Below are 102,858 nucleotides of genomic sequence, written 5' to 3' on the forward strand. Positions count from 1 at the left end.
CACACACACACACACACACACACTAAAACCCCTCCAGTTCCCAGGAGAGGTCTTGGGAAACACACATGCTCAAACACACAAAGCAATAATTTACATTTATCGAAATCTCCCATGCAAACCGATTGTATTTGCGGTGGGACAGGACTTCTCTAGCAGCGCTCACATCACACGTGTCTTTCTGTCACACGTGTCACTCGCTCAGACACACTGCAGTTACATGTATCAAGGCTTATGTTTGGCCCGGTCACCACTACCATCAGTAACCCAATACCGTTGCTGGTCTGCAAATGGAAAACACACATGCCAGTCTTCTGAATGTTTGCCTTTCATCTTTTGTGTGCGTGTTTGACGGGATGTTATTCGTTCAGTTTGTGTACAAAGGTTTTTATTTCACATTAGACTTGCATGCTTAAAATATCACTTAATTGTAAATAAATCTGCACACTTATGGTTTTCACACAAATTTTACACATGCTGTTTCTGTATGTATGTTTAAAGCCTGTTAGAGACTCATGCCATCTTCACAAAGTAATGGAAGACCTACTTGAGAATAACGTGTGAAATTGAATCACTAAGAGAAAAGAAAACCTAATACCCACTGAGGTATGGCTTCAAACCACTGGATCACATTCACGCACACACACCAAAAGGGTTTAATCCTGATTCGCCGCAGTCACACTCACAAGAGTGATGTCATTCACGTGTGGTGTGTGTGTTTGCTGGAACAAAGCCTCTTTTGTGCTGCTGCAAACACTCGCTTACACAGCTCACGCGAGAAGCGACCTAAAACAAGATGTTTTCAAATCAGAATTGAATTTATGGTTGCATAATGAGTTACTTGTGTAGGTAAACAGCTAAGTATGCGTGTGTACTGTGCGTGCATGTTTTAAATTAACTTTAAATGAACAAAAAGTTTGTGTTCCCTATAGTTTCTCTGCATGAATTGTATCATGATGACCTCTAAAGCCTTTTCATGACTGGATCCCTGATACCCTACATTTTCCATTATGCTATATGGCTTGCTTTAATAAAAATAATAATAATACCTACAACAACAGCTCAAGTGTAGTCAGTAACATCCAAATTATAAATATGCATAATTAGCATGTAGAAACAGTAGACATTTTAATTATACATTATAATAAAATAAAGCATTTTTATAATGTATAATAATAATAAATAAAATATTTAAAAAGAGCATACATAAATTATTATTATTATTTCTAATATTATTATTAATAATATTAGCAGTAGTAGTAGTAGTAGTAGTAGTATTTATGGTTACACAACATGTTATAGTAATAATAATAATAATAATAATAAATTATAATATATTGATTAATTAAATGTATTATAATTTTATATATAATTAATTAATTAATGTATTATAATATATAATTTAAAAGGCCCATTTTTATATTTAAAAAGGCATGGCATTACTGTAACAATACTAAAAGCTTTAATTGCTCCAATATTAGCAAAATCCCTTCTTGCAGAATTTATAGTTCAGGAATCATTAAATTATTGAATGCATTAAAATCACACAAAATAGCTTTTCTATAACGTCTTCTCAGTGCTGTTTCCTTGTTAACCACCGCCCTGCAAACTCAACTTCTCATAGTGCGACCTTTGACCCACAATCACAATAAAAAGGTAATGTGATATAGTTTATTGTTATCACCATAACGCAGAGCAACACTTGATTATTATGGTGTACTCAGTGTTACGTGCCATCAAGCACAGTGACAAAAACTCGATGTTCCCTTGTATTTATGTTAACATTGGTGCATTACATGTTGTGTTTGGTTGTGAAAGTCACTTCAGATAAGTGCCGACAGAACACTGCAGAACAGCCAGTCAAAACACATTTATCAGGACCCGTGTACGCAAACCCTGAAAGACAAAGACCCACCAGACGACTGCGAGCGACTCTTGATGCTCACTAGAGATTAATTCAATTACGATCAAAGACTCGTGAAAATAGAAATTTGATTTAAAAGCGTTTCGCGCTTTAGTAAACAGATGAGAACATGAGGTTGGACTCCAAGAGAGATTGTGCATTACCTTGTGAGGCCTCTAGAAGGAATAAGTCATGTCAGAAATGTTGTGGCGTCGGCAGACCAAGACAAAGGTGGCGTCACAGTATGAGAATGTCTGTGAGTTTGTGTTAGCGTGTCAAAGTGTGTAAATGAAGAAGACATAATCCAGGCTCCATTACATGCTCATTTAACTTAACCTGAAAGCAGTCTGGCCGTCACTTCAGCTGTTCGATAAAAAGAATCAAGATATTTTACTTGAAGCAGAGCATCAGTTAATTTCATGGTCAGATGATAATTCTTATGTCTACAGAATTGTCTGTTTTAAATTATGTTGTTGTATAATCATTTATAACTTAGTTTAAAACCAGTACACTTTAACGGGATAGTAAAACCCTCACCCTCATGTCGTTCCAAATCCGTAAGACCTTCATTCATCTTCGAAACACAAATTAAGGTAATTTTAATGAAATCCAAGAGCTTTCTAACCCTCCATAGACAGCGAGGGTCCTACCATGATCAAGGACCAGTAAGTAAGGACATATAGGGGAAGTCGTGGCCTAATGGTTAGAGAGTCGGACTCGTAACCCAAAGGTTGCGGGTAATAGACAAAATAGTCCATGTGACATCATGGTTCAACTGTCATTTTATTAATTTGTGTGCCGAAGATGAACGAAGGTCTTACGGATTTGGAACGACATGAGGGCGACATTATTTCCTTTAATTGAGAAACTGCTTGCTGGGTGACACTGAATTAGTTAACCTGAGTTTCTCCTCAAACAGAAAGTTTCAAGCAGTTTTGAATTGATTTTTTATTAGTTATTAATTATTTAGATGATTATTAGTTTATAAGTTATTAGCTGCATATCAGTCAATATAGTCAGGAAGGAATACAATTTGTGTGATTTGATTTGTCACAATGCAAGACACAAAAAAGGCAACTTCAAAAAGCGTCAATCTATAGAAGAACAATTGACGTCAATTGTACTCGTTGGGTCAAAGTACAGCAGAATAGCCATTATCTCTTTCCTGAGATGATGTCGACATTGCAGTACCAAAACAATCGCCAGCATTTTACACCGAGATCATATTTATTTACTGAATGACTGTTCATTAACTCAAGGAGCAAGACACATTCACACCTCCAAGCCCACAGTAGCCCTAAGACATCTACTGATCCTCAGCCACACAGATCGAGGAACCTAAACCCATAAATGTCATACAGACAAAACACTTTTTTTTTTACGAGTGTCACAGTATTTACAAACAAATAAAATTTTTATAGTTATGTTATTTCATAAAGCTGATGTATTTTAAAGCTTTGGGTTGAGCGAAGCTACCTGAGGCTCAGAAAGTGCATATCAGGTGAAAGGTTCGAAGGTTAATTGTCCTGAAAGGGGAGGATGAGACAGAAATTCTTCACTTAATAAATTGGTTAATCTGCTAAATAATTTATGGTTTTAAACCAAGAAAATTCTTAAAACACATGTTAGATATTTTTGACCTAAATAAATCTGCAGTGGCATAAAAAAAATCATTTTCCATGTAGAAAATTTGCATGTAAATAAATAAATGAAAGCACAATTAATAAATACAAATAAATGCATAAATAAAAGCATAAATAAATGTCAAAATTAAAGCATAAATAAATTCATAAAAGCCTAAATAAATGCCAAAATAGAAGCACAAATAAATGCATAAATAAAAACAAAATAAAGAAAAGCATAAATGCATACATAAATGCAAAAATGCATAAAATAAATAGTAGCATAAAAAATAAAGCAGCTTACGCACAAAGAGCCATTGTAAAGTTTTGGTTGAGCTCTCTGTATTTTCAGCATGAGTTTTTGTCACATGATTGGAAAAGATAGATATAGAAATATAGTGTTTTTGTTACATGGGATAGTAATCGCACTGTACAACCAGCTGTGAGAGCCTTAAGAGCTATAAATGCAGTAGCTGCAGTGATAATGCCACATGACGGCGGACTATTTGTTTTTGGCCTAATAGAGCGGTGCTGTTAACTATACATGGACACGTCCTGTGACATCTCAGAGGAGAGCGGTTTGGCTTGGGAGTGAGAATACATAGTTACTTAATACCACACTAATCTAGAACTTACTTTGCCAAATAGAGGACGACAAGAACAAATGGGTGACATCTGAACAAATGTATCGCCATCGTATTATGGGAGATGCATGCTAAATGCATGAACTGTGCGTGTAATAGACTCTGCATGCTTATTTAAGTGTGGTATCGTGTTGCTGTCACTTGCCCTTTTAAGGGTTGCGCGTCGCTCTCCATAAGCTCTCTCATTGTTTTGTCCAGTCACGTCAACCCAAAAGGAACACCCTCCTTCCCTCTCTCAAGTGTCTGGAGTCTAAACAGGGATGAGAGAGACAGAGAGAAGATTTTTGACGTTGAACTCATGAAATCTAAGCTCCCCTAAGCACCAAACACATGAGCCACTGGTCTGAAGTTAAGCGGGCGTCCTGGCTGATTTTAAACACAGCCAGAGTGCTTCTGCGGCCCTCATCAAGCACAAAGCCACCCATGAAGGATGGTTTGTTTTCATGGTGCTTTTAAACATGGCCATTTTTGTTTTTACCCGCTTCTGGTCACGAAACAGAGGCCAGACCGAATCATAACTTGGGTTGCTCTCTTTCTCCTGCACTGGAGACCAGATAATTCAGAAAATTCACCCCTCAATATGAATTATACATTAGCAGATATTGGCTGATTATTTGCAGTTTCTTTGTAGTGCGAAACACTACAAAGTTCTTGTTCTTGTACATTTCACACATTGCATCTGGTTAGGACACAGTTTATTGTTTTGTCATTTTTCAGAGCGCAGCACCACATTTATTTACAAATCTGGGTCACATAAAAAGTCCTTTGCCAGATGAAATTATAAACTTGCTGAATCCAATTTAGAGGAAAACTCAACCTCAGCACTATTTCTCTATCCTGTTTTCTTTTACGGTCTCCTCTATCTGTAAGAGTGAGTCTCCTCATAGGCTTGAAGAAGCTGTTAGCTGGGGGTAACCTGTGGGCAGGGTTTGCTCACCACAAGGTTCATTAATGAAAAGCACGAGCTGATGAAGTCTTTGATGGGCGTTCACGAGGAAAGGCTCGTCCCTCTGCAACCCATCTGTCATGGCCACTATTAACACTTCATCTCTGTCCATTGCCCTCGTTCTTTCACTCCCTCATTCGATCTTTCCCTCAACTGAGCCATTTCCTCAGGAAAGGAGGGGCGAGGAGGGTTCCCCAACCCCATTTTTTTTTCCTGGCACATGTTAATGAGGCTATATGAGGCCCAGGACTGTTCTTGGATTTCACCGTTCCAGACAGAACCAATACTGGCCAGACCAGTTTCTTTCAATACACTAGAGACTGAGAAACACGTCTAAAACACTATTATGTCTTTCTCACTCATTCTTCCATAATTAAATACTACGACTACTCAAAAGTTTGGAACTATGATTCACTACATCACTATGATTTTTTGGTAACACTTTAATATAGGGACCAATTCTCACTATTAACTAGTTGCTTATTAGCATGCCTATTAATAACATATTGGCTGTTTATTAGTACTTATAAAGCACACATTTTTCATGACCATATTCTACATCCCTAATCCTACCCAATACCTAAACTTAACAACTTACTAACTATTAATAAGCAGCAAATTAGTAGTACGAGGCAAAAGTTGTGGTTAATGGTTTGTTCACAGCTAGAATTGGATATTTTTATAATAGTGTGATATTTTTTTTTCCAGCGAGGATGCCTTCATTTGATTAAAAGTGATACGATAAAGGCATTTCTTCTAATCTTACAAAAGATTTCCATTTCAAATAAATTTGTTCTTTTGAACTTCTATTTACCAAAGAATCCAGAAAAAAATGGTTTCCACAAAAACATTAAGCAGCACAACTGTTTTCAACATTGACAATAATCAGAACAATGTTTCTTGAGCAGCAAATCAGCATTTTCGATTGATTTCAGAAGGATCATGTGACACTGAAGACTGGAGTAATGACTGCTGAAAATTCAACTTCGCATCACAGGAATAAAATGCATTTTAAAATACAATGAAAACATTTTACTTTTTTTTTTTTTTTTTTAAATATATAAAACACAATATTATTGTTTTTATTTCTGTCAAATAAATGCAAAATTCAAAAACATTAAATAAATCTTACTGACCACAAGTTTTTGAATGGCATTGTAAATCTAAAAGATTATGTCTAAATTTGACCGCTTTTTGACCGTTTGCCATTGGTTGGATCAGCTGCCCCAAAAAAATCACACCAGTGTTCAAATACTGGCCCTTTGACTAATAAATACAAATTGTTTTATGCACTATACTCAAGGTTGCAACCTTCCACCCATTACTTCATTTGTGGAGTCAAGGTTGTGAACTTTTGTACACGGTGTTTCAATGATCTCTGATTTATCTCTGACACCATTCAGGGTAATATGAGCGTTAAACGGCACAATTACAAAACACAGAAGAACGAGGTTCCTTGGGCATAACAGGGCCAACCACCAGACCTGTAAAACTGGAACTTAGTCTGATCATAACGTCATCCTCCGCTTCGCTAGGCTCAAGTGTAATTACCTGTCATCAAATGCTAAACTCTGCTCGGTCTCACTTAATCTCTCTCTATTACTCATAAGCGCTGCTCTAGTTTTTGATGGAAAGGCTGAAATGATGCATTTCGAGCTTTTTTGACAGTGCAATTTTAGAAAGGAAGAGGTTTGTGGCTTGAAAAGTGTGTGTGCTAATGCAATGCTTGCGATATAGAGTAACATGGCAAGGCAGCAAGTGTCTCCATCAGTCCACTTTTCTTATCAGATCAATACGTGTTCGATTACACCCTGGTCTTGCATCATAAAGAGTTTATCTCTTGCTTATTATCATTCTGTCTTAGCATTTAGCTGTCAAACTTGGCTGCATTCCATTTGACTTATAACTCCGAGCAAGTACAAATCATGCGTCAGGCACACTAATGAGAAAGACTTTGTGCCTAGGGACAAAAAGTGTCATCCCACGGTCACTGCTGGCCACAGAGCAAAGCCATCAGTTTAACTACACTTAAGTAGCAATGTAGAGGAGCTAGTTTTTTACTTTTTGCTACTTTAAATTATCCCTGAGAAAACTTCAGAAATTAAGTATAATTACTGTATTTTCTGAACTAATGATACCCGATTAGCAGATGAATCACTGAGTCGGTTCTTTTCAGTGAATTGGCCAAATAATGGTCAAAAAATAGTTCACTATTCAGAATCATTCAGACAACTCACTCATACACTGAATTGTTTGGAGTGATTTCTCACCCAGTAAAACAAGATGAAAAATAAATAAGTTGAAGTAAAATGAAGCCGCTGAAATCGTCCTGTAGCTTGCAATGAAACTATCTACTTTCACTAAGAGATAAAAAAAAGAATTAAATAAAACTGTAAATAATCAAATTATGAAATAAACATGATCTGATGTCCCATAAAACAGTGGTCCTAACCAGATGTGAACAACTACACGTAAAATTTTGCCTAACCTAATGGGACACTGTATTTTAAAACAAATAAATAAAAATATGAAGCAAATTTCAGCTGAAATTGAAAGTGATGGCATTCAGTTTAGCTTTTATTTTCCAAGTAGTTGGTAGCTTTGCTAGCTAAATTTGAGTAGCTTACAAATAAAGGCTTATGAAAGTTAGCATTGCAACACTGTATTGATATTTGTAACTTTTTTTTTTTGGTCTTAATCTCTTTTTTCTACAATTATCCAGGCTAAACTGCTGAACATACAGACTTCAAAACTATTTGTTTGCTTCCTTGCAAGCGCTGGTACTTCAGAAAATGCAAAACTAGTTCAAGTTTTCAATATTTCTTCATTCTGCATATTCACACACCAGTAAAAAGTCCACTCAGTTACTGTTGGCATTATTCCTGCCTCCTGCAGCAAGAAACGACAATATCTGGCGCCCATCAATCCTGCTCTCGTTTGTTGGACATCATGCTAACAGTAGGTGAAACGTATCTCTAAGCGCTCCCGGCTGACTACTGTTTACTAGGCAGGAAACGGGAGATATGGGGCGAAATGAATGGAAAAATGGTCCAACGGCCTCCTGCTGACATGGCCAATGCTAATGACCATTTTGATCACGCCGGCGTGGAATTCACACTCCAGGCTTTATTGCTCTTGGGCCGGACAAACACTGAACTAGCGTGCACGTGAGCAAGCATGTCAAGTTCAGTTCTGTGGGTACCGGGCTGCTTGGTTGGATTGGCGGTTTGCCCGAGTGCTGGTCCCTGTTTGCTGCTGATGGTTGCAGTTTTTCCAGCGCTCTTTGTTTTCTTTAGCACTGTGTCACTCGCTGTGCAAACAACACTAAAATGGCCCACTTTAATTACTCTTCATTTCCTTTGCTGCCTCGCAGAACAGATGATTATGCCAATTTATGAGCACACACACTGAAATTTGCACACATGTGTGGACCCCCAAATAGACTTTCCATATAGGAAAGAAAAATCACAATGTGATTGAAGCTTTCAATTGTTTTATCTAGACTGCATTGGGAAGTCAAATTGGGACTTTTGCTTCTTAGATTTTGCTTTTGATTAAAAGCATTTCTGCTAGCATAACATTTCTCATCAAATACTTCCAAAACCAAATTACCTGGACTATCTACTTTTATTTTAATAAGTCAGTCAGGTTTAATTTATCCTGAGGAATTTTAGGAGAACTATCTTAGACAAAGCCAGTCCATAACTAGTTTGTCTCCTGAGCTATGAAAGAGAAATTTCTGAGCAATAAATTGTTCCTGTGGGCTTGGTTTCTTCTTAAATTAAACAAGTTATAACAACAACACCACCCAAACCATAAACCAGAGGTCACCAATTAGCAAACCGAGGTCTAGATCTAGACCCAAGATTGGTTTCACTCATAAATTAATGTAATTATACATACAGCATTTTTAGCCACACAGACGTTAGGCTGTTTCTGCACTGCAAAGTCAACACAAAAGCTGCATCTGTAGTGATATATAAAGAAGCATTTTCAAATTTTATGCAGCAAAAAGACAGCAAAAGCATTCAGCATGAATAACACATAATTTTTCATATTATATCGATACATCAATTAACATTATTTTAAAATTATTATTATTATTATTATTATTATTATTATTATCTAATAATAATAATATATGGTCTTAATTTAAAAGTTAATTGAATTATTATTTTATTCAATTCAATTAAAACCAAATACTATATTTATTAATAATAAAATTTATTATTGTTATAATAATAATAATAATAATAATAATAAATAAATAACAATAATAATAATTATTATTATTATTCATTAAATTAAGACTTAATATTAGAGAAAAAACAATAACAGCCAGTCATCATCAAATGAACATTAAAATTAAGATCAAACATAATAATAATAATTTATTATACATTAAAATTAAGACTGAATATTAAATTAAAAACAATAATAATCAGTCATCATCATTAAATGAACAATAAAATTAAGACCAAATATAACAATGATGATGATGATGGTAATAATAATAGTAATAATAATAATAAATATGGTTATTATTAATAAACCTAATATTAAATAGGAAATTAGTTAAAACAGCATTCATTATTAAAACAACATTCATCATTAAATTAACATTCCAATTAAGACCTAATTTTGCATTTTAATTTATTCTAATTCAATTCTGATTCTGACTAAATGAATGAAGTGTATATTCTGCACAGTGAACGCACAAGCCCACACTGAATGAGACTGTGGCAGCACTGGGCGAATCTGGCTGAAGTCTGTAATGCCTCTAACAGACGTTTTTAAATAGTCAGCGAGGCCAGCCACAGATGGTTTGGGCTTATGGGCAGACATTAAAGAGCAATTTTTTTCTTAGGGAATGCTCGGTTTTCCGTCTGTTGGCTCGCTGCTTACATGCACAGATGTGTAATAGGGCTCCTTGCGCTGGCACATCATGCATGCTGACCGGCTCGCTCCTATTACAGTGGCCCTCACGCTCACTTTTTTTCCAAGAAGCGGTTAACCCCAGTCACTTGGCTCTGAAATCTCTCTTCCTTTGAGCAACTTGGATGTAAACCCTCGAGGCCTCACGTGCACTTTTCTGCTCGGCTAGTTAGTAAAAGTGCTTTAGTGACGTGACATGTGACGTGACATGTGGCCAAGTATGGTGACCCATACTCGGAATTAGTGCTCTGCATTTACCCATCCAAAGTGCACACACACAGCAGTGAACACACACAAACCGTGAACACACACCCGGAGCAGTGGGCAGCCATTTATGCTGCGGCGCCCGGGGAGCAGTTGGGGGTTCGGTGCCTTGCTCAAGGGCACCTCAGTCGTGGTATTGAAGGTGGGAGAGAGCGCTGTACATTCACTCCCCCCACCTACAATCCCCTTTATTGTTCTAACATTTCTAAAACGTCCACGCAAATGCTCATGTCATAAAGCAGCATGTGTTTTGTGTCACAATCAAGGTTGTTTCATACAGATGAGAGACAAAAACACCTCTACAGCAATAAATTTAGTTGTAAAATGGATTGTAGGTCAGAGATAGTCTAATGAAAGAACAACACTGACCTCAAATCCACCCGTTTTGTCCGGGACTAAATCATACAGTACACCCTGTACTAGTGTTTAACCACTAGACTTATTAACATTTACCGGTTTTCCTTCCTAAAGTCATTCCCACTTGCAAAACTTGTGCCATATACACAGAAGGGCCAAGGAATAAAGTCAGACTGACCCTGAGAAAACTTTACAGCAGGCCTATAGTCTGTGCTGATTTTTGTTTATAGGACCAAAGACCGTCTGGCAGTCAGAATTGAAAACTGATGTCACAGTGAAAGGCTTCTTTGTCTGAAAGTTGCCGACGTAGGATCCCGGACACGGAGTTTGGTCTGAGAGCATGTGTGTGTGACGCAACAGCTGAAATTGAATGTCTAGCCACAGCAGATGTCAGGAGTAAAGCAAAGGCAGGCCGGCTATAAATCAAACAAATTAGAGTCTACTTGTACACTACATCAAGTCAACGGTCCGGCCTCTGCCTCCTCACCACGCCAGAAGCAATGCAGATGTTTTTGTAATTGTTAATTGGTCTCATTACCCATTTAGCCTTTAATGTAAGGAGAAAATGTACAACTACAAGTTATAATGCCAACTACTTTATGAACACATAAGTATTGTTTCTTTGCCAGTAGTGTTACATAACACAATTAAATATAAACAGCCAGTGAAATATTAACTATCACGCTCTAGGTTAATTAATCACGATCAGTATGATCGTGTCTAGATTTGGTTGGAGCAACAGGCTTCATTTCACGAGTACGATCTTATTGGCTACTGAATGTGTATCAATAGTTCAACAGTCAGTCATGTGATTAGGTCACGCACTCCTCAAGTGACTTTAAAGTCAAAATCCAGGTCTTATAGTATTGTAGAAAAACTAGTGTCAATAAATGCAGGCCAATGCATGCTGGTAACAAACATCTGCAACGGAATCAAGACACGGATGGGAGAGAAGATAAAAGAATCTTGGAGTACCCTCAAAAATATTTAAATGTTCAGCCTTAAAGGGTTAGTTCACCCAAAAATGAAAATTAGCCCGTAAATTACTCACCCTCAAGTCATCCTAGGTGTACATGACTTTCTTTTTAAGTTATATTAAAAATTGTCTTTGATCTTTCAAGCTGTTTCATGGCACACAGCAGGTTTTGCAGTGCTTCAGTCCAAAAGCAGTTAAATAAAATGCACCCATCCATTAAAAAAAAAAAAAAAAAAAAAAAAAGTTAGAATCGATGCGTTTTTGTAAGAAAAATATCCATATTCAAAACGTAATAATCACTTTAATCTAGCTTGCGCTCACTGTTGTGCACTGGAAGCAGTTCCGGGCGGATGACGTATGAGGTCAGTGCTGTGCATATACACCTAGGATGACTTGAGGGTGAGTAATTTATGGGCTTATTTTCATTTTTGGGTGAACTAACCCTTTAATGAGAAGAAAATCTTTACCAAAAAAAAAACAAAAAAAACTTTACTACCAACTTCCCAATTATAAACGTCTAAACGACAGCAGTTAACCTGCCAGACGGCTCCCATTTTTGACGTGTTCATCCTACAATAATGAAAAATAATTGACTGTTGGAAAATATATATATTGGAAGAAATACTTGAAACATAATGATGAAATTTGATGGAACTTTGCACATTTTCCCCAGTGCATATTTTCCCCAGTTACCTTTTGTCCCAAAGACACAAAAGAAAGTGGTGACAGTTGGAATAAATCATAAAACCAGAATAGGCCTACATTAGAGCACATGTACTTGAAAAGACATCTTGCAGAAACTTCAAGACAATGAAACAAAGCACAAACCCCTGTGAAGTATAAACAGATTTTGAGGTGATTTATCCTCTCTCGACAGATAATATCTTAAATTATAAGTATATAAAAAGGTAAGTAAGTAAATAAATAGATTCTCTATAAACGCAACATGTCTTCTTATTTACCAATTGCATGCTGGGAGCTTTCAAACCCTCAACAAATCAGCCACCTTCTCCAATGTGAAATTGTTTGTTCAGACTCTGTTAGGTCAAAAATGTAGGGCATATTGTACTGTTTTAATACCACATGACTCAAAAAAAGCCCTTTTGTTGATCCTATGTTGGATAAAATTTAATTATATTTTTACAGAGTGGCTGGCTGTCATCTACAGTACAGCCTGCATGGCTTGTACCAATCTAATTACTCGCTATGAATTGAATTATTTCAACCAAAACAACATCTGCTCAGCTCATGTAAAGTATCAGGTGAAACATCACTCCAACAGTAGACTATACTAAATCTGCAACTGACTGACACCAAGTATGTTAATCATACAAAGAGCCTGGACATGTTTGATTAAGGGCCCATTATCTAGGTCGGACCTGAACTTTAGGCGGTTTGAAGAAGTGGAAACGGGGTTACATAATAAGACAACCAGAAGAGATTAAGTCAATGGGAAAGCAACGTGGCAGTCTCATCAGTGGTGAAATCTGAGATCAGAGCGTCAAGAAGGATCACTATCTTAAAGAACAGAGAGAACAATGATGAATGGGAAGTAAGATTCATTGGCTTCGCTTATACAGCCTCACATACATAACGCAGTACTTCACCGATGCTGACAGACTGTAAAGGCATTAGGAGCCATGGTAAAAGATTGTTTCCTGGAGATTAGACCTAGTCTAGACTGCCACTGTTTTTTGAGTGTCCCGGCACGAGCTATGTGTTTTTAAGACCCCACATCAAGATAAGTTTAATTGTCAAAAGCACATTGAGACTCCTGTGTTCTGCCCATTTCCATGGAAAAGTTTTGATGGAAAACACAGTTCTTTCTAGAGAATCAGTTCACAATCTAAATGAACTCATTAAAAAAAAGAATGAGTGATAAATGAATATGATGAGTGCAATGAGTCCCATTTTGTGTCTTTTTAAATGCAAAATATTTATTTAAATCCTTCTTATGGTTACTACATTTTAAATTAGGACATATTCTAGACTTTTAGTTGTCACCCCCAATTAACGTTCACTCAAAATCACTTGTTTTTATGTTAGACCATGTATTAAACTATACATTGTATCATCAGATGCATTTCTCTTTAAAGTACACTGTCCAAAGAGTTTGGGGTCAGTAAGATTTAATAAATGCTGTTCTTTTGAACTTGCTGTTCTTTGGAGGAAAAAAAAGCATCACGGTTTCCACAAAAAATATTAAGAAGCACAACTGTTTTCAACATCGCTAATAATAAGAAATGTTTCTTGAGAGCAAAATCAGCATATTAGAATGATTTCTGAAGGATCATGTGACATTGAAGCCTGGAGTAATGATGCTGAAAATTCAGCTTTGCCATCACAAGAATAAATTATATGTTCAAATAAAACTGTAATAATATTTCACAATATTACTTTTACTGTACTTCTAATCAAATTAATGCAGCCTTGGTAAGCTTTTTTCTTTTATGTATTTGTAAAAATAAAAACCAACCCCAAACATTTGAATGGTAGTGTAGCTTTAATACACTTATCTACATTTAGAACTTTTTCAAACAGTGATCTGATCAAATATGAACCAGTTAAGAGGAAAGAGCATTCATCTTGGGCCTTCAGGTTAAGTTATCAAAACATAATGGTCAGAGGTCAATGCAGAAAGTGCCATGTTGGACCTTAATATCTGCTGCTGAAATGGCCGCACACCTGACCGCTTCATTCACAGCTCAGCCTCTGACCTCTGCTTACCATTTCTGAAAGTATAAAGAGTCACACCTGCCCCTGTTTCAAGGCCATTCGCCCACCCGCATGAGCTCACACACACACACAGATTATCTCTGTCATCAGTATCATTGTCTGACGAGTGTATGACGAGTGTATAAAGAATTAAGGTGAAACCGGAAATAGACTCTCTGACTGCTCGGATGGACACATACATTGAATAGCAATCTGTCAGGAATACTTTAACAGCCTCTGTAAAATATTCACTTGAAGCGTCCCACCTAAAACTGAGATTAAGCCGGGAACCCTCAGGCTAACATTTAAGACAGCAGGCTGGTCTTAAAACTGTATATTTAAGTCCACACAAACACACTCCTTTAACAGGATATTTACTTACAGTAGTCTGGTTTGCTGACATGCTCAGTTGACGCAGACAAAGTGCCTCCTGTGGAAAAAGGATAATCCTCTTTTATAATTTCACACTTTGGATCCCGAGAATATGATTCCTCTCACTAATATGACATTTATTTTCACAGAGGCAGCATATGTACATTTTCTTCCCAACCACATCGCAAGAGCCCAGACATTACGCAAGTATGGGCCTTGAAACCAAAAGGAGCCATGTTGTAAATCAGCCAACATGTCAGTCAGGCCGCTAGTCTGAAATATATTCAGTGAGATAGCAAGCCACACTGTGACGTCTTTTTAGCTTATTAATTAAATTTTAGTTTATTAAGTGTGAGGAACCGAAAAAAAAAAAAGATTTCTGACTACTGTGTGCTTACATTTGTTGAAAACCAACTAATATTTACATAAGTACTGCTCTGGGTAATTGGCTAACAAGCACCCTTACGAAAATTAACTATGGTTTTACCACAAATAAAACCAAAACCATAGTTAACCATGGTTAATTTTCATAAGGGTATCACCACCAAAAGAGTTAACCTCGACCAGCATGGTCTTTCTGGAGATAATGGTTGGTTTATCTCACAGTTTAATGACAGTTAATCCACCAGATGAGAAAACATGCACATTAGCATCTCATGCTAAATGCTAATGACCAGTATTGCTGCAGTACTGTATTTACGGCTAATGAGTCAATGCATTTTAAGTAAAGTCTTGCCTACATATTTGCACTTTTAATCTTGAACAATAATAAAAAATTGTGCGCTTAATCTTCCATTTACAATCTCCATCATAAACGGCTTAGTTTTTATAAGGATCTTGAGAGACTGTTTACGTGAACCCTTTGAAGATTATATTCCAGAGGGGAATATATGTTCAAAGCGAGAAGAAAAGCCACGGTTTGACCGTACCATATGTCTGCCTTTACGAGAAAGTTTTGAATTGATCACAGGGTGCATGAATGCTAATGCTAAAGGGCTAACACATGGGGAAAGCAGGTTTACTAGGGTCATGTCCCCACGGTATGTTCTGGGTGACCTCTGGGGCATTGTGTGACTTCAGAAATTAAAAGAATGTGTGGTGGTGTCCTATAGCGTGACGGGATGGCTAGTGATGGGCCCAGCAGCTGTGTCAAGCAACCATCCCTTCTTTTAAGGTTGCTTGACAAGCTGCATTTATCAATGCACATCAAGGATTTAAATCCAAACAATAACATCATTTTTCAGCGGTGCAAAAGTGCAGATAGGAGGCCAGGATTTCAGTCAAACTGATATGGGATTTGTGAAATTGGCAAGGATGGAGGAAGCATGAGGTGTAGGGTCAGTTTTGAGACCGAACAGATCCATGGAGCCTTAAAGTAGCACTGAAAATTGTGCTAAAAGCCATGTCAAAACCCACAATGCAAACAAAAATAGAGACAAATGATTCCATTAATGCGCATGCAGCACTTAATATAAAAGCACACGGATCAAACACGTGCCTCATGATTCTAACAAACCTGGACAGCACCGGCACGCTCTCATAAAGCAGCCAAAGGACACAAATGCTTTATTTGCCTGCCCACAATGATTCGCCCTACTAGTTAATGGTTTGATTTAGCTGACCTAAAGTGAGCCACAGAAAGGTGGTGAGCTGTGAGAAGAATGCATGCAATGAAATCTGGAATTACCATCTCTGAATACATCAAATGGCTTATGCACAAAACACTCAAATACATGCAAAAATAAACTCTGCTACACTATAATGCAGGCCTATTAGCTCATATAAAAAGCTTGCTGAGGTCCAGACTGAGTGACATGGCCTTTCTCGGGTGGACTTATTTCTTGCCAGCTTGGCATCAAGCAGCATTTCATAGAGGTCTCTTATCTCAGTGCTAATCCAGCTTTTAAACAACCCTGTGCCACGCACAAGGCACGACTTTGATTCATGCCGATTTGGTTTATCCTAAATCAACTTGGTGTGCATGTTTAAGGCAGGCATGCATACAGTTCAAATATAACACAAACATTGTGAGATAGCTTTCTCTATCTGTCTGTCTGTCTTTTTAAATCATGAACAGTTTCAGTGAGAACGCCATAGGGTCTATTTATTTTCACATTATTTAAGAATAAAATATATCCATAACAACATAAAACTTTATAGGTTGGCGTCTGAGAGTCTGGTAATGTTTACCTTGAGCTGAAGTGGTACCATTTTCACGCCAAACTTCATCAGATGGAGAATGCTGAAGTATCAACAAACAGCTTGCAGCAAGTCTACAAAGTGTCATTTCCCATTAGACAATACAACACCTGATTCAAATAAGCATGACCCTGCTAATCAGAAGGCCTACAGACCATGTAAAACTGAATACTAGCATAGGCGACAGCTCATATTGCAGACATAGTAGTTCAAACAGCAACATGCTATTATTTGTCACATAACCTCATTATGTGACTTTATTATTTTGCACCATTTAAAAGTTTGGAGTCAGGGATATTTTCTAAAGTTTTTTAAATGAATCTGTCATGCTTACCAAATGCTGCATTTATTTGAACAAAAATACAGCAAAAACACTTATATTGTGAAATATTATTACAATTTAAAATAACTCTTTTAAAATAAATTTTATAATGTAATTCATTTCTGTGATGCAAAGCTGAATTTTCAGCATCATCAGTGTCACATGACCATTCAGAAATCATTCTAATATGCTGATTTAGACAGTTGTGTGTGTGGAAACCTTAATTTTAGGGTTCATGATGTATAAAAAATTCATAAGAACAGCATTTATTTGATTCTTTTGTATTGATGTAAAAGTCTTTACTGTCGCGTTTCAGTAAATGATTCAATGCATCCTTGCTGAAGAAACGACATAACAGTCTGAACTCTCACCACTCAAATGAATAGTAGGAAAAAATTAAATTTGTTCATTCTTCTCACCTGAAATAAAAGGTAATGTTAAGTGCATTGCACTGTGAAGACACAACCCTTTGTAACATGCTCTGTTATGCATTGCACATTTAAGCAACATTTATTTTAAGGTATTTAATATTCAAAGTACACTTCAGCAGAAACAGTATTGTTGTATGTCATTATGATCCCCTGCCTATAGTGTCACCTTTCAATTAGAAGTAGATTTACAAGACGTCACATTCTGATCACATGATCTGGGACATCAACAAACCAATAAAAGTATTTGTGTCACCTATTTTGTAACAGGTAACAAAAAGTGTTGTATAGCACTTTGGCTCATTATAAGTCTCCAGACCTCCCAAACAGCTCTGCTTCATCTTATTGACAAAAAGAGACAGGGGTGAACTTGAAAAGCCAGATATGTAGGACAGATGGCTTGGGGCGAGAGCGGTAGAACGCAATCTCAAACCTCAAAACTACTCAACCTGCTGACACACCTTGTCATTACCAACAAGGCCAAACAGCTAACTGTCGGTTTGAAGGAGTGAGAAGAAGCTACCTGGAGCACATACTGTTCTTGTTTTGTTTTTCGGCATGTGATTCACAATAAAATGTTCACAGTAGCTGAGCCTGTGGCGAATATGACCTCGAACCTGATTATACAACCAAATAGTTTTGCTCTACGATGGCACCAGTGCGCTAATATAGTCCGCTATCATTCCTCAGCTATCTCGCAAAAATTTGCCTTCAAGCACCCAAACTCAAGCAGTTCAAATGACTGCATATGGTTAGAAAGCTTGAATCCTGGTTTACATTTTAATGTGTGCTAATTCACCTTGCGTGCATAGAGAACAAAATGTAAACCATGTAAGTGGTGAGGCATGCCTTTGTAGATGGGACTAGCGTTGCCTTTTCATGCCTCAAGAAAGGAAATCCCCCAAAATATGCTGACTACAAGGCAAGCTTGTAATTGAGGGTTGATCCAAAAATGATAGACTGAGATTTGAGCCACAGAGTAAACAAGAGCACAGACAAAAGCCATCAAGACATAAACAAGTGGGGTGTAACGCACAAAGAATGAATAGTACACTATGGCAAATAATAAATACATTTAATTTAGGTCAAATAAGAATGTGCAGTCAGGTGAGTGGTGCCCTCAAATTATTTTAACCAGTTTAATTCATTTTCAGGGGAAGATCAAAACAGAAATCATGCGCATGTGTCTATGTGAGGCCTTTGTTCTCAGTGTGATATGCGCTGTGACCCGTGAAGACATGAGGAAGCGCTAAATCAGATTTATGTTTTGGAGCCACGGGGTTTTTCTTCAAGACATCATAACCACATCATAACCAACAATACGTGTGATGTCAAAACAACAGAAAAAAAGATTATATGTATTATATAGGGTTGTTAATCGGTAAAAAATGATTTAAAGAAATGATACTGGGATTCGTTTTTGGGTGTAGAAGGGAATATATTGTTCATTTTAGGATGTGAATCACTAGGAATTCATAAAACCAGTCACGCAACTGCCATAGAAATGAAATTAAATAAAATCATAAAAATTTGCAAGTAGATATAGATATATTGTTCATTTAAAAATGTGAATCTCAGACATACAATCCATCAAACAAGCCACACAACTGCCATTAAAAATAAAGGGAATGCTTATGAAAGATAAAATAAAATAAAAATTAGTAAATGGATGTAGAAGTCAATATATTGTTCATTTCAAAATGTGAATCACTGACATACAATCTATAAAACCAACCATGCCAACTGCCATTAAAAAGGGAATGCTTATGAATAAAGTAAAATAAAATAAAATAAAAATTAGTAAGTGGATGTAGAAGTCAATATATTGTCCCTTTAAAAAAGTGAATCACTGACAATCCATAAAACCAGCCAAAATAAAATAAAATATAAAATCTAGATTAAAATGTTAATCACTGACATACAATCCATAAAAGCCATAGAACTGCCACTGAAATAAAATGTAAATAAGTAAATAAATAAATGTAAAATGATTTCTAAAAATATTTCAAATACTTAAAGATAGATATATATATTCAGAGAACAGAAATTACTTTTGGAAAAACTGGAGTGTACATATTGACGGAGAGGAGCTAAAATGGAAAGTTGCTGAGGTCAGTATGTGGTGTGTTGCTTCAATATCCAATAGAGGGAGTCCCTTTAGAAAAAAAAAATCACACAGATGGTATGATCATTTAGGGGAGAAGGGGAAACAAAGTCAGATGAAGTGTATGTGTGTGTAGTCTATCCTACACTGCTTCTGCTCTCAGCTGGACAGACGCCCATTTTTTCTGACTAGACATATACAAAAACGTTTTGATTGAGTCTTGTCTGTTGTTTCAGCTCTAGACTGTTCCACAGAGACAGTACATAAAAACAGATGAATAGACCAGTGGTTAAAGTTTGATTTTAGATGCACTTCACCCAGCATTGCTCCAGGGGGCTGTGTCTGCAATTACTGACTTTTAAGTCACTTTTTGCTAAATGACAAGCAACCAAGATGAACAGATTCAGGCAACCTTTTCTGTCCTGTAGACTTTTGTCATACTACAAATTAGCTTGCCATGTAATTTACTCCCATCTGTGGCACAAAAGATGCAGTAACCTCCAAAACAAAGCACAAAGTTTGAATCTGCAACTAGTTTTATGAAAGGTTCCTCATAATAAAATACAGTGACAGAATAATAAGTAACAAAACTAGGTTGGGTACAATATGGTTTATCAAAACTAGAACTTGGTCTTAACTGAGTCTTTAGTGTATGTGTGTGGAGCGTGCAGTTTTTGAGCTGAGCTTGGCTTTCATGGCTGCGCTTCATACACACAACATCTGTTTCTCATTGAGTCGGAATTCCTGAGTGGATCTGAGGTGATTTGTGCTTGGGAGCCTCTAAAGACAAGAAGCGGACCATCTCAGAACCAGAAACTGCTTCCTCTGCTTTTCCTCCAACCTTGGGTCACAATCTTTTTCTGCAAGCACATCTTTTACAGTCTTCTAAAGCCCTTCTCTGAAGGCAGACCTTTGTTCCAGCACAATAACCGTTCGGTTGTGTAATCAGGTTTGCTATTTTTCTTGCATGACAAGGTTGAGTGTCAACATGCAGTAGCACAACAGCAACAAGCAGAAGAAAGAATGATTATGAGGAGCGGATGAGATGTAAACCCCGTTGGGTGAAAGTCTACTGTTTTGGGCCAGAAGCTTTGGTAAAATTTAAGTCTCCTTTTCTACTATGTGATGCTCAATCATAGGTCAGTAGGACAAGAATGCGATCAGAATGTGATCAGGTGACTTCAATCGCAAAGAGGCCTTCTTTGGGTCACAAAGAAGCAAGACTGTCTACAAACAAAGAAAAGACTAATGGCTCAAACATAAAATCTGCAGAGCCCCCTTGTGGCAATGAAGAGAAATGGCACTGAGGAATAGGCCTGTGGGCGGACAAAAATACAGGTTAATTAGTAGCTTTAGATTAGATGTCAATATATTGTTCATTTTAAAATCTGAACTGCTGATACACAATCCATAAAACCAGCCATGCAATTGGAATAAATGAAAATGCTTGTGAATAAAATAGTATAATAATAATAATATTGGTCATTTTAAATTGTGAATCACTAGGATAACAATTTATAAAACAGCTTTGCAACTATCATTGAAATGAGTGGGGATGCTTATGAAAAATAAAATACAATAAAAAAGGAAAATCAATATATGTGAATCACTGGTATACACCGTAAATGACCAAAATCACAGAGAAAATCATATTAAAATAGGATTCAAACAATATCCATGTCAATTCAGTTGTTTTCTCATTGAGGAAGAATGCTAATTGTTTTATGGCTTACCATTGAATATCCTGATGGAGGACAACAGACAAATAAAACAGACAGAATCTTCCAGTAAATATTTACTTCACAATAACTTAATTACCTTAAATAAACATAAAGAGCATCAAGCAAGATATTTATGAACAGTATAACAGTAAACCTTATAGCACCAAATACTTTAAGCTTGTGTGAAAAGCATTCATGCCTTGGAATAACCAACCAAAAAGCCAAAAATCCAGCCGACACTTGCATGTTATCTAGCACAGAGCATCCATGAATTCCACAATCTGCTTTAAACAATTAAGACAACAATCCTTTAAAGGCTGTTTTAAGATGAGTGTGAAGAAAAAGAGCAGCATTCTTTCAATAGCAGCTGTCGTGTCTCTATAAGCTTGATATCAGAAGAGGGTTAGCGCCCTAATAACATCATTCCTCCCTCCCTGCTGCTCAGCTTCAGGTCAGATCCAGCGCTCATGGGCTCGGGATACGTGCACAGGAAGAGGAACTAATTTCTCCAGCTCAGTGAGAACACAAGCACTTGGACTTCGTTCTATTTCTGGTCTGGCTGCTATTTATAGAACATTCTGTACTTTAGAAGAGGAGGCCGGAGGAGGAACACAGGATGTGGAGGGATCAGATGGATAAAGAGAACTTGGAAAACTGCGGGCCAAATTCACAAAACTAATCCTGACACCCTTTCAATTAATTAAGGGAAGGAACACTTGAACAGGCAGCTTAGAAATGAATGAAACGAATCACTGGAACAAATCATTTGAACTCTGGCTTAAAATAAAACCGTTTTCTAATGATAAATTGAAGCTGTATAGGGTTAAAACCTTGCCTTTTTCTTTACATGCACTACTGTTCAAAAGTTTGGGGTTGGTAACATTTTTTATATTTTTGAACAAAGTGCTGCATTTATTTGAAAATATAGTAAAATGAGTAATATTGTGAAGTTTATGATTGAGTAATTTTTTTTCTTTTATAATTTAAAATAACAGTTTTTTAATATATTTTAAAATATTATTTATTCCACTGATGGCAATGATGAATTTTATTACTCCAGTCTTCAGTGTCACATGATCCTTCAAAAAACATTCTAATTTGATGAGTTGCTGCTCAAGAAACATTTCTGATTATTATCAATGTTGAAAACAGTTGTGCTGCTTCATATTTTTGTTATATATAGTGTATGTGTGTGTCTTTATATATACATAAATATACACAGTACACACACATATAATGAGTAAACAAAAACTTTTATTTTGGATGTGATTAATCGCGATTAATCGTTTGACAGCACTAATATATATATATATATATACACACACACACACATATATATATAAATATATATAATTTTTTTTGTATAATTATAATTGTTATAAATATATACAATTGTTATCAATTTAATGCATCCTTACTGAATAAAAGTAATAATTTCTTTCAAAAACAAAACATTACTGACCCCAAACAGTAGTGTGCATGCTGTAATTTATCTGCATATGCAATTCATAAGCGCATGCGATGTAAGTTTACGATTGCTATCATTATCTTTCATGAAAATATTACTTTGTTTATATCTGAAAATACTTTTATTTTTGCCGAGGTGTCCAAATTGAGGATAAATTATATTAATAAAAGACATAAAAAACGAAAGCCCAACATTTCATGATCCAGTCAAATCGTAATGCATCAAATCAAGTCCAGCCTGATGTATTTTCCTGCAGAATACTCTGATGAACTCAAATAAGTTACATTACAGCAGTTAAATTCATGTAGTCTTAATATCTTTTCCTCAACTCAGAAAAAAATGATGAGGAAACAAACATACAGACTATATTAAATCCTTCACCTGAATTGTAAAATATTACAACCGGTGTACTAATACAACAGTACTACAATAAAACACTGCTGTAAACTGGTTTCTGTCAGTGTCACCGTGGCGTCACTGCAGCGGAACACGGACAATGAATGTGGCAAAACGGTGGTATAACTCAAAGTGCTTGATGTCAGAATACGAATGCCAGTGTTTCCCTCTGGCCTGTGCAATAACACCTTGTTCAAGCCGCTGTGATCTCCTATAATGAATCTCTAATGAGAGCATATCATGCTCATTTCCAGCAATGCTGTGTGTTGTGCATAGTGTCTGTCGTCTGAGCGACTAATCTGCTGAAGTTTCCCTGGACTTCATTTAGCGGTCAGAGGAGTTCCTGAATGTAGACAGCTGCCAGATTAAGCGTTTCCTCTTTTTTGTGTCTCTATCTCCTGCTCTTTCTTTGCGGCAATATTTAGCGTACATATAATGGTTTCCATCAGTCCTAAATTCACCTCAGACACATTACGACAACATATTTTACAGCAAAAGCCAGACTGTTCTGCTGAGAAGTGCTATTAAGAACTGCTTCCTATTTATGTAATCTGTTGTGCTTCTGTTACTTAAAAGGACAATCTGCCCAAAATGGAAAATTCTGTCATTTACTCCCTATGAAGGTATTTTGAAAAATATCTCAGCACTTTTTGTCCATACAGTGGGGATTAAAGGTTATTTTGAACCCCACTGGGATAAAGTCATGAAACTGAGTTAATAATGACAGAATTTTCATTTACAAGCAAACATCTTTTAAAGGTGAAGTGTGCAATTTCTGTGCCAATACAAAATTGCAAGAATAATAATTTGGATATATTTTTAACATTAAAAAAATTACATAGTTCACCTTTAATGCTCTAAAGTGCCAATATAACTAATATTTATTTTTGGAGAGATTTCAGTGCTTCAAGTGTCTGTGCATCTGAGGTAAAAACTTCTAAAGAAAGAGTTCATTGGTATAAGAGGTAACTGATAATACGGTTGGGAATATCCAATTTGGCCACCACATCCACAGCTCGGGTGCCCAACAGCGTCCTCAGGGCGATACGGCTCAGCTGCAGCAGAGAAAGAGGGTTACCTGCAAAAACACACAATATAATGCAGTATTAAACACTTCAATAACATTTCAATGCAACACTATCTATCAATAGTGCAGTGATGACAATTGTGGCAACAATTTTGTATGGCCACCCTACAATTGATACATTTTGACTTTGCCTTCCATAGAAACCAAATAAAAACAAATACAAGTGAACATTCCAGGAGATAAAACCTTCTCGCTTGATAATGTAAAATATGAGCGCTTCAGATCACAAGCGCGTCAGTATCTGGAAAATATTTATATGCTCCTAGGCCACGGTTTCGCATGAATCTGGTTTACATTCTGAAGAGGGGCACTGCCGTGTTGTGTTTGGACTCGAATGGGTCGCGAATGCACCTTTGGAATGAGACTAATGATGGATTCCAGACCTACGCCAGAATCTAACTTTTAATCTCATCATCATAAACTTCATGTAATTGTTTATAACATCACACCCAAAACATCCTGAGCAGCACCTAGGCAGCAGACCTGGCTGTGAATCACTCCTGCAGATACAACCACAGCGGCCGCATATCACTACAACCAGAACACTTAACATTAACATGATATATCTTTTTTTTTTTTAGAACATTTAAATCTTGGTGAGAGCATGGAGAACAACTGAACTTTTAACTGATTCGTCCTCATTCAAAACAATATACCGCATAAACAAAACAACAGCTTTTACATTAAGTCCAGGGCACCATCTGCTGGACACTTTCTATAATGTCTTTTTTTTGTGTGATTTTTTTTTTTTGATGATTACTTTTAATAAAAACACATTTTTTGCTTTTAAATTACTTAAAACATATTATAAAAATATTAAAAATTAAATTTTCATTAAATAAAAATCAAAACATCAAGACTATATATATATTTTTTTTTTTTAATTAAAAATTATATTAACTTTATTTTTTATTAATTGTTTATTTGACAAGAGACCAAAAAGGTGCAAAATATTTTAAAAACAATTATTTTACATCAAAATTGATACTTTTCAAAATGTTAAATATTTTATAACCAAATCTTTTTTTTTTCCATCAAAAATTATATTAACTTTATTTGTTTATTAATTTTTTTTTTGACAAGAGACCAAAACAGTGCAGAATATTAAATGTAGGATATTTTATTTCTACAACACCACTGATAAAATCCTGTACATTCAGTCGGTCTATCCTATAAAGTAATGAATTTAAACAATATAACATATCCTATAACGAATGAAAACCATTTCAAAATACAAATTAAGTTGTGTAATTTAAGTTCCTTACAAGGCGGTTTTGTTTTGAACTCACTCCTATAAAGCTGAAGATAGTGCGCTGAGGGCGTATCTGGCCTTGTGTAGTCGACTGGCTTCCTGTCATATTTGTCTCGGGCGTAAATGTTGGCCCCGAACTCCACCAGCAGCTCAATCATATCCACATTGTTGGACTTGGCAGCATGATGTAAGGGCGTCTCGTGTAGCCTAGTGGCATTTACACGCACACCTGCACACAATGATTCATGATTAAAGCTTTACTTTGGTGATTTCAGATCTAAACTACCTTCTTTAGAGGCACATTCTTCAGCGTTTGCATGGCTGACAGAGTACTTTACAATCTCATGGTTCATGGAATCCGGTTTTACCTGCATTCAGTAGCACTTTAACACACTCCAGGTGTCGGTTGGCACATGCCACATGTAGAGGAGTACCGTAGTACAGGTCATAGGCTTCCAGACTGGCTCCTTTAGCAATCACTAACCTCACACAATCTGCATTACCTGCATAACAGAATATTCTCATATTATATGATGGACAGACAAGTATTTCACTCAAAAAGTTCAGTTTATCAAAATAATTCTAACTCTATAAATGTATCAAATTCATACAGATTCTGTAATACTACAGAAATTATAAATGGTCAATAAAAGACAATTTACATTTTTTTTTGTTGTTGTTGAAAATTTGACAATTATATTTTAAAACAATAAAATAAAATAATCATCAAAAGAATGCATACTCTAAGCATTTATAAAAAAAATACCTTACAGATTCTGTAATACTATATAAACAAAAGACAACAAAACCAAATATAATTTTCATAATAATGAAAATAATTATTGTTCTTAAAATAAAAACAATACAATAAAATGTGAATATAAAAAAATCATAAAAACAATTTTTACTCTAATGACAAAATTACCTTTTACCTACAAGTAAACCAGCTTCTGCAATACTACAGAAATTATAAAATGTCAATAAAACACAATGTAAAATTATTTAAAAAAATTGATATATAGTGAATTTTATTTTTTAAATAAATTGTAAACATAAAATAATCATAAAAGGAATTCATACTCTATGAATTTATAAAATTACCTTATTCTGTAAAACTACAGAACAAAAATCAACAAAACCTAATATAAAATCATTTTTGATAATACTAATACTGATTATATTTTAAAATAATTTTTAAATAAAATAAAATGTAAAAATAAAGAAATCGTCCAAAAAAAATCTTACTCTTAAATTCCTTCTCTAACTTATTTTTTAACATTGTATATTAGTATATTTTTAAATAAAGTTATTTCAAAATAAAATAAAATAAAAACAGCCATAAACTCGTCATCAAAATAATTCATACTCGATGAATTACGGTAATTAAAAAAAATACCTTACAGATTCTTTAATACTAAAGAAAAACAAAAAGTCAACACATTCTATTATACACTTGTTCTAATAATTAGATAACTATACATTTTAAATCAACAAATACAATTAAATTGAACTAAAACAATAAAATAAAATACACTTCTACAGTGAGTGTACACCAAACCAGCACACCTCCCATGCAGGCCTCATGTAGAGGAGAGGTGGTGCGAGAGGTAAGCATGGGGTTGACTTTTGCTCCATACTCCAAAAGAAGCCTCGCACACTCAAAGTTCCCGATAGAGCACGCTTCACACAGTGGAGTGCTGCCGTCCACGTTCCTTGCATCAACCTGCAACACAAAAACCCATTTCAAAGCCAAAGTCAGGGCCTTTTTAAGAACAGTATGTGTGTGACTGGCACCTGAGCCCCTGCGTCCAGCAGCAGTCTCACACACTGCGTCTGTCCGCGCGCAGCTGCCTCGTGGAGGGGAGTGATGGAGTCCACAGCCACAATATTCACTGAAGCTCCACTCTGGATCAAACTCTGCAGCTCTGACACCTGACCCTGATACGCAGCCTTATGAACCTCTGTCCTCTCTGCCCAGAAACCTAATACACAGTAAAACCATAACCACAAGAGTCAGCCACAACAGATCGTTTCCACTGTTTTATTAATGGATGATGTGTTATGGTAATAATTTTAGCATATGCGATAAAAATGAATTATTAGGCATAATATATTGGTCATATAAGCCTTCGAGTTAAAAAAAAAGACATAAAGTTGTCTCATAAATCATGTAATAGAATCAAATAATGTACATGAGTTATTGATGCGTTAATGCCCACCCAGCAAAAACTCGTTGAAAAGACGTAAATGCCAGACGTCTAAACGTTAAAATTTGGTTGAAAAGTGAAAGGTGAAAAGACGTCTGGCCACATGTCACTGTCACTTTAGGATCGGTGACTCTAAAACGGTTGTAAAAACCAAACCAAATATAAATGCTGAGAATGTGTTTGACATTCAAAAAAATGAACTCACACAGCAAAAGATGCAGTGTCCTGTGGCTGAATGGCCTTTGGTTTTATTTAGCTGTGATTGACACACAAACAAAAGGGGAAAAAAGATAAAAGCATCACTGAATAGGAGTCAAATATTGCATATTTCTGTACAAATTAAAGTGTACTCATTCTTCATGAGTGATTATTAACTAACAAAAAACGACGTCCAAATGACGTCTGGTGCTGGGTGGGTGTTTATTATTTGTATAGTTTATATATTATCATGGTTGGCTATATGACATATTTATAAGGCTATATTCAACATTGGTTGTTGACTACAGTTGCACGGCATTAAGAAGAGCACTATGGTGTGAAATATGATAATCAAAATAGGGCGGTACGCCGCTGCAGTACGGAGATAGCGGCAAATACGCGTGGACTTACCGATGTCACCGAAAAAATAAGGTCGTGCCATTTTCACTTCCATCTCTGCTTTAGTAAAATGGTAGAGAAATTTAAACCAAACACTGTCGCTAACTAAAGTCTGCTGTGTTTAGAAATGCGGTGTATGCATCACGTGGTCTGTTCTGTTTAGGTTCTAGTTATGACGTGTTGCCGTGAATGCTGGGAGTTGTAGTTTACTGCGAATGTACTGGGGTCAATAATATTATATATATATATATATATATATATATATATATATATGCACGCATATAAAAAAATACAAAAAATAAGGATTGGATACATTTGGACAAATGTAGGAATGCGAGTGCATTAAATCAAGAGCTTTCAACCTTTACAGACCCAGGGACATGGCATACCAGATAACACATTACAGTAGCTTTAATTAAGAATATTAACAATACATAACGCTTAATAGACTGACTTTTTTAATGAGTTAAATAGTTAAACATGTCACAACAAGTTAAGTGCTATATGCTTTATATATCTTCTCAACAGACCCCCTAAAGTGCTTTCAGGACTTCCTGATTGAAAACCAATGGCATTTATTTTAATAAAGTATCAAACTATTTTCAAGCAAAAAAAGTTTGATAAGTTTAAATTATAAAACAATACCTTTAAGACAAAAAGTATTTGGACACTTTCTGGTTGTCAAACATTAAATTAATTGACTTACAAACGTAAGACTATATAAACTGCAATCCATTAAAGGTTTCTAAACCTGAAAATGAGACTCTAGGGAACTTATTTATACATGTATAATTTATAAATGAGGTAATCAATGATGCGCTGTGAAATGTCCAGTTTAGGGATCAGCTCCAGAGCTCTAGTACCCAACACAGTCCTCAGGACGATACGGCACAGCTGCTGCAGAGACAGAGGGTTACCTGCAGAAAAACAGAACAGCAGATGAAATCACTCTGAGAGGTCTCGTAATATACTGTATAGCACATATGCAGACTGTGACATACTCTCATAGTGCAGCAGACAGAGATTGGTAGAAGATTCAGGTTTTGTATAGTCTCTAGGTTTGTGACCCAAGTTATCACTTATGTTGCCATTTCCACCAAACTCCACCAGCAGCTCCACCAGGTCCACTCTCTCGGCCCTCGCCGCATGATGCAGTGCCGTCTCATGGAACTTGGTGGCATTCACCTTTGCACCTATGAAAAAATAATAATGCAGAATAATACATAGCAGTGCAAAATAAAATATATAAACTACACCTATAAAAAAGTGCCTCACCTGCATTGAGCAGCAGCAGGGCACAGTCTAAGTGAGCTTTAGCACAAGCAGCATGTAATGGCGTCCCGAAGTAAATGTCAAAGGCCTCCAGCAGCGCTCCCTTGTCTATCATAAGCTTCACACAGTCTGGGCTACCTGCACAGAGATCATGAGAAAACACAAACAATCTAAACACAAAGCATTCCCTCTCCTGGCTATCTCACCTCGTATGCAGGCCTCATGGAGGGGTGAAGCCGTGAGGGCGGTCAGGGAAGGGTTGACGGACGCTCCATGATCCACCAGCAGCTTGACACTTTCTATGCTGCCAGCCGCACAGGCGTGACAGAGAGGAGTACTGCCATGGATGGTGCGCACATCCACCTGCACACACAGTTTTCAATGGCGAATATAGTTTATACCTTAGACTAGTCATGAATGAGTTTTGCAGGGTGGGATGTCTGTTATTTATTAATTTAATTTTTCAGTGCCTTGTTATTCCTCCCATCTTCTCTAATATTGTTGGCTCTATGATGATTTGCTTATGCTCCTTTATTGTAAGTCACCATTGTTGGGAAGTTTACTTTGGAAATGTAATAGGCTAGATTACAGATTGCAAGTTACCCTATTTAAAATGTAATAAGTAGTCTAAGTATTTCAATTACTTTATTAAAGTAACGTTGAATACATTTGATTATTTTTTTTAATTTACATTTACATTTAGTAGACGCTTTCCAAAGCGACTTACAAATGAGGACAATAGAAGCAATCAAACTAACTTTCAAAATCCTTCATCTCTAGAATTAAGACTATAATCATTTAATTTTAAAGTACATCCACCACAAAATCAGAATTTAGCACCACTTTTTACTTTGAGATCGTTCTGTAGTTAAATACAGATTTAAAATCATAAAAAAATATAGTAAATATTAATACAAGTATTCAGATTGTAATCGTTATTATTTTCATAAATAACTGTAATTTAATTACACATTTTTTTCTCAGTAACTGTAATTAGTTACATTTATTTTGTCATTTAATTACGTACCGCCGTTACATGCAACTAGTTACTCCCCAACACTGTAAGTCACTTTGGATAAAAGCTAAGCATACGCGAATAAGAACATCATTCAATTAAAATATACCCTTATTAAAATATACCTTGTGCCGTAACCCACCTGAGCTCCAGCCTCCAGCAGGATTTGAACACACTTTGGATGGGCTTGGATGCAGGCATCATGCAGAGGGGTGAAGTTATCCACAGACACGATATTAACTGATGCTCCTGCTTCTATCAGCTGTTTTAACGGCAGAGCTCGGCCTAGAGACGCAGCCTCATGTACCGGCGTGCGGTCAGCCCAGTGACCTACAAATGCAGTCATTTATTTCGTATTAAGTGGGAATAGATCTAATGGGAAATATATTTCCACCGTCTATTACACAGCAATGTTAAGCAATTGCAAAGACAGGAGTCCGTTAAGCATAAAATGCATTGATATTAGACAAATACTCACCGATGTCACCATAAAACGTTGATCTGGCAGCGGTGAGTTCCATAATTTATTAAATCTACTTGACATTTAACAAATATTACTCATATAGCATGCGACCAACGTGCTGATAAAGTAAACTTGTTTTATATTTAGAGAAGCCGCCTGTGCAGTTTATGACTTGCGACACTACGGGTTGAATACGGCAAATACGCAAAGGATTCTGGGAGATGTAGTTCCTCCTCAGCGCTCACTACCATAAACTGGCATTAATTGTTTATTAATAAACTTTTTGAATGTCAAAATATAACTTTTATATTAACGAAGCACTTGTGATATATATTTAATACCACTTTACAAAATTACATTTAACTGCTTTGTTTTTGTGATGTAAACATGCAGGCCACACAATAACAAGAATAAAAAAAATAAAAATCATAAATATTCTTGTTTATAAAATATGGAATATCATTCAGATTTAACATTTAAAAATAATTGTTAGTGAAACTAGGTAGTTAATAAATAAAATAAATAAAAACACAAAGTCAATTTTCCACAAGTTAACATTTTTACTTCGCAGTACAGAAATCATTTGAGCCCCATTCGTTCAGCGTTTGTTGTTTTCTTTTTTAAAACATTGGTGACATTTTGCACAGGGCCCTGGTCATGTCAATACTGCCATAGACATTTTGGTCCTTGCTAACACATCAGAGCCGTTGAGGAGACACTGCCTGCTCCTCTCTCTGCTCTGAGGTGAAGGAGAAGAAGAGCTGCCTAACACACACTAGACAAGCAGATTCCAGACTTACAGTTAAGCAGCTTTTCCCACTGACGTGTGATAACCTCCATGTAGTAGCCTTAGAATCACGCATAACCCATCAGAAAAGAGATGCAAGGCAAAGCTGAAAGAAACCCTGGCCCTTCCGACAAGTAGCACAATTTACAGCTAATAGGGGGTCAGTTATGTCAAATCACATGAGCATATTGCAAAACGAATACTGTGTGGTTGGACACGGATTACATAAAAGATTATCTACACTGTGTGTGCTTGATACTTCCCTTCGATCTGTAAACGCAAGGAAATTGGATAAATATTGCAAACTAAATATTCAGGATACTAGTTTAAGCACCAGTTGTAATTTGTAGGCAAAAAGAATAATGAATAATCCCTGGAAGTCATCTTAGAAGTAGATAGTTTCTTTTCAAAATAAAAACGTGTGCTGTTAAACCTGGCCAAACTCAAAACAGATCATTTCGCAATTTTGCAAAACCCGATCCCCGTCCCCTTGACAGCGAACACCAGTACATTTTAAAAATATGCATTTCTTCATATCACTTGAATACATCTTATTTGGCATCTCTGGACTTTTCACATCCCATGTCTAAGCAGGTTGAGCTAAAGATCACATGACGGAAACCGATTACAGGGCGTTGATAAACAATCAGTGCAAAATGGATCTTGTTTCCTGATTATAAAAAGCAGACTGGCAGAACCTTCTCCCCTTCTCCGCCCCCCCCAAAAATGCTAAATTTGTATAACGGTTTACATGAAATTCCATTAAGGGCAAAACATATGCTTGGATAGCCAGCTCGCCCAGTTTGGTTGCCTTTTTTTTTCTCTTTGCTTTTTTTTAAATGTTAAGATTATGATCGTCTGAATATCTGATATTCAAGAGCAGCTGGAGCTAGTTTACTGGTCAGCACAGTCTCCGAAGATGTCATTCTTCTTGCGTTCCATTTCGGCAAAATCAAACTCTGTGCCCGTCATTCGCTTGTAGATGTCTTTGATATCATCGCAGGTCGTCTCGAAGTGGGTCGTGGCATCATAGGAGCGAGAGACAAAGATCTGGGTGCAGATAAAAACAAACTTAGTACTGTAGTCACTCTTGTATATCAAGTGAGCACAATGTAAACACTTACCTGGCTGTCAGATCCCACATCGGTTGGCGCATACTGATCACTGATGCTCACAAGTCTGCAGGAAGGTCACATATAGCACAAAATTATCTTATTTATCCGATTGCATGCATGTCAAAGTAAGTTGTAGATATCAGCGAGTGCACACAAACGTACTTCTGCTCAACCGGTTCCAAAAGGTCCAGGGCTGGTTTGATCTCTTTCTCAGGGTCGCTGGTCTCCACAGTGGTGCTGACTATGGCTATGTATTTACCCTGGGCTGCCACATTGTGTGCATAAGAGATCATGCACACATAGATATCTAAAAGGAAGAGATGGTTTTAATGTACAATAATGTACCTTTTAAAAGTTTGGTGTCGGTAATATTTTGAATGCTTTTGAAAAATTCAATGCTCACCAAGGCTACATTTAATCAAAACTACAGTAAAAACAGGAATATTGTGAAATATTATTACCATTTAAAACAGCATTTCTATTTGAATGTATTTTACAATGTAATTTAATCCTGCGATGACAAAGCTGAATTTTAAGCAGCCATTACTCCAGTGTCACATGATTCTTCAAAAATCATTATAAAATGTAAATTTGGTGATCAAAAAACATTTCTTATTATCAGTGATGAAATATTAATATTTTTGTGGAAATTATCATTTTTTTAGGATTCTTTTCTTAAAAAGAACACAACAGAAATCATTTGTAACATCTTTTGTAAATGTCTTTACTGTTACTTTTAAACCAATTTAATGTTTCCTTGCTAAATAAAAGTATTAATTTCCTAAAGTCTAAATGACCTCAAACTTTTGAATGGCAGTGTATATATAATTATTATAATATTATTATGTCAATTATATCAAATGTAAACAGGTGGCAAAAAAACTGATACATGACAATATCTCAGATAAGTGTATTAGGCCTTTTATGAATGTAAAAAATAAATAATTACTTGGACAAATTTGAATTTTTTATTAAAATATTGGAAAGCTACATGCCATTACTTTCTATTCATATTTAAATTATTTATAAATGTAACTTCTAAAAAAAAAAAAAAAAAAAGTTCAAGAGCATTTATTATGGAAATAAATTTGGTATCAAAAATCCTGTCATTTCAATTTGTTACTGCCAACCCTAAAATACACCAAATATAAAATAATATGAGATTAAAATAAGGTAAGAGCCCACTGAACATGCAAGCGCTGTGGCTTCCTGTCAAACTAACCGTGCTTCCTGTTGACCTGGTTTTGAGGGATGATGATCTGGCAGGAGTTGGCATCGCTGGTGTTCTTGATGGGGTGGCTCATGATGCAGATGACCCGGATCACCTGACCCACCTTGTTGACTCGGTCCATGATATAGCTGGGGTCGCAAATCAGCTGCTTGCAGCGAGCGATCTGACCGTGAAGAATACACAGCATTAAAGTCACAGCACATTTTAAGGTCAAATCAGATTTCACACAGCTTGCAACAGAAACTCACCTCTCCCTCAGATTTGACGCCCACCACTTTGCCGTTCTCTATAATAATCTCCTCAATGGGCTTGTTCAGCATGTAGGTTCCTCCATAAATGGCACTTAATCTGTGAGTGACAAAAATAAACTGCTAGTGTATTTACAGCGTACTGCAATCTAAGCACACTACACACAGACAGGTTTAAAAATGATGTGAATGTTAGTGGCAGAGGAATGGTTGGGGAAACTCACCTGGCGAAGCCTTGGGGCAGCTCTCCTAGGCCATAGAGAGGGTACAGATATGGACTCTTTCCATACCTCGCCAAAGACTCGCTGTACAACTTAATCCTGTTTATCGTCTCCATGCAGGGCTGATCCAGGTAGCTGGACAGATAGACAACACAAACACCACACAAACAGGTTTAACTTCATGGAGCAAACAAGCCTGCGACATCAGTGTTTTAGTTGAACTTCCTCCAAAAAGTAGACTAGGTTTCGACTCACTCATCTGTGCGGTAGAGTGCGAGAGCGTGACCGGTGAAGTCGACAACATCCTGCCCGAGGTCGAACTTTTTGTACACATCTCGCATGGTGGTCTTTTTTGGGTCCACTCCCTCCAAGGTCTTTGGGTCATTTTCATCAAAGTTGGCAACAAACACAAGGAACTTCCTGAATCGTCTTTTCTCGAAAAGTCCCATGAGGCCTAAAGGATAATTGTTAAATGTTAAAAGATGATATTTTTACCCCATCAGCTATGACAGCATGCACTTTGTTTGGTGGGATGTATTTCAGGAACAAAACATACCAGCATCTCTTACTTAGTCTGCAAAAAAAAGACGAACTACTGAACTGTTTTACACACAATTATTTCATTATGTTGCAAAATTAATCAAAAGGGAAGTAGGGCGAGACGTCCATAATCATCATTTCACTGTAATTCCTCTCTACTCATAACAGGCCCACTCTTCCTTTCAGACCAGGGTGATTTTTATTTATATATCATTATAGTTTTTTATTAATAATTTAAATTGTCTTTTATATTTTTTTAATTTTCTATTTAACTTTAATTTATTTAGTTTTCATTTTTATTTCCAGGTCTTAATACAGGGTTCGTACACATTTTTACCAAAAAATTTCCATGACTTTTGAGACAATATTCATAACCTAATGTTCCATTATTTTACAAGAATAAAAATCAGTTCAAATTATCACAACTAAAATGAATGACTATTAGTGCTATTGTTTGCTTTCTTGTTTTAGTAATAAGTACAAGCTGCAACTGCGCCAGACGTTACTCCACACAGAGAACATATCACATCACTGTATGTTATCATTTATTTAACTCAGTTAAACATTTTGAAAACTTTTCTCTTTCGCAACGGTTTACATTCACTTAAGAAAAAACCAACAGTGCTTATGAGGATAATCACCAGGTTGGTCATTTTGACGTCATTTTGTGTGTATTTTTGCCGCTTGAACGCAACATGCTGCGCTATTTAGAGCCCTGCATTTCAGCCCCAAACCCGACAGGCCCCGACAATTCAGCTTTGGGACAATTTTCACATCATAGCTCAGAAGCGGGCCGCCCATTGGGCTTGTTTTAGGCTTCCTCATTTTTATATTTTAGATATCCATCAATTTTTATGGTGATGAAAAGGATTTGCCGCGCTGGTGGAAACAACACGAGACCGTGCTACCGCGACTGTCAAGAGAGGCTTGACGGTGTTTAGTGTCTAGCAGCAGCAGCGAGTGCTGGAAGAGTTTCGCGTTAAAGCGCACGCAATAAAGCTTGCTGCAAACCCCAGCAAGTAATTACCATGATGAATGTGTCAGGGCCAGGGGAAATAGAATATTCGGTTTCGGTTCATTTTTGTGAAGAGCTTCTGCTCAAGACCGAGACGGCAGAAAGCGCAGTTTGTTTTCTAAAAAATCACTACGTATGCTGATATTGTGAGTGCACACAAATAAAAGTAGACCCTTAACAGTCCCGAATGATGTATTACTCTTACCTTTATGAGCAAAAATGACAGCTGTTTCCACTGTTATAAGAAAAAAATGCAAGTGATCGCGCTGGCAACTCCAATTTCTGCAGAGCGCGCTTTAGCTTCCACTCTCCACTAGGGCTGGACAATAATTCAATATCAATATATATCGCGATATAATTCTTTTCAATAACGGTGATATGATTTTTAAACACATTTCCGATATTTCGATATACATTACCAGTGTTTCCCATGCATTGATTTATTTGTGGCGTTTGACTTCGTTGAATAAACATTAAATTGATCAAACATAGGCTATGATTAACTCACTGTCTGCCGCTGGCCACTTGGTCGTTACTTTAAAAAACAAAAAAATGTTCCAAACATTTCTAAATTAACTTAAAGAAACGAAAATAAATATAACCACGTTGCCATTAAAAACGAAACTTAACTATTTTAAAGGGTTAGTTCACCCAAAAATGAAAATTAGCTTGTGTTTTACTTACCTTCGTGCAGACGGCTCCGGGGGATGAATAAAGGACCCCTGTTGCGAATTCATGTGTTTTTGTAAGAAAAATATCCATATTTTAAACGTAATAAACACTTTTCTCTCAAGAAAAATGTCGGAGGATTTTGATATAAACCAAGAGGAGACTGGCTTTCCTTTGATAAAGTAAGGAAACTTTGGTTCCTTTGCTCCTATAAACAAACTCACGAGACTAGCATACCTCAGAGGCGCGCGACCTGCGCATACGTGCTGCGTCATCCGCCGGAACTGCTTCAGTGTATGACAGTCAGCGGAAGCAAGAGAAAAGTGTTTATTACGTTTAAAATATGGATATTTTTCTTACAAAAACACATGAATTCGCAACAGGGGTCCTTTATTCATCCCCCGGAGCCCCGGAGCCGTCTGCGGCACGTTTTATTATGAATACGTGAGCTTTATTCGACGACTTGTGGACTGTTCAACTGCAACACCCGCTGACTGCAATGATAGAGCTTGGAATAGCCAGGACAATTTTTAATATAACTCTGACTGGATTCGTCTGAAAGAAGAAAGTCATATACACCTAGGATGCTTCGAGGGTAAATAAAACACAAGCTAATTTTCATTTTTGGGTGAACCAACCCTTTAATGGCTACAACAGCAGCTGTGTAATTGGGGAAGAGAGAAAGAGAAAAAAAAGACACGGGGCCTTAATTTATCAATCTAACGTAGAAACGAGCGCAGATCCGTGCGCACAAATCAACTTATGACAGAGTTCATGTGTGATTCATGAAACATTCGTATGCCGCTAACCTCATCGTATGAATGATCGCACGTTGATAAATGTGGCAGCAAAAAACAATCGTCATTTGAAAATCACACCCCTAAAAACATCCTGGTTTAGAAGCCTCGCCCCTAGAGTTTACGACATGGAGAAACGAAACCCGGCCAAAAAGAGGATTTATCTTACTCCAAAAACACCCGTTAACCTTGTAATTGCAAACAATTAGGCTACATTAATTTATGTCATTTATATGTATATTAAAATACTGGTAAATATAGCCTATTTAGTTCCCCTCACTCTACAACATATATTTTAAATTAATGGTATTCAGAACAGAACAAGAATGAAAAATAAATAGTTATAAAATTACATATTAAACTATAAAATAAAAACACAAATTAGGCTATAGTGGCATTCATTATAAACAGCATACAAATGTCAAGCAAAACTGAAACGGCATTGGGCTCACGAGCCCGTCTCATACCACAAGAATCAAAATGTTTCTATTTTTGCTATATTTGTAACATTTGTTTGCATAACTATTATTTATCATGTAGCCTAAACATGGCTTTATACTTCACTCATGTTCTAATATCAGTAGGGGTGCTCCGATCAGGATTTTTGAGGCCGATCACCGATCGCCGATCACAGAAAGCAGTATCTGCCGGTCCGATCACCGATACCGATCTTTTTAAAGCCTTCTTTTTATCATGTAGAATTATTTATAGTGATGATCCAATCAAGATTTTTAGACATTTATTCAGGGCCTGAATTTCATTTTTGAAAATGAATTCCTCTCTTAGGCGACTCTTGTGAGAGGATTTTTTTTTTCATTTGAGGGATGGAGGGGGCATTTTTTAGAAATTTTTCAAAAATCTATATTTATCTCACCTAAATATTTGATCATGCACTGTATTTTTGTTTGTACAATCGTGTTATTGTTGCACAATAGCTTATACAGTGCAAGCCTGATTTTGTGAGCTGTATGTGAGGTTCACACATACTCCGTTTGCAGTGCGTATGTAGTCCATGTGTGGTACAGAAGCAGCACGGTCTGTGCTTTCACACAGGAGTCTGCTCCTGATCTGTGGCTGTTTACCACAAACACAACATTTATCCATTATTTTGATTTTAAATCCAAACATTGTTACTTAAAATGCTTTTTCAGGGTTTTTACTTTTGCATTTACTTCTAGATTTATATATTAAGTTGCTAAAGCAAAACATTTAAACTACTTTTCTTACGTCATCACAAACATTCTAAATTAAAACTTACCATTGACAGAAACAGTCAGCTCTACTGCCTTTTCTTTTGCATTTAAATCTTTATTACAAGCAATCCTGCGGTTCATAAAGAACTTTAATTAAGAACTTTAAAATTATTGCCTTGTTTATCTAAAAGTGCTCTTTTCCTTTAAACCTAGCCAAAAAGCCATATCCTATGTGTTGACTGTGAAACACAGTAGACTTTAATTATATGCATTTATGGTATAATTACAACATTACAAACAATGCGCTGTTACTTTAATTCAGCGCGTGAGGCGCAGCAAAAATAGACTCGGTGCAAAAACTATCTCTGCACTGCTGCAGACGCACCGCTCCTGGACGTTCGTTTGACGGTCAGGAAAATAAAAATGAACAAAATGCTGTAATTCTACACTTCTCCACCATATTTATTATGCTGCGCGCAAGTTCAGGTAACTCAAAAACTTGCGTACACGAGCTGAGGCCAGACGTGAGATTTGATCGTTGCCACCGCTCACGTCCGTATTGATAAATTCCAAGTTTTGCGTTGAAACGACCGTACGCCCAATTTTCTGTCATACGTTCGTTTCGTAAATGAGGCCCACGAGCTTTGGTACCAATCTCAATTTGGTACTCTCAAGGCAGCTTTATATATGCACGAGCACGCTTTGGATGTGACTGCACACTGCCTCTGGAGCACGCGAGTACCGAATTACTTAAAAAGACGTGCAAATAAATAATACATTTTTGTAACGATGCAACAATGACCCGATTATGCAAGTGACAATTCTGTCAACTGTACCGAAACGTGAGCGAAAGTCTTGTATTGCACACAGCGTGCAGCGGCTCTTGTAGTGCAGACGAGATGCGCCGATGTGAAGCCGTTTTAAGAGAAAGTCAACGAGAGAAGACACGGTACAGCTGAATCACTCACGCTGTTTTCAAATGACTAATTTGATCTGATATTCTGTGTGGATTTATTTACTCATCAAACATACATGCTACAGGCTATTGAATAAATGTGTGAATATCCATCATTTTAAAGTCGAAGGCTGCGGGAATGAGTAAAACTATATGCGATGTAGCCTATGTACAATCCCACACCAAAATTCAGGACCTGATTAAACATAATTCTATTATACAGATTATTATCCATCTATTAACCATGACTTTTCCAAAACTTTCTGGGCTTACTTATTTTTCCAAAACTTTTCCTGTTTTTTGCTTTTTTAAAATTCCATGACTTTTCCAGGTTTTTCATGACCGTACGAACCCTGTTAATAGTGCTGCAACTTAAAACATTTTTATCTAATATTTATATTTCATTTAATATCAGCTTTATTTCAATTAAAATTTATTCAATAGTTTATCATCGATAACCCTGGTTCAGACTCAGTTTCAATAGCAGCTCCCTGATACCCGCAATTTATATACAGTCGCCTATACTTACCCAACGATATAATTGCGAGAAAAAGTATTGAAATATTTTTTTTATCCTCCCATCTCGTAGGCTATTTGTTCCCTTTAGGGTTTCCGTAGTACACTTAATTTCTTTTCCGAACACGGAACTGAGATGCGGCGGATTGCGGGAGAGAGAGGGGGTGAGGGGGGGGGTATGGGGTGGTGCTTGGGTTGAGGAATCACGATGTCAGCTTAACATCGTGATGTCTGTCAGCCATCGGCGATGGACGATGGTATCGTCTATAGGCCCAACCCTAGTTCAGACAATAAAACACTCCAGCCTACTTGGCTATAGACTCTGCCTCAGATGGCAGGACCATGGGCCGCCCACAGCCTGTTCACTGACCATCTGATGAACAATGCGTACAAAAATGGCAAAAGCTGGATTGAAATCGCCAGTTTCAATCTGATCCTTTTGCCAGGGCAACGGGAAAAAAGAAACCCAAGAAGAAAAATCTGCTGCATTTGCAACACCATGTGTTTGTTCCTATCTTTAGATTATCCGAATCGTAAAAATGTCACTTACTGGATGCCAGAGCTTCAGTCTCAGTGGAGGGCACTTTGTAGATGCTGCCCTTTTTGTAGACGAAGCTGCCCTCAATCACTTTGAAGTCCAGGTAACGCGTCACCTGTGTGATCAGCAGCATACGGACCAGCTGACCTATGAATGCGAAAAGGACACAATCATCATCCATTGTATTCTTGAGGCAGGATGGAAAATTGCTAAGCAACAGGATAAGTGTGACTGAGGGATCCAGCAGCGCCTGGCGCAGAGCGATCCAGAACGTGCTGCGTATTTGGCTGAGATTACAGATTCTAAGTGGCGACTGAAATGTAAAGTTTGATGTTGCTGCTTCCTACCGTTGGCCATTAGAAACTTGGGAATGAGGTCCACGTTCCAGTCGCGGCCCTTTCCCATGGACTCAGGAGGGCTGCCAGGAAGGCTGAAACGCTTGTACAACTGTGAGCAAACCAAGAGACAATGTTAGTGTCTGTGGAGATTTAGAGTAATGCTGTTGTGTCAAACAGTGACTTACATCCTCCAGAGGGGTGATGGAGGCACTATCCCCTCCATAGTACGAGTTCCTGTCCATGTGCAGAACCTTCTTCCCCTTCACTGACATGATCCCAGACAGGATGCATTCCTAGAGGAAACACATGAATGCAGATTCAATACAACATATCAGACGTGACCATGATGACCCCAGGCCATTCGAAATGCAGTCATGGTTTGTGTAATATACTGAATGCCAGTTATTTAGTGGTTTTGAAGCAGGTTGCATCTCTGTAGTAAATAAAATTATACATTGCTGTCCTTGACTTTAACAAAGTATGCATTGTTTGTTTTAAAGAACCAATCCAAGCATATTGACATCCTGTAGACATGCCTTTAAAACAAGCCCTAGCACATTTTTGACTTCTTTTCAATGGCACTGTGGAGTAGGTCAAAGGGGTTCAGCAGAGGAATGTCCAGTATGCTTTACAAGAATGTCACAACTAAAACAGACAGCTTTACTCATCATAAACTGTCTATCATTGTAGCAAAAACAACTTAACCTAGTTACACCTGTATGATCTATACAGAAGTGCAGACATGAAATGAACATTGAACCCATTCAAGGGCCATAACTAGTGTTATTATATAGCATTATATTTATAGTATTAGCTTTTATTTTTATATTTTCATTTCATGCTTCATTTTGTTGGTTTAAGATTTAGTAATTTTGTTATATGCTTTTGTAATGTATTTTTATGTTTAGCTTCTTTAGTTTTATTTCTGTTTTAGCAATTTTAGTACTTATTATTCTCTGATATTTATCATTTATTTTAGCTTTAAGTCAATTAACAAAATTTTTTTTGTTTTTGTTAACAACACTATCATAACAGTTTTACAACGCTTTTGACAGACCGCTTTGTTTAAAAAAATGCTACAAAAAAATTATGAGCATGGACGTTTAAAGGCACAATATGTAATTTTCGCTGCTAGAGGGCGCGTAATCAAAATAAACAAATAGACAATGGTGTAGTTTGATGACGCCGTGACTGAGTGTGGAATCATGGGAGTTGTCGTGTTCATCCCCACAGCCGATGCAATCCGAAGGGACTTGGGCAGAAATCATGTTCATGGATGAGCTAATTTATTAACGTAGTAGAATGAAGCAGGGTGAGGCTGAAAGCTGTCGAAGCTAAACGAGGCACGAGGCGTGGGGAAAAAAAGCAGCGCTGTTTTATCATACTAGATACATTTGAAAGTTCTGTTATAATGTTACTCTGTGCGGTCGTCACCGGTCTATTAAAACGCACAACATATTAAAGCGTCTTTGGTATTTCCATGTTTTCTACAAAACCGGAAATCGAGGGGTTATGACGTCATTGGCAGGCGACACAATGACACTATGGACACGGTCCGTGTCACTAGTTAAAATTGCTTATTTCTCTGGATTTAAACATTCTTCGAAACATTTAGGATAAAGTACATAAGTCAGCAAAATATATAACACTGTTCTAGTGGTTTTTGGATATTTTAATTTAAAAAAATATTGTGCCTTTAAAGAAATGCTGAAACACTGTCCTCTCACAGGCCATAATAAATGATTAGAAACAGCGAACCTACAGATCATGTGAAGGAGTGGACTTTACACGCAATAGACGCCATCGAATGACAGTTCACAATGGCATGTACTCTCAAAGCGATTAACAACAGTAACTCATTTTCTGGCAAGCAACGACATTGTTTTCTTTATTACGGGCTCACAAATCATTTCACTGCAAATTTTAAGATGAGGTACGAGAGTAACAAAACCCATGCGAGTGGAGATGAGCCAAGTCCTTAGCATTTCAAATATGTAAGAAAATATCTAAACAAGACAACGCCTGCTTTGCATTGCACTGTTAAGCTAGAACAGGTCAGGATGGGATACCAACATAAGACCTACTTCTCAGCTGATCAATGCTGCTGAATATGTGGCACTGTATTACTACAAGCAGAAAATGTTTGTGCAATTATTAATTCACAAACTGTTTTGTGGAAAAAGTACGCCCAAACGAACCCCTCATGACTATAGAAACAACTTAATTCAGACGTCACCAGATCAGCTCATGCCAAGGTGGTGGTTACCAAAATTTTTGGTCTTGGAGGAAAACAAAAATGCTGTTTTACACATCAAAAGCCAATTTGTCATGCCCACATAATCAATGTCCTCACCTCAAATGTCCATGACTCAACTGCAATTTATAACTCAAGGAAAAATCTAGAAACAAAATGACTACGTACTAAATCCAAAGATCTTTTTTAGCAGCAATAAGGGTTAAACGTTAACATTCGTTGTAAAGTGTACAGCAGATCCACACGGCTGATCACCACCTGCTTCTCCTTAATAAAGAATCAGGCTGCAGTCACATGAAAGGCCCTAAGAAATGCTCCTGACATTTGTCTCCCTCTTTCATGGCGTTAAACACCTGCTGGGATCCAGCATTCTGGCTTCAGATGACTATCAGCGACAGAAATCATCACTCTCCAGAAAAACACTTCTCCCTCTCTTCTGCAAGTGAAAGCTCAATCATCCACTATTTGATGTTTCTTTTGTTTGTCGCCTTTTCCCATCAATCCACTGTAGAGGATTCATCACATTATGTGGAGAAAGACGTCTACACAATACAAGACGGCATAGCTGCCAATAAAAAGAGAAAATGTAAAGAGACTGACAAAGTAACAAGTGTTTTACAATAAAAGAATAACAAGCCAGTATAAGAATTCCTATCATTACATGTTTTACAATGGGCAAGACCCTCGTGACAAGACCCTTGTTCTTTTAAAACTCAGAGGAGTTTAAGCATCATCAACGCTCCTAACTTCCAGTCACTACACTGTCCCGCTCAGGCTAAAGGGATTATGCAATAAGCCATGTAATACCAGAGCCTTACTATGCTCAGGGAGACCGTGGTCTCGGGAACTATGAGGAATTCCTCATAAAACAGCCGAGACAGGAACACTGTTGCTCATTTTTCACTTTCATGCCTCCCTGAGCTTGCCATTCTTGTCTAATTTGCAGAACTAAACAGAAGACGTCAGTCTCGGTTCCTCTACAAAGCAGACCAACGCCTTTCTGGTTCTCTACTGATAGCCTAATTCACCTCTGCACAAAAACGTTCTCTGTTTGCGTCCCATACTTCCTGTTTTAGAGGAACCACCTTGTATAGGTTTCTTTAACACTTTTACACTAACCCAAGCCTTTAGTAAAAGCAATGAAATATGAATAATCGATATCCACCATCAATAAAATGCAACATTGGTTTTAATGCACACTTGAGTCTGGCAGGGTTTATGAGACTACTCATGCAGGTTTATGAAGCTGTGGGTGCATGTTTTCTTATTTTAAAACTAAAAATAAACAAAATTGTGTACTTGATCCTGTTCAGATGGCAAGGAAGCAAGGTTTTCAGGGCCTGTCCCACAAAACAAATTACTTTGACTAAAATGCAAAGTACAGTAGCAGTCAGGAATAATTTTCATCATGGGGTTTTCCCGATGCATAATTCAAAGGTAACTATTTACAATAATGTATACTATGAATAGTGTAATTTTGCAGGTAAAAGCCTGGAGGATGGGGGTTATGACATTTTATCTGTATTATAAGCATAAAACAACTTCCTGACTGAATGAACAGGCATATAAAGCATTGCAATGGAATATGTAATGAAGGTTTTCTGTTTCACTTGAGGGTGTGGTTGTTTACTGACCTATGCTGACGCAATAAGTAATCTCAAAATTGGTTCATTGTGTCATTTAATTTTAAATAAAAATATATGAAACAATCCTCCACCCTTAATATAATTATTAAGACAACCTCTTGTAAAAAAAAACACCTTAACATTGAGGAAGCCTCTGGACTACGTTTTAAAAAGCAGATAAAATATGCATGCTAACAATTTTATGATTTTTAATAATAATTGAAAAAAAAGATTTCATTAACAATTAGAGAACATTTATTACCTAGACACAGAACGCAAGCTGTGTAGTTGGCACTGTCAAAATATGAAAGCCTGATTACAAGCGAGCTATCAAAAATATCACACTAAAATAATAAAACACAAAAGGATTCTTGGTGCGTTATTAACCTGATATTAAACAACAAGGAAATGCAATATTAATTAGTTTTGTGTAGACACAAAACACCGTCAAATTTGTAACCGAGGCCTGTGAAGCCGCGGCTCTCAGCGCCAATGGATAACTATAACAGATGCTAAAGTTAGCATAGAGACAACCAGTTAGCACAACCGTACAGTTAGAATGAATGCCGATTAGCCCGAGGGTAACGCTAGTAGTGTTACTAATTCGCATATCCGATAGAGTTCGACTGGCTGCTGATTAGCATGATGCTAAACTTAGCATGTTAGTAATTAGCCTCCCAATGTGAGCGGTACAATAACAGCACCGCCTAGGCAAGATCGGAACAGCCTCTGACTGTGGTTTTTCTTAAGATTTTTAGATCATGTACGCGAATGTATTTGGATTAAATAATATTCGGATACCGTCAGCCCGGTTCCCAACACGATAACGTCGTATTCTTCATTCATTTTTCCTCGTCTTTAATCCCCTTTTCCTACGCGTGTCGGACCGAAGAAAATGGAGATCTTGCAAAGCTGGAAATGAAATAAGTGCGCTGTCACGTCACCACCAGTGGGTGTGTGGCTGAAGTGGGCAGGGCTTGCGAGTTTGCGCGTTCTACGCTGCGATTGGAGGACTGTGTTGTCAATCACAGTGAGCGAATACTCCGCCCCCTGATCACCAAACAGAACAGAACCGCTCACCTGCATAAAGTGGCGGGGATTTTGATTCATGACTCGAATCTTTAAATACGTTCACAGTACTTAAAATATATTTTGTTACTTTCATTTCTATAAAGAATAACAGTAAAGCTAAGAAGATAATACATATATGGCTAAATTTATATTATATCAATTTATATGGATGTTATCATGTTCTGTAACGGTTTACCCCTGATGAAAACAAACAAAAATAAATAAAGTGACTCTTTCTATAGGTTACATAGTTACGCCAGTAGGTGGCGAAAAGTTTAGCATCTTTGCGTTATGAAATAAATCATTCACCCAGTGTCTTTTGTTTGTTTGTGTTTAACGCCATTCAGTGTTGTTCCGATTAAACAAATCATCCAGTTCATTCAGACTCATTTAGTAAAGGGAACTCAAATGAGAACGATTCACTTACACCGATTTGTTTACAAGTTACCACAAATGAGTACAAACTATTACCAAAACAGCTGCAAAGCCAAGTTCATGTTCAGAGTTTCATGTCGCGCTTTTCATATGAAAAGACACAAATTCATAGTTATACCACATGACTTTCATAAAAAGCATTTATTTTGTAACTTTGTGTCTCCACTTTTGCGTAATATTCACTCAAAGCAATGTTTTATTAATTTGACACAGATATTACATTTCAAGACTCAAACACTTCTTTAATGTGAGGTTTGGCATACTGTCTTGCTGTATTGCTAGTATTGTCTTCAGTATCTGTGAGTCCCAATTGTAGCAGCATCCTAACGGCGTCCACATGCTGCCCAATGCATGCCATATGTAGAGCTGCAAACCATAAAAACATATTTTCACATCGTGTTCTAATAAAAAGATCCCAATTACGGCATCTCACTAAGGTGGCATTCAGTGAAAAACACTGTAAAGTGTAATCCTACCTGATCTTCCTTTTGTGTCTCTTGCATGTAGATCAGCGCCCAGGGCACACAGTGTTTTTATTGTGCTTGTGTGACCTTCCTGAAAAATTAGCATTGAGATCAAAGCCAGATTAAAAGAGGAAGTGTGTTTATCTTAACTGTGCTTCATGTTTAATGCAATAGATACAACCTTTGCAGCGTAATGTAATGCAGTCAGCTCCAGTTTTGTGGCTCTTGAGTTTATATCGATACCAAGATTATGCACGAGAAAAGAAAGTGCTTCTTCCTGAGCAGTTACAGAGGCCTGGTGTAGGGGCTGCACACCGAGAATATCTACAGCTGAGGGAGATGCCTAAACCAGATAAACATGGACATGCTCATATCTAGTATAAGAAAAACATTGTAAGTGAATTATAATGCAAATATGAGCTAACCTGGTGATTCTCAAGAAGCAGTTTAGCAATAGCTATGTGTCCATTCCTTATGGCATCCATAAATGGTGTGACTCCACAACTGTCCTTCCCATCAGGCTCATAGCTACAACTGAATTAACATGCAAACCGTGTGAGCAAAATAAGAAGGCCTTGTGTTATACACGCATACTCAAAATATGTTACCTTTGAAGCAAAATCTTCACTGCATCCTCACAGCCGTGCATAGCTTGGGTGAGAAAAAGGCAGATACATAAATGCAAGTCTGGGAAATTTGGGGGGAAAAAATCATTTGCTTCTATACCAGCAGTGTGGAGGGGCGTTCTGCCAGTCTTGCTCTTTGTCTTCCAGACCTCGGGTTTGGCCAGTAGGAGGTGGTGTATGATGGCTGGATCTCCTTCTCTGCATGCAATGTGGAATGAGTTCCATCCATCCTTGTTCTGCAGCATTGGGTCAGCACCGTGATTCAGCAGCTCCAAAATGACATCGAGGTTTCGACGGGTACAGGCCATCATAAGAGGGGTCCTAAAGAGGATAGAAGTAATTTTTGTTCAAATGCAGTAAAGCTGCTCGAGAACAAATGGCAGTGTTGGTATTACTAACTAAAAATAAAACAATTAAAACTCATTTTCGTTAACTGAAGTAAAGCTGAAATAAAATTAAAAAATGAATATAATTCATATTGCATTTCCATGTTGTTTAATATCAGGTTAATAACGCACTAAGAATCCTTTTGTGTTTTATTATTTTACTGTGATATTTTTGATAGCTCGCTTGTAATCAGGCTTTCATATTTTGACAGTGCCAACTACACAGCTTGCGTTCTGTGTCTAGGTAATAAATTTTCTCTAATTGTTAATGAAATCTGTTTTTAATTATTATTAAAAATCATACAATTGTTAGCATGCATAATTTATGAACGAAAATCAGAAATGCTGGCTTGGCAACTAAATGAAATAAGTTTGAAGAAGTACTAAAATACAAAAACTAAAGCTGAAATAAAAACAATTAATTAAAGCTAAATAGAAATATTTTAATACAAATAATTAAAATCACAAAAGTACAACAAAATTACTAAAACTACAATGAAAAATTTAAATATAAAAATAAAAGCTAATTCAAAATATTAATAAATATAATAAGTGTATATATAAAATACTAAAATAACACTGAGAGCTACATGAAAATGATCAATGCCCAAACATGTTCTGTATGGATTTATGTGCACACATTATAATTTTACAATTTATACTTCAACTACAATTTTCACTTGTTTAATTTGTACCAATAAAAACGTATTTTTCATTTATATTTATTTATTTATATACATTTAATTTTTTAAGTTAAAAATTGTATATTCCTTATGCATCTTAAATTGTATCTTTCATTTATATTTAATCCTTTTAAAATAATCTATTCACATTATTTGTGATTAATAACGGAGTATTGTATTTGCCGAATTCATGAAATACTGAACATTTTTCAAAATAAATGTGGGTTAGTAAAGATGTATTAAAAAGTGTTATTTTAGTGTTATTTATACTATTATGGTATTTATTAATATGTTGAATTAGATTTAATTGTAATATTTTGAGCTTTAATAATTTTGTGATTTTGTCATTTTTATCTAGGTTTCATTTATTTTTTATTTCAGTTTTAGTTTTAGTAATGCTATTACGAAAACGTTTTTCAGCATTAATTTAATATTTATTTTTTATTCTATATTTATTTCAAATAACGACATTTTTAAAATATTTAATAATAATAACAACGCTGGTATTAAATGACGTATAACTATAAATATATATACAAACAACGGCAGACAAACAGTATTTTGCACTCAGCTAAAAAAAAGTTTCCTTCGAGCCGGATTCGAACCAGCGACCTAAGGATGTCAGTGTTGAACCTCTACAGTCCTCCGCTCTACCAACTGAGCTATCGAAGGCGTTGAGTTACATTCTGCCTCCTGATACCATATTCCACCCACTACATGCAAATGCTTTTATTCAAATCAGTGATTATAACTTACCAGTCTGCTTTCTTCAAACTGTCTATTTTCGCTCCCCTGGCAATGAGGTACCGCACACACTCATAATGACTCATGGAAGAAGCCTCATGCAGAGCTCTCTTGTAGTCGTTGTTATACACCTCGATGTCCATGTTGAGCTCCTCTACTAAATAACGCAAAATGTCCATGTGTCCATGTCTGGCAGCATAGTGCAGTAAAGTATCTCCAGATTTCCCAAAATGAGTATAGATGACAGCCTGCTTGTTGACGTGCTCACTGAGTTGCTCTCTGACTGTGCACAGCTCTCCATGTTGAACTGCTTTGATTAAGGGCTTTAATGTGCTTTCTTCCTCCATTTAGCTCAGTTAAATCCTTCTAAGTAGACTGCTTAAAGGGAAAGATATATACACAACAGCGATGCATTACTAGTGAAATATCAACAGAAACCTCCAATGTTTTTACTGCATGGTCGGACGTAATGTGTCGACGACACCACCGTTTACTTCAAAATAAAAGTCCCACTAATAGTCACACTTTTGATCTTTGCAAAATATAATATTCTTATAAAACTATAAAACAAGAAAATGAAGCACAATGGCAAAGCAGTATGACATTACCTGTTCTTATGTTTCTTACTACCCACAAACTGCTGGTAGACAGACAGACAGACAGATAAATACAGAAGACAGACAGATAGATAGATAGATAGATAGATAGACGTGCACAGACATTTTGAGGGGCAGGGGCTCAAGTGGAAAAAAGGGCACTTCTCATATTTATTTAAAAAAAAATTCTAATAAAAACGTTAAATATATTAGGGGTGTGCGATATTGACAAAAATATATCTCAGTATTTTCTGGGATTTGATTGATAACGATAATTAGATGATATTTTGCTGAGTGTGTTATTGTGCTGATATCTTAAGGGCTGCCGTGGACAGCTGACTCGTAAAATGTTTGATATTCTTCATATTCTGTGTGGTGATCAGTTCACAGCAGTGATATCAAATTAATCTTTTCCAATAAGTTTAAATAGATTTTTACCTTTTAAATGAAATCAGTATTGACAAAATCCATCTTTGCAATTCAGAGAAAACACAGAAGCTGCATTAAGGGGCATTTAGATGCATTTACACACTGTTTAATGCAGGACATGAATAACCTGCAGTTACAAATGCATTCATACTCTTTTGATATTTTAAACATAAAACGTTGAATACTGATATTTGAAATTATAAAAGAAAAAAAATGAAAAGATACTTTAAATGTGAAATTAAAACTGCCAGTAGGTGGCAGCAAGTCACTGTTAATAAGTGAGTCATTGCGACTGAACCGAATCATTTAAACGGTTGATTCATTCAGGAACGAAACACCGTCATGTTGCTCAGAGATGCAAATTGGAATTATATTTGTTGGGGAAATAGAGCAAAAACAGTCAATATTGTGTCTAAAACGTAAGTATCTTAACATTAAATTCTTGTTTATTGAACTGCTGTATAAAATCAATATCACATTTGCAATCATGCTGCTTTTTGGTGGAAAAAACGTCAGTCTTGGCATGATACTGATTAACTACATGAAATTATATAAATATATACATTTCTGCCCCCATATCTTGAATTTTGTGATCCTTCTAAATGCATTTTAATAAACTGAATCATGCAGTGAACTGAATCATAGCTCTCATGACTTTTGTCTTTTGGGTAATTAGCTGTAAATTCGAGGCACAGGTAGTTTTTAGTTTTTTGTTCATCACCACTCGCCTCCACACCAAGACAAATACAACTGGAAAGGGAGGGAGGGCTTCACTTCTGCGGCTCTCTGCCTGATGCACGTGTGCCGATCAGGCCCGGTTCTTGACAGCTATAGAAGGGTGGGCTGGCAGATATGTGAAAATAATGAAAATAATTTTGCAAGTCTAGATATTTATACTGTTGATATTGCTATATTAACTATATTAACTATAGGCTGTTATATGTAGACTGGAAAAAAAGCTTTCATGGGCAGCCTAGAATATCATGCACTTTTGATGCATGTGCCGATCAACGTGCGCTACACTGCTGTGTGCCGCGCCTGCGCGGAGGGGCGTCGGAACTCGACAGCATAGACATAATATGTCTCAATATTTCCCGACCCGACATTTTGATTTTTTTGTTAGTTTGACAGGGAAAGCTGTGCGCAAACAGAAAACACACACACACGCGCGCGCACATATAGCTATACATATATTCATTTATACAAAATTTAAAAAAGACACTCCCCAGAAAAAAAAGCGCACTTTCTCTCGAGGAAGAAAAAGGGCAGGTGCTCAAGCCCCCTTTTATGTCTGTGTGCACGTGCCTGGATAGATAGATAGAATGGTGTAAAAGTGGCTTACAAATAAATTCACTTCAGGTAGAATTTTACATATATCATTTAATATTTAGCCTTGGGGCATTAGCCTTTTATTACAGCACAATTTGCATAATTTATCAATACCGTTTGTGTACAACCACAAAAACCATGACAGCTGGATTTTTTTTTCATCAGTTTACATTAAGTGGAAAACCAGACGGATTATACAAGCATATCTTTGTACAGTCAGCATACATATTTAGATCGGATTAATTTTTCATAATATTTTTCTCTTTGTAAATAGAATCTGGACACAAAAATAGTATGAACAAACCACCAACAAAACATGCAACATCCAGTGAAAACACCATACGTTTCCTGATTCTACTTGGAGTCAGTAAGGTCAACATCTGCTCTTTATTATACAGGGTTAAATCGGTGTCTGTTGTGCAGGTCAAGTCCAGTCCATCAGAGGCAAGCATGAGGAAAGCTTTTACCCTAGTGCATGTACAACATGTAACACACAGATCAAAACACAGTCGCTCTGCTCCTTTCCCTCACACATGCTCTTCGCTGAACCAGAAAACTAATACAAGATCCGATTTGTACAAAAAGAAAAATCTTATTTTTATTTACACGTCTTGGTTTTATTTTTTTATTATCATTTTTGCAGAGGTGAAAGAGTTAGTGTGGCGAAGTGAAATTGGAGCATGCGTGGATTATTCAGAGGAGGCTGCGTTGGTTACGATGAATTAATGTGACGAATTGTTATATGATGCTTTTTTCCCTCATCTAATTTGTAACACATTCTGGGAGATCAGAATATATAGTGAAAGCTGAGCATTGTATATAAAGCTGAGTGCAGTGAGATAGTTGTTTCCAGACACTGTGAACGATGAACATAAGATGACCAGTCTGCTATGATCCTGTAAACGCATTTTGTTATATACATTTGAATTCTCAAAACTAGCAGTTAAATAGTCGAGTAGGTAAATCAACCCTACGTTTTTGCAAACTCGTTGCATGACCTCAAAATAGCAATATAAAATTAATTAAACAAGCATCAAGCAAAAGACACAACCAAATATACACATAAAAGCAAACATATATATACCATGTGGGGAAAAAAAACACAAAAATAAAAAAAAAGTCCTCATTCGTAATGCTTTATCTGTCCTCCGACCACTAAACAATAAGTACATCAGATGTATTTTCGGTTGCATAGAATAACATACACAGAACCTGCGGATTTTGGTAGTTTGGCACAGGTTAAAGGTTGACTTAACCCTTACGCTGGATGTTTGAGTGAATATCAGTAAGTGCTTGAGCTGTAAAATGGCTGGGCTAAGTGTTGTAAAGTTTGAATCCACACATCCCAAATTTAAAGGCATAAAAACTAACATACATAACACTAATGGCATTTGATTTAGTTGTCTGCATTGCAAAGTGGCCACACTTTTCTGAAAGAATGAGATGGTGCACTCAGCGTCTAAACGTCTCCTTTTAGACAAATAAACTGAAAAGAAAATAACAGTTAGCCAAAATGATCTGTTAAATTAAAAATGAACACATTTTGAAGTCATCTCCCTGATCCTCACTGTTGTCGCCTTTAAGCTGAACCTGCTTAGATCAAAGATCAGCTAATAACTTTTAAGCAAGGCTTTTTCATCGAAACCTGAGTGTTTAGGAGTTTGTTTTTTAATAAAACATAATATCAACATTGTATCAGCAATATGATGCGGACAGACACTACACTGACCCATTCAAACTCTAATCCTTGAGTATTTAAGAGACAGATGCGTATGAGTTTGTGTGGGGGATTGACAGTGTTTGACTTTTTTTAAATGGCAGGATGTTTTTTGACGAAAAAGCTACCAACCTACATTCGTAAAATGCTAGACACAAAGTGCAAATCATATAACAGTGCTGGATTTGACATTTTCAACTGATGCTGCTGCATATCGGGGATATGTCGTCTGTCACATTCATCAAATGAGATAGCAAATCATAACAATCAGCGAACACTTTCTATTTAATTTCCCATTCATTTCTGTGAGTCATATTAGACCGGCAGTTTTCTTAAAGGTTTAAATTATTTGTAATTATCTGCTTCTTGATTCCTAGAGCTCTGAAACTGTATCTCAGACTTTGATGAATTTAGTATCACACAGCGAAAGATGAAATGTTATAATAACCGTACTGACACAAGGAGTCATCACAACACCCAATAAATCATATTTCATTCATTTAAATCTGTCTATAATATACCATAAAATACTCTTCTAATCCATTGATAATATGCTTTAAATATCAGTTCTTTCAACACATAATAACATCTGAGAGGGAATGTAAAATAACAATAAATATCTAAAACTGAATTTGTCTCTATCATACAAAAATAATGTATATGATATCCGTCTCTATCTGTAAACAATCACAAACGGGATAAATAAACTTTCACTCTATTATCTAACTGTCTGTTGTGGCCCAATGTACACATATTATTATACATACATCGGTATAAATATGTGTCGATAAGTGTGAGTGATTGTGAAAGTGCATGTACACATATACGTATGAACATTGTGTGACTCTCCGGCTCAATTTTTTGAGCTTTTCCCAACGTAAAGATCTGCATCTCGTCAATAAGGGTCAGACCCTTTCTGTAAACACCATTATACACCTGTTTCTCCATGGCTTGGGTTAACACAATCACACGTGCCAGTGCAATCGGGAAGCTCCCTGTGTCGGCCCTCCAAATTCAGCTCAGTTTAGTCCCAAAGAGTGCGGCAGAGATGTGCGACTCCGCTGCCTGTTCTGTCCTCGCGCCTCATCCGACCGCCGTCTTTAGGAGTGGATCTGAGCTGTGCTGGCCAGCAGCTTGTGCCAGCTCACCACCCGTTTCCGCAGGTCTACCTTATCCAGCCAGACGTAGGCTTCGCCGATTAGGGTCTTCTTTAAGAACTTGCCTCCGTTTGAAACAAGAAAGAGCTGCAAGGGTTGGAATAAATATGAATCACATGACTTTAAGTTGGGTCACATTTTAACACCCTAGTGCGTTGATTTCTGGTGTACCTGAATGGAATGACCTGTGGGGTTCATGCAGAAACGGAAAGTTTCGTTAAAAGACGGTTCGCGATCATGACGACACACTCTAGTTTTCTTCTTGATGATTCTTTTCTGAGTGGCCACATTCACCACATAGAGCTTCACATACAGGTCTGTAAAACAACACCAAAAGCAAGTATTAAGCGTTCCTCTCTTAAGTCCTGTTTAAACAGCATTTATGTAAGAACATTTGGGAAGCTTACATCAATAAGACAATGTGTATATCAACCATATATGTGACTCTGGACCACAAAACCAGTTGTAAGTCACACGCGTATATTTGTAGCAATAGCCAGCAATACCTTGTATGGGTCAAAATGATCGATTTTTCTTTTATGCCAAAAATCATTAAGATATTAAGTAAAGATCATGTTTAGTGAAGATATTTTGTAAATTTCCTACTGTAAATATATCAAAACATAATTTTTGATTAGTAATATGCAATGCTAAGGACTTCATTTGGACAACTTTAAAGGCGATTTTCTCAATATTTTGATTTTTTTGCACCCTCAGATTCCAGACTTTCAAATAGTTGTAATCTCGGCCAAATGTTGTCCTATCCTCAAACCAGACATCAATGGAAAGCTTATTTATTCAGTTTTCAGATGTTTCAATTGTTAAAAAATGGACCCTTCTGTGGTTTTGTGGTTCAGGGTGAACATGTTTGCAGTCATGTCTTGTTACCTGGGAGGTGGTCTGGAGACTTGAATTTGTATGTTATGTTTCTGCACTGTAGGATCTCAAGCACCAGGTGTTCCCCCTCTGTCTTCATCTCCTTCTTCAGGGCAATCTTTATCTCCCCTATCACCTGAGTCTTACCTAAACGGGCAGACACAGACACGTCAATATCGCAATTCTTCTTCCTGTCTGTTATCTCTGTATCTCTTCCTCCCACATTCTGTGAATCTCTGAGCATGAGGAGCATAGAGATAGTGATAAATAACATGGCACAGGAAATAGATGAATCCAGGAGGAACTATTATTCCACTCTTATTTAAGTCATAGATAAAAGTGTGATAATATATTCTATCGTTCAAAAGTTTGCAGGCAGTACGATTTTGTTTTTAGAAGCACTTGGGAGTTTTATTCAGCAAGGATGCATTAAATTGATCAAAACTGATTTCTATTCATCAAATAATCCTGAAAAGCATCACGGTTTTTGACACAAATATTAAGCAGCACAACTGTTTTCAACTTGAGCACCAAATCAGCACATTATAATGATTTCTGAAGGATTATATGACACTAAGATTGGAGTAATGATGCTTAAAATTCAGATTTGCCATCACAGCAATAAATTACACTTTAAAGTATATAAAATAGAAAACAGTTATTGTAAATTTAAATAATATTTCACAATATTTCTGTTTTTATTGTATGTTTGGTCAAATAAATGCCGAATAGGAGAGCATAAGAGGCTTCTTTGAAAAAATATATTAAGAAATTTTTACCAACTACAAACTTTTGAACTGTACTGTAGATAAAAGTATGATGTAATACAATTATACAAATTATACAAAATCATAATATATACAAAATACTGTATATTGAATTCAACTTCTTTGGTGCCACATTGTACTCCACAATACCATGCTATTGACACAAACACGCACAACTAATCACAAAACCACACAACATCCCATGCAAACATTACCCTCTGTATCTCCATGAGCGGATTTCACAGCTTCTGTGCCGTTTGGAATCTTTCCACTGAATAATAAACAACATCAGGTCAGAGAACGCGTGGAGTGCCAAGAAAATGGAGGGATTTGAATAAATAATAAACAAAAAAAGCAGTCTAGATGCTACCAAATAAAACCATGAAATTGTAAATTATTTAAAACAAAATATGACAGATTAGCAAATATCATGGGAGTCATATGGAAAGCACTCACAATCTGGGAACCTGGAAGATAGCACTATCCACCGCATTGGTCCCGCCCTCTTCATCCAATAGGCTATAGGCACTGCCACTCAGACCGCTGTCCAATGAGGCTGCAGTAACAGGAGCATCACCAGATCTATGGCTGCGGGACGCTGTTTTTGAAGTGGACTATGTGAGTTGCATGAGTTACATAGACTACTACTAGTTTGCAACTGGTAACTATTAATTTTAGGGGTAGATATCCACATATCCACTCCCAACACACACACACACACACACATACACGCAAATAGATACTGCTGGCAACATTTAAAGAAAGCATGACAGCACTCCATAAATGAAAGGAAATATCACAGACAGAGATATGCTAAGCAGACATCAGATGACAGAAGCAAAAGCACAGACACAACAAATTAAACTGTTCATTAGTAAACTGTGTGTTTGAGTTTTGTACATTAAGTTATTCCATTATGCTAATTATGTTAGCATTACGCTAAGTTTATTTTAATTGTGGTTACTTGTGATTAATAATATTTTCATAGATTTTTTTAATGTTGATGCAGTGTTTGACTGAGAGTGATGGCGATGGTGTGACGTGGGATGCATGATTTCGGCACTTAATTCATGCACACAGTCTTTTCCACACAGATTCAGCAACGGTAACGCTAACACCAGGCATCTAATGACTCTCTCAGGATGGTCAGGGGGTCACTGCTCCCTCCTAGAGTTTGTTGCAGTTGAGTGCTACTGTTTTGTCCCCTGGTTTTGGGGAAGCACGTTGCTGGACTGTTGAATAAGACTGAGACTCGCTGCATGAATTTCCTGTGAAGTGGAAGAGGGAGGATTCCAGTCGAAAGTGAGCATCACTAGGTCCTAATCACTCAAAAAACTGAGGCCTTCGAAGGTCGCAAGGCATGTATTTGCAGGACAAGCGTCACTGCTAATCTATTGTGAATCAGCAAAATTAAGGCCTGGTCATACCAACACAAATTTTCGACAGGAAAAATCAGCCTACATGCGGTTTGTATGTTCAGACCAATCTCAAAATGCAATTTCACTCTCTGTCAGTAGGTGGCGCTTACAGAAAAGCTTTTATGTTAAAGGGATAGTTCACCCAAAAATGAAAATTCTGTCATTAATTACTCACCCTAATGTCGTTCCAAACCTGTAAGACCTTCGTTCATCTTCTGAACACAAAGGAAGATATTTTTGATGAAATCCGAGCGCTTTCTGACCCTGCATAGACAGCAACGCAACTACCCCGTTCAAGTCCCAGAAAGGTAGTAAGGATAATGTTAAAATAGTCCATGTGACATCAGTGGTTCAACCATAATTTTATGAAGCTACGAGAATACTTTTTGTGCGCAAAGAAAACAAAAATAACTTTATTCAACAATTTCCTATCTTCCGTGTCAGTCGACGCGCATTAATGAGAGTACCACGATGCATGTGTGTGATGCTGCAGACGCAGGAGCCGGCGTTCTGACGTAGAACCCAGATGCGCTGTGCTTAGTTTCATTTTTGGTTGAACTATCTCTTTATTTTCTTATGTTTGTCGAAATATTTGATTACAATGATGGATTTTAATTGCCTTTAGGTGTTCATTGTTCAAAATGTTTCAATAAAAACACACAAAGGCAGTGCTGCACAATTTTACATTTTTGACACTCGCTTGTCATGAATAATAAACAAAATCAAACAGCATTTTTAAAACAGACGTTACAATTTTTTTATTTGGTATGATGTTCATTAAACAACAGCAAATACAATAATACAGAGAAAGATTCTTCCTCTGCTTTTCACTGTCACTCAACCAAATAGTCTTTTTGTGAGCGCCACCAAGTTGTTGTTTTATGTAACAGCAAAAGCATGTGTCTCCAGAGTCCAGACACATGACCAAAAGTGCAATTCTTATTGGTTAGCCAGTTTTCGTCACAGTGCAATGGAAAAGAGATTGGAACACTTATCCATTAAACAAATTAATTCAAATTGACGCCATGCAAATATTTGTGTTGGTCTGAACAGACGTAATAACTGCCGTTCAATCAAATTAAATTTAATTATTTTCGCACCAAACATTCTGTTGGTGTGAACAGGCCTTTTACATAAAATTCCTGCGAATGAATGCTAATACTAATGATAAAATCTTGTTTCTTTGTTTCTTTAATTCAAACATTTCAATTTGTGTGCTGTTAAACTTCTACTTATGTAAATATGTAAAAGAATATTTAGTCCCGGGAGGAACAAATCACTTCAGGTTTCAAAACGAATTGTGAAGATGCGGCACCCAGGATCAAGTGATCATAACTGCAGACTTACTTCCTTGACTGTCTTCTGTAACGGTTTTGTGTAAAGGAATCCAGTTGCTCACTTTCGTTTGGAAAGACCCTTCAGATAGCATCCCCTTCCCACAGTGCCCTTCGTGAGCACAAAACACCCTTTGCAAAACAGCTAGTCCTCAGCTAGTTCCTCTAGTTAGATGTGCGTTAGTAACTCAACATCCTTTCGCTCTCTCTCTTGCTGTCATCGGCAATCATACGAGACGTTCAACTCTCACCTCCGTCCGGCTGTGGCCTCTCTTCAGACATGGCTTTCCTGAGGGTCAGGTGACGGCCGTCAGGGATCTCATTGGCTGGCGACTCAGACGGGGCTCTCTGAATGGTGAGCACACCAACTACGCTGTGCCTGTGGTGCCTCGGGTCGAGGTGGCCAATTTGGGCTGGGGCCATATATCAGCCGTGGGGTGGGAGGCGAGAAGGAGGGGATGTTTGGAAAGGGGAGAAGTGGGGCGAGATGGAGACTCAGAGTATGAACTTGTCACAACATGGACACCACCAGCTTTTACTGTAGGTCATAGTCACATGCAGCCACAGTACGCTTACAGCGTCGACTGAGGTGCAGTTGTGTATCATTTAGCACACATTGGACTTGGTGTTTAATCTTTCAAAGTGTGTTTACAGCTTGTAGTTTCTCACCTCTCCCAAGAAGTCATTGGCAGAGCTCTTGTCGTAGTCCCACACGCTGACCTCTAGTGTCTTCTTTCTTAGCTAAACACACACACACACACCACACAAACACAGAGTATTCAACGCCAAGATGATTTACTTTGTGACTATTACCATACATTATTTTAATGTTGTCATTCTAAGTAACTTCAACTGAACTATTCCATGGTTAATCTCTAAATGAGGGGTAAGAAACATCTTATAGACAGTTTTTTTTATTACTCAGTATTTTTCTTGTTTTCCAATAAAACATATTTAAAAGTGACAGTAAAGACATTTATAATGTTGCAAAACATTTTATTTCAAATAAATGCTGTACTTTTAAACTTTCTATTTATCAAAGCAGTAATTTTTCATGATTTCCAAAAAAGTATTGAGCAGCACAATTGTTTTCAACCTTTATAATAAGAAATGTTTCCTTAGTACCAAATCAGCATATTAGAATGATTTCTGAGGGATCATGTCACATTGAAGACTGGAGTCATGTCTGCTGAAAATTCAGCTTTGCCATCACAGGAATAATTTACATTTTAAAATATGTGAATATAGAAAACTGTTAGGTGAAATTGTAATAATATTTCACAATTATGGTTTCAACTATTTTTAATCAGCCTTTGTGAGCTTTCTGAGATATTCTGAACCTCTTCTGAAGTAAATTTATTTTGTTTTTAGAACATTTAGATACTTTTACTGGAAAGCAAGACAAAAATACTGATTTCTGTTAATCCAGCAAACATCTCCAACACGATATGCAGCACTGGAGCATTAAATCCAGATGGTTTTCAATACAAGCCTCAGCTACCTGCATTCTGTCTTTCTCTCTCAATTAAGAGCCGTTCGCCTCGCTTCAATAGTCCAGTAAAAACATATCAATCACATCTGTCAGCAGCAGCCTCAGTGAGCTCAACAGACTCAGGAAGCTCTTTGGTCTTAATTAGACTAAAGCACTTCTGGGAGACAACAGACTTTTCCCTGTTTGCACCAAAAGCCTGAGATCCTCTCTGAAGAGCTTTCAGATAATTGAAATCTCAAAACTGACTCGAGACGTTCAAACTAAAAAAAGCATATTCCATCAAAGTGAAATCAGATTTTTCTTTTGGTTTTCTAGACACCTGCAACCTAGACATGTGCAAATGATTGCGAGCTTGTAGTTCACCTGTTCCAGATGGATATTTTTGTAGATGACAGTCTGGTTCCACTCTGGGTTCAAGCTCTTCTGAACATGTTTGGACCTTCTTTTGTTTTCAGCACTGCAATCAGATAACATACCACAAGAGGTCACCATGAGTTGCAGGTAGAAATTCAGTTGGGCACAAACTTAACCATGAAACCCCTCACAGTGGTGGCAAATGGTTTGCACAATGGAGGACGTCTAGTATAGGCCCACTTGTGTTGCTGCAGTGACCATATACTACATTGAGAAATGATGATATAAAGAGCAAAACACTACATCATTAAGCCATTCATGTCCAAGCATGGCCAAGTCTTGTATTATGTGCTGGTACTGTAGGAAAGAATTACATACCTGGCATTCTGCACAACCATGACCTGACTGTGAAGATCCAGCATGCAGCAAAAACAGACAACAATCAGTGATGAGTGGGAAACTGCAAAGGGAGGGGTGTGTGTGTGTGTGTTTGTGTTTGCAGTAGCCCATGCATTCATGCCCATATGGAGCAGAAAAATGGAGAGCTCCTATTTCTGTAGGTTCAATCCAAGTACTGCATGATCAGATGAGAGCCAGAAATGATCCAACACACATACACAAACATACACACCAACTTACAAACATCAATCAGCGCTATCATTTTTCACACAAACTGAACTGGCATTGATTTTCCTCTTTTGCTGACTCACTTACTGCACATATAAATGCATGGACAAACACACACACACACACACACACACACACACACACACACACACACACACACACATACACACACACAATCATATACAGCTAAAAACTAGGTCTTACACAATATGCATAATCCTCTCCAGGTCTTTCCCACAGACCTGGTGCTAATTACAGCTGGATAAGTGATTTTCTGTTTCGTTAACTCATGGAAAGTGGCAGCTAGGATTGAATAGCAGCTCTGGGAGTCTTAATTTCCAGTGCCAAGGGTGAAACAGGTGGATTTATATTTTTTAAGTCAAGAAACCAGATATTAAAATCTTTTTTTCACACTCTCTGGATAGCTATTTTGGCAGGGCACTTAAAAAGGAAGAGGCTGGACATGTAAAGTGACCAACCAGTTAGCTGTTCACACTAAGGCTGAAACCTTGAGACACAATTCAGTTCCAGTCAGTTGACTTTTACTCAAGGTACTTACCCTCTACCCGGCAGCAAGTAAACTTTAACGAACGGATCCGAGTAGCCGTTATTGTCCCGGGGTGCCAGATTTCGTGCTTGAAGAACATGGACAATGAGATTTCCCAGCTGTTTGTCGTAATTTATTTGAAGCTGCAAAATCGAAGAAAGAAAGAAATGGCTATTCTACTTTCTACTACTAAAAAGATGAATGAATATGGCATACATTCTGTTGATTAATAAGCAGGGTTCTGACCAATGAATTCACTTTATACAATAGAGAATGCACTCATAATAAGCATTTTCCACCTGAAGAAATATTTTAGAGCTGAGCATAACTAGAAGAGTTTTTCACGAGTTCACACTTACATATAATAAACAGAGTAAAGGTTATGTGTATTTGGCGTGCTGTCCGAGGGGAGGGCTCCGAGCTCGGAATTTGACCCGAACCCAGAGTACCCCCGCCCCAGCCAATCATTGGGTTGATTACTGATTGTGCTCCTCTCGTGTTAATTAGGTTAATTATCTGAACGTGCTCCTCCCAAACTTTGTTAATAAGACATCATATATCGACTACAGAAATGTCCATTTTTGCAGGTCTGTAAACCACAATTTTAAAATTCCCTGACAAGCTACTCTTATAGCCTTGTTAATGAGAGCCAAAACCTACCTGGATCTCTCCTGACACTGAATGGGACTGAGTTTTTGCAGCCTCAGAGGTCTAAGAAACAAAACAGCAGCAGTAAGAAAAGACAGTTATGCATTTGAATCTCTACACACAAAAAGGCATCAAATAATTGTATGCGCATGGCATATGCGTACCTTGCTGTGACGCTTCTTGCTGACAGAGGGTGAACCAGGCTGGCCAGGGCTGGGAACTGCACTGGAGCCAGCGGACGCTGAGGCTTTATCCAGTGTTGACGCAGAGGAGGACGGCATCTGCTGCTGGGACACTTTCTGCAGCTCGGCAGCCAGCTGCTTAGGGTCCACACCTGGTGACCGCGGAGGTCTGTCACCTGTATAATTATAAATGCAAGTCAGAAGTATGTGGTAAAGTGCCATTGAGGTTAATTAGGACATTATCATTTGATTGTCTTCTCCACTGACTGGGGGTTCTCACCTTTGGTCTGGTCTTGAAGGTCTAGGTGGGAGCTTTCAGAATCAGACAGCATATTTAGGTCACTGGAAATAAATGGTCAACACAAAAAGTTCATTTAAAGGGTTAGTTCACCCCAAAATTTAAATTCTGTCATTAATTACTCACCCTTGTGTCATTCCAAACCCGTTAGCCCTCTGTTCACTAAAAATTCTCCCCGAGTTACCATCTTCCGCCATTTTGGGGAGTACCAACGAGGCATGTGCGCACTTTCTCCTGAATGTAATCAGCGTTGGTTACGTTCATTGGAAAGCACACATATGCATCGTGGTACTCCACAAAATGACGCGGCGGAGAAGAATTGTTGAATAAAGTCTTTATTTTTGTTTTCTTTGCGCACAAAAAGTATTCTCGTAGCTTCGCAAAAAAGTTGAGCCACTGATGTCACATGGACAGTTTTACCAATGTCCTTACTACGTTTCTGGGTCTGGGAACATTTCAGTAGCTTTGCTGTCTATGCAGGGTCAGAAGGCTCTCAGATTTCATCTAAAATATCTTAATTTCTGTTCTGAAGATGAATGGAGGTCTTAGGGTGAGTGATTTATGACAAAATTTTCATTTTTGGGTGAACTATCCCTTTAAGCAAACATGAAATCAAAATGGACCCTATTTGCTCTCTTAAATGTATGTTCCTGGTTTTAATGTACTTTTTGTACAAAACGTACTTCCTCTCAAATGACTTTCCTTTTTGGTTGAAGTCACAAATCCTTTTTACTTTTTCAGCCCCTTTCCCTCTAACCCTTTTTTACATAAAAAAAATGTTATGTCAATTTTTCATGATTTATTCCGGCCCTACATTTCTTCTTATTAAATATCATGTTTCATTAAGAAATACAAAATACAGAATAAAAATGGGTTAGGAACTGTGTTTCATTTTAACTTGACATTTAAATGTGCACTAATCTTTCCAAACAAGTCCTAATAATTTCTTTAGTTGTACAACTTTTTTAGTAGACAGATAGAAGGTCAAAGTAAAAATGACCTAAAGCACATTTAAATAATAAGTAGGTATACAAATCTGACACTCACAGTCTGACACATATCTCCGCCTCTCCGACCTGGTGACCAACTAGACCCTGCACCTCCTCGTACGTCTTACCAGTCAGAGAAATGCTGTTCCATTCCAGAACTTGCATTCCTATCCAAACACACACACATAGAAAATCAGCCATTAGATACATTTTAGTCTTCACTATCTGGAAGATCAAACACGCTGTGAAAAGCACTGCAACACCACACGTGATGTCTTTCAATTAAACAAACCGTGCTGTAGAAACCCTGTGAGAAAGCAGAGGGAAACACGTGCAGCAGAGTTCACTCCAAGTCACAGCAAACTAAAACCACTCTGTTGGTGCACTTACACAGATGAAAACGTGTCTTCAGGTAGGCCAGGTAGGCCCGCTTTGGACGTTTCGAAGCTCCCCTGTTACGGTGGATGCTTGGGGTGCCTGGAGGTGAATGTGTACTCGTGTCATGTACTGTATATGTACACACTCACATATTTTATAGTTTAATGTGAGAGACTGAACAGCCAGCTCACATTACTCCACTGCTTAACACCAGCTTGATAATATACATGAGTCACATGGCTGTTGTAACCATGCCGACAGCATGCATAATCACACTTAAAGCAAGTAGAAACATTTGACATTTTACCCTTAAGAAGCTTCAACTGCTGCTGGGACACTATGTGGGAGAGAGACAATATGACACGAGAAGAGACGAGACAAGAAGAGACTGAATAAGATGAGATGAGAAAAGAGTAGATATGAGAGAGAAGAGAAGGTCCAAGATGAGAAAAAGTGAAATGGGATGAGATGAGGCAAAGTGAAATGAGACAGTAGACACATAAAGAAACAAGATCAGAAGATAAGAGACAAGAAAAGATGAGAGAAGAGAAAAGACAGGAGGAGGTGAGAGATGTTGATACTTGGCAAGATGATATGAGACAAAAGTAGATATGAGAAGAGAAAAGATCAAAAGAGAAGGGATGAACAAGATGAGATGAGAAAAAGTGAGACAAGACAAGAAAAGGGTAAAGAAGGGACCAGATAAGATTCAATGAAACAAGAAGAAACAAGATTACAAGAGAAGAGTCGAGACAAGATGAGAAGAGATGAGACAAGATGAGAAAAGACAGGAAAATGAGAAGCAAACTGACAAGAAGAGTAGGCAAGAGAACAAGATGAGAAGAGTTGAGAGAGTAGACATGAGAAAAGATGTAAAGAGTAGGCAAAAGATGATGTGAAGAGAAAAGATGAGACTATATGAGATGAATTGAGACAAGATGAAAATAGAAGAGACAGTAAGTGATAAGATGAGGCGAGACAAAATAAACAAGATAAATGAGACAAGAATAAAGAAGAGAAGAGACAAGATGATACTAGAAGAGACAACATGAGATTCGAAGAGACGAGACGGGAGAGTATACATGAGAACAGAAAAGAACAGAACAGAAAACGAGGAGTAGAGGAGAGGACACAGCTAAGGAATCAGATGTCTAAATAAAAAGTGATATTTGATAGAGAGTGTGAGAGGAGGAGGAGGAAGACAGATGTGAAGTGTCAGTCCCAGTCAAAGCTCAGAATCTTCTCTCACAAAGCCCAGCTGTTGTATATAGCCTCATAAATAAGCCTGCACACAGACAGATTGACTCCCTCCGGCTTCTCTTTCCCCCTCGTCACCCATCCCGGCCCCTCGTAAATTATGACCGGGAGAAAGCAGCACAAAAGCTGGAGCCCAAGCAGACCTAATTTACAACACTCCATGCTCAACCTCAGCCCTGGAGAAAGAGAGAGCATTAACTTCTCCGTCACAACTGAGATCAATAGAGCTTGTAAAATTCAGCTTCATCAAAATGGCTGAAATAGTCCATCAAGACAGTCCAAATTTCACTCTGGGTTTTATTCCAAAAGTCTGTTAAGATTCTTCCAAGTCAACGGGAAGCTCTAGCCGTCAGCCATCATTGGGCGAATCTGTCACAATGAGGTCAATTCTGATTTTGTAAAGTGCACATTTACATAACGGCATTGTAAAAAAAACAGTGTCAAAGCAGTAAAACCTCAAACTCTTTTCAGCTGAACTCTTCAGAGGCATTTCAGTCAAAGTTTTGATATAAATTTAACACTCAACGCTCATTTGATCTGCGCAACACCTACGCCGCTAATGTACACCGCAGAGGAAACACAGTCATGAACCTGAAACTTCAACTTCATTTTCTGCTGCTCTATCTTTATCTCTCACGTCAAGAGTGAGTCACTCCTGGAGCCTGGAGGTGAAGAATCACGCGGATTAGCATCATTTGTTTTTCCTGTTTCCTACTTTGAAATATGACGTCACATTGTGGCCACCCCCAGAGTAACCACCCTTCACTGAGGTGCCTACCTTCCACAATCTTCCTCGTCTGTTCCGCAGCTCCTCCAGGTAATACTTTGGCAACATACGCACCAATGTGCCCATTGCTGCCCGGGACCTCTTTTCCTCCAACCACACGAATGCCCAGTCCGTTTCCTGTGAGAAAATAGTATTGCATACATATAAAGATGGTCCAAAACCTGCACCAGATGGTAACAAGCCTAGAAGACTCTTTTTGATCTTTATTTTATTTTTTGGATCAGTGAATTTTCATTTGTTTTAATAAGATTTTGAGTCAAAAAGTCCAATTACTCAAACTAGAAGTGGTTTTGCATATTGTTTTCCATATTTGAAAACCATTTTGTATTACACTATACAAAAATAAAGGTTTAAAAGGGTGTTTTCTCAGTGATGTCACAGAAGAACAATAGTGGGTTCCCCAAAGAACTTTTCAGTGAACAGTTTTTCTTAGTATGAAGAACATTTTTGTGCAATGGAAAGGTTCCATGGATGTTAAACGATCTTCATGAAACCATTGATACCAATACAGAACCTTGTGAACCCAATTAAACTAAAATGCCAATACCATCACATTTTACACAGCTGTTGGGTAAAAAAAAGTCTATAAAACCACAATTCAGACAACACAGATACATTCAGACAAGAGTCAACTGAAGCTAGAGTTTAAGAGAAAGGTTTAATTGTGCTGCCAGACCTAATGTATATTTCTATAAATGTCAGGAAGCAAATTGCCAAATCTATATTAGGCTTTTTAGTGGGGCACAAGTGTGTTCAATAAACTGTATATTATCCCTGGGCAATAACGAGGAAATGCTCAAGCTTTTTTGTACACCTTGTCAAGATGTTTAGGTGTCTATACAGAAACTGTTCTATGACATTCTGTCATTCAGAATCATAGGTGCAACAAATCCACCAGTCACAGCACAGGGCATTCACTATAGCCTTATTCATTGCCTTTTTAAGGCACTTGTTTGTTCATCAGTTTCTAATTACGAGGATAATCCAATTTGTGCATTACACACCATTTTGAGCTTTGATGACTGATGAAACTGGAGGGATACCAATCTGCCACATTGCTGCGTGATGTCTGCCCCGTTCTAATGCTTTAAGGAACATTGACACAGGAGATCAAGGGGAATCAACCACACCTACAGTAGGTGACATACCAAAGCATGAGGAGGGGATAGACCGCTGATGCGCTTTTGCTCAGCGGTTTCGTGTCTGTTGACATTTGGTGTGCAATGATGTGACAAAATGGAGTGCCACAAGAGGACGCTAAAGGGAAATTGGAGAAGAGCTAATGTGTTGTTTAGTAGTAGGCATAAAGTAAAACTGTGCCAATGCAATCTCAGCATGGTGAAACTAATGTTTGCATAGACATAAGCCTTGGGCATCTCTCCATGATGGCCTGGTAGGCAAACAGATCCTCTTTTATCAGGGACAGCTGTCCTAAACGTCTGTCTACATTGTTGGAGCATGTCAGGAAGCCAAACCACACAGCATTGAGTATTTGACAGGTTGCACTTACCTGATACACTATGATCTTTGGGATCCCGCTGTAGTTTTATTCTGGCATGAGGAAACGGGTAGTGTGCTGACTTTCCCTAAAGAGACATCAAATAAGCAGAATCAGACACTGTAACATGCAATAATATGTTTTGTCTGATGACCAGGTCTCTATAAAGGTCTCAGTTTTTTAGGTTTCTTGCAGTGTATATTTACTGTTTCTCGCTAATCGGACTGAAATGGTAATGCAAAAACCATATGTATCACCTGTCTTCTATCCCCTTGTCCGTTCTCTGTGCACCCATCTCGTGGTTTATCAAACCAGTCAGTTTCCTCCCGTCGCAGGTGGTACGCTTCAGAAAAACAGATGGAAATTAAAACGTTAAAGTCTTGCTTGCCGGTCTGTTAAAACAAAACCCCTAAAGGCTCTCTGGTAACATCGGGTACTAGAGACAGCTAAGGTACATATGCAGTCTCAAATTCAAACAATATAGAGCCATCTGGGACAGAAAAGGAAATGGTTATATAAAGTAGAGCAGTTATTTTTGCATGCAAACCTAAAACTAAAACAAACCCTGAGGATACAAGTCTTCAGATTGTATTTTTTTTTTTCTATATTTAATTCTCCATTGGAATTCTTTAGAAGATTTAGAGCAAGTCTGTTTACTACTGTACCTTCCCATAAAAATCTGAGGTTTTCATAAATAAGACAGGGGTTAATGACAGACAGAGGTAGGAAATATTTTGGCATACTATCTTGTATTAGTGTTGGCATGGGTCTTTCAGCTACAATGTGGAAAGGGTGGGTGGGGATGGGGGGTTATAGGTTTTTACATTCAAAGGCAATTTTAGATGTCAAGATTTTGACATGGACATGTAAATAATTGACCTCAGGTCATCAACATTTAACAGAAGACAATTTTAGTGTTTACAGACCTGACATTTCGATGTAAAATGATATGACAGATGTAGATCCTATTACATGGTGAAACACTCACTAACATGGAGCACTATTATTGTGTATAGATTTATAAGTGTGACTACTTTGATCAGGAAGTCATTACTTTCAATAGATTTGATTTGAAAAATTATTACTAGTATTATATGAATGATTTTTTTGTAAACCAAATTTGTGAAATTGCAGCAGCTTAAACTGAGAAAATGAGCGTTATTTTTAGAGAGAAAGGAGTGTGAAATTCCAATTTAATCACAGATGCAAAAGCTGCATTCACTAACACAGCATTACATTAGTGTGCAAATTCGTCATACTTCCTGCAACATGTTGTTATGGAGATGAATTTGCAGTTGATTTGGTTGCCTAACAGCTCATGGGTGATTGGCAGGTGGGTGGTCATGGTAGCAGGGGTGTGGGGGAGACGGGAGACGTGCAGGAGCCTATGGTGGTTATACTCTACCGTTTGTGACATTCTCATGTGAGTTTCCTGGATCGTCTCTGCTCAAACCCACCAGGGATTCACTTAGTGCTGCAACCAAGGCAAATGCATTTACTTCCAGATGGCACATATGATGAACAACACATCATATGCTGTTAAATGTATGGGGTCAGTTACGTTACAGATAAATGAAAAAAAGAACGTTCAAATTGGTGAGTATTTTGGGTTTGAGCTTCTCGTTCTGTGGTTGTGTGATTCTTTTAACTCTATATTGTGTAACAATTACAATATTCATGTTTTTATATTGTTCAGTGAAGTTTCATGCATTTCACAGATCATGGGGGGAAGAGACATGCAATCCAATGCAATTATGGTTTCATCAATCTTAAAATTATACTTTAAATGGTTTCATAAATCAAAAGACAAACATTAATACACAGCTGAGAAAAAGCATAGCCCTTTCTATTTGAAGGCATTTTTAGTTCCCAAGTGAAAAAGAAAGCAGATGAACATGCAAGAAAGTGAAAGAGTTTATTCAAAAAAAGACAGGAAGAGACATGCACATCACTTTTACTATTTATTAAAGGAACATCAAACATGCAAACACAAACTGGCATGGTATTATTTACTCTGGTTCATGCTAGCAACATGCATGAAGAGTATTATCTATCACTGAGAGAGAGAAGTTTGTATGGATTATGACATTTTGTGTATACTGTATGCTATAACATTTTCTGAATGAAAGTTAACTGAAACATCTTTTAATAAATTTAAAAACAAATGCTTGACTTTTATACAGAACAAAATAACTAAATGAAGAGATAATCTGTGTAGTTATACTATGACTTTTTTGCTATAAGGCACTTAATAGATAACTACATAACCAAAATATAACTAAACAGATGATTAATCAAGAACGTGTAGCTCTAGTTTACAAGCAGCTTAAAGGGGTCATATGATGCGATTTAAATTTTTCCTTTCTCTTTGGAGTGTTACAAGGTCTTGGTGCATAAAGAAGATCTGTAAAGTTGCAAAGACTAAAGTCTCAAATCCAAAGAGATATTCTTTATAAAAGTTCAGAGTCAGCCACTTCTTTTTAGCAGCATCATATGACCCCTTTAACTAAAAATGTTGAGGGTTATAAAGCTATTCTTATGCTAATGAAAAGAGATTTATAATATGTCTCATCAGTATAAGTGTAACTTTTTTCTCATTTATCCTATTCAGAGAGCACATATCCACATTAAATAAAATACAAAGACTGGAAGCATGCACTATAAGAATTCACACAGAAACAAAAAGTCAGTCTATGAAGAAATCACATGCAAAAATGTTTAACTCCAACTGTAACTATGCCACAGAAATTAATACAGTTAATATAGACAGACAACTGGGACAGTGTGATTCTTTCATTATTTAAGCACAGGAAAAGAAAGCTCAAACAAGACAGAAAAGCAGTTATCAGCAGAGAAATTATGCCTTCATATAGACAGGAATGAGCACTTACAAGATGAGACAGATAAATAAAAATCTGGAACTGTGTATCTGTCACTCCAAGAGGACAGTCTGTGGACAAACAAATTACCTTCACTATCAGACATGGTGCCCTGCAGATCATCCATTAGCACATAGCCACGCCCTCTTGAAGGATCTTCTCTGAGATGTTGCTGTTGAGGGTCTTGGAGGGACAAACATGACCCAAACTGATCACGCGAGTCAGCAGATATGGGCGGAAGCGGACCCGCTGATGCCCGTGCCATACCCATTGGCTGACCCACTGGACTCAGTGGGCTCTCTTCCTCTGAGTTCTGTGCCACAATAGGAATACGTCCACGCCCACCTTGTACAATGGGCAGGCTTGTAGGTTTTGACCTGCCTGATGGAGCCTGGAAAGCTGAGGTGTCTGAGGAGGGGTCACCTTCTGCTTTGAGCCTCAGAGATGAACTTGAGGTATCCCTTTTAAGGGACAGGTCAAGGCCATACACAGAGGAGGGTCTAGAGGAAGGCCGTGACCTACTTCCACTAGGGTAAGCAGAGTCTTCTCCCAAAGTGGACCTCATGCCTGGGCTCAGATTTAGGCTTTGGCCCAGATTGAGTGAACCTGCCAAGTTGGCCCCAAGAGTGGAGCCCAGGTATTTCTGCTGTTCAGCAATGTTCTTGCGTAGCCCAAAGGTGATTTCATCCTGCAGAAGTCTGCTTGATCTGGGAGAAGCACTACTGGACCCCAAGTAACTACTATAGTCTGTTTCTAGAGCCCTGCTATCCTGGATGGAGGAGTACTTGCCTATGTTGCTGGTGTTTTTGTGTTTCTGGTAGAGCATAGATGTAGGAAGTTGCTTGGCAGCCTGTTTCTCTAAGGTCAATCTACTGATGCTGTACTTTTCGGTTTTGGGGAACGCCCTGTAGCCTCCACTAGACACTCCAGTGCTAGTGGTATAGTGATGTGAGAGTCCAGCAAGCTGCTCTAAGCTTTCAGTGCCCCCTGTGCTTCTCTGGAATTCCTGTTTCAGTTGTTGTTTTAAAAGCTTTAGTTCAAATGGCTCTTCCATTGGGTCCTCTTCATCTTGAGCCTTACCATAAGAGTGAAGTCTGGAGGAGCTTCCCAGGTAGTCTGTACCAACATCTGCAGCAGTGTGTCTCAGAAGGTGCTCTGCTTTGGCTAGCTCCCTCTCAGCAATGCCATAGCTGTCAGATGAAAGGCTAACAGTGCTTTTTGCAAGTTCTGTTGCATCTTCTAAAAGCATATAGCTCCTTGGTGTCTGATGTTGCTCTAAGTCTGCATAGAAGGAGTCAGCAGATACATTTGACATAGGACTGACTGCCAAGCTGCCAGCATGCTCTTCTAGGCTATGCAAGTCAAGGTGGTTACCATATTTTCCTCCTAAGTAAGATGACGTGTCATAGTTGGTGGAAATTTTGGTAGAATCTAATTCAGAGAGGAGAGCAGCTTGTTGTCTGGCTTTCTGCTGGAGCAAAAGCATTTGGTGGTAGCTCTGTTGTTGTGAGGCAGTCAGAGAAGGAACAGAAGAGTAGATGGACTGGGATTGGTATGGTGACTGAGGCTGGTACAGGGACTGCTGATACTGTGGGTACTGGTACTGGGAATATTTTCCATACTGGTCGTGCTTGGTCTGTGGAGGAACAAATTCATCAAGTTCTGACTGTGGTGCAGTACGTGGTCTCTCAAGCCCATGTCCACTAACCTCCTCTCCAACTCTTGTTTCGCGAATGTTACTCACCTCACTGTCAGACATGTAGTCACGGTCCTCTGCAACACTTTGCAGATAGGCCCTTTCCCTCTTCTCCCTTTCTTTAAGCAATGCCTCCTTTCTTCGGTTAATGCCCATCTCCAGGTATCGCAACTTGGCATCAATCTCCTTTTCTTCCTCATCCAGTTCAGCTTGCTTTTTACGCAGTTTGGAGGACTCTCTCTCAACCAGGTCTAGTTCACGGTCAATGTCCTGCAGGATTTTTGCTCGTGCCATGTTAGTGCTCCGGCAGAGACGGCGACGAGCTGAGCCAGTGCTGTAGGCTGTTTGACCAGCATTAACAGCTTCTTCCTCTGAAGGTGGGTTAGGAAGGGTCCTCTTAACCTTCTTTTGGGTGCCAGATGGAGTTCCACTTGGAGATCCCTTTCCCTTTGGATGACAAATAAAAAGAGAATTATCAGTGTTAAATGACAATACAGTTTTTAAGTAAAAACTTATTTTCAACTTAATCATATTTCATAGGAATGACCATAGTGTATTTAAGGCTTTAAAGTTGGTTTCATAAAAAAGAAACTTTAAAAACAAGCAACCACCACCTAAGTTTTCAAGTTTGAATGAGAATAAAGTATAATGGTAAAAAGAAAAAAGGTCTCTAGAGGATTTTGTTTTCTCATGTCAGACATGCCTTGAGGATGGGTAAACAAACACATACTCTATATCTGCTGTTCTGCTGCATTGCCTTTAAAGGCGCAAGCACTGAAAATATTATTATAATTAAACAATTATGTAATATTATAATTACACAATTATGTAAAAAGCAAGTAAATAAGACATGAAATTTCAGCATATTTTCCACTTATAACACTTATAAAAAAAAAATACTGTATACTCACAGAGTAACCCTCAGAATACTGGAAATTTGCTGCTGCCCTTTCTTCAGCAGTTGGGCTCATGGGTTTAGGGTCAGACATTGACCTTTGTATGACCTTGGGAGCCCTAGGACTTGTTGGTGGACCTTTGGATAGATCTGTGGCAGAGTGCATTCTCTGTGGGCTTGTGTCTCCAAGGGATTTCTCATAGGACAAATACTCAAGGGATTTGCTAGGGGATACACAAGGGGAAATTGGGGAGTACAGTACTTTTGGGGATTTGGGAGGACCTGGGACAACCTGAAGAGTAGAGGCATCTGCTTTGAGGTGAGGAGACTGACCTATATCAAGTGGAGTGGGACGCCTCTTTGGAGAAGAAGTTCTATCAGAGTCAGGATAATCTAATCTAGTATCTACCTGCACAGAGTGCCCCCTAAGTGTTCCTGAAGGGTCTGTTTGTACAGAGATTTCAGTAAGGGCCTGAACTGAAACAGCTCCTCTTTCACCCATGCCATTTTTACCACCACGTGTTCTACTGCGCCTGCTTCGAGCAGGAACTTCCCATTCATCTTGGTCTTCATCATCTGTCTGTACACAGCTATCAACACTTTTTTTTGTACTTTTCTTTTTCCTTCCTGCAGTGTAGGCCTTTTCAGTATTATCCTCCTCATCAGTCTGGCAGCCACTGTCCATTTTTCTTTCTCCTGCCACAACAAGAGCCTCTGGCAGGACTTCACCTGGATACATCTGCCTGAATTTCTGTTCTTCCAACTGATGTCTGAGCTGTTCTTGGAGTCTCTGGATCTGCTCTAACTGCTCCTGTTGCTGAGCATAAGTTTCCTTTTGCATCAAAAGGTGGGCCTGTCTATCCTCTTCTTGCTGACATAGTATTTGCTGTTTCATGGCCTGGAGTTCTTCCAGCTCCTTCTGCACAAGAAGCTGTTCTTGATCACGGAACCGCTGTATCTCCTGTCTCTCCCACTCAAGTTCTTCAGCCAAGCGTTGCTGCTTCATCTTTTCTAGCTCAAGAAGCTCACGCTTTATCTGGTACTGTCCATCTCCTGGAACCAAGGGTGAAGACAGAGCTTCTAAAGAGGCTGCAATTGCCTCCAGTGAAGCATTTGTGTAGGTGTCCAGTGCTGCCACCGTGGTGACTGTTGAAATTACATCTGAGAGAGTCGTTGAAAGGCCAGCCTTTGAAACAACAGTCTCCAGATTTAATGGTAAGTCACTTTGTTCTTCTGCTGTGGTTACAGCAATTGTTGAAAGAAAGCTGTGCGACCTAGTGAGCGGCTGATTCTGTAGAGTTGACAGTGATGGCATAGTATCACTTGTGTGCATGCCTGACAGAGTATTGTAGGATGTGCTGAAGATAGAGCCAGGCTGGGTGGTTATGGCATATGTAGAAGGGACTGTAGCTGCTACAGAAGAATAAACAATACCATTGGAAGATCTTAGGACACTAGAAGCACCATAGTGGGTTCCAACTGCTGAAGTAATCCTGGCTTGTGTGTACTGTGGAACTGTCATTCCAGTGCACACTCCTGTAGACTTGTTCGAATAGTCTACAGCTTCACCTGTTAAAAGTTCATTTTGTTAGATTAGAGTTCAGCACATACAAAGAGTGCAGTGGTAACAGCATTGATATAACCATGCACTATCCAAAGGATGAGAAATAAAGCATCAAAAAGTATACCGATTAGCATGCAGTGACATGCCAAAAAAAAAAAATAATAATATTAATATTTTAAAAAATAAATATATTGAGAGCATGCAAAATGACTTCCCAAAAAAGGAATACAGGCAGGCATACAAAAAATCAGCTGGGAATAAGTAGAGGTAACTCAAAATGATATCGAGAAGAAAGATCTTCAATGTCATACTGACCTGTCACCGACATTTTTCCAGATGTCAGGTCTACAGCACCTTCAGTGATCTCCTTGTAATCATAACTATGCTTACTTTTATATAAGAAGAGACCAGCCTCTGCCAAGTTTGTGTCCGACATTGAGGGTTTAATGCCACCAAGACCTCTCATACCATGAGGAGTACGATCGTATTGATAATGGTCATCTCTGTAGCCAAAGCGATCCTCTGGTAATGGAGCTGAGGCCTGCTGAGTTGTACAGCTGCTTGCAAAAGGAAGCTTGTAGACTACATCACAGCAGACTGCTCTTCTTCCAGCAGTAAGATCTACTGGTTTTCCATCATCCTCTGTAATTACAGCAGTAACCACCTCTGCAGTGGACCCATTCATTGCAACCACAGTTTGTGCAGGTTTTACTGTGGTGAGATCAACTGCACCGGATAAGCCTGTTTCTAGACGAGGGGGCATAGTTGCACAAATGCCATTGCTTGCAATTGTAGGAGCCATTGTTACAGGAACAGTTTTACCCGTTGTTGTAGAGAGATTTATGGGTTTCTCTGGTTGAGAATCCACAGGTCTGTAAATAATTTGAGACACAGGCTCAAAGGATTTAGCTGTTGTAAGTTGGAGAGGCATTGATGTTGACAGAGATACATCACTACCATAAGCTACAGTGGCTGTGCACGTGAGGATGGTGATGTTGTCAGTAACCACAGAGACTGAGGACGTATCAGTGCTTAGGTTTACTACAGATGACTGCACAGCACTTTGCTGACGTCCACCACTATCAATAGCAAGGGACTGTCGTCTTGACTCAGAGGAAGACAGATCCACACCTTTCATGGATGTCTCTGCATCTATCTTTGGGGTACGGAGATCCACGACCTCACCAGGATGGTAGGCATGACCATTCTGCACTTGAGCTGGTTCAGGTTTTATGTTTTCTTGAACTACGGAGATGCCAGAGGCTCTTGGAATGGGATGTGGAGGTGGTGTTCTTTCATGCAAAACAGACACTGTGGTTCTTTGGACTTCAGTGGTAACTACCTGAATGCCAACATTTGGAATAATTGACTGAGGCTGCGTTGAGGCTGAAATAGCCTTGTAGACATGACTCATGCTAGAAACTACCTTCTCTGGACCACATATTTCTTGACTTTCAATAGATTCAGTAATTCGTGTGAATGCCAATGGTACTCTAGTTGTTTGTGATTGTGGAGGTGGTTGAGGTGGTGAATGAGGTGGCTTCTGAAGTGATTCTTGGCTAGGACCTATTGAGGCTTGGGTTGTGATACCTTCTGTAGGTGAACCAGGCTGAGATGGCAAAGTAATAACAACATATGTGTCACGTAAAACCTTGCCAAACCTGGGTGATGTAGGGGACTTGAGAGGAGATGTGGTCTTATTTTCGGCAGAAGGACTCAGATTAAGGACACTATCTGCACTGCTTGTACTCAGTATGGTAGGTCTTGTAGGTGTGTGGGCTGTAAAGGGTGGCTGAGCACGAGCTATGGGTTTGGGAGCTATGCGAGGTTTAACAGTCTCCCCAGGTTTGTGACTGAAGGTTAGGCCTGCAGGGATAGAGGATGGCTTAGGTGGTACAGGTGGAGGAACATGGGGCTTATAGCCTGGAGTAAGAGGCTGTCTTACTGGTACACTGTCCCCTGTGGTTGGCATGCCAACTGGAGTAGTTCTTGGGGGGACCTGTGGTGGAGTCTTTTTGGGATACACAGAGGGTTTGGGTAGTGTTGGAGGGGGTAAGGGTGGAGGAACTGGAATGTCTGCTTTTTCCAGAGATGCAGCTCTGCGTAGTACTACTGGTTTGGGAGGAACTGGTGGAGCAGTTGATACAACACTAGGTACAGTGGGTACTATATATTGCGGTACTGTGGGCAAAGGTGATACACTTACAACTACTGGGGCCGACGGTCTTGAAATTACACTAGGAACAGGTGCTGTAAAAGAGTCAATTTGACTAGGGGCTGATGACTTGGACAAGTCAACAACAACTGTCTGCTCAATTCCTACATCATTTTCTGTGGCATCCTGTGAATCACTTGATACTGCAGGCAATGCTACTTCTCTTTGTAGTGACAAATCCTCGACGACTGGCTCTGAGACTGATGCTTTCTGGAAAGCCTCATCCACAAGTGGTTCTGGTTCAGTCTTTGTAACTGAAACTGTAGCTTTCTCAGAGTCCTGTGTTTGATCAGAAATACTCTCTTCACCAGATTCCTCTTCACCTGAGGAGCACTGTGTCACTCTTAGATCAGGAATAGGCAGTATTCTTCGTAGGGGTGCTGGCTCGGTTTTTTCACCTTGGGTTATTGTTGTAACTTGTGCCATGCCACTCAGATCAGGGCCTGCTTGAGTTGGACTGGTGCCTGGAGTTAGTACCGCTCTTTGCTTCTTCATAAGCTCCTCATAGGCTGCTTCTGCATCTAATAATGGCTTCCTATCCTTTCCGGACTGACCTGTGGTGCTTGATGACATAATGCTTTGTTCTTTGCTTGAGTCAGTTTCGGGCAACACAGTTTTTGCTTTAGGAGCATCTTCTACTGGCTTACTGTGTTTTATCTCCTGTTCCTTAAGCATCATCTCTTCCTTTCTTTGCATCATGTCCTCATAAACCTCATCAGGTGATCTCAGGGTTTTTTTGGGTTTCTCTGACACAAAAAGTTTATCTGGTTCCTGCTCATAGGACGCATCATCAACAAGAGACTCGTATGCATAATTTTCTATCAGTATGCTCCCATAAAGAGATTCTTTACCAGGTGGATGTTCCTTTCCATCGTTAGTTGGAGATTTGACCTTGAGCATAATCTCTTCATATGCCTCATCCGCACTTCTTAATGCATGTTTTCTCTTTTCTTTGGACTGACTATCAGTGTGTTGCTCATCTGTTGGAGAGTACAGTGAGACTGATGTTGGTAACTGATACACTTTTTGGACAGCAACAATCTTCTCTGGGAGAATCTCAAAGCTCTCTGGTTCTGACTCCATGCTTGGGGAGAGGTCTGAGCAGGAAGACCTGCGGAATTCCTCCATCTCTGCTTCTTGTCGTAGCTCTTCTGTGGGAGATGCATCCTCAATTGGTGAGAGGTTGCTTGGCGGAGTTTTGGGTCTTTCTCTCCTTCTCTGTGCCCGTATCTCTTCTTTGTCTTTCTTTGACTTTTTTCCTGTGCCCTTCTGCTTCTCCTGTTCTCTCAGAAGCTCTTCTTCTTCTCGCAGCTCCTCTTCCTCTGATGAATCCTCAATGGTAGGAAGCTGGCCTGACCGGTGCTTTGCTTTCCTCTGCTGCTTGCCCTCACCACTAGACCGAACATGACTTGGGCTGCTGCTGTCACTGTCTTCATCAAGAGAAGACAAAGATGTTGGAGATGTTCCTGGGGTAAAACTGGATGCATGTAAACTGGAAGAGCCTTCACCTCTTGACCTGTCATCAGGAGAGTCTGTAAGGCTCTCTAGCTCACCGTCATCTGATATCTGACGTACAGTCGCTGTACTGTTAAGTTCAATTGTTTTAAAATGTCGTATACCAGCTCCACTGTCTACTGAAGGTTGTTCTCCTTTAGCTAGTTCTTCAATTTTAGTTATAGAGATAATACTCTTCTGTTCAGGCTCATCTTCTGGACTGATACTGCTATTTTTGAGAAGGCGTCTCCCTTTGCACAATTCACGTTTGTCCTTTTCATCTTTCTTTGCATTTTGTTCCATTTGCGTCTTCTCTTGATCTTTAATTTTCCGTCTGGCAATGTTTTCTTCATCAGATGGTGATGCATCCTCATCTGCACTCATCTCTATGATCTGCTTCCGGATGAAATCCTCCTCATCCATAGGACTCTCCATCTCTACTTCCTTATCTCCAACAGTCTTTTTCCTTTGCAGTTTAGGTGAAGGTTCTCCCTCACTACTGTCCTCAAAAGAATCTCCTTGAATATAAGTTGGAACCAAAAGTTTTTTCCGCTCTTTTTTTGGTACATCAATTTTTTGCTCTTGAGATTCTCCATGTTGGTCATCCTCTGAGCTGGGTTCTGGAGACATTGGCAACACCTCCAGTCGACGCTTGACCTTTGGAGTTTCAGTTTGTGATATCTCTTTAGATGTTGTCTGAGCCTCTAGTATTGGAAGGACGGTGCTTTCCAACTTGGCCAAGTCTGAAGGACTCATAGGGCTGCTTTCTTTATCTTTCTTACCAGGCTTCCTCAGTAGCTCACTCTCTTTCACTGGGACAGGAGCCTCTTCCTTATTCTACAAAACAGAAAAAAATAATTAGAATCTGACAAGCTATGAAAAACATGCATTATATTTATAAGACAAATAAGAACTACATAAGATAAACATTGGGTTTCTGTAGGTGTCTAGACAATGAACCTAGATTTTCTACAATTTATCTATACCTCTACCTGAGATCAACTGTGGGATACTGTAGGTGTCTACACAATGAACCTAGTTTATCTACAAGATATCTATACCTCTACAGCTACATGTACAGTTACCTCTCCAGATTCATTAATTTCATTAGACTTTATCAATGGCTGTAGCACATCATCCAATTTTTCTTGTGGTTCAGAGGTCAACTTCCCCTCCTCGGATTTGTTTCTTTCCTGTTGGCTAAATGTAGATGGTGGGGAGGCTACTTCTACATCATGGTCTAGGCTATGGGGCACACAATTAGCTGTAGATTCAAGTTTAGTTTTTTTGGTGACTTCCAGGTCAGTTACAACCAGCGCTTTTTCCATCAGCTCCTCACTGACTAATTTATCTTTTACACTAGATGTAGTAGATGTTACAGCAGGGGTTTGGACTTGTTGTGTAGACTGCAACTCTTCAGGCTTAATCTCAATTACTGCTTTTTCATCTTCATGCTTACTAACCACCAGGGATGAGGGGACTCCTATTTTCTGGTCAGTAAAACCTCTTGGCATGACAGACTGTTCTAGAGCTTTTTCTGTCACAGTGTCCGGAATTTGCCTAATTTCCTCTTCTACTGGAAATTTTTTTTCTACAATCTCTGAAACAGTATGATTATTAACAGATGATAGTTTATCTTTAATGACTTTACATTCATTCTCATTCTCTGTAATAACAGCATATGACTCTGTGTTTTGCTCACATACTTTCTCTGTTTCTGACATTGTTTTCTCTGGTTTGGGAGCAGCTTCTTGAAGGGCTGGAGGGTATGTATCCCCCATTTTTTTCTCCTCTATGTTTTTATCTGGACTAATCTCTTGTTCAGAGAAAGGGCTTTCAGAACTAAATTCAAATTTGATGTTGTCAGGCATAGTATTGAGAGTGACTTTCTGCTCTGTGTTCTTGAGGATCTCTAAATCTCCACCTGCTTGATCTGGCATACATTTTTCCAGCACTACTTTATCTGTGCTCATCTGTTCCTTTTCCAGTGGCTTATCCTCTCTTTCTACACAGAGCTCTTTAGTGCAGTGATCCTTTGGGTTATATTTACTAACATTTTCAGATCCACTCGCCAATATTTCTTCTGTGAAGTTGAGTTCAGTAACTGGAGATTGTGAGAGCTCATCTAATTGTGTTTGTGATGTGTCCTCTACCTCTATCTTATCTTCTTTTAGACTTTTTTCAGAATTCTCATCGTTATTATCTACAGAAATATAATTTGCAATAAGACTAGAATCTTTGCTAGTGACTTCTGACTTTTCAAATGGATCTTTCATCTCTAGCATTTTTACTATAACCTCTTCTTTGTCACATACATTTACATTATTTTGGGGGGTTAACTCTGTTGTTTCTGTAACCTGCTCTTCTGTTAATTCGTTATTCAAAATGGCCTCTGCTATGACTCCATTTTCAAGTCGATCTGCTCTATTTTCTGGCTCTGCAGATTCTTCCTGATAGGTAATATCATAGGATGGCTGATTATCACGGGGCTCACTGGACTCAATCCCTGGTGCCTCAATTTGCACAGAGGCCTCAGGTTTCCTCTCTGGCACATCCCCTATGCTACTTTGATCAGGATCAGTAGTTGCTGTCTCGATAGAGCTTTCCTTTACAGGCATGTTATCTACCGTATCTACATTTGAGGGTAGTGCGAGCTCTTCAGATTGTTTCTCTGTAGTCTGACTATGTGGTTCCTTGCTTATAGGAGAGCTTGCATTGGACTGTGTCATTTTGATCTCTGTGGCTGGCTCTGATGTCTCAGTGGATTGTGGCACTATTTCTTTTTCTGAAATGGCTTCCATGTCACTAACCAGAACGGTCTGAATAACATTATAAATTATAGGTGCTTCCTGGCTGCTTTCAGGCTCCGTTTCAAATGTATTAGCATATTCTGTCTTTTTGACCTGGCACTGTTCTGGCTCACTTTTCTCTGTATTCTGTACCGCTGCTTGGTCCTCAGTTTGTTCACCAGTTTCAGCCTGTTCTACATCTACCCCTTTAACATCTGCTGTCTCTTTTAAAACATGAGGTGAAGGAGGGGCATCTTCCTTAACTATTTGCTCAGTTATAGTTGCTACGCCCTCTGTGTTTTCATTCAGGGTGCCAGTTGCTTGTTCTTTGCTCTCTTCTGGTACTACCTGTGTACTCTTCAGTACTGGCTCTGCTGTAACCCCTTGTTCTGCATCTGTATTTTTGACATCTTTAGCATCAACTTTGGCTGAGACTGGCTCAGACTTGTCAGCTGGGGCCTGAGTTATGCTGGGCATCCGTGTTAGCCCTTTGGTGGGGGTGGCAGTGGCAGTAGGTGCAGAAGAGGAAGGGGTGGAGGATGCAGAACGGGCTGGGGAGGAGGAAGGGGTGGGTTCGTGTTTGGCTGGTAGCTTGGATGGAGAAGGTGGAGGTGGCATATCCCCAAGTTGCCCAGAGAGAGCCCTTTGGGTCTGGCAGTTTAGGCAGAGCCATTCTTTCTGTAAAAAAAGGAATAATAGCAGATTTGAGATGAAGTATTGAAAGTTAAGTTAAAGTTACCTCTGATTCAGAGATTTTACCATGTTTCACAACACATTTAACTAATAAACCTCTAATAATACAGCAGAGGATAACTCACTCTATTTCTGGAGTGCTTTTTAAATGTATGTAACTTAAAAGATTGTTCATTTATTATTAATAGTATGGGATGAACCTTTATCAGTTAAATGTCAGAAAAACCTGTTCAGCAAAAACTGCACCTCAACAGTTTACAGATGCTAGTGAATATATGGAGTGAACGCATATACATTTGTATGTGTGGTGGTGGGTGTATTCGTCTTTATTTTTAGGCTAATAGTGAAGTAAAACAAGCTAAAAGATTAAGCAGCTTTAAGCAGTGCTGTGTGGATATACTGTATGGTATTCCTCCAACTCACAAAAGTAGGCTACACAAAATTATCTATTTACAGACAATTAAATCTGCTAGCAAACACATTGGAAAATGCAGTAAAGGAAATGTGGTCTATACTGTAGTTGTTCACAGAAACTAGCATCCTTTCAGCATAATTTACTTGAGAGACCACATGGGGAAAAATTCCATCCTCCACTTAAGCTGTGATTGAGATTTGAACACAGCTCAACTAAAACTAACAACTGTTTATAATGGCTGTTTTCCCAGATATTCCAGCCCACAGGACTTTATTTAGATTTGAAATATGTATTTTCCAAAGAAAAACACTGGAGCTGCTGAAAGCTACAAAAAGAACAACACCTGAAATGTACTGAACCTTGTGACGTCAAGCAGAGCACTCCATGACACTGGATGCACCACAAATGGTAACGTCAGAGATGAATATTACATGTTCGTGGGGGATGCAGATGCCACATGCAGGCAATCCTCTCATGAGGAATCATGCCCCACTGGCTGACATAAATTCAGAGCGATCTATGTTAAGCTTCAGTGCTGAGGCATGCTTAGCTACGTTTTGGTTCTCCAATGGCTTTGCTGCAGGGTGTAGTCTAAATCTAGAGGAGGTCTGGGATCCCTGTTCCACGCGAGGGCAGAGACATTCTGAGATATGGATATTTCATACCACACACAAGTTGTATGGCAAGACCCATTACTGTATTTGGTGTGCAAGGACAGAGTTCAAGGACAAAAACACACAATCCTAATGAAACCCTATAAGATGAAAGAGTGATGTGCTTGTAACCTTATGAAACGTACTTGTATTTCAACATTATGCAGAAAGGTACATCAGAAGAGAAGGAAATATTATCCTTCCTAAGGAAAAAAATGAACAACAACTACAAATCAAGGAAATTAGGAAAACAAAAATGTAAAGACTTTCAGTCTGGTCAAACACTGCAGTAAAGTTCCCTGAATCGCATTACTGCCAATTATTATAACGATAAGCAAAAACAGATGTCTGCTCTCACTTTTAATACAGCTTGAAACTGAAACTTGGACTTGAAAATGAAAGTTGCGCTCAACTCCTTTTTATGCAATTCATCAGCAACAAAGTGATCTGCCCATGTGCCATATAACAAATGACAAGATCAGATAGAGGCAATGTAGACTTGGTCTTGGAACTGAATAAAAAAAACGAATCTATTTGACTCACAGGCTATCGACTTCAATTATAGTATGAAACATCAATTTTGAGTAATTTTATTCAATCTCTGGCCACTAACAGCTAACTACCTCTGCATGATCTGGCTAGCATACTCATGTATTTCAAAAAGCACTAAGATTTACTAGCCTCACAGACAGAGGCATTAAATCCAGCAGCCTCAAAGGTGAAGAGACTGGAACTGATACGAAATAATGAGAGTTCAGCCAGTCACATGATTTGTGGCTTGGGCTGAAAACACCGCTTGTCTTCTCACCACTCATTCTTTCATACTTGCTGAGTTTGCAGACAGGAATATCAGACAGAGCAACATGAAGTTTTTTATGAGGGCCTATATAATCTATGCCAGACTTCTTTAGAGCATCTCAGGTTGCTGATAAGGGATTGTATCTGAGATTTATTACAGATTATTTGAAAGGGAAATTTACCTCAAAGGGTGTAGAGAAAAAAGGGTATAGAAAAAATGCATGTTAATGGAACAGTCCATTTTAATTTCATAAGTTTTTCAGTGGAAGTGTATCCCATGAAGTTTGAATTAAAAAAAAAAGAGCAGTATTTGTGAAAATGAAAATTCCAAAAAGCATGGTAAGAAAAAAAACATCCCATCCTTCCTTACTAAGAAAACCATCTCTCATATTTATTGGGATACCATTTCAAGAGGGATTTTAACTTCTTGATTACAAAAGGTGTAACAAAAAGGTTTTCTTACATACATTTAAGCTCTTTCTTCTATGGAACATGCCCCTGATCTGAATTTAAGTTTCCATTTCTGTCAATCAGGAAAACTGTGCTTTATAATCCCTATCCAATGAGCACAGATGGGTGTGCTAACTCTCAAAGCCAGAATGTGTGTATGTGTGAAATCTGTCAATAAAGGTGTGAAACTGAGCTAAATTTACTAAAAGCCCAAAGACTGCCACAGACTTATTTTGATAATGCAATACACTCACTTACAACCTACCATATGAATCGAAGTTTACATCAAAATTTGTTCTTTACAGTTATTTTTTACAAATGTTAAAAAAAAAAAAAAAAAAACATTACTATGGCAATACTTTCAATCAGATGCTTTCCAAACCCTTGTCATTTTAATTTTTGATGTAAAAATTACCACAGTTTAACTGAAGTGACACAATAACTGCATTTTGGTAGAATCACTGGTTACTAAGGTAAATGTTTAAAGGGCTAGTAATGTAGGATTATCAAAACTATAATAGTAACTGCAAGTATACTGTAAATGTATCTAGATTTAGATACACAGAATAAGCCTTTTTATTTAATTTATAGATTCAAATGTGACCAAATTAAGTATTCAAGTCAAACTGTTTTCAACTTCTGTCATAAACGCACAATAAGCAAACAAATAGGAAGTCACATTTTCTCAATAAGCTTTCCACACACTTCCTCCTCCAAATTCTAATATCATTCACCGCCTCCTCTCTCACTCTCAATGCTCTTTCTTTCTCTCCTCCTCTCACATCCACCACCCCTCTTCCTCTCCTTATTAGCTAGCTACAGTAGGTCTGTGTGAGGTTCAAACTTCCTGTAAGACTCTGTGCTGGCACCATACTGATTTCCTGGTGCTGCCTGCACGGTTAAAATGTGCCAGTTTTCATTATACTAAGTGTCTGATGTTAACAACACATTAAGGGATACACATTAAAATTTGAGTCAGCATAACACGTGTAGTTCTCAGTGGTGAGATTGCTGTCTTTGTACACTTGGTTTGGAGCTTGGTTTAATGGAAAGGGTGCCTAGTGGTTGTCTCTCCATCATACACACAAAAAACACCTTCACATCTAAAAATACGACTGCTTTCAAAACATCAGGGACAGGATGGCACGTGGTGGACACTGCAGGAATGCGTCTGGCCTAAAAGAGAGCCTTTTGAGTTCAAAGGAAAACACACACAGTCACATACACGGCAATAAAAGCTTGCTGCCACAAAGAGGAACATCTCCCATGATGTCCTGCAGTCATTCTTGGCTCTGCCTCTACCACTCTTTTGCCACTGTGGCTATTTTTGCCTCAATGTACAAAAGAGTACAGAGGCACAGCTTTGACTGCGAGCCAGACAGACAGGTAGAATAAAATACAGATAGACTGGACAAATTAAGTCACACTGTATGATTAAGCCAAGAACAAATAATGAATATTTGAAACTCCAGATAAAACAAATATTTGGTGCCTCAGCGTGACAGGACATTCACATGGACACACCGTCCTGTAGATTAAGAGACTCAGAGGTGTTATTAAGAAATGCAGGCTAGAAATCAGAAGATTGCTAAAGATAAACAAAGCAAACATCATAATCAAACAGACAGGCGGACAGATCTCCATGGCGATGGAAGGCAAACATACACACACGTCTGTACACATTATATAAAGTGATCAAATAGACAGATTGCGAGACGGCACTGTAGTTATGGGAACAGAACAAGCAGACAGAGGAAGGTTGAGTAGCTCTTTAAAGCGGATATGAAGTGTTCAAGCTGAAGTATTTGGAAGAATTAAGGAGTTTAACTTCTCATTTCTAGACAAAAATGTAAACAGACGTGCAAAATTTGGGAGGAACTTGTTTATCCAGCTGATCCTGTCAATACATGTAACATATTATTTATTTTTTAAACGTTTCAATTGTATGCATGTATGTATGTACAGGTGCATCTCAATAAATTAGAATGTCGTGGAAAAGTTCATTTATTTCAGTAATTCAACTCAAAGGCTTTAAAACACGAGCTGTCATATTCTGTGATTGTCTCTAAAGAGCGCGAGCCCTCACACGTCACACGCGCTGTGTGAAGTACAAACTGAACGGATTGTTAACACATCCCACCGCTGTATGGCCAGATGACACGCAAACTACGTTTTCTCGACTGGATAACCAGTCTCGCTAGAAAAGTTTTGATGGATGAATACTGCAAACAAGGTAAAGACGATTGCGGTGGCGTACAGGAGTCGTACAGTAAGCACGCGTGAGTCCATTATAATAATGCGTGTATGAGTGCTCTTGACGCACTGATTGCACATTGTATTGAGATGCACCTGTATGTATTAGGGCTGTCAACGTTAACACGTTAACGCATGCAATTAATTTTACAATCCTTAATGCGTTAAAATAATTTAACGCAATTAACACTATTTTCATTTTGTGGTGAACTAACCCTTTAAAGCCTTTACATATAATGCATTATAAAAGTAGTTTTAATGCATTAATTATGCCTTGTAATGCACCTTATAATGCATTGTACATGTGTCATGTAAAGTTGTAACCACAGTTAAGACATTATAACACTTATCAATTTATTGTTAAACTATGCATTTTAAATTCGGTTATAATTATTTATGACAAGATATAATGTATTACAAAGCACATTATGAATAATTATAATGCAATATAGCCTTTAATAACCCTTTATAATGCTTTATACATAAAGGCTTTAAGTAAAATGTTAAATTTATTTCTTTGGAATAATTTGCAATGAGGAGTCATGCACATTGAGACTAGGAACGCATATTTAGAAAGTAAATTATGATTTCATTTCGACTTGTATGTAAACTGGTGAAATGCATATTGACAATATTATTCTCTGTTGAAATGCATCCTTTTTATCAAAGCCAGAATGCAATCACGCCTGCTCTGCAGCTATAGAGAGACAGCAAAATAGCATGAAGCAGTTCTGGCTGCTGGATGTTCAGATTTAGGGAGGTGGTTGATTATGTAAAACTGTGGAGTTCTGCTCTGAGGGAGGCCACGCAGTGCTGTACCTGACCCCGGGCTGGAAATACTGAGGAAGGGGAGTCAACTAAATCTATTACACTGGTGGAGTGGGAGGTGGATGGGTCACAGTGAGCATGAGTGCGTGGGCAAAACCTTGGAGAATAGAGGCATGGCAAAAGACAAACAACATGCACTTGATTTCATGTTACACTGGGCTGTTTGTGACTGTATGCATGGAATGAATGGGTCATCTTTGAGGTGGGGGTGCATTGTGGGGAGGGATGACACATCAGGTGGCTGGCAAGTGACTCAAAGCCTAAGGCAGATGGCCAACCGAAGAAAGAAAAAAAAACACCCGAGAGTGTGAAATCTAATCCCTGGTCCAGGTCTCTGTGGGACTGTTGTGAAACTGTCAACACTGTGCCACACAGAAAAAGCGTCACACCTGATTTGTCCAACAATGCCTACCTCATTAGCGATAAAAGGATGATGTTGAATAGCTTATCAGCTAAAATGACATGTGCAACTAAGCGCAGTCCTGCCAATTACGAATTTGGACCACTAAAAACATTGATATAGGCTAATAGTTAAACAAAAGAATCTGATTAGAGTCTGCGGATACAATTAAATGTCCTGGGTTAAATACTGTCAAGTTAAAGGAGTATTTCATGTTCAGAACAAGTAAAGTTTAATCAACAGCATTGGTAGCATCATGTTTATTTCCACAAAAATTCATTTTGAGATGTCCATTGTAATTATGCATGCATTTTGATTATGTCTTGTGGTTATAATACTGCAATAGTCAGTATTTTATTGTGAATGGCTTAACCCCATTCACTTCTGTTATGCCTCACTGTAACCCAGATACTTGATTTTTAGCATAGGACAGACATCGAAAATGAAGCTGAAATTACATTAGAGGTTATCAACATTATGACACAAGTGCTGTTGGTTGAGCTCAACTTACATTGAACCTGAAATGTTCCTGCAAGACTTGAGCAAAATGTTCGTTTAAATTAGTGCTGTCAAACGATTAATCGCATGCAAAATAAAAGTTTTTGTTTACATAATATATGGGTGTGTACCGTGTATATTTATTATGTATATATAAATGCACACACATGCACATATATATTTAAGACGAATATGTTATGTTTATATATTAAATATATTTATATATATAATAAATTATATAAATATATGCATGTAAATGCATGTAAATATTTTCAAAATATATACGTGCATATGTATTATGTAAACAAAAACTTTTATTTAGGATGCGATTAATCGTGATCAATTGTTTGACAGCACTAGTTTAAATAAATAGAGCATGTTAGATTCTGGGCAGATTCTTAAATGCTTTGTGTTTTATATTATACACAGTCTGTGATGGTCTAGGGAACATTTCCAGCCTTCAAAACAACCAGTGAGAAATGCCAAGAATGAAGATGAAGAAAGAATAGAGACAGAATGGGAGTTAGGAGAGAGTTAGATGAGGCAGAGGAGCAGCGCCACAAGGAATTCCAGTCACATGAATAAGTGAAAAATCTGATGGAGAAGGTGTGTTGCCACTAGAGACATAGGTAAGAGAAACAATGAAGAGAAATAGAGACAATCTTTGAAAGCTAAAGTGTGTCATTAAACCCTTGTTGTACATATTGAGAGATTTTAAAATATGGCCCTACAGTGGCCTTTAGAAAAACTCAGCTGTTGCCCTTTAAATCCTGTTAGCTCAAACAGATTACTACACAAACTCTCACATGCACACTCGCCCCACATTGTCACAGTAGCACAAGTATTGTTGAAATCTCACAGGAAGAGAGAGAGAGACTAAATCTAATCTCAAGTGAGGATGTTCTTCAAATGGATCCTGATAACGCAATTTTGTACGGCCTTGAGCCTTTTTGATCAGGACGATCTAACGAATAAACAACACACTGCAAAGGCATGTAGTCTCATGCATTAACGTCTACTATAATAAGGCCTGTCTGCAGTTAAAAATGACAGGACTGTCTCTGCTTTCAGTTCTGGTCTAAGCTAAATGGGGATCAGTGTTGTCAGCCATCTTGGTAGGGTACTCTTGACAGTATAATAAGTGAAGTCATTGGCTGCACCATGTGAGGTGAAACCAGACGCAAATGCTCAGGCTAATCTGCTTGGAAAACCTGAAATAGACTCACGGGATTACAGAGAGAATGAGAAACCTGGTGTACAAACCCACGATCAAACACAGGGGGTGTTTTACACATGAGAGCCATCAAAGGCCGCAGCGTCGAGGTCAAAACATGTCAGCTTAGCAAAATCTGTTCATACGGATGGAATAACACGTGAAGTTCCCTTGAGGAATGTTATAATTTGTTTAAAGACATGCTCTCACTTGGAATAACAATTCTTGTTACAAAGAACTATACAAAAATTTACTATTTACCACAGTAAGCAGAACGTTTTATTTCACACAAAAAAACATGCACTGTATAATAATTATAATATTAATAACCACTACCACAAAATGTATCAGAATATACCCGATTAGGCTTATTCTGCAGCAACTGATTTGGTTACCAGTTTAATATAGTGGCTTCTTTCCATATGAAAAACACTTCACGTTTGTATGTTGGAGGACAGAACTTCAAATGAATACATTTAAATGATCATAGTCATAGCCAAATACACTTACATTAAAAAAAAATAAAACACACACACACACACACATATTGTGAGATTTGATACAGCTCCAGGAAGACAACTTTGTGTCCCATAGGAGACAATTATTAGCTCCGAGTCACATAGGCAGTTACCCTCACCAGACAGACTGATGTTGACACACCGGTCTGCATGCAAGTGTTGCTCTACACAGCCAAATCACAAAGAGCAAAAGCATTTTTGCAACTTTATAAGGTCTGGGAAGAAAAAAAAATCTAAATTTTAAAACCTGATATTTCCAGGCATTCCAAGACTGTGGGAACCCTGTAATTAGCTACTGTAATTAGCTACTATACATTATAATTTAGTAGGTAATTATAGAATATATAGTAACTAATTATAGAACCTATTAATCAACAAAAGTCCGCGAGGTCTAGATCCTTCATCTAGGCAACTCATGCTAATATGAATCATAAAATGACAGCAAATTTTATGCATAATAAACACATTAAAGTTATCATTTTACATAGTTCACCTAAAAATTTAAATTTATTCTTCATGAGGGTGAGTAAATGACAGAATTTTCATTTTTAGATGAACAATCCTCTCAAATATATTCCTTTGCTCATTTTTAAAAACATTAAAACATACCTCCCTACCTTCTGAGTTCACTAAAAAGCAAAGGCTAATTTCCAACAGGAAGTGAGTTGGTGAGTCATCTGAGATGGGATCAGACTATGAGTGCAGACACATTCTTAAACACATTCACTCGAAAAGGTTCAGAGTGCATTGGATTACACAGTGAAGTGTCAAGCTTTTTAAGTAAACAGGGACAGGAATGATGAAGACTTATGTATAATGCAACAGAACAATAAAACTTCAAAGAGCAACAGCAAAAGAGAAATGCTTGAACCGTAGATCACCCAAAACCCATTGTAAATCACACCTTTGATTACTATAAAAAAAGGAGCACATACAGTATGCACACCTCAAAAACTGACCAAAACAAACTTTTGTTCACAGCACATATACAAATTCTTGTCCAATAAAATGCCCTCTAGAATAAGCATGTCCCATCCTCCTAAATTATAAATACCACCTGCCTACGACAAGCTAACGTAAGTAGCATAAATAGTCTTTTAGTGTTGCTGGCCGTGATGAAAAACTAAAAGCTACAGGCAGCTAAAAACAGAACAAGTTCTTTGAGGTGTTCCGGCCCAACTTCCTGTTTTAATAGGAAATACACCAATAAACTAAGGTAAAGAATTGCTCAAAAACACTTTAACAAAGAGCTGCAGCAGAACTCTTACCTCTGAGAGATGTGGAGTGGGGTTGAATCCACACAGGTTGCACACAGTCTTCTGGCACTCTGTACAGGTGCTATAGTTAGGTGACTCTCCTGATCCCATGTTCAGCTTCACTTTACAGAGTGGACAGCAGGACTGGGCCTCAGAGCCTGAAACTGGTGTCAGAGGCCCCTCTACTTCTGTCGATTTTGGAGGGGGCATGTCCGCTGATGTTTTTCCTTCAGCAGCTGTAGGTTTTGGAGATGCTGTGTCTTTGGAATAAGCAGGTGGTGTGTCAGGAGGTGACTCTGAGCCTGAGTCAGGGAGGGATCCGGGAGGGGAGTCTGCTTCAGATCCAACGGGGGAATCAGGGGGCGATCCTGGAGGAGATTCTGGGGGAGACTTTGATTCCTCCCCAGAAATGAGATTGGTGGCAGAGCTCAGGATGGAAGAGCCAAAACCAAACATCTTTCCAGACACGCTCTCGGCAGACTGAGAACTTGCTGGCGTAGGTTTAGCCGACTCTGTGAGACCACTGAACCCACTGAAGAGTTTTCCAGTGACCGACTCGCTGGCCTGAGCAGTAGAGCCGGCCTGAGGTTTGGACGACCCACCAAAACCACCAAAGAGTTTTCCTGCGACTGACTCGCTAGCCTGAGCACCTACAGAGGGTTTTGTCACCTCTGTCAATCCTCCCAGACCAAATCCTCCAAAAAAGCCCCCTCCATCTTGTTTTGGAGTAGTTTTTGCTGGAGAAGGCTGAGGACTACCTTTTGGGCTCTGTGAAGGTTTTTGAAGAGGTGGAGGCTGTCCACACTTGGCCCCTAGTTGTCCTGGCTGAGGTCCCTGCTGTGGTCCAGATTTTGGTGTAGTTGGAGGTGTACTTCCTTTCCCAGTATCAGCAATACTCTGTTGTTTGGTCAGCATTGGGGGCTTCTTCCCTGGCTCACCCTTAGAGGGAGACCCAGACGGTGACTCTTTCCTTTGTGGGGAGGGAGGTGCAGAACCCTGCTTGGGGGGCTGTTTCATCATTGGAGGTCCAGGAGGGTCCATGCCACCCACTGCCCGCTGCATCTGACAGTTCAGACACAACCATTCCTTACCCTGTGGAAACAAACAGAGAAAGTCAAGGCACACAAACACAGATGCAGCAAATACCATTTCTGTAAGAATATTGATTTGCATTACCTCAAGCTCATTAGAAAATAGCAATCAAAATATTTTCATTTATATAGCCAGCCACTCAACAGAAACACCCAGTATGCAATGCAACATATTAATTTGTGGAGAACTTGCTGTTATCATTTATTCTTTGTAATCCTTTATTCTTATTGGATTGATTAGTAAGCTCTGAAAGTCATGAATTTCTGATTTAATTATATGAATAACATTTAATTTACTTTTATTGTTGGTTTGGCTGAGTCATTTATTGCAATGCACACTTTAAAATCCTTTAAAAAACAAGACTAACACTGTACACTCATCACTGTGTGAGTAATACTGTTATTCTCTCTAACAGGGACCAGGAATAATGCCAAACGTCTGTATAATCACTGCCTTTATAACTGATGAATGTAGTTCCTAAACACATTGAAAAACAACTTTCTCCACTTCCTGTCTGGGTGATGTAAGTGACCTTGATAATCTTCCTCCTTCTGCGCCAATATTTTCCTCCCAAACTCATGGATGAGAGGAATTAGTGCAAGCAGCATTTTAGGCAGAACCAAAGAAGGGTTATTAAAACAAAACCCTGCAGCTTTAATAAAAAAATATGAACTGATTTTGCTGATGTCTTCAAAGAAAGACTAGAATAATAGAGCCTTGTACATTGTGTACGAAAAGCTGACAGTATATGTCCCTCTTATCTATATCTGGGTAAAAAGTGAGACCAGTGTGAGATCTATGTGAATGATGGAGTGAAGGCAGCAGATATGTCTCTTACCGCTGAGTCTGGTGGACTGAAGCCGCACAGGTTGCACACCTGCTGTTTGCACTGAGTGCAGGTGTTGTAGTTGGGTGGCTGGTCTTTAGCCTGCAGATTCAGCTCTGTAGAATTACAAAGAGGACACATTGCTTTCCCTTGAGCCACCGGCCCAGGTTTACCCTGCTGTTGAGGTCCACTGGGTTTTGCTGCAACCCCTGGACCAGGTTTCCCAGGCCCTTGTTGCTGGGGGCCTGGGCCTCCAGGTTTGGGTCCTTGCTGTTGAGGTCCTGGTTCACCAGGTTTAGGTCCCTGTTGTTGGGCTCCTGGTCCCCCAGGTTTGGGTCCCTGTTGAGGTCCTGGTCCCCCAGGTTTGGGTCCCTGTTGGGGTCCTGGTCCACCAGGTTTAGGTCCCTGCTGTTGGGGTCCTGGTCCCCCAGGTTTGGGTCCCTGTTGGGGTCCTGGTCCCCCAGGTTTAGGTCCCTGCTGTTGGGGTCCTGGTCCCCCAGGTTTGGGTCCCTGTTGGGGTCCTGGTCCACCAGGTTTAGGTCCCTGCTGTTGGGGTCCTGGTCCCCCAGGTTTGGGTCCCTGTTGGGGTCCTGGTCCCCCAGTTTTAGGTCCCTGCTGTTGGGATGCTGGTCCCCCAGGTTTGGGTCCTTGTTGAGGTCCTGGTCCACCAGGTTTGGGTCCTTGTTGTTGGGGACCAGGACCTCCAGGTTTACCTTCAGGCCCCTGTCCTTTAGGTGGACCTTGCTGAGGTGGCTTACTCCCTTGCTGCGGAGGACCCTTGCCCGCTCCACTCTGTGGGCCAGGAGGCTTTCCTTCCTGCTTTGCAGGCACCTCTTCCTCATCATCACCAAACAAACTAAACTTTGGGATGCTGGCAGAGGAGACAGCAGAAGAGACCGCACTCAGGGGGTTGGCCCCACTCAAGAAGCCAGACGAGAACATGCCAGCTCGTGGTTGTTCTGGGTCTTTGGGCTCCTGCCGGAAACGTGACTCAAGGAGGCTGAGGGAGGAGGGGCTCCGTCCAGGCTTTGGCTTGGGAGGCGGCCCCTCTCCAAATGCATCTACAGTCCGACTTTTACTGAGACCTGCTGGGACTCTGGTGCCACCAGCTTGAGTCTCTGGTGGCCTGTGGAGTGAACAGACATAAGGTCAACTTCACATTCATTAGTCTCAAGTCAACATAGATTTAGAAAAATCTGTGATTAACTGAAATGTACTTTATTTACGTAATAGCTATTCTGTATAAATTCGAAAAATACATTTCAAAGGCCAATGCAAATTATTCAGACATTCAAATCAGAAGCAAAATTCATGCAGCAGAAAAATGTAAATCTAAAATTGGCTTCGTGGTCACAACGTAAGACAAACAAGATTGAGACATATCCACAATACATATGCAGTCTATTACTGTTGTCAGTGAACAATATTTAAATAGTTTATTCATTCTAAGAGACTGCAGCAACAAAACACACAGAAGAAGTCAAAAACAACGTTAATTGTCAATATTTTTATCACAATTAAATGTGAAAGAAAAGAAATACAAAGGCTAACTAAGGATGCGCCAGAACTTAAAAGCCACAAAAAAGGCCAAAATTAATATTATATGCCCTCAAATTATATACCAATGGTTACCTATAACCTTCACATTGTGTTCAAAAATTTAACAAACATATTTGAGTTTCCCAGTTAGGGTATTAAAGTTCCCATGCCAGAAGACTGCTCTCTTGGTTAGTTTTTACATCTGTAAAGTTTCTCTGGCCTTTATGTTATTCTAGTAATGCCAACTGAAGAAAAAAGAAGTGTAATTACTTATCAAAATATGATAAGTTTAATAGAATTTATTTATCAAAAATAAAGGCTAATTTAAAGTAACATTTCTTGGTTTTTGGCCCATTTTCACCATAATTTAATTTCAGTGCATCACTATTGTTAGCTCAGTGGCTGTTCAGCACAGCATCTTAAACGGTTAGTGGTTCTCATGGGCGTTATTTTTACATATATTTGAGTGTCCTGTCATTCAGCCTCCCATAAAAGATAATCACGCCACGTCTAATATTCGTATTGTTTCTGATCGAGCGGCGCTCTTCACTTAGGCAGCACTGCACGCGTTTCAGCACCACGGACAGCGAACAATATATAATATATTTAACTGTAACGCAGTCCTTGTTTTCAGGTGTAATACTACACGCACGCTCCCCAAAAATAAGCAAAAGCGATCAATGAGCATAATGGCATTTGTGCTTGCAGTGCTATATTTAGTCATATTAATATTTATACCCCCTCCCCCCATTTGCGCTTGGGTAAAAATAACACATTTACGCCTAAGAAACTTTAAAGACACAATTCAATTAGCTTACGAATGAGATCATGTCAAATGGAATGTCGATCGCGTGCTTTCAAGTGATCGAATTTTCATAGACGTGTGTTATTCTCAGGCAGTGTTTTCCAAAGCTGCTCATGACATCACCTACACAGCCCATAGGAGGAAGATGGAGTGTGCATGGAGAACGCAACGGATATCTGGATACACAGAGGACGGATATTTGTCAGTATGGATTCATATTTTTCAAGGAAATGCTTATTTTTAATTCAATCTATAACCCTGGTGTCTTGCATGGATTGAATAAGGTGGTTTAAAGAAAACTACATTCATTCAAATACTATGCACATCCACTGTGCACATACAGTGTCCCACCATATTAACGATGATGATACTAATGATAAAAAATGCGTTTCGTTCAAATCAGCGGTAGGTTATACCGATATGTATAGCTATAAAACAGAAGTGCACTAAGGAGGTACTAAATTGCAATCATATGCATGGCTGAAAATTGGGCTGGATAAAATATATCGCTATAAAACGGCCGGAAACATGCAGCAAGAGCGTGAATGGGTGTGATCATGTTTTGCATCGGTGCTGCTGTCGTGATGTGCCAACCTGCAGTGCCCTGATGATCAAAACACAAGCACATCATCGACGCGTCCAATGCAAGCGCTCTGGCACTGGAGGAACGGACATCATCATCACGGCAAACATTTATAGACACTTCAACTTGCCTGGACTGCGCTTTGGCCATAGCGGCCACAAGCTGCTTTCTTTCCTCCTCAGATAGATTAGTGAGGTCTGCCTCCACCCCAGCGGGCATCTTGAAGCCACCCTTCCCATCAGGTGCGAGTCCCGCTGGTAATCCAGCGAGCGCCCCTTCGCCGCCTTCGAGGCTCGCTTCGTTCCCCATGATCGACCCCCTTTCCCTTTTAATCCCCCTCCCTCCAGCTAATTACGCGGCGATACGGCTCTTAATGTCCGGAATAAGGCGACGGCGTCGGTATCCGCGGTTGTTTTGGATGCATGGCGTTTTGTTTCTCCGTTTCAGTCGAGGGTCTCTGTGGCGATAACGCACGCTATGAGAGCATAGCCTCTCCGTGCGGGTGTTGGTCTAGAGTTGTGCGCCTCCCTCCTCCATCCATCCAACGCGCATGTCCCGCCTCTCACAGGTGATCATAAAACGTCGCCGTTGGAAAAAACGGAATTAAAGGGACAAAGCGTCTTAGAATGAACAAATCTTCTCATAATTACCGTTTATTTTGCTTTCAAGCCGAGCCAATAATTCCCTAATTAACGAACCGATTTGGTGGAGAGCAGCTGGTTTTGTAGTAACAAAACCTGGAACACTTTGCATTACAGAAAGCATGTTACACATAGGCCTGTAAATATGTTTAATTAGGTAGTTGACAGATTACATATCCATTAACTTTTTTTTTCTAATATCAAGATTTTTTGTTAATTTATAGACAGGAAAAACCTGGGCTAGTTGTTATAAATGCACTCATTTATAATGCACTAAGATCTCATTACCTTTTAAGAAATAGTTCACACAAAATTTGAAACGTTATTGAAAATTTACTCACCCCCAGGCTATCCAAGATGTAGATTAGTTTGTTTCTTCATCAAACAGATTTGGAGAAATTTAGCATTGTATCTCTTGCATTTAGTTTGTATTATGGACTAGTATTTTGGCCACAAGTAATGGTTAAAAGTTAAAATGATGTAAAGGTGGATTTGTTTCTAATCGCTTCACAAGACATTAACTGATGGGCTGGAGCTGTGTGGATTATTTTTATGTTTTTATCAGCTGTTTGGACTGATTCTGACGGCACCCATTCACTGCAGAGGATCCACTGGTGAGCAAGTGATGTAATGCTAAATTTCTCTAAATCTTTCCTAATGAAGACACAAAACTCATCTACATCTTGGATAGCTTTACGGTGAGTAAATTTTCATTTTTAGAAAAACCATTCTTTAAAGTTTTGAGTAAAAAGTCAAAAAATTTATGTTTTCTTTTATGGTGGCGCCAAACTAAAATGTATAAGCAGTTTCATGAGTTGGTCTGAAGTGAAAAAATCTACAAGATATTAAAACTACAAACTCTGCAGCTGAACACAGTGTAACCAATCAGAGCAGAACACCAGGGGGTAACATTTTATGGTCTAAACATTATTAGTTCTTACTTTAGGCTACTCTCACTTCCACATTATCAGCACTGTATTTGATATTGTAGCATTATTATAAGTGTTCCCTCAGCTCTTAGTACTTGAATTTATTCTTAGCTCCCTGCTCTGTTACTTTGGTGATATTTGCACCTTTTCAAGCTGCTTTGAGAAAGAATATAATGGTTAAAACTGTAAAATAAAACCGAAACAGTGCTGTACCTTTCTCTACTTGTCTGCTTTGGTGCATAAGAGTGAATTACTTGCCGTAAGGTTTAGCCATCCAACCACTGCATAGATCACACATTCACAAACACATCCATTCACAGACTCAGTCATCCTGCTCACAGATCTTCTGCTGAATAGGAATCATGAGTCACTGCATCAATATGTCCATAAGTCATCAATATGTCCTTGGCTTACAGCTATGCCAAGGGCCTGGAGACAGAAGGAGACACTGAAGGAGTTCGTCACCAATGACTTCTACAGAGTCAGAGGGAGAATTTGCAGGGACACATTGCCCGCTTTACAGGGCTGTATGTCTTGACAGTGCCGTTTGTCCTCAAAATCAAATGTTAGAGGACACAAAACCTGTTGGTTTCACAGAGAAACAACATTGCAGACGGTAGGTCTGAAGGCTGTAGGATTTTCATTTTGCTCCAACAATAGCATGTTCTATGAATTGAAACCCAGAAAGCCTCAGACATGCAACTTAATATAACAATGTCTGAGCAGCCTTGAGGAGTGACGGAAGAAAATCCTGTCTCCATTAGCAACCTTTATCGATTCCCACTTTTGTGCAGAGATAAAGCTGACTGCAGGATCACTCTCACCAGATCAACACATCACTGAGCCAGTTCTGAACAAAACATATGGGATAAAATTTGTTATCCAGGGCTGAATACATTTCCTAAAATTCTTAAACAGTTGCCAAATTAAATGCAAAAACACATTTAGTGAGTCATTCTGAACTTAGAACCCAGTGAATAGACCAAAACAGATCCGATTTTACAGGAAGTGTCCATTTTCATTGCATAATCTAATATGGAGATGTGATAATGCTAGAATCACTTCTGAAACTAAAACCAGAGGTGCTTTATCTAAAAAAAAAAAAAAATGTCTGAACCATAGCCTAGCTATTAGCACACATGCATCTGACATTTTGAGCAGTAGTGATTTCCTGATCCTGCTGGCCCCTCTACTCCCAATCATTTTAAGTGCTTTCTATAGTGTTTCATCAATAAAAATGGCAAAAAAGGCCACAGGGAAAATCCTGAACCAGCTAATTAAAGTCTTCCGGATCTCTTGAAAATTACAGACAGGTGTGTAACAGCAGGGTTGGAACCAAACACGGCAGGAAGGAAGATCTCCAGGAGCACGACTGAGCATCTGCTTTATCTTCAGCTATGGTTTTAACAATGCAACAGCTCCATACCGGAAACCAATTAGACAAAGAAAATGAATGCTTACTGTAAAAATCTGATCCATAATTTGTCCATTTACAGGGTTACACCAACCAACACGCTTAATCATTGAATGTATGTGTTATTTTAGTATTTATTTATATACTATTATATGTAAATGTATTCATATTTTGAATTAGCTTCGGACTTGTAACCCGAAGGTCGCAGGTTCGAGTCTCAGGTCCGGCAGGGATTGAAGGTGGGGGGAGTGAATATCCAGCGCTCTCTCCACCCTCAATACCACGACTGAGGTGAGACCCTTGAGCAAGGCACCGAACCCCCAACTGCTCCCCGGGTGCCGCAGTATTGGCTGCTCACTGCTCCGGGTGTGTGTTCATGGTGTGTGTGTGTGTGTTTCACTACTCACTGCTGTGTGTGCGCACTTGGATGGGTTAAATGCAGCGCACAAATTCACACGTCACGTCCTTTCCTTTTATTTTTATATTTTCAGTTTTTATTTAAATTTAAGTTTTAACACATTTTGATTTGCTTTTTTATTTTTTTTACATATTTCTATTTAGCGTTAATTTTATTTCAGTTTTAGTAATTTTAGTACTTTTATTTCAATTAGTTGCCAAAAATGACCAAAAAAAAAAAAAAAACTTAGTTTAGTTACCAAAAACAACACTGGTATCATTCTTTCATGTCAACTGCACACACTTCTGCAAGATCTGGCCTTTTCATTCAAGGCTCAGACACCAGGCAGTCATGCTACTACATGCATTTCATACCTATAAGGATCTCAGATTCCTCTAATGCAGTTTCCGGCTTCCTTTTAACTATTACGTGTTATCCTCTCCACCCTGTTTAACATCAGAGTGACGGCTATGTGATGTGACAGTGGAGGCTTATTCAGCCCAGTCCACAGCTCCAGGGGGAATTCGTCCTTGCGTGACCAGCTGTTGTCCCTGGGCTATATCGAGGAGATGGACTCTTATCAAGATCCACAGATGCTCTAACCATCTCCACACATCAATTAACCAGATCAAACGGCATTAGCAGTAAGTTAAGCTCTCTATCATGACTATCTGCTGTTGGCACCACAATCAGGATAAATACAATGACAGGAGAGTCAAAGATTACTATTATTGCTGTTAGGGGGTTGTCCTGCTCTTATTCCCACTTTTCCTCTCCCTCTCGTCTACAGTGATGAACGGCGGCCCAGAACAGACAGACTTCCCCACACAGGGCTGACCACTGGAGCGAACACTAATGACATTAATGCTCTGAAGCGGAAGTACACACACATATACAATGTCACACACACACACCATTGTAAATATAGCTATGAAACCTGGTCAAACTGTTTTTACCGTGCCATTCAAAAGTTTGGGGGCAAGTTTTGTATTTTTTTGAAAGAAGTATCTTATGCTCACCAGGGCTGCATTTATGGGCTGCACAAAAAACAGTAAGATTGTGAAATATTATTTCAATTTAAAATAACTGTTTTCTATTTTAATTAAAATGTAATTTATTCCTGTGATGGCAAAGCTGAATTTTCAGCAGCCATTACTCCAGTCTTCAGTGTCACATGACCCTTCAGAAATCATTCTAATATGCTGATTTGGTGCTCAATAAACATTTCTAATTATTATCAATGTTGAAAACAGTTTTGCTGGATTAGTGGAAACTGTGACACATTTTTTCCCCAGGATTATTTGATGAATAAAAAGTTAAAAGGAAGAGCATTTTTTTTTTTTGTAATAGAATGTTTTGTAACATTATAAATGTTAAAAATGTAATCAAACTTTTGAGCGGTACTGTATATTCTATACCCACAAATGCTCACCTGACTTCCTGTAACAGCCTGTCTCTTTAATAAATACACATACACACTCATATACACACATTGTACACATTAATAATGCTTTACAATGTGCCAGTGAGTGTGTGTGTGTGTGTTGCTGTGCGACATGTATGTATGCCGGTGTTTATGGGTGACTTACAGCGCTCAGAGAAGCAGAGAAGTGTAACTGAAGCCTGAAACCTAATCACACACACAGTGCGTTGCTCATTAAAGTTGAATATGGGCTTCAATACAGAAAATATGGCTGGCATGACCCTTCAGATGAATGTAAGGGAGATAAAACATTATTAATAAAAGTTACACACAAGCTGTGAGCTTTATATGAATCATGACTAGTCTTCAAATCAGGACAGTGTGGTAGTTTTGATAATAATTTCTACCTGTAAACATAATACGATTTCTGTCGAGAATATGATTCAGAAGTGACTGTGCAAGTGTATATAGTCACTAACACATACAAAAACAACTATCACACATGTGGCAAGAGTTATAAGTGCTGCAGAGTTGCAAGAGGAAGTGAGAAAGAACTGACAAAGAGATTTAAAACTGGATGCAGAAGAGAGCAAAGGGTCACATACCTGCACTACAAGCTGTCTGTCTGTTGTTGGCTGTAGTACTTGTGAGTGGACAGCTTCTTGTGCACTTCGTTCTCTAGGGACAACGTTTCATTTGTGGTATATTAGTCGTCCTGATCTCCACATCCTTCTTAGGCAGTCTGTATGTGCTTAATTCCTCCCTTAACACCCCGTTTTCCCTCCCAATGAGCACTAATAACTGGCTGGCTAAAAATACACTCTTAAAGGGAAGGTGTCTCTCACCTCTCTGGCTGCGCCCTGCATCTGCTTCGGCAGAAAGCACACCCCCTTTAATTCACACACACCTCTAATCAGCTTTCTTAGGAGCCACCAGCCAATCATGGGTCTGGGCTAAGACACACTCACAGAATAAGAGGGAACATGCATTTACAAGCACATGTGCAAGTACTAAGGTCAAGGCCACACTGAAAATCTGGGAATCTAAATATAATTTGAAGATGGAAATAAAGTTTATTAGAGTGAAGAAACATTATAGTAAAATGAATAAAGAAAAATGTAATACTGCAATATACAGTATGTAGGTCATTAGACTTAAATTGGTACGCTGATCATATTATTAGTAATTCCTTTAAAATGATAGTAAAATGTTTTCACCGGTGGTCTCAGACTAATTTAACTAAAAATGAAATGCTAAATACATAAAAAATATTATATATATATATATATATATATATATATATATATAT

General features: G+C 38.4%; 5 protein-coding genes and 1 non-coding gene across 9 annotated transcripts; all 6 read right to left on the reverse strand.

The window, feature by feature from the left end:
• Positions 1-22,932: 22,932 nt before the first annotated feature.
• Positions 22,933-28,653, reverse strand: asb13a.2 (ankyrin repeat and SOCS box containing 13a, tandem duplicate 2). Its single transcript, XM_016443081.1, has 6 exons — positions 28,525-28,653; positions 27,503-27,690; positions 27,275-27,431; positions 26,077-26,211; positions 25,746-25,937; positions 22,933-24,447 (listed from the first exon to the last, which is right to left on the reverse strand). Exons 1-6 carry the CDS (start codon positions 28,565-28,567, stop codon positions 24,320-24,322), a joined length of 843 nt encoding a protein of 280 aa, XP_016298567.1. The 5' UTR covers positions 28,568-28,653; the 3' UTR covers positions 22,933-24,319.
• A 539-nt stretch (positions 28,654-29,192) lies between these two features.
• Positions 29,193-31,463, reverse strand: asb13a.1 (ankyrin repeat and SOCS box containing 13a, tandem duplicate 1). Its single transcript, XM_016443083.1, has 6 exons — positions 31,278-31,463; positions 30,942-31,129; positions 29,991-30,147; positions 29,788-29,922; positions 29,514-29,705; positions 29,193-29,429 (listed from the first exon to the last, which is right to left on the reverse strand). The coding sequence occupies exons 1-6, from the start codon at positions 31,318-31,320 to the stop codon at positions 29,287-29,289; spliced, it is 858 nt and encodes a 285-aa protein (XP_016298569.1). The 5' UTR covers positions 31,321-31,463; the 3' UTR covers positions 29,193-29,286.
• A 339-nt stretch (positions 31,464-31,802) lies between these two features.
• Positions 31,803-46,234, reverse strand: gdi2 (GDP dissociation inhibitor 2). Its single transcript, XM_016443188.1, has 11 exons — positions 46,106-46,234; positions 41,611-41,718; positions 41,435-41,534; positions 41,100-41,234; positions 35,120-35,318; positions 34,868-34,999; positions 34,644-34,743; positions 34,387-34,558; positions 33,327-33,471; positions 33,174-33,228; positions 31,803-33,099 (listed from the first exon to the last, which is right to left on the reverse strand). The coding sequence occupies exons 1-11, from the start codon at positions 46,148-46,150 to the stop codon at positions 32,944-32,946; spliced, it is 1,347 nt and encodes a 448-aa protein (XP_016298674.1). The 5' UTR covers positions 46,151-46,234; the 3' UTR covers positions 31,803-32,943.
• Positions 46,235-46,884: 650 nt separating this feature from the next.
• On the reverse strand, positions 46,885-51,504 carry ankrd16 (ankyrin repeat domain 16). Of its 4 annotated transcripts, none has more exons than XM_016443085.1 (8): positions 51,467-51,504; positions 49,726-50,088; positions 48,001-48,221; positions 47,883-47,925; positions 47,700-47,808; positions 47,456-47,617; positions 47,287-47,365; positions 46,885-47,176 (listed from the first exon to the last, which is right to left on the reverse strand). In XM_016443085.1, exons 2-8 carry the CDS (start codon positions 50,058-50,060, stop codon positions 47,034-47,036), a joined length of 1,092 nt encoding a protein of 363 aa, XP_016298571.1. In that variant the 5' UTR covers positions 50,061-50,088; positions 51,467-51,504; the 3' UTR covers positions 46,885-47,033. The 4 variants fall into 4 exon arrangements, with proteins under 4 accessions (XP_016298571.1, XP_016298572.1, XP_016298573.1 ...); XM_016443086.1 differs by lacking the exon at positions 51,467-51,504 and adding an exon at positions 50,322-50,385; XM_016443087.1 differs by lacking the exon at positions 51,467-51,504 and adding an exon at positions 50,322-50,339 and having other exon boundaries at positions 49,726-50,091.
• On the reverse strand, positions 49,554-49,641 carry trnay-gua (transfer RNA tyrosine (anticodon GUA)). The gene is given in 2 exon segments: positions 49,554-49,589; positions 49,605-49,641. It is a non-coding gene; the product is annotated as a tRNA-Tyr (tRNA).
• Positions 51,505-54,248: 2,744 nt separating the features above from the next.
• On the reverse strand, positions 54,249-97,209 carry LOC107655554 (protein piccolo-like). Its single transcript, XM_016443071.1, has 25 exons — positions 96,876-97,209; positions 93,831-94,944; positions 91,913-92,992; positions 80,222-82,603; positions 75,743-79,973; positions 73,880-75,432; positions 71,363-73,415; positions 69,799-69,867; positions 68,651-68,736; positions 68,406-68,481; positions 66,887-67,012; positions 64,532-64,640; positions 63,467-63,528; positions 63,169-63,362; positions 63,017-63,067; positions 62,369-62,499; positions 61,561-61,587; positions 61,192-61,285; positions 60,006-60,077; positions 59,588-59,762; positions 57,041-57,182; positions 56,800-56,855; positions 55,830-55,964; positions 55,113-55,258; positions 54,249-55,028 (listed from the first exon to the last, which is right to left on the reverse strand). The coding sequence occupies exons 1-25, from the start codon at positions 97,052-97,054 to the stop codon at positions 54,885-54,887; spliced, it is 14,487 nt and encodes a 4,828-aa protein (XP_016298557.1). The 5' UTR covers positions 97,055-97,209; the 3' UTR covers positions 54,249-54,884.
• Between the last annotated feature and the right edge of the window lie 5,649 nt (positions 97,210-102,858).

Source organism: Sinocyclocheilus anshuiensis, unplaced genomic scaffold (assembly GCF_001515605.1).
Source record: "Sinocyclocheilus anshuiensis isolate Anshui unplaced genomic scaffold, SAMN03320099.WGS_v1.1 scaffold916, whole genome shotgun sequence".
Taxonomy (NCBI): Eukaryota; Metazoa; Chordata; class Actinopteri; order Cypriniformes; family Cyprinidae; genus Sinocyclocheilus; species Sinocyclocheilus anshuiensis.

What these genes read in the sequence shown, in the direction of transcription:
- ankrd16 (XM_016443085.1), bottom strand. Translation starts at nt 50,060, where the DNA reads ATGGAGGAAGAAAGCACATTAAAGCCCTTAATCAAAGCAGTTCAACAT. An exon ending in AGTTTGAAGAAAGCAGACTG is followed by an intron (nt 48,222 to 49,725) that starts GTAAGTTATAAT and finishes TATCCTCTTTAG; the next exon opens with GACCCCTCTTATGATGGCCT. An exon ending in TGCTTCTTGAGAATCACCAG is followed by an intron (nt 47,618 to 47,699) that starts GTTAGCTCATAT and finishes TATCTGGTTTAG; the next exon opens with GCATCTCCCTCAGCTGTAGA.
- LOC107655554 (XM_016443071.1), bottom strand. Translation starts at nt 97,054, where the DNA reads ATGGGGAACGAAGCGAGCCTCGAAGGCGGCGAAGGGGCGCTCGCTGGA. An exon ending in TCAGTCCACCAGACTCAGCG is followed by an intron (nt 92,993 to 93,830) that starts GTAAGAGACATA and finishes TTGTTTCCACAG; the next exon opens with GGTAAGGAATGGTTGTGTCT. An exon ending in GACAAGGGGATAGAAGACAG is followed by an intron (nt 68,482 to 68,650) that starts GTGATACATATG and finishes ATGTCTCTTTAG; the next exon opens with GGAAAGTCAGCACACTACCC.
- gdi2 (XM_016443188.1), bottom strand. Translation starts at nt 46,150, where the DNA reads ATGAATGAAGAATACGACGTTATCGTGTTGGGAACCGGGCTGACG. An exon ending in CTGCCCCAAGGCTTCGCCAG is followed by an intron (nt 34,744 to 34,867) that starts GTGAGTTTCCCC and finishes TGTCACTCACAG; the next exon opens with ATTAAGTGCCATTTATGGAG. An exon ending in ATGTGGGATCTGACAGCCAG is followed by an intron (nt 33,100 to 33,173) that starts GTAAGTGTTTAC and finishes ATCTGCACCCAG; the next exon opens with ATCTTTGTCTCTCGCTCCTA.
- asb13a.2 (XM_016443081.1), bottom strand. Translation starts at nt 28,567, where the DNA reads ATGGAAGTGAAAATGGCACGACCTTATTTTTTCGGTGACATCG. An exon ending in TGCTGGACGCAGGGGCTCAG is followed by an intron (nt 27,432 to 27,502) that starts GTGCCAGTCACA and finishes TTTGTGTTGCAG; the next exon opens with GTTGATGCAAGGAACGTGGA. An exon ending in CTATCTTCAGCTTTATAGGA is followed by an intron (nt 24,448 to 25,745) that starts GTGAGTTCAAAA and finishes GTGTTTTTGCAG; the next exon opens with GTAACCCTCTTTCTCTGCTG.
- asb13a.1 (XM_016443083.1), bottom strand. Translation starts at nt 31,320, where the DNA reads ATGGAACTCACCGCTGCCAGATCAACGTTTTATGGTGACATCG. An exon ending in CCATGAGGCCTGCATACGAG is followed by an intron (nt 29,923 to 29,990) that starts GTGAGATAGCCA and finishes ATCTCTGTGCAG; the next exon opens with GTAGCCCAGACTGTGTGAAG. An exon ending in CCTGCTGCTGCTCAATGCAG is followed by an intron (nt 29,706 to 29,787) that starts GTGAGGCACTTT and finishes ATTTTTTCATAG; the next exon opens with GTGCAAAGGTGAATGCCACC.